Here is a 144,179-nt window from a genome sequence, read left to right as displayed (position 1 = left end):
TATAGATTCTGGATATTAGACCTTTGTTGGATGCATAGTTTGAAAATATTTTCTTCCATTCTGTAGGCTGTCTGATTACTCTGTTGATAGTTTCTTTTGCTGTGCAGAATCTCTTTAGTTTAAACAGGTCCCCACTTGTCAATTTTTGGTTTTGTTGCAATTGCTTATGGGGACTTAGCCATAAATTCTTTGCCAAGGTTAATGTCAAGAAGAGTATTTCCTAGGTTTTCTTCTAGTATTTTTATAGTTTGAGGTTTTTACATTATTCAGTTTTGAAATTTCTTTATATATTACAAATTAAAATTCCATACTGTTGCAAATATTTACAAGTATTTTTAGCCAGTCTGTGGTTTGTCTTTTCCTTCTCTTAACAATGTGTCTTTGAAAGACATGTATTTAACTTTGATAAAGTTCAAGTTCTTAATTTTTAGTGAATTGTGCTTTTTTAAAATTTTACCAAAGATATCTTTACCAAAGGCAAATCACAAAGATTTGTTTCACAAAGTTTGTTTCATAATTTTTTCTAGTTGTATTACATTTAGTGATATAATCCAGTTTGAGTTAATTTTTCATCAATATCAAAGTTTTTGTTTCTTTTTGTTTGTTTTTTGTTTTTTGTTTGCATATAGAGATCCGATTGTTCCAGCACCATTTGTTGAAAAGGTAATTCTTTCTCCATTGAATTGCCTTCCTATCTCTGTCAAAAATCAACTAATTTTATTTGTGTGAGGCTATTTCTGAATTCTATATTCTGTTTCATCGGTCTATCTGTCTGTAATTTCATCAAAACTGCATTGACAAATTATTGTAGTTTCATAGTAAGTCTTGAAATAAGTTAGTATGAGCTCTAAACTTTGGTTTTTTGGTTTTGTTTTGTTTTGTTTTGTTTTGCTATTCTAGCTTTTTCTGCCTTTCCAAATAAATTTTAGAATTAACTTGATAATGGCTAAAAATATTACTTGGATGTTTTTGGAAGTTCTTTGAATTTATAGATTATTTAGGAGAAAAGTGAAATCTAAACAATGTTGAATCTTCATATTCATAAACACATCTCTCTGCATTTACTCTCATCATCTTTGATTTTTTTCATCTGTATTTTGTAATTTTCAGCATAAAGGCCTTGAACATATTTTATTAGATTTATATAATTTTGGTGCAATTGTTAAGTAATACACATTTTTATTTCAATCTACAATTGTTTAATGCTGGGATATAGAAATCCAATTGATTTTTGTATATTGACCTAGCAACCTGAAACATTATTAAAGTTACTTATTAGTTTGGTAACTCTTCTGTAGATTCTTTGGAGTTTCCAATGTAGGCAATTATGTTGCCTGTGAATGGAGACAGTTTCATTTCTTCTTTCCAACTTGTATGCTTTCAATTTTTTTAACCATATTGAACTGCCTAAAGCCTCCCATAATATGTTGAATATGAGTTGTGAGAGCCGTATCTTTTTTTAGACCCAATCTTAGGTGGAAAAAATTTTCTTTTACTAGTAAGTACAATGCTAGCTGAAGGGTTTTATGTAGATGTCCTTTATCAACATGAGGTTGCTCCCTTCTGCTCCTAGTTTGCAATTTTTTTTTTTTTTTTTCTGAAACAGAGTCTTGCTCCATCACCCAGGCTGGAGTTGACTTCAAACTATACTACAAGGCTACAGTAACCAAAACAGCATGGTACCAGTACCAAAACAGAGATATAGATCAATGGAACAGAACAGAGCCCTCAGAAATAATGCTGCATATCTACAACTATCTGATCTTTGACAAACCTGAGAAAAACAAGCAATGGGGAAAGGATTCCCTATTTAATACATGGTGCTGGGAAAACTGGCTAGCCATATGTAGAAAGCTGAAGCTGGATCCCTTCCTTACACCTTATACAAAAATTAATTCAAGATGGATTAAAGATTTACATGTTAGACCTAAAACCATAAAAACCCTAGAAGAAAACCTAGTCAATACCATTCAGGACATAGGCATGGGCAAGGACTTCATGTCTAAAATGCCAAAAGCAATGGCAACAAAAGCCAAAATTGACAAATGGTATCTAATTAAACTAAAGAGCTTCTGCACAGCAAAAGAAACTACCATCAGAGTGAACAGGCAACCTACAAAATGGGAGAAAATTTTTGCAACCTACTCATCTGACAAAGGGCTAATATCCAGAATCTACAATGAACTCAAACAAATTTACAAGAAAAAAACAAACAACCCCATCAAAAAGTGGGCAAAGGACATGAACAGACACTTCTCAAAGGAAGACATTTATGCAGCCAAAAAACACATGAAAAAATGCTCACCATCACTGGCCATCACAGAAATGCAAATCAAAACCACAATGAGATACCATTTCACACCAGTTAGAATGGCAATCATTAAAAAGTCAGGAAACAACAGGTGCTGGAGAGGATGTGGAGAAATAGGAACACTTTTACACTGTTGGTGGGACTGTAAACTAGTTCAACCATTGTGGAAGTCAGTGTGGCGATTCCTCAGGGACCTAGAACTTGAAATACCATTTGACCCAGCCATCCCATTACTGGGTATACACCCAAAGGACTATAAATCATGCTGCTATAAAGATACATGCACACGTATGTTTATTGCGGCACTATTCACAATAGCAAAGACTTGGAACCAACCCAAATGTCCAACAATGATAGACTGGATTAAGAAAATGTGGCACATATACACCATGGAATACTATGCAGCCATACAAAATGATGAGTTCATGTCCTTTGTAGGGACATGGATGAAATTGGAAATCATCATTCTCAGTAAACTATCACAAGAACAAAAAACCAAACACCACATATTCTCACTCATAGGTGGGAATTGAACAATGAGAACACATGGACACAGAAAGGGGAACATCACACTCTGGGGACTGTTGTGAGGAGCGGGGAGGGGGGAGGGATAGCACTGGGAGATATACCTAATGCTAGATGACGAGTTAGTGGATGCAGTGCACCAGCATGGCACATGTATACATATGTAACTAACCTGCACATTGTGCACATGTACCCTAAAACTTAAAGTATAATAATAATAATAAAGAAACAGAGTCTTGCTCCGTCACCCAGGCTGGAGTGCAGTGGCATGATCTCAGCTCACTACAACCTCCACCTCCCTGGTTCAAGCAATTCCCCTGCCTCAGGCTCCCAAGTAGCTCTGATTACAGGAGCATGCCACCACACCTGGCTAATTTTTTTGTATTTTTAGTAGAGACAGGGTTTCACCATGTTGGCCAGACTGGTCTCAAACTCCTGATCTCAGGCCATCTGCCCACCTTAGCCTCACAAAGTGCTGGGATTACAGGTGTGAGCCACCACGCCCAGCCTGCAATGCATTTTTAGTCATGGATTGGTGTTGAATTTGGTCAAACATTTTTCCTGCATCTGTGAAGATTGGAGTATGCGGGTAAATGTTTAACAACTGACAGTTATTCTGGAAGACAGAAAGCTATAAACAGCGCTGCTATTAACATTCATATGTAAGTATTTTTTTTTAAGTATCTGTCTTCAATTCACTACAGTTTTCTTTGAATGAGTGTTAATATGGTGTGGTTTTTTAATGCTTTTGCATTCAACCTATTTACATTTTTATATGTTTGTAGGCATCACAAAGCTGTGTCTTGCTTTTTATTAATCTATCTGGAAAAAAATCAGAAAAGAAAATTCAATTGAGTTACTTAAACCATTTTCATTTAAGATTTTACTGGTATTTTTAGTTTGAATCTACCAAATAGCTATTTGTGTGCTGTGATTATCACGTTTTCCTTGTACTACTCCTCTCCTGCCTCCTTTTGGATTAATGTTATATGTTGTATGATTCCACTTTATGTTCTTTGTTGACATATTAGCTATACTATTTGTATGGGTTTCTTTAGAGTTGATAAAATACATCTTTAGCTATCACAATCTACCTTCAAGTAGTCATGTAGCACTTAACATAGAGCACAAAAACCTTAAAACAATATACTTCAACTACCATACCTCCCTCTTGGACTTGGTTTTATTGCCGTATATTTGTTTCCATCTATTTTATAAACTCCACAATATTTTTCATTATTCATTATTTTTCCTTTGAACTGTCAATTACCCTCTAAAGTAATTTTAAACAATAAATAATTATATTTACCCATGTAGTTATCATTCCTAATGACCTTCCCCTTTACGTAGATTTATATTTCCATCTGATATTATTTTTCTTCTGCATGAAGGACTTCTTTTAACATTTCTTCATTCAAAAATGAAGGCAAAATTGACTCTTCAAAATATACAACTCAAAACCTACTATCCAATAAACATATAAGGCAAGCCACATATGTAATTGTTAATCCATAATACCTACATTAAAATGGTAAAAACGGGTAAAATTAATTTTAGTAATGTAACTTGTTTAATGCAATATATTCAAAATATTATTATTTCAATAAATAATTATTAAAAATAACAACAGGCTGGGCTCAGTGCCCCCTCCCTCAATCCCTGCTTTGAAAGACCAAGGTGGGAGGAATGCTTGAGGCCAGGAGTTCAAGACTAGCCTGGGCAACATAGCAAGACGCCATCTTAAAATTAAAAGAAAAAAAATTGCTGGAAATGGTGGCATGTGCTTGTAGTCCCAGCTACTAAGAAGACTGAAGTGGTAGGATCACTTGAGCACAGGAGATTAAGGCTGCAGTGAGTTATGATCGCACCACCACACTCCAGCCTGGATGATAGAACAAGAACTTGTTTCTACAAATAAATAAATAATACATGAATAATATGAATAATAAATTGTACAATGTTTTTGTACTACTTCTTCAATATCTGATGAGATATTATACTTACAGCATATCTTAATCTGGACTGTTTACATTTTAAATGCTCAAAAGTCCCATACAGGTAATGGTAACTGTTTTTGGGCATCAAGGATATAAACTATTATAATCAGCTAAAACAACTATGGTCATTTTTGTTGGCTGAAAATAGAAACCATAGGCAAAGTAGAAAGTAACCAATAGATATTTGTAGGCAAGTAACAAAGTGTATTACACGAACCTCATATGTCCTCTTTTCATGAATTCTTAGTTCTCATAATTATAATAATTATCCCATCTTGAATTAAATTAAATTAACTAAATTTAATTTAATTGGATTTATGATGCCCAAAATATTGATTTTAGGACTATGAGAGATAGAATCAGCTGGCCAGGCTTGAAGCAATGGAGATTGCCACCTCTTTTCTTAGTTTATAATATGAAAAAAAACTGAACCAATTATCCAGGTACTATATGTAGCTGGTACTTGGGGCAAACCTCTCATGAAATGTTTGGGGGCAACTGAATCTGTGTGGCTTTAACACAGATCTTCTCCTCATGATCTGTCTCTTGACGACATCCAATACCCTATGAATCCTTTCTCCAAGGTCTTCCAAGCAACTACGTGCAGGTTGAGCACCCCAAACCTAAAATCTGAAAATCAAAATGCTCCAAAATCTGAAACTTTTTGAGCACCAACAAGGCACCACACATGGAAAATTCCACACATAAGTATATAACATAAACTTTGCTTAATGCACAACATTTAAAATATATTGGCCAAGTTGGGAGGATTGCTTAAGGCCAGGATTTCAAGACCAGCCTGGGCAACATAGCAAGACCCTACCTCTACAAAAAATAAAGTTAGCTGGGTGTGGTGCCACGTGCCTGTAGTCCTAGCTGCTCAGGAGGCTGAGGCAGAAGGATGGCTTAAACTCAGGAGTTCAAAGCTGCAGTGAGCTATGATTGTGCCACTACACTCCAGCCTGGATAGAAAGACACCCTGTCTGGAGAAAAAAAAAGAAAAAGAAAAAGAAAACAAAAATATATTGTATAAAATTACTTTCAGTCTGTATGTATAAGGTGTATATGAAACATGAATGAATTTTGTGTTTAGATATGTGTCTTATCCCCAAAATATTTTATTACATAGTTATAAATATTATAAAATCTGAAAAAAATTGAAGTCTGAAACAATTCTGGTCCCAAGCATTTCAGATAAGGGATACTAGACCTGTATAAATTATTTGGATTCCTCAAGTCCTTTGGTTAGCCCTTGTACTAACCATATACACTAATATTGGGAGAGTTTTAACATTAATTTTTTTTTTTTTTTTTTTTTTTTTTTTTTTTTTTTTGGAGACGGAGTCTCCCTCTGTCACCCAGGCTGGAGTGCAGTGGCACGATCTCGGCTCACTGCAAGCTCCACCTCCCAGGTTCAGCCATTCTCCTGCCTCAACCTCCGTAGTAGCTGGGACTACAGGCGCCCGCCACCATGCCCGGCTAATTTTTTGTATTTTTAGTAGAGACGGGGTTTCACCGTGTTAGCCAGGATGGTCTTGATCTCCTGACCTCGTGATCCACCTGCCTCGGCCTCCCAAAGTGCTGGGATTACAGGCGTGAGCCATTGCGCCTGGCCAACATTAAATTTTGACTGGAAGGTTTGGTCTTTTTTGCACCTTTTTCCAAAATGTGTTTGGCCTTTTTCATATTCTTGTTTCCTTTTTATATCCTATTCCAACTTTTATAAAAAATGGTCTCTATATATGACCACTGGTCTAGTGGTAGGGTGAAGAGAAAATATTTACCTGTCTTACAGACCTCCTGCCAACCTGAAACAATGTTTCCATTCTGGAACCCGCTGCCTTGGAAAGAATGAAAGTCTGAAAATTTAATATTCCCAGGAGTCTAGTAGATTTTCCAATAAAATATTTCCCCTCACAGCCAGAACTATCTAGGCTGTATATTTAAATACCTAAATAGTTAATCGACGTTGTTCAACAAGATAACCCATAGACATGAATCTCTTAACACTAAGCAGATATTTAGGTAAGAAAACTTGAGATCTGATATAGAAGCAGATGAAATGGCACATAGAAAGTTATTCTCTAACATTCTTCCTCTTCTAATTCTATTTTTAGAAAAAAAATAACTATTATATATCTTTTTCTAAAAGTACATGAAGAAATAATTCATAAATAAATTTCTGTGCTCAATTACTTTTTCTTATACTGCCATATTTGGAAGATTGTATGACTGATTTGGCCACTGAAAACGTACTGACTTGTATCTAAATCCTAATTCCAACATATACTAGTTCTGTGAATTGGGAATATGTCTTTATCTCTTTACACGTTTTTTCATATGTGTAACATATATAATGGATTATAAATAATGCGGATATAATACAGGAAAAATAGCATTAAATTATATCTCATTCATAAAGTAGGTAGCACAGTGCTTGATACAGAGAGACCAATAAATGTCATCTCTGGGTCTGTTCTGGTTTGGTTGCCTGTTTGATCTCTTGACAAGGGGTCATTTTTTTTCCAATTGCTTTTGTGTGTGTGTCTTATATTTTTATTTTAATGTTAGAAATTGTGTGTAGAAGAGCAGTAGAGAGTAAAGTAAATAGAACTTATGGCCAAAAAAAGACATGACTTTTCTTTGGTTAGGCTATCAGTGTCAGCGGTCTAGTCAATGTAGTCATCAGTTGAGCTAGGTTTGGGATTTGTTACTGGCATAATTTTTCTTGTTATTGGTAGAGTATAGCAGTGATTTCAACTTTTTCCAGCAGTGGGCTGCTGCTTTCTTGTACTTATTGGGTGGTCTGGGGTGCCAGGTGATCATTCTCAGCATTCTTGCTTCACCTTAAGCTTTCAGAAGACAAGTCATTCCTGTACTACAGAGGTGGTCTTTTCTTACATTCTTCCACATTTTTTTCCCTCAGTGTCACACTGCTGTTGCTTGATAATTGGGACAAGTATAATGGTGAAGCCAGGGATTTTCTTAGTTCTTCTGCTCATACCTCAGTTTTAGGCAAATCCTGTATGCTAAAACTCCTTTTGTTTCTACCTCTGCCTCAGGAAAAGTTGATGTTTTCCTGCATCCTGGGAGTCAGAGGGTCTCCTGACTCCTCTGCAGTGGCTTAGACTTAAGACATCTCCTTTAAATGACAAACGCTTCCAGGAAGTACTTGAAGTTGGTGCTTGAGCACCACCAAATAGTCCTTTCTCAAGTCTTTTGCTTTGCTCCCACTTTTTCATTGACACCCAATGGAATACTATGAAAAAGACCTGGAGAAATGTATGTGGACTACCCATATGCCTGAGGTGCCCAGGGATTCTACACTGTTATGTTAGCCTACACTCAGTTCTTAAGAATCTGTTAAAATTTTTGTTGTTTTCTTCTTACTCACTTCTATGGTGGCTTCTCCTTTCACCCATTCTCTGCCAAATATGAAACAGTTTGTGTGAACCTTCTCTGTTGGAAAGTCTTGTCACCCTTTGGAAATCAGCTCATTTGGTTGCTTTCTAATCTCAGCTGTTTAATGCCTTACTCAAATTATGATTTTTATATATTATGTTGATTTGGTTTTGTTTTGTTGTTATCTTGTGGCTTACTACATCTTAATGGAAACACCTAATATGAAGCATTTCTGATCTGTGATGGAAATGACTAAGTAGATTATTTGTAGATATATAACATGTTATATGATGCTTTATACATGCAAGATGCTCAATAAATATTTAAAATCAAACTCAATTGTATAGGGGACTTCAATTCAGAAGCTGAACTTTTGTAATTCCAATTAGACTTTCATTCTATAATTCAAAAAATTGAATTAAACTATTTATAGTAACCATACATGATCAATAAAAGCTTATTTTACATACCCACATATGCAAAGTATAATATTTAAATAAGTTTTTAGTGGAGAAAATACAAAGTAAGACTTTATTATCAGTATTTTGATTCAATTGCAGAACTTAAAAAAAAAAACTCTAAGTCTATATTTGAAAGAGTAAATACTTTGTGGAAAAGCATTTAAAAATTATAATAAATTAACAGTTAATTTTCCAATGTTTTATACTTTTTGAACAAATATTAAAAGTCAAAACCTAATCTGTTGGATAAAAATAATAACCTAAAGCATTTTAGAATCCTTTGTCAATATATGCATGCTCAGAGCCTTTCTGAAACTTAGATTAATGTTTACTCACAGTATTTATCACTAAGGTATGTTGGAATAACATTGGAGCTAAAAAAAGGGATACAGAATAGCATTTGCATAAGAAGTATTCTTATCAAAATCAAAAATAATATTAAAATTGATATTTATTACCCATCATAATTGAAGTAGAAATGACACAGGATTTTTCTTAGCCACTTTGCCAGCCAGAGACCTCCAGTCAGCAATGCTCCTGCCCAGGTCTCACTTGGCCCCGGGTTCATGACAGGAGGCATCCCACCAGCTTGGCTTGCCAGGCAAAGCTTGGCTTGTGCTCCAGTGCAGATCCCACAGATGCTGCAACTGCACACTCAGCCCCTGGCTGCAGGGGATGTGTGGGTGAGCTATTGTGAGGTCTGGCTGGTCACTGCAAGTGCTGGCACAGGAGCAGGCTCTGTGCAGGGCTTGTGGCTGGACCAGGCATGTCACAAGTGACTCCCATGGTAGACTCCAGTGTCCAGACAAGGGAAATATGGTGGCACCCAAACAAGGAAGCCCACAACCCTGAAGCCCCAGAGAGGGTGCTACAGCATGCTAATAGCTCTTTTAGTCCTGTCATCCACAGCCTCATGGACAGCAGTGTGTTAACAGCTCTGTCAGTCCCATCACTCCACTCTGGCCCATGGCTCCGAGAATAGATTGGCCCCACCACTGCTTCCCATCACATGGGGTGAGTGCCCTTCACCAGCAGAGGGCAAAGGGCCACAATGTTACAGTCTTCTTTGTAATTCCTGTGTTTGGTGGGTCCTGAGTTTTTGTCCCTCATCAAAGAAGAATGAGGTTACACTGATGAAGAGTGAGGAGGGAGGAGAAGAGTTTTACTGAGTGATGAAACAGCTTTCAGCAGAGAGGGGATGTGAGGGTAGTCCCCCACCTAAAGTTGTGTGGTCAGTCTCCCAGTGTGGCTGGGTCTGGGGCTTTTATGGGCCCAGAATGGGAGAGTGCATGCTGATTTGCTTGTGAGTAGGCAAAAAAGGCTAAAACAAAGGCACCACTCAAAGGTGGACATGACAGTGTGAAAACCAGTCAGGGAAGAGTAGGTATATGTAAAATAGGTGAAGGGTGGGGATCAGTCAGAGGAAAGTGCACCAAATGGGAAGCGAGGTTCTCAATCTGGCCTGTGGATTTACCCAGAACTTGTAGCTTGGCTTATAGGCTTTAAGCTGTCTTTGGTTTGAAGGTGGGATTTTACCGGGGACCCTCCCCCATCTGCCTAGGCATTTGACTGCCTCCTGCCACTGTCAGAATGTTCTTAACTAAATTTCTCTTGGATTGTATTATGATATAATGCCTAAAAGATACATTTTTTTAAAAACCTATGTCTCAGCAAAAGCTATACAAGTAGTGCTGAGCAGCATATCATGAAGTCACATCTTGGCTGCTGTCAAAGGCCTAGAGAAAAAAACTTGGTAATACCACTTCACAAATATTTGATCAAGGGTTTCTCAACCTTGTCACTATCATTGACATTTTAGATATGATAATTGTTTGGGAGATGTTCTGCTCATTGTAAGCTTTTTAGCAGCATTCCTGGCCTTTCCTCAGTAGATGCCAATAGCACCCATCGAATTGAAAAAATCAAGTATTGCCTAATGTCTTTTATGTAGGGGAGGAGGGACAAAATCACTCTTGGCCAAGAACTATTACCTAACTTTATCCACTGGTACTGGCACTAGTTTAACCTGAAGCATAAATCCAAAGGTATGGATTTTCAATTTTTTAGAGTCTCAAACTCTGAAAGCTAAAATTATCATAGTGCCTAATGAGCTTGATATGGTTTGGCTGTGTCCCCACCCAAATGTCATCTTGAATTGTAGGTCTCACAATCCCCATGTGTCTGGTGGGAGGTAATTGAACCATAAGGATTGTTACCTCCATGCTGTTCTCATGATAATGAGTTCTTATGAGATCTGATGGTTTCATATGGGGCTTCCCCCACCCTGCCCTTCACTCTGCACTTCTCTCTCCTGCCACCACATGAAGAAGGGCATGTTTGCTTCCTCTTCCACCATGGCTGTTAAGTTTCCTGAGGCCTCCCCAGCCATGCTGAACTGTGAATCAGTTATGCCTCTTTCCTTTATAAGTTACCCAGTTTTTGGTATGTCTTTACCAGCAGCTTGAGAATGGACTAATATGGTAAATTGGTACTGGTAGAGTGGGGCGCTGCTGTAAAGATACCCAAAAATGTGGAAGTGACTTTGGAACTGGGTAACAGACAGTAGTTGGAACAGTTTGGAGGGCTCAGAAGAAGAAAGGAAAATCTGGTAAAATTTGGAACTTCCTAGAGACTTGGGGTGCTCAGAAGACAGGAAGATGTGGGAAAGTTTGGAGCTTCCTAGAGACTTGTTGAATGGCTTTAACCAAATGCTGATAGTGATATGGACAATAAAGTCCAAGCTGAAGTGGTCTCAGACGGAGATGAGGAACTCATTGGGAACTCATTGGGAGGCAAAGGTGATTCTTGTTATGCTTTAATAGAGAGACTGGCGACTTTTTGCCCTTGCCCTACAGATATGTGGAACTTTGAAACTGAAAGAGATGATTTGGGGGATCTAGTGGAAGAAATTTCTAAATGGCAAAGTGTTCAAGAGGAAGCAGAGCATAAAACTTTGGAAAATTTAGGCCAGGTATGGTGGTTCATGCCTGTAATTCCAGCACTTTGGGAGGCTGAGATGGGTGGATCATGAGGTCAGGAGATCGAGACCATCCTGGCTAACATGGTGAAACCCCATCTCTACTAAAAATACAAAAAATTAGCCGGGCGTGGGGGTGGGCACCTGTAGTCACAGCTACTCGGGAGGCTGAGGCAGGAGAATGGTGTGAACCTAGGAGGCAGAGCTTGCAGTGAGCCGAGATCGCACCATTGCACTCCAGCCTGGGTGATAGGCAAGATACTGTCTCAAAAAAAAAAAAAATAGTTTGGAAAATTTGTAGCCTGACAATGTGATAGAAAAGAAAAACCCATTTTCTGGCGAGAAATTCAAGCTGGCTACAGAAATTCACATAAATAACAAGGAGCCCAGTGATAATCACCAAACAATGGGGAAAATGTCTCCAAGGCAAGTCAGAGACCTTCATGGCAGATCCTCCCATCACAGACCTAGAGGCCTAGGAAAGAAACATGGTTTCCTGGGCTGGATCCAGGGCCCCCTGCCACGTGTAGCCTAGGTACTAGATGTTCTGTGTCCCAGCTGCTCTAGCCGTGGCTAAAAGGAGCCAAGGTACAGCTCAGGCCATGGCTTCAGAGGGTATAAGCTCCAAGCCTTGGCAGCTTCCATGTGGTGTTGAGTCTGTGGGTGCACAGAAGTCAAGAATTGAGGTTTGGGAACCTCCGCCTAGATTTCAGAGGATATATGGAAATGCCTTGATGTCCCGCCAGAAGTTTGCTTCGTGGTCAGGGTCCTCATGGAGAACCTCTGCTAGAGCAGTGCAGAAGGGAAATGTGGGGTTGGGACCACCACACAGAGTCCCCACCGGGGTACTGCCTAGCAGATCTGTGAGAAGAGGGCCACTGTCCTCCAGACCCCAGAATGGTAGATCTGCCAACAGCTTGCACCATGTGCTTGGAAAAGCCACAGACACTCAATGCCAGCCCATGAAAGCAGCTGGGAGGCAGCTGTATCATGCAAAGCTATAGCAGTGGAGCTGCCCAAGGCTGTGTAAGTCCACCTCTTGCATTAGCATGACCTAGATCTGAGACATGGAGTCAAAGGAGATCATTTTGGAACTTTAAGGTTTAATGACTATCCTATTGGATTTCAGACTTGCACGGGTCCTGTAGCCCCTTCATTCTGGCCAATTTCTCCAGTTTTGAATGATTATATTTGCCAAATGCCTGTATCTCATTGCATCTAGGAAGTAACTAACTTGCGTTTGGTTTTGTAGGCTTATGAGCAGAAGGGACTTGCCTTGTCTCAGATGAGGCTTGGACTGTGGACTTTTGAATTAATGCTGAAATGAGTTAAAACTTTGGGGTACTGTCGGGAGGGCATGATTGGTTTTGAAATATGAGGACATGAGATTTGGGAGGTGCCAGGGGTGGAATGATATGGTTTGGCTGTGTCCTCACCCAAATTTCATCTTGAATGGGAGTTCCCATCATCTCCACGTGTCAAGGGAGGGACCGGTGGGAGGTAATTGAATCATGGGGATGGTTACCTCCATGCTGTTCTCATGATAGTGAGTTCTCATGAGATCTGATGGTATTATAAGGGTCTTCCCTCCCACGCCCCTTTGCTCTGCACTTCTCTCTCCTGCCACCATATGAAGAAGGATGCATTTGCTTCCCCTTCTGCTATCATTGTACATTTCCTGAGGCCTCCCCAGCCATGCTGAACTGTGAGTCAATGAAACTTCTTCCCTTTATAAACTATCCAGTCTTGGGTATGTCTTTATTAGCAGCATGAGAATGGACTACTACAGAGCTATATATTCAAATATGTCAAAATGTACATACTGATATTTTAGGAAAATCCATAGGATATTCACTGAGAGGAAATTAATATGATACAGCCTTCACTTAGATTTTTCTCAGGTTGCTTCTATAAATCTGAATGTAAGTAGCAACATAAAACTCGGGCATTTACATGGAGAGCATAGTACTAGAGAATCCAGGTCTCTTAAGGCATGCACATGTTGTACAATTACCTAGGTTGCATTAATTATGCCATTTCTTGAGTAACACATAATTTAGGATTATAAAGACCTATAGACATTTGGTTTCCATGTAATTTGACTTTACTGTTCAAAGTTCAGGGAACTTCTTTTGTTGTGCTATGAAAAACAAAATGAAAGTTGGGATTTATAAAATCAATACTGAAATTAGAGCAGCAAAACTATATACAAGATGGTAAGTGACAGATATTCAAACAACCAAAGAAAATCAAAACATCCTTCCCTTTCATGGCATCACAACATTTCTATCATCTCACACCAGTCTTAATTGTCTTCTCAGTTAACTTTCCTCCACCTTTCTCTACCTTCTATAGAGAAGTTTTCTCAGTCAAGCTAATTCCTAGACTTTTAAAAAGGTGAAATGGAGAGCCAGCAGAGAAGGAATGAACCACAGAGGCTTGATGTGGACAGGAGAAAAAGCCTATCTATAGGTGAAGCTGACATAATAAAATCACAAGAGACAAAGAACGGGAGGGAGGTCAGGAGGAAGATGAAAATGGTCTTCCAAAACTAGGATTAGAGATGATTTGGATGGGACTTGGAAAATAACAGGTTTTGAGTCAATGAGGAGTGTGAGAAACTTGGAAGGGGGGACAAGAGGTACACAAGAACAATTGCAAAGTGTTGGAATTAGGTCTATAAAGCTTTTGAAAGACATGAGCTAAAACACTGAATTTTATGTTTTATTACTTCTTCTCACTTTTACTTTGTTCCTTTAAATGTATTCCCTGTAGAATCATTAAATTTAACTTTTTAACAATGAAATCTAGGACTTATTAATAACTAATTTACATTGCTGGAATTTCTATCTTGTGGTAAATGAAACAATATCAGTTAAAATTTTTGAATATTAAGTCACTAAGAGATGCTGAGAGATGAAATCATTCCTTCAGTTAGAATTCCCTAAATGTGGATAGTAGGACAGTTTCCTTAGCCCTCTCCCACTTTCCCTAGTGGCATTGACTTAACTTTGGCACTCAGGAAAAACCACCATCTGGAAACACATGCAGGGTAGTCCTATTATAGAGCAGTGCTGAAGAAAATTAGAAGCCACGCCAGTGTTCCCAGGACAGCAACTCAGTCGATATCCTCTTGATTCCATATAACACTATTCAGTTATTTATGGCATTCCAATGGATCCCCTGCTGCTTGCTTGATAAACCTTTGTTAATCTAAATTAGTCAGTGTTGATGTAAGCCTAGTTCTTGACCTGTGGGTCAGAGAAGGATATTAATTATGCCTAAACTTTGATACCTGTCTGCCAAGTGCCCTCTGTTTTTATATGAGCCTCAATTCTGCTGAAACAATGGAATGTTTATATTTGTAATGCATCACAAGAACATTTCACTAAACTCTTTGATAGCAGCATAATTGTGTGTTACATTTTAAAATAAGGCTGAGTTTATACTTGTGCTTTATACTGGGATCTTAAAGGATGATGGTTACTATATTGAATGACAAATCATTATCACCCAGGACCGGAAATATAAATAAAGAAACAAGAAATAGTAATGAGGTAGAAATGACAATGTTGCAATGTCATCTGCATATATAATTTCTCCAATACAAGTAAGAGAGCCACTCACGAGGCTGTTCAGATGGTTAATTATCTGTTAGCTTCTTGAAGTAAAATCCTATGCCAACTGGTGTAATAGTCATAGCATGCAGATAGAGCAAGTCAAAAATTGTGCCTGATGACGTCCTATAAAAATGGCAAGCACATATTTTGCTAATTTAATTTGAGTTTATGGTTTATATGCTTTTGAAAAATAAAATCTTTATTTTTCACCTCAAAAAGTCACCCACTCTTCCTAAGCAGAAAATTATTAAAGAAATGCAAGCCATTTCACACTTCGGCACTAATATTTCACTTATGTAATATGTTTGCAAATTTGGGGCATTTCACCATTCAGGATATGGCTAGTAGGCTTTTTATTTCCTCTGTTTCTTTTAGAGATAGGGTGGTTATGTTTGTTTGTTTGTTTACTTTTAGTTTATTGGGGGGCTTTATTGTTTCCTCCAAATATGAGACTCTGTGAATGTAGAGACTAAAACCAGTAGAAAAAGATTGGTTAAAGAAATTCGCTCTTATTTGTTCAATATAATTTTCACAAAACATATACTATAAATATTTTAAAACTTTTTTTGAAAAGTGTTTTATCCATATGTTTTTATATATGTTTAAGATTAATTTGTAACAGATTGGCTTTGTTTATATATGTGGCATCTCCCGTGATTCTCAGGCTCCCTCAATTGTGTTTGCAAAATGTATTTCCATAATGCTCAGAATCTTGTACCCACAAAAGACAAAATTCAACCAAATGTTTATTTCACTTCACCCCACCCCCCACCTCCCCCACCACTGATTTCTGCCTTAGGACTCAATGAATTTAAAATTCCAGAGGTTCTCAATAGGAGCAGAATTTTCCTGTGGAGATATTTTAAATTTCATATATTTGTCTTCTGACCTAGCTCCAATCTGAGATTTCTAATAAAGGTAATATCTGTTATACATATATATATTTTTATATATACATATATATTTATATATATATACACACATACATATATATGTACCTATATACATACACATATATGTACCTATATACATACATATATATGTGTGTGTATATATATGCACATATAATTTTATTCAGAGAAGCTGTATCTAGACATGATTTGAATGTTACAAGCAACAGAAAGCACTTCTGACCTATTTAACCAGAGAAGACATTTACTGATATTACATTGACATGTTCACAGTCTGATAAGCATCTCAGAAATGGACAAACCAAAAACAGCTAGGCAAGAGCAAGAGCAGCAGCAAAGTCATACCCCAAAATCCAAACCTCAGAGAAGACTCCTGGCCCATGAGTACCAGATGCTACCCCTGCACTGCCGCTGTAGCTGGCTCTGGGCACTCTGCATGGCACTGACCCTGCCTTCTCTGATGCCCCTGAAATATGAATGATGTTGTTGCTAGGCCACCATCGATCCTGAAAATGGATTCTCACCCTTGCTCATTTGTTTTCTAGTTCCTAACTCAGAATATGGGGTGATGCCACCAATTGTCCTAGACAAGCCAGAAGGGATGCTGGGAGACTGAGTGTCTGGCAGTTTTATCTTTAGTGGGGGATTCCTAAAATACAGAAGTTTAGAAAATGGTCACAAGGGCCTGGGAAGAAAAGTATATGTATTTCACTCTTGAATCCTGCTAATATAAAACTATTTGAAATCCTTCTCTTTATTGGTAAAATATGTACTTTTAAACATACATAATTGCTAATTTAAGTTTACTAACAGTTTTTTAAAGAAATGAGTACTCTAAAGCACTGGTTCATAATACACAAACAGACATAAGCTGCACTAAAGCAAACAAAAAACACAGAAAACAAATCCAATAACACTGAGTGAGAAAAATATACATCACTCCAGAATAATGAATATTTTATTTTACATTTATTTTACCAATCCATAATACTATAAATCTTAATCTACCATGTATTTCTCATATTTTAAACATGGTTATAGAAAAATGAGAAGGCCTGGGTTTAGCCTTGGCTATGCTATTAATGCACTGTGCTCCCTAGGGGAGTCAGCTATTCTCTCTGTGTCTCATGTTCCTATTTCGTAAAATAGGTGCATCAGCACAGGGTCAAAATACCTCTCAGAGTGCTTAAAAGAAATTAATAATAATCTTCCCCCTGGCTAGCTCCTTCTCACTCTAGAGTCCCCTCATCACAGTGATCCTCCCAGACCACTTTCGATTAGCTCCTAATAGGAACTTACACTCTTACCAACCTGATTTTAGTTCTTCTGTCACTCTCTAAAAACATCTTGTTTATTTAGTTGTTCATTATTTGTCTTTCCACCATGAAAATATAAGCTTCCAACAGTCAGAGCAAGGTTTGACTTATTCACCAATGCGTCACCAGAATCTAGGACAGAGTCCAGCCACAGCAGCCATTTCACAAATATCTGTAAACAAATAAATGAATGGAGAAAAGGGCATGAAAGCACATCAGAAAGGTTAAAATATCGATAGAAACTAAAATCTCTATAGAAAATTTTGTCAAGCATTACCACAAAAGTAATCTAAAGCATGTATCTCTGTTGTCAACTCTGTTGTCAACAAAATTTTTACATTTTAGCAAATACTACAAATATGATTCATCTTCCAATTCTGGCAGAAATATATTTTTACATATACATAAAGAATTGCACAAGAAGATTTTATATGTCTCTTTCAAAATATTTTTCTTTTCCTGTAAGGAGAAACTTCGTATATTACATAGACAAGTTTGCCGTGATGAATAAGGTAAGATCAAAGGAGGACAGCAGGCACCTACTTCTCTTTCTTTGGTGCTATGGTTCACCTAATATGCTCTCATTCTTTTGTCTTTACAATGATATACCATTGCCACTGGCCTTCTAAATGCTTCTTTAATTTCTCCCCCCTGCTGCACTGCATGATTTTTATGAGGATGAACAAAGATTACTAGTCCATTTCGATCAGCAGTAAATCTCCCTTTTGCCCTTGTTGCTTCTTAACAGTACTTTTAGTCTTATTTTCTGAAAATGATTAATTCAAGTGGAAAGATACTATATTGTAGCATCCTTGGATAATACCTTTTCTTTCTGACTAACTGCTGTCGTGGATGCAACTCCTGTGCATTGCACTTGACCAAGGTTTTGACACTTTTCTTGTAAGAGCACACCAAACCAGGAGTAGACAGTCCATGAGATTGGCACCATCACAACACATGAAATATGCCCAGATTCTGACATTTTCTTTCCTTATTAATTTGCAGAAGTTATTTCTGTCTTTGAACGTAGGTTTGTTACTTGTAGTATAAAAGTCTATAGTTCCTTAGAAATTCATAGTCGAGAATTTGATGGGAGATGTGGCCTGGGAAATTCCATAAAGACTCAGGTTAAATACCTTAGAAATGGAGATAAAAAGAATTACTGTATTGCTTGTATACACAAAACAAAACTAAAAAATTATTTCCTCATTTTAATATATAAAACAATAGGTTTGTGTAAGACAGTCTAAGGGAGAATTTGGTCAACTGAGGTTGGAAAAGCAGAGTGATACACTGGAGGCTAGAGTGCCAATCCAAGAATCAGTATTTCAGGTTTTATTTTCAGCTTTGTGACATACTTATTTTATGACCTGAGAGTAATAACTTAAGATTTTGGATCTGAGCTTTTCTATCTATAATTTAAGGTACCATCTGAATTTAAAAACACTACAGTCACTAGTAGAGTTCCTGCATTATTCGGGATTATCCAGAAAAAACAGAACCAAGTGTGTGTGTGTCTGTGTGTGTATATATATACATACATATATACACAACAGTGTGTATATATAGAGAGAGGGGGGAGAAGACAGAGAGGAGATTTATTATGGGAATTGGCTCATGAGATTATGGAGACCAAGAACTCCCACAGTCTGCAATCTGGAGAACTAGGAAAGCTGGTGGTTGTAATTTAGTCCAAGTCCAAAATCCTGAGAACAAGGGAAGCTGATGGTGTAACTCCTGATCCAAAGACCTGAGACTAGGTATAGTGGAGGAGGGTCTACGGTTGGGTCCGGAGGCTGAAGAATCAGGAATGTCAATGTCTGAGGGCAAGAGAAGATGGATGTCCCAGTCTCAGCTGAAATAGAGACAGAAAAAAGTCGCCCTTCTTCTTCCGTTTTGTTCTATTTAGGCCCACAACAGATTGGATAATGTGCACTTACACCAGTGAATATGATCTTCTTTACTTAGTCTTCCTATTCAAATTATCATCTTTTCAGGAAATACCCTCACAGACACACCCGGAAAGAATATTTTACCAGCTATCTGGACATCCCATAGCCTACTCAAGTTGACACATAAAATTAACCATCACAGTTCTCAATCAGACATGCAACCTCAAGCTTTGGTTTGCAATTATTTGTCCCAAATTAATTTTGGAGTTCTTGGTCTCCATAATCTCATGAGACAATTCCCATAATAAATCTCCTCTCTCTCTTTCTCTCTCTCTATATATATACACACACACTCTTTTGTATATGTGTGCATGGGGCTTGTATATATATATATATATACATACTCTTGGTTCTATTTTTCTGGATAACCCCGAGAAATGCAGGGACTCTACAAGTAACTGTAGTGCTTCTAAATTCAGTAACTGATCTGTCTCATAGATGCCTGGCTCCAAAAAAGAAAGAACTGATTGTTTGTAAGGCATTCATAAAATACAAGTAATACCACATAGATGAGGAAATGCGAGTGTTTCCTTTGTTAAGGTACTCGTTTGAAACTCACCTTCCTTGAGACAGATTCAGAAAAATGCAGACTAGAAACTGCACTTTTTTATGAGGATGTTTATGTATGAGGAGAAGGGAAATTTTTGTTTGTTTCATGGTGAAGAAGTGAATAAAGTTAGTTATAGACCAACTTTTGAAGAACATACCATTTTTAGCTTTTTAGTTTTTTAATACGCCTTTTTTATTATATACTAAATTATCCGTTCTTAAGAACAATGGAATTGCTCTTATTTTCCCAAAACAATGACAACCCAGTCATCCCTTCTACAAGAAAACTGCCTCAGTATCATCAATGTCCTAGTTTACCATTTAAAATAATTATTTCAATAGGTTAAATAACTTATTAGGAAAAAAGCATTTTAGAGAGATGGATGCTTTTCAAAATATCCTACATGGGTAAACGATGCTGTAAAGGAAAGAAGGCAGACTAGGATGTATCTTTAAAAAAGTGATGGGAATAGGTTGTTTCCTGGCCTGGGACATTTCTGTTCTTGGAACACTTTTCCTAAAAAGGGAGCCAGACATTTTGAGTTCCTTTCTTGTGAGCTTTCCTAAGAAAGGATTTTAGCCTGGTTTTTATCATATTCTCATAAATACTCTGTGCTTTACTTTCACTGGCTAGTGATGATGCGCAACTTCTTACAGCTCTTAAGCCAAAGTTACCTGGAAAGTTCTTCATGACATTTGGTCTCACATTTGGGCCATTTTACAGCCTATTATAGAGACATCTCTATTTTTAAAATAGAAAACTTTCCTTTGTTGCTTCAAAGTTAGGGGCATAGCAAGGTTGATTCTAGAATAATAGAAATATTAGTAGAGTAATAGTATAGGCAAAGTAACAAACCTGAAAATAGACATAATAACAACAAAAGTAATAATAATAGAATAACTTAAGACAAACCTTGCATAATGAAAGATATAGAAGAATTTTATTTTGCAACTACAGCTTCTAGGATTCTTTCTATCTGCAGTCCCACGAATAGTGGGCCCAGAGTGAGCCCATTTTCCTAGGTTACACAGATACTCTGGGTGCTCAAGTTTACTGCTTTAGATCATGTCAAGAAGACTTGGAGAATAGTGCATGGGATACACATTGCCTGCCCCTCATAGGTTTAACAGTTGGGCAAATTCATTTATTTAGTGCTTCTTTCTTGTCATATCTCCAGTTGCCTAAAGCAAATTCAAATGATGATCTCTAATGCATTTTTAGTGCGGAGAAATTTAGACCATGGTTTACATAAAAAGAACAGCAGATGAATGCATATGTGGTGCTTAGATGTATTAAGGTTTCAAAATACAAAAAGAAGCCAAAGTCCTATAATGAATGGGCCATATAGTGAAAAAGGACAATAGCCTTAGTCCAATGTGCTATGAGAAAATCTCTGGGTAGCAGTTGTTAATTGGCAATTGGACTTCTGGAGAGTATGAGAAAGGACAATAGGTGAGAACATGTCAACTTAGGGAAAGAGAAAAAAATCCCACTGGCAGGGCTACAGAACCCAGAAATAGAGCACATTTTAGAGACGAGATAGATGAAGCATGTCTAAATCAGTGTTTATTGAGGCTTTCTTAAAAAAAAATCAGGATAGTTTTAGTATATAAAGAGTGAATACTCAGTATTTATTTTTCTTTCTGGATGATAAAGTATTAACCTGAAATTTTAACTCTTCATGAAGGTTCGTATTTTTTCCCATTGTGTGAGGCTAAAAAAAATTCTGACTAAAACTGAGGCAAAAAAGAAAAACTGCATTGAAAGAAAGTAAATTAAAACACTCTTTTGTTCATTAAAACTTGTCCTTAGTTGACAAAATCCCAACAGAAATAGCTGTATTCCATTTAGTGGGGTGCAGGGAGGGGCAGAGCCTTTCCAATTCTTATAAACGATCAGAAAAAATAACAAACAAAATATTAACTATCCTTTCAAATAGTTCAATTGGTAAATAATGATTAGTGTCAGACATAATATCATAAGGTCAATAACCTTTCATCCCACTGTGCAATATTTTACTGTGTTTGCCCCAGAAATCAGTTACGATAGACTCTACCATTTGTCATGTACATCATTTGGATTTTCTGAATGTACGAAGAGATGACCTTAACCATTCCACAACTAGTAGAAGTTGAAGGTCATGCCATATGTCATTGAAAAGAAATTTTCCTCTAAATTGGCAATAAACTCTTGACTTTGACCTGTGACTTTAATGCCATGAAGTAAAATGTTTTTCATCTTTGCAATTTACATAGAAAACACATGTACTTTATTCTACTGGACTGTTCTTTTACATCTTTAAGGATAAATCTTGTTCTTTTACATCATCAAGAGTTCATTTAAAAGGAAGTATTCAAGCAGCAAGATGTACTTGCTACTAAAATGAACTTCCTTATAGAGAATAGTTTTTGAACAATTTCTCTTATTTTCTCTACTGCATGTTTGATAGAAACAGAGGTAAATATCAATAACTTAAATAATCTGAGAAGCCTTAAACATTGTGCAGTTGAGAATTAAAAATAATTCTTTTCTAAACTCTGTAAATATTTAAGACCCATGTTTCAAAATATCTTTATCTATCAGTTGTTACCTTTTCTCTGCACGTGACTTGTTTCTGTGAAAAAGAGAAAGAACTTTGGTTAAATACTCTGTCGCAATTAATATATTTAACATCTTATATAACACCATTACAATTATGCAATTTACAAACTGGATTTTATCTGCCAAATGCTCTGTAAGAAAAATGCAATGTATTCATATACCCCTAAAATCTAAAGTTGTATTTTGTTTAGTTCAAAACGCATCTTTCAGACCTTTCATTTAATTTCATTTTCTATCATACATACCTTGTAGATGCAGTTTGTGTTTCTTAGTGGAAAAGAAAATAAAATGTTTCTAAAGACTTACTTAGAGCCACCAACGCCAGGGTAATTTTTATATTTTTTATAGAGATGGGGTTTTGTTATGTTGCCCAAGCTGGTCTCAAACTCCTGAGCTCAAAGCAATCTGGCTGCCTCAGCCTCCCAAAGTGCTGGGATTACAGACATGAGCCACCCTGCCCAGCCTGAATACTTTATTTCTATTTTACTCACTTATTTGTGTATCACAAGTGATTGTTGCAATACATTTAGCATTCCATCTTATAATATGTGCAAAATACTCATATATTTCATATTTTAATGACAACAACTTCATTCATTTATTCATTTTTTAATTTCTTCTCTCTTCTCCTATGTGATTATGATCTTTCTCTGGGCAATAAACACACTGGAGTCATCTTTTTGCATTAATATTTGGCACGTATGGAAAACTATAAATGTGTGTTGGATATCGGTAAGGAAAGGAAAATAAAATCCTATACATTTAGTATCTGTTAATTATGAAGTATTTCATTTAGGAACTTTTTCTAAAACTTCCTCTTTAGAGTTGCAAGTGCTTGAGGTATTTTAGTGTACTATGTTTGGGTTTGAAACTTGGCTCCTACACTTACTAATTATGAGAATTTGGACAGATACTTGGCCTTGTATTCCTTGGGTTTTCCACATGTAAAATGGATATGATAATTGTAACAACCATATAGAGTTACTAGTAGGATAATTTGGGCTATTATAGGTAAGATGTCTTGAGCAGTACCTGGTACATAGTAAATGCTATGATTATGGTTGTCTTTTATTAATGTTTATTTATTTAAATGTAGAAATAATACCTACTGCATAGGTTTGTTAGCACTAAATGAGACAGTCACTGTAAAGAAAGTAACACAGTGTTCAGGTAGATTGAACGTGGGGTATGAGAAACCAGATTCAAGAATGACTAGGGCTTTTCTCCTGAGCAACTAGAGGCAAAGAGCTGTCAGTAATCGAGATGAGGGAAACTGTGGGAGGAACATCTTTAGTAGGAGTAAATCAGGAGACAATATTGGAAATGTTAAGTTTGCAACTTTATTAAATAATTAAATATAGATTTTGAGCAAGCAACTGAGTATAGAATGAAAAAGAAAAAATACAAATCAATAATTCTAAAATGAAAGTACACACTTGTCCTTGAAGCCTAAATTGAATTATTTAAACCATTTTATATAACAATGGTTTCTAATTTATTAGATATTTGGGACCTTTTCAAAAGCAGATGACAGACACATGAACATATACATACAAAATATGCATACATTTAATGTTTATGCTTTGGTGATTTTATCTATATAAACCATAGAGACAATGCTGAATAAAAGTCTGATCCTCTTTTTCTAATTTTTTGTGCAAAATAACACTCACTTCCTGTAAACAACTTTAGTAAGTTGCACAAGCAAAACCAAATATAAACTTTATTTCTTCATAAAAGTTAATTTCAATAGACAGCTGCTGTTATTTGGCTTATATGGGAAGCTGAAAGTATATACAGTATATTCAATTTGTTTAATGAATTCAAAATGTTTTATTCTGATGATAGCAAAGTTTTAAAACCAAAATTCATAGAACTACCTTCTACCAAATGGTATCAGAGTTCTCATAGTTTACTTCAAAATTCTCATTGAGTTCTGTCAAAGAGCAACTGCATTTTCCAAGAATCTGAATTGAATTTCTACCAATTTCTTTGTCTGCAAACCCATGGAATCATCTGGTAAGATCTTATCAACCCTCATAAAAAACGTATTCCAGTATTGAAATATTTACATGGTTATCTATCTCAGATCTCCTCTTCCAAAATTGTGGTTTGGCAAAAACATTTCTAATTTTAGCAGCATTAGTCATGGTAACTATAAAAAGTTGAATGAGTCTACTTTTCTCTTTCCTAAAACCAAACCTGTTATACAAGTTACCTAAACAGTGATTAAAACTATTCCTATAAAACTGTTCTGAATCAGTTGTAGCAGTGAACAATAGAAAAGGAAATTAAAACCACAGTTCCACTTAAAATAGCATAAAGAGGATATTACTCTTACGAATAAATTTAACAAAAGAAATGCAAAACTTTTACTCTGAAAATTACAAAATATTGCTGAGAGAAATTAAAGAAGGCCCAAATAAATGGAAAGATACCTCATAGACCAAAAGATTTAATATTCTTAAGATGGGACTGTACCTCAAATTGATCTATATATCCAAAGCAATTCCTACCAAAACCCCAGCTGGCTTTTCTGTAGAAACTGACAAACTAATATTAAATTTCATGTGTAGATGCCAGGAACTCAGAATATCTGAAGAACATGATTTTTAAATTATTGCTTTATGAAGTCGTTCCTTAAGTTATACAGAAAAAAGAATAGAGTTATAAAGTATATCTACACTTTCTTTCATATTTATCTATCTAGCTACCTTTGCTGATGTTTTTTATTTCTTTGCATACATTCAAGTAAGTATCTAGTGTCCTTTCATTTGAACTCAAAGGACTCCTTGGTATTTTTGTAGAAAAGATCTTCTAATGACAAATATTCTTAGTTTTTGTTTATCTGGGAATGTTCTGATTTCTTCTTTACTTAATGAAGGATAGTTTTACTGGGTACAGAATTCCTGGTTCACAATCTTTTTTCTTTCACCATTTTAAATACATCATTACACTGCCTTCTGGCCATCATGGATTCTGCTGAGAAACCTAATGCTGATCTTATTATAATATCATCAAGTAACAAATCATCTTTCTCTTGTAGTATTCAAGAATTCTCTTTATCTTTAGTTTTGACAGTTTGATTATGGTATGTTTAGGTGTGAATCTCTTTGAGTTTATCCTATTTGGAGTTTTTTGAACTTTTTGGATGTATTTATTAAAACTTTTAATCAATTTGAGAATTTGTTGGGTTTTATCTATTTAAATATTATTTTTGTCCTTTTCCCACTTTCCTCTGCTTTTGAAACTTCTGTTATGTACATATTAGTATGATTGTGTCCTAATGTCTCTGAATTTCTGGTCACTTTACTCATTTTTTACTTTGTGTTTTATACCGAATTTTCTCAGTTGACCTATCTTCAAATTCACTAATTCTTTCTTTTGCCAAATCAAATCTGTTCTAGAGCATTTCTATTAAATTTTTAATTTTAGGTATTATACTTTCCCACTTCAGAATTTCCATTTGGTTCTCTTTTACTATTTCTATCTCCTTATTCATATTTTCTCTTTTGATACATCATTGTCATACTTTTCTTTAATTATTTATACATTATTTTCTTTAGTTCTTTATATATATACATATAATAGGTGATTTGACATCTTTCTAAAGTCCAATATTTGGGCTTCCTCAGGAACAGGTTCTATTGATTACTTTTTTTCCGGTGTATTGGTCATACCTGTCTGTTACTTTGCACATTTTGTAACTTTTCTTAAGAACTCGATATTTTAAACAAAATAATGTTTCAATTCTATAAATGTAATTGAATATTCCCACAACTAGTGCCCTCCCAGCAAGAAATCATTGCTGATGTTTGTTTGCTTAATCATTATTTTGGACTAAATCTGAAAATTATATATTCTGTTGTGTACGGCCACTGAAGTCTCTGGTTGTTTGGCTTAGTGGTCGGCTAATTATTGGACCAAGATTTTTCTAAATCTCTTGATCCAGTAAGTCTCCCAGCCTTGGCCAGGCATTCTTCATGTGTTCAATAACACATATTTAACTCCTGCCAGTAGGATTACAACTCTACTTTAGCCTTCAATTCTTGCTAGTACGGAGCCTCTAAATCGGGGAGAGGGGGAAGATTACCCCCTTCTCATATCATTCTTGGATATATGTACAACCCTCTACATCTTTGTGGCCTTATGGATTTCCAGAAATATGTAGGCACTTTACAAAGCCCTTTATGGTCATTTTATTCTTCCATTTTCTTCTTCTTCTTTTTTTTTTTTTTAGCAGCTGATTGCTAGCCCCAACTGTTATTGCTTCCTCAGGTAGCTGTGACGTGAAACAACTGCCACTAATTTTTCATACAAATGTGCTGGAGATACAGCTGTACACACAGAGAGAATTCTAAATAGTATCAAATAAAGACAAACCTCGCCTGTAATCCCAGCACTTTGGCAGGCCGAGGCAGATGGATCATGAGGTCAGCAGTTTGAGACCAGTCTGACCAACATGGTGAAACCCTTTCTCTACTAAAAATACAAAAACTAGCCAGGCGTGGTGGCACATGCCTGTAATCCCAGCTACTCAGGAGGCTGAGGCAGGAGAATCACTTGAACCTGAGAGGCAGAGAGGCAGAGGTTGCAGTGAGCCAAGTTTGCGCCACTACACTCCAGCCTGGGCAACAGAGCAAGACTCCTTTAAAAAAAAAAAAAAAAAAAAAAAAGACAAGCCCCAAGGAGGAAGCTTTTCAGACAGGGCAAATAGTAAACATTCTCTGAAGATAGAATTCTGGGGGAGTTTGAAACCTCTCATCCCCTTATGTAGCTGCTAGGCCACTGCCTTTCACAGATAAGGCCGTTGATTTTCAAGTTTAGTGTGGAGCTACTATGGTAAGGGGCACGGGGATGGGGAACGCTTGCAGCTCACTGTTCTTACTGCAATTCAGATAATGCGCCTTTTTTTATTAGCAGAAAGGAAATTTATCCTTCCTCAAAATGTAGTAACAAGTATTTACTTAATTTACAGAATTCTGAAAAAGGTAATTTTAACATTTTTCGTCACTTATTTTCTTGCTTTTACGGAGGAGCAGATTGTTGGGTGTTCTTACCTCCTCCATTTGAAAAGTGATTCTCATAATGTTTGAGAAGTCTAACAGCATGGCTATTCAAAGATCATAAGGATTCTAAAACATGCTCAGTTAAGTCATTGACTACTTGAAATCAAACCATTCCAGCATTACGTTATCTCAATATGAGCATATCAGTTCTTATTTATTTTACCTTTACTTTTGATTTACCCCCTTGTTATTATTTTGAATATGTTTTAGAAGCAGGCAAAAAGAAATATGTCTGGAGGAGAAGTAATGTTGGATGGGTACATATGATGTGCAGGGAAGTTTGGAAGCCTTCCCTTCACAACATCTCTCTCACACAAAACACTACGCATGCACACACACACACACTTATCAGACAATGTAGCTCTGTTTCCACCTTCCCTTAAGTGGTTTTTTATAATTTAAATCTCCAGCTACCTGGGAGAACCATAACATAGGCCTTCTCAAATTAGTATTCTTTACATGACAATGATAGCTCAAAATATAAAGAAATAATAAAACTGAAAATGTCAAAATAAAATATTTTTCAAATATTTAAAAGAAAAAAACTTATAAATCCTTTATCAGCTGAATAGTCTAATAAACATAACAATTAATTGTTTTGAAAAGTTAACCCTTTTCTCATTCACCCCCAGAATACTTGCTGGTGACGGTTGCGGTTGCAGCGCTTACCCTGAGATAACTTTGCCATACAGTATCTTGCTTTTACTATTATTCTCTCATTGCCCTAGTATACCTACCTTGGAAACAGAAGACATTTTCTATTTATAGCATTCTGATTTTAGTAATGGTATTTCCATTTAAAAACACAGTAATTCTCGATTGCTGAAAATGTCAAATTCTAAAAAACATAGCATTCTTTTTTTTATTGTACTTTAAGTTTTAGGGTACATGTGCACAACGTGCAGGTTTTTTACATATGTATACATGTGCCATGTTGGTGTGCTGCACCCATTAACTCGTCATTTAACATTAGGTATATCTCCTAATGCTATCCCTCCCCCCTTCCCCCACCCCACATCAGGCTCCAGTGTGTGATGTAAAAAACGTAGCATTCTTACATGTGATGTTAACATCGTTCCCAAACAGTTGTTGGCCAAAGATTCAATTGATGAATCTGATTTTTCTGAAATAGATTATTCTGATGTTAGTTGTGTTTAGAAATAACTCCAAGAACAGTTTTTATATTTTATTTTCACATTGAAAGTCAGTCAGATTTGCTTCAGCCTTAAAGAGGGTGTTTGTGTAAAATTAAATGACCAAAACAGCATGGTACTGGTACAAAAACAGACACATAGACCAGTGGAACAGAGTAGAGAGCAGAGAAATAATGCCACACACCTACAACCATATGATCTTTGACAAAACTGACAAAAAAAAGCGGTGGGGAAAAGAATCCCTATTCAATAAATGGTGCTGGGGTAACTGGCTACCTATATGCAGAAGATTGAAATTGGACCCTTTAATTTTACCATACACAAAAAACAACTCAAGATGGATTAAAAACTTACATGTAAAACTTAAAGTAGAAAAACTCTGGAAGATAACCTATGAAATAGCATTCTGGACATAGGACCTGGCAAATATTTAATAATGAAGACACAAAAGGCAATGGAAAGAAAACCAAAAATTGACAAATGGGATCTAATTCAACTAAAGTGCTTCTGGACAACAAAAGAAGCTATTAACAGAGTAAATAGACAACTACAGAATAGGAGAAAATATTTGTAAACAGGGCATCCAACAAGCTTTAATACCCAGAATCTAAGGAATTTAGACAAATAAACAAGTTAAAAACAGCCCCATTAAAAAGTGGACAAAGATCATGAACAGACACTTTTCAAAAGAAGACATACACATGGCCCACAAACATATAAAAAAATGCTCAGCATCACTAATCATTAGAGAAATGCAAATCAAAGGCACAGTGAGTTACCATCTCACACCAGTCAAAATAGCTATTATTAAAAAGTCAAAAATAACAGAGGTTGGCAAGATAGTGGAGAAAAGAGAACGCTTATACACTGCTGGTGGGAATGTAAATTAGTTCAGCCATTGGGGAAAGCGGTTTGGTGATTCTCAAAGAACTTGAAACAGAGCTACCATTGGAACCAGCAATCCGATTACTGGGTATATACCCAAAGGAATATAAATTATTCTACCATAAAGACACATGCACGTGTATGCTCATTGCAGCACTATTCACAATAGTAAAGGCATGGAATCAACTTAAATGCCAATCAATGGCAGACTACATCAATAAAATGTGGTACATATACACCATGGAATACTACACAACCATAAAAAAGAACAAGAACATGTCCTTTGCAGGAACATGGGTGGAGCTGGAGGTTACTATCCTAAGTGAACTAACACAGGAACAGAAAGTCAAATATCACATGTTCTCACTCATAAATGGGAGCTAAACATTGAGTACACACGGACACAAGGAAGGAAACAACAGACACTGGGTCTTACCTGAGAGTGGAGGGTGGGTGGAGGGTAAGGATAGAAAAACTACCTATCAGGTACCATGCTTATTATCTGTGTGATGAAATAATCTCTGCACCAAATGCTAGTGACACACAATTTACCTATATAGCAAACCTGCAAAGATATCCCTGAGCCTAAAATAAAAGTTTTAAAAAAAGAATTTCACTTTGCTGCTTCTTGTTAATTTCACATGATTCTGCAGGCAAATCATTGCACAATATCACACTAATTCCTCTACTCTATAAACTATATAATTATTGCTAAAATGGTAGTCTAAAGCATTGTATCAGAGTATCATAAGCCATATTAAAATCTTATGATAAAGTAAAACAGAAGACACAAACCAGTCTTGCATTTGAATGTGTATACAAAACTCCTAAATAAAATACCAACTCACTGAATTCAACAGTGTAATAATCTGTACAATTTAGAGATGAAAAGATAGTTTCAACATTGGAAAATCTAATGCAATTTATTATCAGAATACAAGATGAAAAGCATTATAATTTGATAATGAAAGAACATCAGTGATGAAATTCAAAACAAATTTCTAATTTGAAAAAATACCTAAAATATAGGAATAGAAGAACACTATAAAGATATCTACTAGACACAGAGAACAATTATTATGCTAATGGAAAAACATTAAACATTTCCACTAACGACAATGGTAACACAAGCTGCTTGCTGCCACTACTGCTATACAGCTTCATTTTGATTGTATTAACCAATTCAATAAAATAAGAAAAATAAGTAAGAAGTATCAATACACAAAAGGCATAAATTAAAGCCATTGTTGTTTAGAGACAAAATATGCTAACAGAGAAAAGTCAAAAGGTAAAATAAATACATATGCACATATACAGAGAGAGAGAGAAACTTTTTATAAAAGTGATATCAACTCCAATTACAAATTCATAAAATTCTATTCACAGTAACAAAATAATAAAACATATATAAGAAGAACTACTTAATTAAGGAAATCCTCCATATTCTTCTATGAGAAGAATCAATATTGTGAAGCTGCCAGTTTAGCAGTTATTCTGTACATTTGTGGTATAGGCAACCTCTAATATAGTCCCTGACAACAGCCACCTCCTGGTTTTTATGTCCTTGTGTAGTACCCCCCACCCCGCCCACTGCTTTTACTGTGAACTGGACCTAGTCACTCACTTCTAATGAATGAAATATGGCACAAGTGATGTGTTGTTTCTTCTGACTTTAGATTACAAAAAAAATTCTGGTTGTCTCACTCCCTCTTTTTCATTCTGTGGCTGGTTCTGAGGGAGGTCCAGTGACCATGTTATATTCTGGTTTATTAAAGAGCAAAGGCAGCAAGAAACTGAGAGCAGCCTTTGGTTAACATTCAGAGATAAAATAAGGCCCTTGGTCCCATAGTCCATGAGGACCTGTATCTTGACACCCACAAGAGTGAGCATGGAATCAAATCCTACCCCACTCAAACCTTGAGATGACTGCAGTCCCAGCTGACACCTTGATTGCAGCCTTATGAAAGACCTTGAGGCAGAGGCACCCAGGAAAACTATCTTGGGGCTGACTCCTGACTCACAGAAACTCTGAGATAACATTTTTTCTATTTGATGAAGTTAATAGTGTAGTTGTTTTAAGTTACTAAATTTTGGAGTAATTTGTTACGTAGCAGTAGGTAAGTAATATAGAATCAAATACAAGAAAACCTTCTATGGAATTTTAAAAGCTAATATTAAATTGCATCTAGAAAAACGTTAAAGAATTACCATGACAATTCTGAAAAAAAAGGGCCATAAAAAGAGGGTTTGTTTCCAATCATGTGTTGTAAAATTAAACCATTAAAACAAGATGTCTCTTGATTTGGTATAGACACATAGATCAATGAAAAAGAATAAAGAGCTCAGAAACAAAGTATGCGCATTTAGAAATAAAGGGAGCATTTGAAATCAGGGAAATGACAGATGATTCAAGCAATAACTTTGAGACAGTTGAGTTTCATCTTGGAAAAAAAGATGAATAAAAAAGGCAACATCATAATATAAACCAAAAATTAATTCAAGGTGGATTAAAGTGCTGAAAGTTGAAAAGAGAACTATGTTTTATCAGTTGGTGAAGAAGTCCTTTCTAAATAAAACACAAAACCAAAAGACATAGAAAAAATCGGCATATTTGACTACATAGAAATGTAATTCTCCTGAATGGTTAAATATACTATTAACAGACTTAAAACAGGAGGTCCAGACTGGGACAAAATGTTTGGAAAATATGGAATAAAGAAGGGGTAATGGACATAATCTAGAAATGGATTCTACAAAAGAAAATAAATACGTCCATAAGATATTTTAAGAGACAATTCAAATGGATATGTATGTACGTACATTATATGTATATTGTGTGTGTACAGTTGATCTTTATTATTTATGATTTCATATTTGAGAATTCACCTATTCCCTAAAATTTATTTGGAACCCTCAAATCAAAACTCTGGCACCTGGTAGTGGGGTACCCTCAGGCAAGCCATTTAACATTCCTGAACATTTTCTCTCTTGCAAAATAAAAAATAAACAAAAAGAAGAATCTACTAGGATGAGTTGTTTTTTAGGATTTAAAATTATAATATATGTAAGATTATGTATCTATAAATATAGATACATAAGTATGTATATACTTTCCCGAGGATCAATGATTCAGTATTTGCTAATTCAGAATTTGCAACAATTTTATAGAATATAGATAACAGAGAAAATAAGAATGGATTCTGTGTGTGTGTACATATGTATAATAAACATGTAAAATTGCTCAACCTCACCTGTAATAATGGAAATGCATGTAAATATCATGATATATTTTACTAGTAGATTAATAAAAATTAAAGATCGGTAATTTAAAATATAAAAATATGAAGAAAGTCTTATCAAGTCTTATCAACTGTTGAGAGAGGACACTAATACAAATTTGTCACAGATCATTTTACAATATTTATTAAAACCAATCAGTTACTTAGAAATTCATCTCGCAGATAGTATAAGGATTTCTTTAGATTTTTTTGTAAACAAAAAAAGTAAAAATAATCCAAATATCTATCAGTAGGGAATGGTTTAAATTATTTAGGCACATTCCTACTCAAAAATACCATAAAAAATAAGAAAACTAAAAGGTGTATACAGCAAAGTATTGATGTTCATTTTATTATCAAGTGAAAAATAAACTGGCTGTGGACTATTTATAATATATACATATGCAATGTGTACTTCTTTTATGTACACATGCATACACATGCATCCAAGATATAAATATATCATTGTGTAAATATATAGGAAAAGACCTTGAAGGATACTATCCAAATCGTTAATGGCAGTTACCTGCAGTAAGGCAGTGGAATTTTATTGCGGGCGATCCAGGTGACCCTGAGATTTTGTTTTTGCTTTTGTTGCTGTTTTTCATGTAATATTATTATTCTTGAATATTTTCACTTCCTTAAAGGGAGTATTCATCCTTGTATTACTTTCATAATTTAAGTTTTATTTGCCACTTAACACTCAAAAATTTCACCCACATAAACATGTCACAATTTTCAGTTTATCTTATACTTCTTAACCTAGAAAAATTTTTATTTTCCTATTGTTATCTCCATTGCCTATTTAGTATAAAAGTGACTGCTACATTTCAATAGCAGTGAATTGGTTTCCTTTCCTCTATAAAGTTAACACTATAAAGATGTATGAAACCCAGTGCCCACTAACCAATCCAAAACTTCCTAAATGGACATAGAATGTATTTCTCCCTTATAAAAACTTGGCGGAACTCCTCTAATTTGTTTATTGAGGAATATTTAGGCATCGGGCAACTCTGTTCAAATTTAGGCAAAACTTCCAAAACGGATTTGATTCATTCAGAGGCTATAAATTGTTCCAGTAGAAGTAGCACTAGCTTTATTTTTCCTAATGAAATATCATGTCATACATGGCAACAGAAAATATGCTATTTTGCAAGCCCCAAAGTAACTGTTACATGTGTCTAAAAGATCACTTAATTTATTTTTAATGATTCAAATCTTTTCTCAGGGTCAAAGGCGTCTTTTACATTAACTTGCTTTTACAAGTTAATGTTTTGAAGGAAACAGTAAAAGTCAAGTTGCTTGGGAGTACATTAAATTATATGCTAGTTAATAGTGTTAGAGACATGGCTTAAAAATAAATTGTCCATAATACCTTTTAATAAAGGTGCTAAATGTACTTTTTTATTCTGTGTTAAAAGCAGATGCCTATTTGGCACTGTTTGGAATCCCATTTGCCTTGTATATTTTGATTAATATTATGCTGGGTAATCAGTACTATGTGGTCTAGGTTCAGTAACCTCACTGTAAAATAATGAGCCTTCAAGAATAAAAAATATGCTCACTATAAAGTTGCATATTCTGAGAAGCAATGAACATATTCAAATGAAATGAAAAAAATGAGGTTTTCACCCAGTAAATTTGCTCGAAGTGAAACTTACATTTCTCAATTTGTATTTAGCTGTCAGTCTGTGCACTAAAAACTGGACAAGCTATCAACCTTTTGCATATGTTTTCTATAAATACCTTTTCTCCTCTGATTCAACTGCCATAGGACTCTGCAGAAGTAGTGGTCTTAAGGGAGCTTACAGCAACTGGGATGCAGCCAATGGCAGTGAGTTCACACAGTAAGTGGAATCTTCAGAAAAGGACCAATGCTCATATTTTATGAAATACGTAACATGCTTTACCCAGAGTTGTCAGAAGAGATGAATTTCAGCCAATGCAAGGTAATAAATAGTAATGTGCACTGCATATATTTGACTTATAACCCTTGGCATTTTGAAACAAAATTCTTTTGAAGAATTCATTTTATACATCATAAACTTTTCTATTGTTTTTCCTGTTTGGGCTGTCTTTGTTATCAAAATTCTTATGAAAGTATTATTCAAAATTGTAAATGAAGCAATATTTTTGAGAGTATACACCTAGGACTTTCTTTCGAGGCACTGCTTGAAATAGGAAAGTTAGTAGTGTAGCAAATGGTTGGTTTCATTAAATCAGAACCTAGAAAGAAAAAACTTAGTAAGTTGTGTGTCCATAATTACAGGAAATTCATTGTTAGAGTTTAATGCTCTTTGCTTTCATGAAGCACTTAATATCTTTGGGAAACAGAATAAATGGTTTTGCCATATTTATTTTTACATACTTGAAATAAAATGTAAAGTCTCAGCTACTGTACAGATGAGAATGTTTTCATTCAAGACAGAACATTTTCCTTTAAAACTAAATGTAGCTTATGTAGCTTACCTCCTCCATAATCTTCTTTTGAACTAAAAGGCATTACATTTTAATGATCATGGTCTAAGAGCTAATGAATGCCTTACTTTGCTTTTATCCAATGGGTGTTTGTTACAAGATCATTTGGATAGTCATTTGTAGCTTTACATTTCAGTTTACATTTTCTCTTTGTTTCCTCCCCACGCATAAACACACAGATATTTTTGGGGATTCTTACATGATATCGTAATTACAAGTATCAAATTAATGTGCAGTGTCACATTATAATCATACGTAAAGCACATAATTTTAAAATCTGCCATTCACATGCAAGAGTATGTATTTTCAAATAATATCCACAAAGAGATTTTACTACTTGTTTATGTTCATAAAACACAAAAAAGGTGAAGGAACACCCCCTCCCTTCCAAGCACACACTGTTTTGCTAAATACACATATACTTTCCACGTAATATGAACACTGCCCCCAAAACTGTGCCTGGTTTTTCACTAGCGATTCTATTCTGAAGTTTCTCCTGGCACATCCTTTTGAGTTCACAAAGGAAACTTGAAGCTGGCCCCTGTAACAAGGCCCCAGAGACTTTGCATTTGCAGTAGCTTCTTACATCTCAATAACAGAAAACAAGACTTGGGAATAGATATATCTTCTCAATCTCATGAGAAGTGTGAAGGCTACTACTTGAATTATTCATTGAACAGGGAATAGAAAGATTATGTGACCACAGCCCACCTTTGCAACTGAACATTTTAACATCATTATAAAAAACATGTATTATGCGTCTCTGATGGTACTGAGCCAGGCACTGTACAAACTGAATTTATGAGAATTGTCCTCTATAAATTCCAGATAAGACATAACTGAATAACTGCAAGATCAATAATGAACATCAGTTATGTAAATTTTATAAAATGTCTATAAATACGTTAGCCAGAGGTGAAAATGTACATACTGTGTTCAATTAAACAAGGTTTTGGTTTTCATTTGCTTTTTTATATCAGCTTTCCTAGACTAGGAAGCAATAGAATAAAGATTGTAATAATTAAGAGAAGAGTCAGAACAAAGAATAATCTGTACTCTCCCATCTTAATTTGTTACCAAGCACCAAAATTCCAGAATTTTACATATAAGTAAATTATTTCAAACTCCACCATGGTTACTATGAAAGGGTTTTGACATAGATCAGCTATTTAACTTTGTATAAGCTTCCCTAATTGAAGATAAATAGAAAAGGGAAGTTAAGAAGATTGCGCTTCTGTTGACACTCAGATTAGCTAATAATTTGTTACTCCTATTTAGCTAAGCCATGAAATACTGTTCTCAGAACAGTAGAAGTTCTGCAGTAGGTGCATTTAAAGGTTGTTTTCTCAATTTAATGAGCCATTTACTTAAAGCCTAATAACTAAGCCAGAATTTTTTTTAATTCACCTGCTTCATGTTGTCACTATGCTGGGCAGTATAGAAACAGATGAACAAAGTACTGCCTCTGCTTTCAATTAGCTCCTAATCTAATAATCAGAGAATAGTAAAGAGAATCAGTCAAATAATGAATGATTTTAATAAGGCACAATGAGTGCTGGCTATGCTGAGAGAATTCAGAGAACTACCCAGCCCAGACTGAAGATACACAGACTGTTTTTCACAGGACAGTCACAAAATATGGAGACACAGAGAGAAAAACAAAGGGGAAGGAGTGGAGCATGAGGGTAAGGCTAAGGGTAAGGGCAGCAGGGATCAGAGGAGCATTACACACACACATACACAAAAAATAGTTTGCAAAGTCTAAGAGGCACATAAGAAATTTCTAAGTACTGCATGTGGGGAAGGGGAAGGAAATGGCAAGATACGGTCAACAGGAAGCTTATCAGGAGGAGACTTGTGTTTAAGGCAAAGAGGCTTACATTTAATCATAATCAATAAAGGGAATCATTAAAGAATATTAAGCAAGGGGGAGAAGTGATCAGATGATCGTTTTAGAGAAATAACTCTGCTAGCAGAAAAGGGGACTAATTGGAACTGCCAAAAGATCATCTGGGAAACCTCAGGTGGCAAGATGTGGTTTGGGAGACGAAAAGTCTAAGGTTTTTGATATTGTTCTTGCTCTTGTTGTTAGGAGGTGTTTCTACAACGTGGCAGCCATTCTTGCCCATGCAGTAGTTTGCAAAGCATATTCATATCCAACATTTGGCATTTCGACTAAAAAGATTGGCATAGCCTTGGAAAAAGTGAACCTTTATAACCAAGAAGTCTGCTGTGGCTCTCATTCCAAATAAAAACATTAGGAATATGTTTAAACCAAAGTTTCTTTTAAAAAAAAATAGGGATATATTTTTGGCCGGGCACGGTGGCTCACGCCTGTAATCCCACCACTTTGGGAGGCCGAGGCGGGCGGATCATGGGGTCAGGAGATCGAGACCATCCTGGCTAACACGGTGAAAACCCGTCTCTACTAAAAATACAAAAAATTAGCGGGGCATGGTGGCAGGCGCCTGTAGTCCGAGCTACTCGGGAGGTTGAGGCAGGAGAATGGCATGAACCCGGGAGGTGGAGCTTGCAGTGAGCCGAGATAGCGCCACTGCACTCCAGCTTGGGCAACAGAGCTAGACTCCGTTTCAAAAAAAAAAAAAAAAAGGGATATATTTTTATCCTAAATCCTCCAGTTAATTAGATAAGTCTACAATCTCAACTCTTGAATTATCTTTCAATACCAAGTACAAAGAAGGACATTTTGGAATAAACAAAAATTGAGAGAGTAGTAAAGCATGGTACCAGACCCTCACTAAAGGAAATTTTAAGATGGACTTTAGGAAGAAAGAAAATCAACCTAGAAAAAATGGTGACTCTATAGATAAATATAAAATACTGTTGATGGCATTAAATAATAATAATGTCTAGTTTAGGAGGTTACAAATGGGGAAAAAATCAAGATAGTGCAAAAATCCTAAAGAACAATCCATAAGAGGAAGGATGATGGGACTTAAAGCATTCCACACTCTTATTTAAGAGTTAGACTGGATATAAACAAAATCCCACTATATATTGCTTCTAAGAAGTATTTGTAAACATGACACTGAAAGATAGAAAGTAAAATGATGAAGGAAGTATATCTGAAGAAAATAGTTGTTCACTGTGAAAACCTGGTATAACCATTTAATTTTAGACAACATAAACTTCGGGGCAAAAGAATTAGTAGAGATAAAGAAAAACTACATATGTGATATGCTTTAATTTACCAATAAGATATAATAACTCCAAATTGGTGTACATCTAAAAACATAGCTTCAAAATATGTAAAGCAAAAGAAAATTTGGCAACCACAAAAATAAATTGACAAGCCCGTGACCAGAATAGATTTTAACACAGCTCTTTGTATACGACTGAAGTTAATAAACTAAGCATCAAACATAAGGAATTCGTAGAAAAATGACATAATGAACCCAAGAAAAGCAGAGATAAGGAAATAATAAAGATAATATGACAAATTAATAAAATATAAAAGGAAAACACAATAGAGAAAATTAAAGAACAAAGTCAAAAGTCTGGCCTGTAAAAAGACTCTGTAGTAGAATTGAGAATTATTTGGCAAGACTAATTAAAGAGAATAAAACAAAATATAACAATCAAACAATATTAGGAATTAAAAAAATGATACGAACACAGGTGTAGTAGAGATTGTTAAATAATCTCTACTAAACATGACTAATATAACATGACTACAATAAACATGACTAAAAATTTATCCCAATATACTTAAAAAATACACAAAAACTCCACAGATTTCCAAACAAATTTTTATTACCTCATTCAATATGAACTAGAACTTAAAGAGTACTATAACCAAAAAGAAAAATAATAAGTAATTCAATAGTTTTCTGCAAAGAAAGCCACAAATAGTTTTGTAGGAAAGTTTACTAAACATGCAATGAACAAGTATTTCAATCTTCTACAAATTATTTTATAGAATAGGAAAAACAGAAAGAATCTCAATTAATTCTATGAGCAGGATCCACTTTGAACACAAAATTAGATCCTTGCTAAAAAATTAAAGACCTTTCTCATAAACGAAAATTGATTCCTGGCCGGACAAGGTGGCTTACGCCTGTAATCTCAGCACTTTGGGAGGCCGAGGTAGGAGGGTTGCTTGAGCCCAGTAATTCAAGACCAGCCTGGACAACATGATGAAACCCCATTTCTGCAAAAAATACAAAAATTAGCTGGATGTGGTGGCTCATACCTGTAATCCCAGCTGCTTGAGAGGCTGGGGTGGAAGGATCATCTGACTAATGGGAGGTCGAGGCTGTAGTGAGTCATGATCACACTTCTGCACTCCAGCCTGGGTGACAGAGTGAGACCCTGTCTCAAAAAAAAAAAAATTCTAAGATTTTGAAAATGTGAACTGAGTGTGCATCACAGCATTATTCAAAATAGTGAAAAACTATAAATCAAATATACATAGAAAAGAGAATAGATAATTCGTAGCATATTCATATAATGAAGTCTAGGGGTGTATATGATAAAGCTATAATAGAAAAGAGAGAAACTATTAATAGCGCAAACTTCAAAATAACAGTAATCTCAGTAAAAGAGGGGAATGTGATCAAGGAGAATACACTAAGCTTCAAAGGTATGGGTACTATTTTATTTTATTTTTAAGCTGATTCGTAGGTATATAGATATGCATTTTGTGTATGCTATTTAGAAAATATTAAATACCACATATGAAAATTTAAATTTAGTGGGTATCTCATTCTCTATCCATGCTATAAAACTAAACACATGATTATTTGTGATATTCTTATATACATCTATGTTAACACTTTGTTAATTTTATCATTCCTCTTGTTCTTAACTAGAGTATAAGCCTGCTTTACTCTATATTGTCTTGTTCAATTATTAAACTCTTGGGCATGGAGGTCCTCGATGAATAGGCATCAGCTGATTTACTAATCAGAGGTTGATATGTAATAATATTAAGGATACAGTTGTCTCAGCCAAATCTCTACAGCATTTAACCTAACCTTACATTCTTAAATTTTTTAATTGATAATTAACTATGCTCAGCATATGTTTTGCATATTATTCACCATTTTCTTGCCTGGAGTCTGATTTTAATATACCTTTAATAAACAACTCCCACCTTCAAAATGATTGTGTCCTGCATAAAAACCACATAGGCCCTAAGTAATTAATTTACTGTTGGGCTAAGTACAATATTGAGCTAGTATTTTCTCTCCAAAGAGTCCTGGACCCAAGAGCCCTTCAGTTTTACAATTTGTTGAGTTATAACAGCGATTTTACCTGAGCTGATTTTTCTAAAAAAAGAAAAAGAAAAAATAAAAGAAGCTTTGCTAAAATAAATGCATATTTAACCCCTACCATAGTGTCCACTTACAAAGGCATTTAAACCACTGTTTAATGAAACTCTTTTCCTTTCTTTATTTTTCTCTTGTATATGTTTAGAAATGCTTCCTACTATAATGTTTCAAATGCTTTCAATAACAATGATATCACTTTTATGTACTGTTAAGTCCAAATGGAAAAAGGCAATGTTTATAAAATATCTTCTTAAAGTTTTTCAAATAATAGACTATTATTGCTTCTGGTACACTTATGGAATTCAAAAATCTCTAAAATATAATAGATATCAACCAAGATTACCATTACACTGGCAAACTATCCATGTTAAAACATAACTTTTCCCAAAGAATTTGACAAATATTATATTTGGGTGCTTAATTTATTGTCCCGGGATAATGAAAGTATTTTATTTTCTCAAAAGTTAAAAATTCTATTTTTAAAAATAATGCCAATATGAGAACCTACATCCATTTATGATCCTTGCAATGGCTACAGTGCCCCTGTGGTATCTTCAACATATTGTTGGACACTTTCAGTTCTTCTTCTTTATGCACATGAAAAGAATTTTAAAATAAATGTGCCCTTTAATAAGCCATATTATAGAGTGTGAAGTAGAATTATTTCAACATAATCTTGACAAACATGTTTGCTAAATTTATTTTGTCTTGTAAACATTGAATACAGGAACTGCTGGCTTTTATTATCACTTACCTTTTATCAGTAATACTTTCATGTGTTTTGCCATGATAATAACCATTTGAAAATTGTATATAGCATAATTGTGCTTTCTAGTGTGCGGTGCACAGTAAGCACTAAAAAGCAGTAGGACTGTCTACCTTCTTATTTGATTTCATCATAACTACCATGGAGATTTTTTTAAAAAGTTGTACCTCTTCTCTCCACCAAGATCTCAGCGATTAGTGCAGCTTATACTTATGGTCTGTGCCTTAAACAGAATACATCTGATATAAAGGAGAATCAATGTCCTACTAAAATTCACAATATGAACTTTAACTCCAAAATTTGATTTAAGAAAAGCATTATGTCTGTGGCATTAAGCAGAAACATAGAACTAGAGGCTCATAATAGAGTTGTGTTAAACATAGTATCATTTTGGTTATCACCCAAATTCCACCGGCCAGTTTTCATTACCAAAATAACTATGCCAACTATGAAATACACACATGTACATATATAATAGAGAACTGCATTTACATATATGCACACAAACATGCACATGTAGGTTGAAGGGAGTGCTCAGTGGTACAGTTTCATGGATGTTTCCTATGGCAATCTCTAATGTGCCCAGATAGGTATTGTGCCTGAGTAACTCATTACTCGTTGTGGTGGATTCACTCCCATCTGTGACCAATGTTTACAGTTTGATGCATATAAGAAAAAGGATTCAGTCATGATATTAGCTGATGAATTTCATGATGGTCATCATCAAAGACCACAGGCATCCATTTCATGAATGCATGCTATGTTTTTTTAAAACAAAATACACAAAAGACATAGGGTCTTATACAAATGCATTTTTCTCAAGGAAGATGCCTCTGACTTTCTAATCTAGGTTATAAGATTCTTACATTGAGAGGACTCTCAAAAAAAACTTGCATGAGAGTGAGGGAAACAGGACAGCGAAAGAGAGGAAGTTCAGCAAAGAATGGTTGGCATAAAGTTGAGCTTCGACCTGATCCCACAGAGGAGCTCCAAAACATAAGTTATCCCACAGAGTATATCCTACCTTAAAGTAGTTATTGGACTTCTGTACACAGCATCGGTTATTGGATACAGGCTTCCTCAAGGCAGGGAGGTCGGGCTTAATTCCTAGGCTCTCCAAATAAGATGACTCCACTATCCTAAGAGCAACACTCCAGAAAAGGTTACAGATGTGTGTCATTGCAGCAAAATCCCATCATGATGCTGAGAGTAGACACACCAAACCAATAAGGGTTCCCAGGGAATCTAAGCATGGCACCAATGAGTCTGTGGCAACTGGTTTTCTCCTCTAGAAACTATAAGCTCAGTAATAACAACTGTAGTTTCAGTCTTGTTTAGGATCTGAATGATATCAGACACATACTAGAGATGCAAGATATGTTTATGATAAAATGAATAAATAAATGAATCAATGGCATTAGCAATCATGCTTTTACCTACTGTAAATTCACTGTCATTTTAATGAGAATTGGCCCTGTATGCAGGTTGAATTTACCAAAGTTCCATCGTAACATTTCAGTGTAAAGAAAAGCTCACCAAATTAGAATATACATCCAGAATTGTTACTACAATTTTCAAGTTAACCTTTATTTTTCAAAATCTGTTGACTCAGTATTTAGGTCAATACATTACTTTTGTAAGTAATCAGGACATAAATGATACCTGTTTATCAAGCAAATAGGTACACAAAAAGGCAAAGAGATCTACAAGTCAGAGAAATGTATTGTCTTGTAATGTTAACATTAGCAAGCCAATGAATTGGTTAATTTATGTGATTAACCTTTCACTATCCACTGTTAATGATTAGTGGCACATATACTTGTTTATTTGCAATATTAATGTAATGCATTATATACTGTTTTTCACCTAGAATTATGTCATAAACAATTTGGTTTTTCTACAGGTCCTTCATATTTATAGTAATGGATATACAACACATACATGTAAACAGAACATATACGTATGCATGTATATTCTAATAGATTGTACTATATGTTAGTAAAATATTTTCTTTTATTCATGTTTTACTATCATTACTAGAGCAACAGTGAGCATATTTAAGTGTATTTAAGCTTCTGTTAGATTGCTTATGTGGGATAAAATTAGGAATGAAAATATGATATTCAAGTCTCAAGCAATTTAATTTCTCTGCCATATTACTTTTCAGAAACTCTGTATGAAATTACAGAGTTGGCAGTAATAAAAAAATGGCAATTTCTTTGAAGTATTGCCAACATTGAATGTTTTGTTTTTTGTTTGTTTCTTTACTACCCTTACTGTGGAAAAAAAAAATCTTAAGATTGCCTTATTTTATATTTTTTTGATAACTACAGAAGCTAGATTTTTGTCCCATTTATTTATCCATTGTATTTCCTATGTATAAACTATGATATTGTTTGCCCATTAATTTACTTGGGATCTTGAATTTTTTCTACTAATTTGAATACATATTATCTTAATCATATTGAGGAAAATATCTATAACATGCAACAAACAATATTATTATTCAATATTATTATAAAATAATATTTAGGTTATATATTTCTTATTTCCCAGAAACTTAATGTGCATATATATTTCATCATAATTTCTCCTACTAATTCAAAACAAAAAAATTATTCTACCAAGTTATTTTTAATTTCTGAACCCCATTACTTGCTAATTTTTCTCTTGTTTAATGCTCATTTTTAACTATTGAACGCACCTATCATTATTTTATTTTATTTTGTTTATGTTTTCATAATACCATCTGTTAAAGAGACTATCTTCTCCCCATTGTGCATCTTGGCACCATTTTTGAAAATCAATTGACTGCATATTATATTGTGACGATTTTTCACTGGACTTGTACTAGGCAAAATTCTTATGCATTATGTTAGCCTTTTGGAACCGTTATCTTTTTTCCTTTGACAAGTTTCCTGTTTGCCTTTCTTTAAAACCATTACTTTTTTTTTTAATTATTATTATTATTATCATACTTTAAGTTTTAGGGTACATGTGCACAATGTGCAAGTTAGTTACATATGTATACATGTGCCATGCTGGTGCGCTGCACCCACTAACTCGTCATCTGGCATTAGGTATATCTCCCAGTACTATCCCTCCCCCCTCCCCCCACCCCACAACAGTCCCCAGAGTGTGATGTTCCCCTTCCTGTGTCCATGTGTTCTCATTGTTCAATTCCCACCTATGAGTGAGAATATGCGGTGTTTGGTTTTTTGTTCTTGCAATAGTTTACTGAGAATGATGATTTCCAATTTCATCCATGTCCCTACAAAGGACATGAACTCATCATTTTGTATGGCTGCATAGTATTCCATGGTGTATATGTGCCACATTTTCTTAATCCAGTCTATCATTGTTGGACATTTGGGTTGGTTCCAAGTCTTTGCTGTTGTGAATAATGCTGCAATAAACATATGTGTGCATGTGTCTTCATAGCAGCATGATTTATAGTCCTTTGGATATATACCCAGTAATGGGATGGCTGGGTCAAATGGTATTTCAAGTTCTAGGTCCCTGAGGAATCGCCACACTGACTTCCACAATGGTTGAACTAGTTTACAGTCCCACCAACAGTGTAGAAGTGTTCCTATTTCTCCACATCCTCTCCAGCACCTGTTGTTTCCTGACTTTTTAATGATTGCCATTCTAACTGGTGTGAAATGGTATCTCATTGTGGTTTTGATTTGCATTTCTGTGATGGCCAGTGACGGTGAGCATTTTTTCATGTGTCTTTTGGCTGCATAAATGTCTTCTTTTGAGAAATGTCTGTTCATGTCCTTTGCCCACTTTTTGATGGGGTTGTTTGTTTTTTTCTTGTAAATTTGTTTGAGTTCATTGTAGATTCTGGATATTAGCCCTTTGTCAGATGAGTAGGTTGCGAAAATTTTCTCCCATTTTGTAGGTTGCCTGTTCACTCTGATGGTGGTTTCTTTTGCTGTGCAGAAGCTCTTTAGTTTAATTAGAACCCATTTGTCAATTTTGGCTTTTGTTGCCATTGCTTTTGGTGTTTTAGACATGAAGTCCTTGCCCATGCCTATGTCCTGAATGGTAATGTCTAGGTTTTCTTCTAGGGTTTTTATGGTTTTAGGTCTAACATGTAAGTCTTTAATCCATCTTGAATTGATTTTTGTATAAGGTGTAAGGAAGGGATCCAGTTTCAGCTTTCTACATATGGCTAGCCAGTTTTCCCAGCACCATTTATTAAATAGGGAATCCTTTCCCCAATGCTTGTTTTTCTCAGGTTTGTCAAAGATCAGATAGTTGTAGATATGCGGCGTTATTTCTGAGGGCTCTGTTCTGTTCCATTGATCTATATCTCTGCTTTGGTACCAGTACCATGCTGTTTTGGTTACTGTAGCCTTGTAGTACAGTTTGAAGTCAGGTAGTGTGATGCCTCCAGCTTTGTTCTTTTGGCTTAGGATTGACTTGGCAATGTGGGCTCTTTTTTGGTTCCATATGAACTTTAAAGTAGTTTTTTTCAATTCTGTGAAGAAAGTCATTGGTAGCTTGATGGGGATGGCATTGAATCTATAAATTACCTTGGGCAGTATGGCCATTTTCACGATATTGATTCTTCCTACCCATGAGCATGGAATGTTCTTCCATTTGTTTGTATCCTCTTTTATTTCCTTGAGCAGCAGTTTGTAGTTCTCCTTGAAGAGGTCCTTCACGTCCCTTCTAAGTTGGATTCCTAGGTATTTTATTCTCTTTGAAGCAATTGTGAATGGGAGTTCACTCATGATTTGGCTCTCTGTTTGTCTCTTGTTGGTGTATATGAATGCCTGTGATTTTTGTACATTGATTTTGTATCCTGAGACTTTGCTGAAGTTGCTTATCAGCTTAAGGAGATTTTGGGCTGAGACAATGGGGTTTTCTATATATGCAATCATGTCATCTGCAAACAGGGACAATTTGACTTCCTCTTTTCCTAATTGAATACCCTTTATTTCCTTCTCCTGCCTCATTGCCCTGGCCAGAACTTCCAACACTATGTTGAATAGGAGTGGTGAGAGAGGGCATCCCTGTCTTGTGCCAGTTTTCAAAGGGAATGCTTCCAGTTTTTGCCCATTCAGTATGATATTGGCTGTGGGTTTGTCATAGATAGCTCTTATTATTTTGATATACATCCCATCAATACCTAATTTATTGAGAGTTTTTAGCATGAAGCGTTGTTGAATTTTGTCAAAGGCTTCTTCTGCATCTATTGAGATAATCATGTGGTTTTTGTCTTTGGTTCTGTTTATATGCTGGATTACATTTATTGATTTGCATATATTGAACCAGCCTTGCATCCCAGGGATGAAGCCCACTTGATCATAGTGGATAAGCTTTTTGATGTGCTGCTGGATTCAGTTTGCCAGTATTTTATTGAGGATTTTTGCATCAATGTTCATCAAGGATATTGGTCTAAAATTCTCTTTTTTGGTTGTGTCTCTGCCTGGCTTTGGTATCAGGATGATGCTGGCCTCATAAAATGAGTTAGGGAGGATTCCCTCTTTTTCTATTGATTGAAATAGTTTCAGAAGGAATGGTACCAGTTCCTCCTTGTACCTCTGGTAGAATTCGGCTGTGAATCCATATGGTCCTGGACTCTTTTTGGTTGGTAAGCTATTGATTATTGCCACAATTTCAGATCCTGTTATTGGTCTATTCAGAGATTCAACTTCTTCCTGGTTTAGCCTTGGAAGAGTGTATGTGTGGAGGAATTTATCCATTTCTTCTAGATTTTCTAGTTTATTTGCATAGAGGTGTTTGTAGTATTCTCTGATGGTAGTTTGTATTTCTGTGGGATCAGTGGTGATATCCCCTTTATCATTTTTTATTGCATCTATTTGATTCTTCTCTTTTTTTTTCTTTATTAGTCTCGCTAGCGGTTTATCGATTTTGTTGATGCTTTCAAAAAACCAGCTCCTGGATTCATTAAGTTTTTGAAGGGTTTTCTGTGTCTCTATTTCCTTCAGTTCTGCTCTGATTTTAGTTATTTCTTGCCTTCTGCTAGCTTTTGAATGTGTCTGCTCTTGCTTTTCTAGTTCTTTCATTGTGATGTTAGGGTGTCAATTTTAGATCTTTCCTGCTTTCTCTTGTGGGCATTTAGTGCTATAAATTTCCCTCTACACACTGCTTTGAATGCGTCCCAGAGATTCTGGTATGTTGTGTCTTTGTTCTCATTGATTTCAAAGAACATCTTTATTTCTGCCTTCATTTCGTTATTTACCCAGTAGTCATTCAGGAGCAGGTTGTTCAGTTTCCATGTAGTTGAGCGGTTTTGAGTGAGATTCTTAATCCTGAGTTCTAGTTTGATTGCACTGTGATCTGAGAGATAGTTTGTTATAATTTCTGTTCTTTTACATTTGCTGAGGAGAGCTTTACTTCCAAGTATGTGGTCAATTTTGGAATAGGTGTGGTGTGGTGCTGAAAAAAATGTATATTCTGTTGATTTGGGGTGGAGAGTTCTCTAGATGTCTATTAGGTCTGCTTGGTGCAGAGTTGAGTTCAATTCCTGGGTATTCTTGTTGACTTTTTGTCTCGTTGATCTGTCTAATGTTGACAGTGGGGTGTTAAAGTCTCCCATTATTAATGTGTGGAAGTCTAAGACTCTTTGTAGGTCACTCAGGACTTGCTTTATGAATCTGGGTGCTCCTGTATTGGGTGCATATATATTTAGGATAGTTAGCTCTTCTTGTTGAATTGATCCCTTTACCATTATGTAATGGGCTTCTTTGTCTCTTTTGATCTTTGTTGGTTTAAAGTCTGTTTTATCAGAGACTAGGATTGCAACCCCTGCCTTTTTTTGTTTTCCATTAGCTTGGTAGATCTTCCTCCATCCTTTTATTTTGAGCCTATGTGTGTCTCTGCACGTGAGATGGGTTTCCTGAATACAGCACACTGATGGGTCTTGACTCTTTATCCAATTTGCCAGTCTGTGTCTTTTAATTGGAGCATTTAGTCCATTTACATTCAAAGTTAATATTGTTATGTGTGAATTTGATCCTGTCATTATGATGTTAGCTGGTGATTTTGCTCGTTAGTTGATGCAGTTTCTTCCTAGTCTCAATGGTCTTTACATTTTGGCATGATTTTACAGCAGCTGGTACCAGTTGTTCTTTTCCATGTTTAGTGCTTCCTTCAGGAGCTCTTTTAGGGCAGGCCTGGTGGTGACAAAATCTCTCAGCATTTGCTTGTCTGTAAAGGATTTTATTTCCCCTTCACTTGTGAGGCTTAGTTTGGCTGGATATGAAATTCTGGATTGAAAATTCTTTACTTTAAGAATGTTGAATATTGGCCCCCACTCTTTTCTGGCTTGTAGAGTTTCTGCCAAGAGATCTGCTGTTAGTCTGATGGGCTTCCCTTTGAGGGTAACCCGACCTTTCTCTCTGGCTGCCCTTAACATTTTTTCCTTCATTTCAACTTTGGTGAATCTGACAATTATGTGTCTTGGAGTTGCTCTTCTCGAGGAGTATCTTTGTGGCGTTCTCTGTATTTTCTGAATCTGAATGTTGGCCTGCCTTGCTAGGTTGGGGAAGTTCTCCTGGATAATATCCTGCAGAGTGTTTTCCAACTTGGTTCCATTTTCCCCGTCACTTTCAGGCACATCAATCAGACGTAGATTTGATCTTTTCACATAGTCCCATATTTCTTGGAAGCTTTGCTCGTTTCTTTTTATTCTTTTTTCTCTAAACTTCCCTTCTCGCTTCATTTCATTCATTTCATCTTCTATCGCTGATACCCTTTCTTCCAGTTGATCGCATCGGCTCCTGAGGCTTCTGCATTCTTCACGTAGTTCTCGAGCCTTGGTTTTCAGCTCCATGAGCTCCTTTAAGCACTTCTCTGTATTGGTTATTCTAGTTATACATTCTTCTAAATTTTTTTCAAAGTTTTCAACTTCTTTGCCTTTGGTTTGAATGTCCTCCCATAGCTCGGAGTAATTTGATCGTCTGAAGCCTTCTTCTCTCAGCTCGTCAAAGTCATTCTCCATCCAGCTTTGTTCCGTTGCTGGTGAGGAACTGCCTTCCTTTGGAGGAGGAGAGGTGCTCTGCTTTTTAGAGTTTCCAGTTTTTCTGCTCTGTTTTTTCCCCATCTTTGTGGTTTTATCTACTTTTGGTCTTTGATGATGGTGATGTACAGATGGGTTTTTGGTGTGGATGTCCTTTTTGTTTGTTAGTTTTCCTTCTAACAGACAGGACCCTCAGCTGCAGGTCTGTTGGAGTACCCGGCCATGTGAGGTGTCAGTGTGCCCCTGCTGGGGGGTGCCTCCCAGTTAGGCTGCTCGGGGGTCAGGGGTCAGGGACCCACTTGAGGAGGCAGTCTGCCCGTTCTCAGATCTCCATCTGCGTGCTGGGAGAACCACTGCTCTCTTCAAAGCTGTCAGACAGGGACATTTAAGTCTGCAGAAGTTACTGCTGTCTTTTTGTTTGTCTGTGCCCTGCCCCCCAGAGGTGGAGCCTACAGAGGCAGGCAGGCCTCCTTGAGCTGTGGTGGGCTCCACCCAGTTCGAGCTTTCCGGCTGCTTTGTTTACCTAAGCAAGCCTGGGCAATGGCGGGCGCCCCTCCCCCAGCCTCGCTGCCGCCTTGCAGTTTGATCTCAGGCTGCTGTGCTAGCAATCAGCGAGACTCCATGGGCGTAAGTCCCTCCAAGCCAGGTGGGAGATATAATCTCCTGGTGCGCCGTTTTTTAAGCCCATCGGAAAAGCGCAGTGTTCAGGTGGGAGTGACCCAATTTTCCAGGTGCCATCTGTCACCCCTTTCTTTGACTAGAAAAGGGAACTCCCTGACCCCTTGTGCTTCCCGAGTGAGGCAATGCCTCGCCCTGCTTCGGCTTGTGCACGGTGCATGCACCCACTGACCTGCGCCCACTGTCTGGCACTCCCTAGTGAGATGAACCCGGTACCTCAGATGGAAATGCAGAAATCACCCATCTTCTGTGTCGCTCATGCTGGGAGCTGTAGACCGGAGCTGTTCCTATTCGGCCATCTTGGCTCCTCTCCCCTAAAATCATTACTTGTTGAGTCTAGTTTCTCACCTTACATCAACACATTCTTGTCCATTATTTTGACAAAACAAACTTCTTACTCATCTCACTGAGAAAGATAACTGGCAATTATATAAAGTACTAGGAATTTGAATTCAGTACTCTATTAAAAGAATATTACATTATGAACGAGTACTAATTTTTTCTCCCCTTTAGAAATCCAAAGATCAATATTAATATCAGAGACTCTTTTAACATAATATTAAGGTAACAGGTTAAATAAGAAAATAATGGATAATAATTTACTACATGTCTAAAAGTCATTGCTAAAACTTAGAACCGAATTCTAGTAAATGCATTTTATTAGATGAAATAAAATAGTTTTTCCTTGCTAAACAGAAAGCCAGTATTACATTCAATAGCAACGTCTATGCATGAATCACGGTGTATATGTCCAGTTCTAAGAAGCTTATATAAACCATTCTAATCTAAGTCTTTAAATCCAAACTTGAACTTAATAATACTTGATTTAAAATAAACTTGAAAAATGTTTATTTAGAAGAACATATGCACTATTACTGAATAAAAAGAGACCTGCTCCTCTCAGACTGCAGAACATATTATTTAGAATAAAAACATAAAACACTACACAATTTGTGCAACGTTTTAAACAGTGAGTGGAACAGAAGGGAAAGAACTAAAATAATAATTACATACCAACTCTTATTATATGATAATGTAAACTTTCTGAGGAAAAACATTAAGACACAATTATTACATAAGTATATTTGGAACAATTATGGAAAATGTTATTTCCATCTCTTACCTCTTAATTTGAAATATATGCAAAACCAGCATTAACATGGAAATTTATAGTGAGAAACATCTACATTCAGAAAGAAGAAATATCTCAAATGAACAACCTAAGTATACCTCAAGGAACTAAAAAAAAATGAACAAAGTTCATTTTGAGAACTAAGCTCAAAGTTAGCAGAAGAAAGGAAATAATAAAGATTAAAACAAAATTAAACAAAGCAAAAACAATTTAAGAATCAGTGAAACTAACAGTTGGAATTTTTAAAAAATCAACAAAATTGATAATAAAATCAGAAATTAAAGAGGAGACATTATAACTGATGCAACAGAAATAAAACACATCATAAGGGACTATTATAAAATATCATATACCAACAAATGGGTTAACCTAGAAGAAATGGATAAATTCCTGGAAACATACAACCTACCAAAACTACATCATGAAGAAATGGAAAACTTGAACAGGCCAATAATGAGTAAGACTGAAAAAGTAAATATAAACCTCCTAACAAAGAAAATCCCAGAACCAGATGCCTTCATTGGTAAATTCTATGAAACATTTAAAGAAAAACAAACACCAATCCTTAAGCCCTTTCAAAAAATCGGAGAGAAACTTTCAAAGTTGTTTTATGAAGCCAGCATTGTCCTGATACCAAAGTCAAAGACACTGTAAGAAAAGAAAACTATGGGCCAATATCCCAGATGAATAGAGATGCACAGATCCTCAACAAAATACTATAAAACTAAATCCAATAGCACATTAAAAAAATCATACAGCCTGATCAAGTGGGACTTACATCTGGGATGCAAAGATGGTTAAACATATGCTAATCAATTAATGTGACTGAAAGATGAAAATAACGTGATCATTTTGATGAATGCAGAAAGGACATTTGACAAAATTTAACACAATTTCATAATGAAAATTCTCAACAAACTATATATAGCAGGAATTTACCTCAACACAATAAAGGTCATATGAGAAGCCCATAGCTAATATCATTCTCAATAGTGAAAAATTGAAAGATATTCCTCTAGCTCAAAAATAAGGCAAGTATGCCCACTCTCACCACTTCTATTCACATTGTACTGGAAGTTTTAGCAAGAGCAGTTAGGCAATTAAAGTCATTTCAAATCAGAAAGGAAGAAGTAAAATTACCTTGTTTGCATACAGCATGATCTTAAATATTGGAAATCCCAAAGACACCACACATACAAAAAAAGTTAGCACTAATAAACCAATACAGGAAAGTTGCAAAACAAAAAATCAACACACAAACATCAGTAGCATTTATATGTACTAACAATGAACTATCCAAAAAGTAATTAAGAAAAATAACATATTTATAATAGCATTAAAAAAATAAAATTCTTAGGAGTACACTCAACCAAGAAGGTGAAAGACTTGTATATTAAAAACTACAAATCAATGATGCAAGAAATTTAAATTGATGCAAATACATGGAAAGATATCTTGTTCATCAGTTGGAAGACGTAATAATGTTTCAATGTCCATACTACCCAAAGCAATCAACTGATTCAATGCAATCCCTATCAAATTCCCAATGACATTTTTTGCAGAAATAGAAAAAAATCTTAACATTTTTATAGAACCAGAGAGGCTAAATAACCAAATCAATCTTGAGAAAAAAACACATAACAGGAGATATAACAGTTAATGATTTAATAATATATTGCAAAGCTATGCTAATTAAAACAGTGTGGTTCTGATATAAAAAGACAAAACAGACATATAAGACAGAATTGACAGCCCTGAAATAAATCTATATGTATACAGTCAACTGATCTTTGACAAGAATGCCAAGAATACACAATGGGGAAGAAAACACACAATGGGGAAATTTCACATATATTGTTGTGGAAACTGGATATCCATATGCAAAAGAAAGAAATATGGCCCTTATACTATACAAAAAGGAAAAAGGTCTCAAAACAGCTTAACAACAATGTAAAAAGTGAAACTATAAAACTCCCAGAAGAAAACATACGAGAAAACCTTCACGACATCATGCCTGGCAGTGATTTCTTGGGTATGACACCAAAAGCACAGGCAACAGAAAAGCTAAATGATAAGAACACATGGACACATAGAGGAGAACAACACACAGTGGGGCTTATTGGAGGGTAGAGGGTGGTGATGAAATAATCTGTGCAACAAACAACCATGACACAAGTTTACCTATGTAACAAACCTGCACATGTACCCCTACACTTGAAATAAAAGTTAAAAGAAAAGGAAAAAAAAAAAGGAGACTATATCAAACTAAAAGCTGCTGCACAGCAAATAAAACAATCAACAGAGTAAAAAGGCAGCATACAGAATGAGAGAAAATATTTGAAAGTCATATATCTGATGAGGGGTTAATATTCAAAATATGCAAGGTACAACTCAACAGCCAAAAAACAAATAATCTAATTACAAACTGGGCGAAGGACTTGAATAGATATTTCTCTAAAGAAGACATAAAAATGGCAACAAGTATGTGAAAAAATGCTCAACATCACTAGTCGTCAGGGAAATGCAAATTGAAACTACCATATAATAGCACCTAATACCTGTAAGAATGGAGATTATCAAAAAACAACAACAAAAAAGATAACGAGTTTTGGCAAGAATGCGGAGAAATTGGAAGCTTCATGCACTCTTGTAGGAAAGGCAACTGGTGCAGCTACTATAGAAAACAGTATGATTGCTCCTCAAAAAATAAAAATGGAATTGCCATGTGATCCAGCAATCTTACCTCTGGGTATACATCCAAAAGTATTAAAATCAGGATCTTGAAGATCTTGTGTTCACTGCACCATTATTCAAAATAGCCAAGATTAGAAACAACCTAAATGTCCATCCACAGATGAATGGATAAACAAAATGTGGTATATATGTACAAGAAAGTATAATTTAGCCTTTAAAAAGAAGGAAATTCTGTCATCTGTGACAATATAAATGAGCCTGAAGGACATTATTCTAAGTTAAATAATCCCTGTTATAGAAAGATTAATACTGCTAGATTCCACTCATTTGAGGTATTTACAATAGTCAAATCCATAGAAACAAAGAGCACAATGGTAGTTGCCAAGAGCTGGGGGAAAGGAAAAATGGAAAGTTGTTGGTTAATGAGTATAAAGTTTTTGTTATGCAAGATGAATATGTTCTGGAGATCTGCTGTACAACCCTGTGCCTCTAGTTAACAATATTGTACTGTGCACTTTAAAATTTGGTACTAAGGTAATCTCATGTTAAGTGTCTTTAACAGTAAAAAAGAAAAAAAAAAGAAAAATAGTTGCATCATATTTTGTGTAAAATTATGAGAGGATAAATATAACCACCAGGAATATTTTCAATTGACTCTGCAATTGCCAGTAATAAACACACACAGTGAACTCTTTGGAGGCAGAATACTATTTTCTTCACTCTTATTGACAATAAACAAAAGAATGCTCGTGGAATAAGGCATTTCATTTATGATTTTATTTTATTGTAATTCATTTCCTGCTTATGAAATTATTTGAAGTAGCTCATTCTTTATATGGTAAATTATTTGTTTCTTATTTGTACAGATATTTAATTATTGATTCATTCTCTAAATGTTTCATAATATAGAAAGAAAAATATTTTGGATCACTGTAAAATATGTGAGCATGCCCTCTGAGCCCTGCAACTAAAGTGCTCCTCATCTTGTCATTGTCTTAAATTTATTCAAACTTTGAAACATTTTTATTTTATTTTATTTTATTTTATTTTATTTTATTTTATTTTATTTTATTTTTATTTTTATTTTATTTTAGAGACGGAGTCTTGCTCTGTCACCCAGGCTGGAGTGCAGTAGCGCAATCTCGGCTCACTGCAACTTCTGCCTCCTGGGTTCAAGGGATTCTCCTGTCTTAGCCTTCAGGGTATCTGGGACTACAGGAACATGCCACCACGGCTGGCTAATTTTTGAATTTTTAGTAGAGACAGGGTTTCGCCATATTGGCCAGGCTGGTCTCGAATTCCTGACCTCAAGTGATCCACCCGCCTTGGGCTTCCAAAGTGCTGGGATTACAGGTGTGAGCCACCACCCCTGGTCCTGAAGCATTTTAAAATGCAAAACCTTTCTTGATTCTACCTGCAACCATGTAGGAAGTGTCTGTTCCCTTTTCCACTTTCAAATATGTATATATTTATTTCTAGTAGGTTTAATGGAAATACATAGGTTTAAGAGCTGAGGGGACAAAAAAACATATTGAAATCCTAAGTCTGCTACGTATTTGCAGTGTGAGTCTGAACTGAGGATTTTTGCACCTCCGTTCTCTCATTTGCTAAATGGAATACTGCCATTTCCCTCACAAGGTTGGTATGTGTCTTTTATGAAAGAATATGTGCTAAATCTCAACAAAGTTCATTTTTACTCTTATGTAACATTTTTAGTGTTTGCATTTATAGTTATCATTAAATTTTAGTCCTGCTATAATATTTTGTCAGTTTACTTGAGGTCAGACAGCGTATTTTATTCATTCTAGTATCTCATTTGACTCAGTGAGTTTGGGAAATCAGTTGATGTGCTCCAATCTCTGGAAATCAAAAAGACCAGAAACTGCTTGCCCAATTAATTCCTGAAAGTCAGTGTTTGTATAGTGGCTGGAGTGTCTGCTAGAGTATTTGTACCCACTGTGCATTATCCCTGATTCGTAGGCATTAATTCTTCAAGAGGTGCTTGTTGATGATGTTTGAAAAAAAAAAAAGGATTTTGTTGCCGCTCTCCAATTTGAAAAATACATAATGGCTTTTTTCTTTTTTACAGTCTTACTATATAAAGTTTTTATTCCTTTATATCTGACATCTCGTTAGTGTTGGTGTCAGTCTGGATGGTGTCTCTTAACTCTTTGTGCCTTTGAAAAATCACCAGGAACTGCCCTTATGGGCAAGTCCATGTAGACCCACAACACACAGGTGAAAAGTAAATTGAATAATGGTCTCTAAAGAAAATGGGCCACTTCGAGAGCGACTCCTGGGGCATCCAGGTTGGACAGTTCACCCTTGCACAGTCCAGACTGCAGCTGCTCTGGAAGGTCTTCACTATGGGATAGTCCTGAGATTCTTAGGAAACAACATTTATATGTTGGTCTCTCATCTATTTCTAGTCTTCTTTCATTTATCACAGCCTCTAACAAAATTACTCCAAGAGGATTTTGAAATCTCTGGTAAGAGCTATGCCACGTTCATAGTATTTTCCTAAGACAGTAACAGACAAAATTTCTTGGGCATTATTTTAGAGTTGGGAAGATTGGGTTGAAGAGAGACCAAAAATTTGGTATTGTAGATTTTTATTCATGCCAGATCATTGGGGAAATAAAGTTTTACACTGCAATTAACAATCTCTCTTTGAATCAAGATGGTAATGCTAGAGAGGAGAGGAAGGGTAAGAAGTGACTCAGTTAATATTTGTTACAGTTGTTATTACTACTGCTCTTACGTTACGGCTGTTACTCCCATTGTTTCTAAAAAATAATCAAAGCATGAAGATCTTAAAACATGTTCATAATTGTATGGAAAAATTGAATCTCTGCCCCTATATTTTTCTGTGGTCTTAGAGTCAATCTGTTATCATTGTTAACATCAATTAAACTATTTATGTTTGTTTTGCCCATAGTCTGTAGCAATCCTACCATGTTCTCTCACAAATAACAATGTTTCTAAATGTCCAAAAGATATAGCAGCTAAGCCATACAAGTTCATCACAGAAGGGACCTGCATGTTCTCAAAACACACACACACACACAAACACACACTTTCTCTCACACATACCCGTGAATGTTTTTCTTTTTTTTTCTACAAAACCAATAGGTATTAAACACTAATTAACTTATATTCTTAAAGAAAGGCAATGAAAATCTATTTGCAAGTCTGAAATATATTTTGATCATACCTAGAATTGTTGACATTATTTTCAAGAGGATAATATCCCAGGAGCACACAGAGGTTTTATTATTCTTCTATAAATATTATCTCAAATAACATTTTGTCAAATATGTTCTGTTTTACTTATAAATATTACTTTGTACCATAATCGTTTAGTAGGTACATCATTTAGTATTCTGCTTACTAAGTAAAAGAAATAGTGATTTCATTACCCAAATTAATGCTGACCACATAAATTGTGTAGTCCTTAGTTATGCTTTAAAACATTGTATGAATTCCTAGCAGAAAGACATTTTCTGCTTTTTAAGTTAATCAAATAATGTTAAGTAGTTGTCTGTAATATATTTCTTTGGGTCTCAAACAAGTATCTAACTATCTAGAGTAGTAAGTAGGGAAAAATCACTTAAAGGGCAATCCTGTAAGGCTAAAGTAGAAAACTGTACAAATCAACATATATATTAGCTTGAAATGGAAAATATAAATTAATTGTTACAAAGCAGAAGCTCACAAATTGGCAAGAAAGAATGTCATAGAAAGTAACCTATTACAAGCTAATCGGAAACCAACCAGATGCCATCTCCAGTAGGACTGAATGATTAAAATAATTTAATTATTTTCCAATGAATAATTATATAGTTTATTCTCCTTTCTTGACCTTTCAGTTAAAGTTAAAATCTTATTGATGACATTTTTATAGAACACCACCAATAAAAACCATATTTACACAGAAGCCAATCTAAAAGAGATCCCAATAGTTAAAGCTAAAACAATTTGAGCAAAAAAATAATAATAGTATTGAGTTTTAGCAAATAATTAGATATTCAAGTCCATACTGATTTTATTTTTTATTTTTCAAATTATTACATAATAATATTGACTTTTTAAATTGATGTACAATTCAATACATTTTAGCATATTTATGGATTTGTATAACCATCACCACAACCATGATACAGAGCAGATCCCTCACAATAAAGAACTTCTTTTTACTATCCTTTTATAGTCACTTCCTCCCTTGACCCTTATCTCTGGTAACCATTGATCTATTCTCTAAAAGTAAAATTTTTTAAATTTTTTTCTAGAATACCCTACAAATAGAACCATACAGTATGTAACCTTCTCAAACAGGTTTCTTTCCCTCAGCCCAATACATTTGATATTCATCCAAGTTGTTCCAAATATCATCCGTTTGTTCTATTTTGTTGGCATTAATCCTATTGTCTGGATATAAACAGTTTGTTTATTTACCCACTGAAGGACATTTGGATTCTTTTCAGTTGTCTTATTGTTTTGTTTTTGCAAGTATTAACACAGTTGCTATAAACATTTTTTTTACAGATACTTGTGTAAATATAGGTTTGCAGTTCTTTCGGCTACATACCCAGGAGTTGAATGGCTGTGTCGGTGGAAAAATATGTTTAACTTTGTAAAAAAATTACTAAAACATTTTCCGACTGGCAATACCATTTTATATTCCCTCTAGCAATGAATGATCTTCACATTGCATTCTTGCTGGTCCTGAATATAGTCAGTATTTTTTCTTTAGCAATCTTATAGATGTGTAGTGATATCTTATCATTACATTAGTTTGCATTTCTCTGACAGCTGATGAGGTCGAATTTATTTCCATGTGCTTTTTTGCCGTAACTGTATCTCTTTTTGCAAGTGTTAGTTCAACCATCTGACCAATTATTATATGCATTGTTTGTTTTCTGATTGTTGAGTTTTGAGAGTTCTTTATATAGTCTTGATAAATATCATTTGTTGGATATATAATTTACAAGTAATTTTACTCAATACATAGCTTGTCTTTATCCACTTAACAGTGTATTTCACAGAGCAAAAGTTGTCTTTAAATTTTGGTAAAGTCCAGTTTACCCTTTTTTTTCTTTTATGGATCATACTTTCGATGTTGTGTTTAAGAATTCTTCATCTATTAGACACCTATCTCTTGCCATATGTGCAAATCAAATTAAAATGGATTAAAAAATTTAAATCAAATACCTCAAACCATGAAACTACTACAAGAAAACATTGGGGAAAATCTCCAGGACATTGATCTAAGCAAAAAAATTATTGGGCAATACCCCACAAGCACAGCCAACCAAAGCAAAAATGGACAAATGGGACCACATCAAGTCAAAGAGCTTCTGCACAGCAAATAATACAATCAACAAAGTGAGGAGACATCCCAAAGAATGGGAGAAAATATTTGAAAGCTAGCCCTCTGACAAGCTATTAATACCCAGTATACATAGGGAGCTAAAACAACTCTATGGGAAAAAAATCTAATAATTCCATCAAAACATGGGCAAAAGGCTTGAATAGACATTTCTCAGAAGACATACAAATGGCAACCCAGAATATGAAAAAGGTACTCAACATCATTGATCGTCAGAGAAATGCAAAGCAACACTACAATGAGATATCACCTCAATTCAGTTAAAATGCCTTGTATTCAAAAGACAGGCAATAGCAAATACTGGTAAGAATGTGGAGAGAAGGGAACCCTTGTATACTATTGGTGGGAATGTAAATTATTACAAGCACTGTGGAGAACAGTTTGGAGGTTGCTGAAAAAACTAAAACTAGAGCTACCATATGATCCAGGGATCCCACTGCTGGGTATATACCAAAAGAAAAAAAATCAGTATATCAAAGAGATATCTGCGCTTCTATGTTTGCTGCAACACTGTTCACAATAGGCAAAATTTGGAAGCAACCTAAGTGTACATCACCAGATGAATGGAAAAAGAAAAGTTGGTAGATATATGCAATGGAACATTATTCAGCCCTAAAAAAGAATGAGATCCAGTCATTTGCAACAACATGGATGGAACTAAAGATCATTATGTTAAGTGAAATAAGCCAGGCATGGAGAGAAAAACATCACATGTTCTCACTTATTTGTGGGATCTAAAAATCAAAACAATTGAACTCATGGACATAGAGTATAGAAGGATGGTTATGGGAGGCTTGGAAACATAGTGGGGCACTGGGAGAGGGGTGGAGGTGGGGATGGTTAATGGGTATAAAAGAAACAGTTAGAAAGAATGAGTAAAACCCACTATTTGATAGCACAATAGGGTGACTATAGTCAATAATAACTGTACACTTTTAAATAACTTAAAATGTGTAGTTGGATTGTTTGCAACTCAGTGGATAAGTGCTTAAGGGAATGTACACCCCACACTTCATGATGTGCTTATCTCACATTTTATGCCTGTATCAAAACTTCACATATACTCCATAAATATATGCACCTACTGTGTACCCACAAAAATTAAAAATTAAAATAATTTTAAAAAGGAATTCTTTATCTAACACCAGGCCACAAAGATTTTCTCTAACATCTTCTTTCAAAAGTTTTATAGCTATATATTTTACATTTAGATACTTGATCCACTCTGAGTGAATTTTATATATGGTGTAACTCTTAGGCTGAGACTGATTTGAGTGGCATATAAATCATAAATTGTTCTAAAAATTTTGTTGAAAAGATATTTTTTCATTAATTCCTCTCTCATATTTTTCAAAAATCAAATGGCCATGCTTATACAGATATATTACAATGCTATCTTTTCTGTTACATTGGTCAATGTGTGTATCTCTGATGATGTCACAGTGTCGTGATTACTATAGCATTATAGTAAATCTTAAGTAATGTTATCCCTCCAAATGGATTTTCCTTATCCATTTGGAAAATCCATTTGGAGGAATAACATTACTTAATTTTAAGATTTACTATGATTCCCAGGCAACATAGCTGAATAGGAACAGCTCCAGTCTGCAGCTCCAAGTGAGACCAATGCAGAAGACGGGTGATTTCTGCATTTCCAACTGAGGTACCCAGTTCATCTTGTTGGGACTGGTTAGACAGTGGGTGCAGCCCACAGAGGATGAGCCGAAGCAGGGTGGGGCATCACCTCACCCAGGAAGTGCAAGGGGTCGGGAAACTCCCTCCCCTAGCCAAGGGAAGCTGTGAGGGACTGTGCCACAAGGGATGGTGGATTGTAGCCCAGATACTATGCTTTTCCCATGGTCTTTGCAACCCGCAGACCAGGAGATTCCCTCCAGTGCCTATACCACCAGGGCCCTGGGTTTTAAACACAAAACTGAGAGGCCGTTTGGAGCTAGCAGCAAGTGGTTTTTTTGTACCCCAGTGGCGCCTGGAATGCCAGTGAGACAGAACCATCAACTCCCCTGGAAAGGGGGCTGAAGCCAGGGAGCCACGTGGTCTTGCTCAGTGGATCGCACCCCCATAGAGCCCAGCAAGCTAAGATCCACTGGCTTGAAATTCTTGCTGCCAGCAGAGCAGTCTGAAGTCAACCTGGGACACTCAAGCTTGGTGGGGGGAGGGGCTTCTGCCATTACTGAGGCTTGAGTAGGCAGTGTTCCCCTCACGATGTAAACAAAGCCTCTGGGAAGTTCAAACTGGGTGGAGCCCACCACAGCACTGCAAAGCTGCTGTAGCCAAACTCTTCTTTAGATTCCCACTCTCCAGCTAGGACATCTCTGAAAGAAAGGCAGCAGGCCCAGTCAGGGTCTTATAGATAAAACTCCCATCTCCCCGGGACAGAGCACTTGGAGGAAGGGGCAGCTGTGGGTGCAGCTTCAGCAGACTTAAACATTCCTGCCTGCTGGCCCTGAAGAGAGCAGCCATTCTCCCAGCACAGTGCTCAAGCTCTGCTAAGGGACAGACTGCCTCCTCAAGTGTTTCCCTGACCCCCGTGCTTCCTGACTGGGAGACTCCATCCAGCAGAAGTCGACAAACACCTCATACAGGAGAGCTCTGGCTGGCATCTGGTGCAAGCCTCTCTGGAGCAAAGCTTCCAGAGGAAGGAACAGGCAGCAATCTTTGCTGTTCTGCAGCCTCCGTTGGTGATACCCAGACAAATAGGGTCTGGAGTGGACCTCCAGCAAACTCCAACAGACTTGCAGATGAGGGGCCTGTTAGAAGGAAAACTAACAAACAGAAGGCAATACCATCAACATCAAGATAAAGGACGACCATGCAAAGACTCCATCTGAAGGTCACCAACAACAAAGACCAAAGGTAGATAAATCCACAAAGATGAGGAAAAACCAGCCCAAAAAGGCTGAAAATTCCAAAAACCAGAACGCCTCTTCTCCTCTAAAGGATCACAACTCCTCACCAGCAAGAGAACAAAACTGGACGGAGAATGAGTTTGAAGAATTGACAGAAGTAGGCTTCAGAAGATGGGTAATAACAAACTCCTCTGAGGTAAAGGAGCATGTTATAACCCAATGCAAGGAAGCTAAGAATCTTAATAAAATTTAGAGGAATTTGTAACTAACATAACCAGTTTGGAGAAGAACATAAATGACTTGATGGAGCTGAAAAACACAGCACGAGAATTTCGTGAAGCATACACAAATATCAATAGCTGAATCGATCAAGTGGAAGAAAGGGTATCAGAGATTAAAGATCAACTTAACAAAATAAAATGAGAAGACAAGATTAGAGAAAGAAGAAGGAAAAGGAAGAAACAAAGCCTCTAAGAAATATGGAACAATGTGAGAAGAACAAACCTACATTTGATTGGTGTACCTGAAAGTGACGGAGAGAATGGAACCAAGTTGAAAAACACTCTTCAGGATATTATCCAGGAGAACTTCCCCAACCTAGCAAGACAGGCTAACATTCAAATTCAGAAAATACAAAGAACACCACAAAGATACTCGTTGAGAAGAGCAATCCCAAGACACATAATCGTCAGATTCACCAAGGTAGAAATGAAGGAAAAAAATGTTAAGGGCAGCCAGAGAGAAAGGTCAGGTTACCCACAAAGGGAAGCCCATTAGACTAACAGTGAATCTGTCTGCAGAAACCCTACACACCAGAAGAGAGTGGGGGCCGATATTCAACATTCTTAAAAAAAAGAATTTTCAACCCAGAATTTCATATCCAGGCAAACTAAGCTTCATAAGTGAAGGAGAAATAAAATCCTTTACAGAGAAGCAAATGCTGAGAGATTCTGTCACTACCAGGTCTGCCTTACAAGAGCTCCTGAAGGAAGCACTAAATATGGAAAGGAAAAACTGGTACCAGCCACTGCAAAAACAAACCAAAATGTAAAGACCGTCAACACTATGAAGAAACTGCATCAACTATTGGGCAAAATAACCAGCTAGTGTCATAATGACAGGATCAAATTCACACATAACAATATTAACTTTAAATGTAAAGGGGCTAAATGTCCCAATTAAAAGGCACTGACTGGCTGACTGGCAAATTGGATAAAGAGTCAAGACCCATCAGTGTGCTGTTATTAGGAGACCCATCTCACGTGCAAAGACACACATAGGCTTAAAATAAAGGGATGGAGGAAGATTTACCAAGCAAATGAAAAGCAAATAAAGCAGGGGTTGCAATCCTGGTCTCTTATAAAACAGACTTTAAACCAACATGGATCAAAAAAGACAAAGGGCACTAAATAATGATAAAAGGATCAATGTAACAAGAACAACTAACTCTCCTAAACATCTATCCATCCAGTACAGGAGCACCCAGATTCATAAAGCAAGTTCTTAGAGACTTACAAAGAGACTTAGACTCCCACACAATAACAGTGGGAGACTTTAACACCTCACTGTCAATGTTGGATGTATCAACAAGACAGAAAGTTAACAAAGATATTCAAGACTTGAACTCAGCTCTGGATCAAGCACACCTAATAGACATCTACAGAACTCTTCACCCCAAATCAGTAGAATACATATTCTTCTCAGCACCACATAGCACTTATAATAAAACCGACCACATAATTGGAAGTAAAACTCTTCTCAGCAAATGCAGAAGAATGGAAATCATAACAAACAGTCTCTCAGACCACAGAGCAATCAAATTAGAACTCAGGATTAAGAAACTCACTCAAAACCACACAACGCATGAAAACTGAACAACCTGCTCCTGAATGACTACTGGGTAAATAACAAAATTAAGGCAGAAATAAATATATTCTTTGAAACCAATGACAACAAAGACATAACGTACCAGACTCTCTGGGACACAGCTAAAGCAGTGTTTAGAGAGAAATTTATAGCACTAAATGCCAACAGGAGAAAGCAGGAAAGATCTAAAATTGACACCCTAACATCATAATTAAAAGAACTAGAGAAGCAACAGCAAACAAATTCAAAAGCTAGCAGAAGATAAGAAATAACTAAGATCAGAGCAGAACCGAAGGAGATAGAGACATGAAAAACCCTTCAAAAAATCAATGAATCCAGGAACTGTTTTTTTGAAATGATTAACAAAATAGATAGACTGCTAGCCAGACTAATAAAGAAGAAAAGAGAGAAGAATCAAATAGACACAATAAAAAAAGATAAAGAGGAGATCACCACTGATTCCGGAGAAATACAAACTACTATCACAGAATACTATAAACACCTCTACACAAATAAATTAGAAAATCTAGAAGAAATGGATAAATTCCTGGACACATAACACTCTCCCAAGACTAAACCAGGAAGACATTGAATCTCTGAATAGACCAACAACAATTTCTGAAATTGAGGCAGTAATTAATAGCCTACCAACGAAAAAAAGCCCAGGACCAGTCAGATTCACAGAGAAATTCTACCAGAAGTATAAAGAGGAGCTGGTACCATTCCTTCTGAAACTATTCTAAAACAATAGACTCCTCACTAATTCATTTTATGAGGTCAGCATCATCCTGATACCAAAACCTGGCAGAGACACAACAAAAAAAGAAAATTTCAGGCCAATATCCCTGATGAACATCAACGCGAAAATCCTTAATAAAATACTGGCAAACTGAACCCAGCAGCACATTAAAGAGCTTATCCACCAAGACCAATTCAGCTTTATCCCTGGGATCCAAGGCTGTTTCAAAATATACAAATCAATAAACATAATCCATCACATAAACAGAACCAATGACAAAAACCACATGATTATCTCAGTAGATGCAGAAAAGGCCTACAGTAAAATTCAACACCACTTTATGCTAAAAACACTAAATAAACTAGGTATTGATGGAAGATATTTCAAAATAATAAAAGCTGTTTATGACAAACCTACAGCCAATATCATACTGAAGGGGCAAAAGCTGGAAGCATTCCCTTTGAAAACTGGCACAATACAAGCATGCCCACTCTCACCACTCCTATTCAAAACAGTATTGGAAGTTCTGGCCAAGGCAATCAGGCTAGAGAAAGAAATAAAGGTATTCAAATAGGAAGACAGGAAGTCAAATTATCTCTGTTTGAAGATGACATGACTGTATATTTAGAAAACCCCATTGTCTCAGGCCAAAAACTCCTTAAGCTGATAAGCAACTTCAGCAAAGTCTCAGGATACAAAATCAATGTGCAAAAATTACAAGCATTCATATACATCAATAATAGACAAACAGCAAGCCAAAACATGAGCAAACACCCATTCACAATTGCTACAGAGAGAATAAAATACCTAGGAATACAACTTACAAGGGATGTGAACCTCTTCAAGGAGAACTACAAACCACTGCTCAACAAAATAAGAGAGGACACAAACAAATGGAAAAACATTCCATGCTCATGGATAGGAAGGATCAATATCGTGAAAATGGCCATACTGCCCAAAGTAATTTATAGATTCAATACTATTCCCATCAAGCTACCAAAGACTTCCTTCAGAGAATTAGAAGAAAAACTACTTTAAATTTCATATGGAACCAAAAAAGAGCTGGTATAGCCAAGACGATCTTAAGCAAAAAGAACAAAGTTGGAGGCATCACAACTTTGGTATAAATAAATGTTTAAATAAATAAATAAATAAACCATTTTTCAGAATTAATAGAGGTTCAGAAGAATTAATAAAGGAAAATTTAAGATCACCATTAGAACACCACAGTAATAACTGCTTTAGGCAATGTCCACTAATGAATGCTCTAATTTGTATTGGATGAAACTTTAAGGAGAAACAGGATTGTTTCACAACTTCTAGATTCTTTTCAGAATATTTATAAGTTACTATAGTGGTCTTAATATATATTTTCAAAAATATTTATACTCCTCTCTGAAGGAGGTGAAATTCAGTTCTCTCAAGTGTGGGCTGGATTTCATGACTCACTTTTAAATAGAATATGAAAAGGTTAAAAAATAATAACAATTTTACAGTAGAGAAACCTGGCCAGCAGCACTTTCACCAAGTGCTTATGGTTAACATCACCAGTAATAAGGCATATGATATTAGGTACCCCATACGGTGCAGTGAAAAGGGCCTACCACCTCTGTGGGATTCTTTCCAGTAATGCATAACCTCAAACTAGTCATGAGGAAATCATCACACAAACCCAAATGGCTACAAAATACTGATCATTACTCATAAAATGTCAAGATCATTGAAGACAAGGAAAGATTGAGGAAGTGTCATAGATTCGGGGGGGACTACAGAGATAGGAAGACTACATGTGATGTGGCATCTTGCATTAAATCAGGGAATAAAAAATCAGTAGAAAAACTGGCAGAAACCAAATAAAATCTCTAGCTTAATTAATATTATTGTACTAATGTTAATTTCTTAGTTTTAAGAAATACACCATGGTTATGTATGTTGTTAACAATTGGGGAAGATTTATGAAGAGTATACATCAATTCTTTATACCATGTTTGTAAATGTGTAAATCTAAAATTATTTCAAAATAAAAGACTAAGAAACCACATTTCCTTTTCTAAGTTATAAATAATAAAACATTAACAAGCAAAAAAATAACATTATCTTTGCTTATATTCTCCATCAAAGGAATTAATTATAAGTAAAACACAATCCTTAGATGAAAAAAAAATTTTTCCATTTTAATTAAGTTAGTAGCATCCCACAGTGACTAAGAATTTCGTATTGTATATACAGTAGTCCCCTCTTATCCACATGAAATGCATTCCAAAACTCACAGTGGAATGAAACCACAGATAGTCCTGAAACCTATATATACTGTTTCTTTCTATACATACATACCTATGATTAAGTTTAGCTTGTAAATTAGGCATAGTACGACATTAACAGCAATAACTAATAATGAAATAGAACCATTATAACAATATACTGTAATAAAAGTTATGTGAATATGGTCTTTTTCTTTCTCTTTCAAAATACCTTACAGAACAGTAGTATAGTACCTCAGGTAACGGAAACTGCAGAAAGCGAAAGTATGGGGAAGGGGCGACTGCTGTGTGTTCTTGCATTAGAGATTGTAGGGTATACTCTTGGAGTATATATTTATTGTTTTTGCCAATGTTTTCCCAGTTTTCCTTTACTTCGATAAAAACACAGTGAATTTCCTTAGAGAATTCCTCTCATGCTCAGTTCATTTGATTTTGCATGGGGCAGGATCAATCAGGGCTAGACAGGATTCTAGGATGAGTATATCACTTTTGGTGGTTCAACCAAGGCCAATCCTAGGACATTTTTTAAGGGCCTGAAAAACAACTTTCACTCACATCCATGTGAAGAGACCACCAAACAGGCTTTGTGTGAGCAACAAGGCTGTTTATTTCACCTGGGGGCAGGCGGGCTGAGTCTGAAAAGAGAGTCAGCGAAGGGAGATAAGGGTAGGGCCGTTTTATAGGATTTGGGTAGGTAAAGGAAAATTACAGTCAAAGGGGGGTTGTTCTCTGGCGGGCAGGAGTGGGGGTCACAAGGTGCTCAGTAGGGGAGCTTTTGAGCCAGGATGAGCCACAAGAAGGAATTTCACAAGACAATGTCATCAGTTAAGGCAAGGACCAGCCATTTTCACTTCTTTTGTGGTGGAATGTCATCAGTTAAGGCAAGGAACAGGCCATTTTCACTTCTTTTGTGATTTTTCAGTTACTTCAGGCCATCTGGGCGTATACGTGCAGGTCACAGGGGATGAGATGGCTTAGCTTGGGCTCAGAGGCCTGACAACAACTACATCTCATTCCACTGAACTATTATTATAGGATTGATAAAATCTTAATCATGGAGTTATTTGGGTCCACAGGATGGAGTCTAGAAATGAAATCAACACAGTGGAAAGCAGAGCCAAGGGATGAAATGAATGAGAAAGAAAGAAATACCTGGTCTTGATGAGATTTTTTTTTTCCTTTTATTTTTTTTTTTGAGACGGAGTCTCGCTCTGTCGCCCAGGCTGGAGTGCAGTGGCGCGATCTCGGCTCACTGCAAGCTCCGCCTCCTGGGTTCATGCCATTTTTCTGCCTCAGCCTCCCGAGTAGCTGGGACTACAGGCACCCAGCTAATTTTTTGTATTTTTTAGTAGAGACGGAGTTTCACCGTGTTAGCCAGGATGGTCTCGATCTCCTGACCTCGTGGTCTGCCCGCCTCGGCCTCCCAAAGCACTGGGATAACAGGCGTGAGCCACCTCGCCCAGCCTTGATGAGATTTTTAAAGCCAGTTTATTTGGCTATGTCTTAAGATCATCATCCTTCTGGAAAACTGACCCCAGACTTTTCAGTTTTATCAGATGACAAATTTGTTTATTCTCATTTTATAATTTTTGGGGGTACTGAAGTTAGGTTATATACAATCTACATCAGGGAATGTTCTTTCAATTATCGATGTTAACATATTGTGTAAAATAAACCTGAGGTAGTTGTGTCCATATTTAGACAAAAGATGAAGTAATAATTTATTTTGAATAGTTGATTTATTCCATATCCATTCCATTTAAAGGTGGAGTATAACAACCTCAAACAACCTCATCTTTATTTTGAGTTGCACACAACACATGAGATATTACAAGACAACCCATAACAAGGGTACCAATAAAGAACAATGCAATCAACCAATGCTGTAGAAGTGATAGGTAACTATATGTGCATTATTCAGTAACTAGAGAGAATATGCTGGACAGCATCTACAAATGAGCCCCAAATGACTTAGCTCAAAGTCAGGAGTCTTCACAGTCTCACATAGGTTATAAGTAAATAAATAAACTTCTATTTCTGAACTAAATTAAAAAGAAGCCATACAAATCGAGGATTTGTAGAAGCAAGACTTTAGGCAAACAAAACCATGCCCTTGCTCTTATACCTCCATCCATCTATTCCACAGAAACCACATGAATTAAGAAGCATGTGTATATCTCCCACTTGCTTTCTCATGATTCTATGCTTTCAGTTCCATCCAATTCCCTGGTTAATCTGAAATGCCACATTAAGTATATAACTCATAAGGTATAAAAAACTGACTTTTCCATTCTTATGTGTTATTTCATGACACACTCAAAAGAAAACAAGTGCTTTTGAGAAAAGATCTCTAAACTGAGGATATATATTACTGGACTCCTTACTTAGAAAACCATAGCAAGTAGGATAAGATTACATCCATAGCATGCAGGTGACATGATTGTAAAATCAGGGCCTATTGGATTCTTTTCCAAATGAATCAATTTATCATTCTTTAAATTTCTTACTCTCAACAAACTCCTTACCCTCCTCTCACCCTTATTTACCCAAATGGTTCATCAATTAAGTTGCATAGAACTCTACATGGAAGATTTACAAAGGCGTGATAAGAGGACTGGCAGTGCTCTTCAATTCACTCTTTGAGAAGGAAGGGCATGTGGAAATGGCACTGATTTGAATGACATTTGGAGTAATGGCCTGCCATTCTGCTGGCACTTTTAGTGTTAAGCAAGTGATCTGCAAAGTAAAGTGGATTCACAGTTAGAGTCAGCACCAGTGCACAGGTCGCCCGTAAAAATAGAAGATTCCATTATTCTTCAGGCTCCCTAGAGGGAGCAAGGTCTCTAGCATCATTACCAGGACTAAATCTGACTTTTCTACCTCCCCTAATTTCCTCCTAGTAATTATAGGTCAAGCACTCTTTTGTAAATCATAAAACCTTTGTTCTTATAAAAAATGAATAGCTGAGGAAAAAATTATAAAAAGAGTCTAAGGAAAAAAAATTTCAATTAGAAAACCAAGCTAATTTGGTATGACCAAAGACTGTCAGGCATACTGACAGTGCTCTATTATGCAGTCATTTGGGCTCTTTCAAATTAGTTATGTTAATGTCCTGTGAGTGAATGTAACACTTGGATGGGACAAGATTTCTGCAATTAATTTCTGCAGTCAGTGGAGAGACAAGCAAATTTATTTTCCCCCTCTCTGGGAATTGGTAGTGGAGGGTGTGAGGTAGCGAAAGTGCATTTAGGAACAGAGTACAAGCTAAACACAAGCCCTAAATAAAGCAGAAACAATGGGAGCCAATGCCTCCTCATTCATTCAATTGACAATGTTTTGCAGCTTAAACCTGTTTTATTAATTATGTTTGACATTTCCTTAATTAGTTTCATTTACACCAAATCAATCCCTACTGCTGTATGGCATCATTTATCATTTTGAAAAATTTGCATACTGAGTGCTGACTTTTCCTACTTAATTATACATTAAAAGTGTCAAGCGCGCTTGCTGCCTGGCATTATCTGCGGCAGAAAGGTTTGTGGCTGGACGGTGATGGTATTAATCATTAAGAGCCCCCAAGTGCTGCTGGGTAATATCTGGGGAGTAGAGTGGCTCTCATTTTAACGCTAGAGAGCAGAAGTGCTTTTGTAAAATGACCCAGAGCAAAAACAAAATAAATGACCTAAAACATCCGGTATACTATAATGCTTTGCTCTTTCAATAAAAATATGCTTTGGTGGGAAGACTTACTATTAACTATTCATTTTCTGTAAATTTAAACACTATGAGTCCACTAATAGTACATTTGTGGTCTCTGCTTGGACCTGAGAACAAGATATTTGGGTTGAATGTATAATGGTGGCTTGGTAGTATACTTCCAATATATGCCAACTCAAATGTGTTACTTTACAAATGAAAGCTGCAAAATATAGTATACCATTAATACAGTGATTGATGTTGCTCATTTCTTTTCTACTTATAAACTTTCAATGAATAAGCAACTACTTTCCATAGAACACAACTGAACAGAGAATATGGTTTACAATCTAATATTATAACAGAACTTCACTTGCATACCATAATCGTTTTCATTGTTATAAATTTTCAGTGAAAAATATGACTCTTCAATTTTGAAGCACAAAGCATGATTGTGAGCAACAGTAATGAAAGAGTTAACAAGAACCTGTTTGTAAATTGTATACCAGCTATGCCTTCCTTCGTGTCAGAACCCAAACTTAGTGCATTTAATATTCAAATTCATTTTCAAATGCTTGCCCATTAACATAATATATGCCACTTTGCAAGCCTGGTCAGAGAAATCTGTAACTAAATAATTTTCAAGTTTCCTTCATATCAGATGCATTATATGCAGTGTGAAATTATTTCCCCACTCTATCCCTTTGCTTAACAGCAGAAAAGCAACACACAATATAGTGGATATTACTGCAAGTACATTACATTCTTTAGAAGCTACTATATATGCAGGAAAGTTTATAATTCCTAATTTCAAGTAAGCAATTAATTGCATAGTTTGTGTATAACTGTAAAGTTAATATGCAATTGCAATGCAGCACTATTTAGAACTTAGATAAAAGGAATGTATATGGCGCAAATATATTTATGCAAATATAATAAATAACTCATTTGTGTTTTCAGTTAAATGTCCTGTGTTTCTAATAATTCCATCATTAAGTGTACTTTTTTCATATAAAAATTCAGTAGTGAAAATATACATCTAATTTAAATGTGTAATGTTGGGAAACACCAAAATGATCCATGTATCTGGAGACAATTCAGTTCAATTTTAAAATAAGATTGAAACCAATAGTATAGTTTTTATATACCTGTGTCTCCTAAATTTTATATCTTTAAATCCATATATATATTTTCTTACCATTTTAAGCCATAATCCTTCATTCTAGGTACAGATTTTAAAAGGGCAAATAGCTTTCCTTATCAGGAAAGAATAATAAAATATCATAAATAATAATGATGATGATAATAAGAGATAATGTTTTAACACTTATTATGTTCCAGTCACTATGCTAAATGTTTTCTATTTATTATCCTAATCCTCACAATAATCTGATGAGACAGATATATAATTACCCAATAATCTGATGAGACATATATAATTACCCCACTAAGGCTTCCGGCTTTAAGTAACCAGTCTAAGGTCACAGGTCTATTAAATGGCAAAATTCAGGGTCACAAGATTGCCTCTCTAAAGTCCATGTTTCCAGATTTTGCTAAACTACATCTGTTCACAATCTTCCATGAACCTCTCAATGCATGTGTGCTATGGTAAAAAGGATACCAGCTTTTTTGAAACTGACTGATGTGTTAAATCTATCACTTACAATTACATGATTTTGGCAATTTACTTAAATTTCCTGGGTTCTTTTTCATTTATAAATTGGACACAGAGTACCAACTTCACATCAGTATTAGTCACATCATAGTCGGTAAGTGACAAAGGTGATTTGTCCTTTCTCTATCAGATGTAAAACACCTGTTTAAATTTGACCCTTCAATAAAACTTAAGCTCTACTTTGTTGGTTTTGCTCACTGTGGTCTCCCAAGGGCTTAGAACAAGGTGGCCACATCCTAGAAATTCACAATTGTCCATGATTGAGTCTATGCACAGTAAATGTTTTATTCTCTGCAAGTGAACCCGTCTGTCATTATCAAATAATCTTCCTCACCCTGGTTCTCACAATACACCCAGAATCTAGTTGGCTTGAGAAAAAAATTACCTTCCTCTTGTCCATTTCTCCTCCACTGCATTCTTACTCTATGTCTAGGGCCAGGGTACTTCTAATGCTCCCTCACCTGTGAACCTGCTTAGTGGAAACTGGGTTAAGGGCAGAAGTTAATTTATGTTCCTAATCTAATCAGAGCTAACTCAGAGTTAAACCCAAACAGAAAATAAAGACTGCAATTCTTTACAAACAGCACATTCTGTATTATGTAGCGGTGCAATAGTTTTAATATGAGTTGATAACCTGATCCAAAGACAAAAAAAAATTTACCCAGGGTAATTAATATCTGATTACAATATTTTGGAAGGTATTTGAAATTGCAAATGTTAAGATTGTAGAAGTAGATTCTTCCTGGCACTGGATTTTATTTCATGTATTTAAAAGAGAAAGTCTTCAATGTGTGAATTGAAATTCAAATAATCACACATTGAAATAAAAGTATGCATGCATGAGTCACATAAATATAAAGTGAGTTTATATACACATCCCACAAAGCTTTACTTGCTTCCCTATATGGAATAGCTCCAGATACATGTGGCCTTTCAAGAACACATGCGTGCACACACACACACACACACAAAACACACACGCAACACAAACACAGTGGGTGTGCACATATATATGCATATTATATATACACACATACGTTTTATATATATATATATACATATATTCTACAGTTCAGAGACTCTCTCGTTAAAAAATTAGCAAAACTCATTTACTTGGCTCTTACAGGATTCATTAACCTTTGTCTTCTTTCAAGAAACCAGGAACTATTCTAAAACTGACATTGTCATTAAAAACCAATAGGAAATCACCATTTTTAAATTAAAGTCATTAGCTAAGTTTTTCAAGAGTTAAAAAAAGATTGGAAAAAAATTCAAATGAGAAAAATAATTTTGCTTTGGGTGTAAAAAGACCCCAAGAGGAATTTCTCAAGTTTTGTTAGAAAGTACTCTTTTGCGATCAGAATATCACTATGAAAATTCAACCTAGAGTGTTTTTAAGGGTTTAACTCTTTCATGCTTTAAAATGAAACAACTCTTTAATAATAAGTATATGATTACCATGTTATACAATAAAAGAAAAATAAATATTGCAAAATAGGGCTAAAAATATTTTACAGAGACAGACTTCTAAGAACCACATAAATATTTCATAATTTGTTAATAGTTCATTAACTTTTAATTATAGATTGGTATAATAATTACACTCCCACTATCAAAGAAACACTAATATCCTTCTTACTTATTTTTTGATAATATAATTCCTTAAATTGTGATGTAAACAAACTATATAATTCTTCATATGTGAACTATCTTTTTCTATTGTCCAAATGATGTCACATTTATTCTAGCACTTTTGCCTAGACCTATCTATGCTATGGGTTCCTACTCAGAGAAATGGCTTCTGTTTAGATGATGACCACCTAAACCTAGAAGTATAAGTGGTAATTGTGGAAATTTTAAAGAGTGTGAAGTTAACCCCAGCCATAGCTTTATAACTGCCATTCTATAACACACTAAACTTGGTAATATTGAACATGACTTTGGAATATAATTTCTACTATTTCTCTTTCATATTGAGTTAGCCAGAGAATCACATAAACTGTAGCATAATAATAATTCCACTGTCAATTTTCTGTATTTGTCTCACTTACTCCTGTCCTATTTCATATTGTTATCCCTTAATGTCACTAAAATAGCCTTCAAAGAAAACATCCTGCCTCTAGGCAGTTTCTCTATATTTCTATGTATATATACACACTACTGGATTTCTTTTTTTAATACCATGATCATCCTGCAACTTCCCATCTCAGAAACACTCCCAACTTTCTTTTTTTCTTTTTTTCTTTTTCTTTTTTTTTTTAGATGGACTCTTACTCTGTCACGCAGGCTAGAGTGCCGTGGCGCGATCTCAGCTCACTGCAAGCTCCGCCTCCCGGGTTCATGCCATTCTCCTGCCTCAGCCTCCCAAATAGCTGGGACTACAGGGGCCCACCACCACACCCGGCTAATTTTTTGTATTTTTAGTAGAGACGGGGTTTCACCATGTTAGCCAGGATAGTCTAGATCTCCTGACCTCGTGCTCCGCCCACCTCGGCCTCCCAAAGTGCTGAGATTACAGGCATGAGCCACTGCACCCGGCCAACACCCCCAACTTTCCATGTGAATTACCAATTGTTTCATTCTCCAGTCAGCTAAAAACACTGTCTCTTAAATATTTTTTCTAGGTTTCCCACATCACTGAGGCTTTTAATATACATTTGCTCTAGTTCTGAATACTCTGCCATTTGCTACCTGCATATCCAGTTTTACTAATTGTGAAATCCTCAATTGAAAATGATATCTTCTTTCTCTGGTTTCCTATAGTATTGCAAGCACCATATATTAGTGTTTATAATTTACCCTATAGCATTGTTTGTTACAGTTTACTGTTTGCATATGCTCTTCCCCATACTACATCACGAGTTTCTTGGGAGATGATACTAAGATTTCTTTTTCTTCATATATCAGAAATACCATGGACATTGCAACTGATATGTATTTATCTGTATCCTCATCTACTCTATGAGTTCCTTAAGGAATAATACAATGCTTAAAATAATTTCTGGCTCACAGTCAACATACATGAGATTCTGTTTGAAAATTAAATAAAACAAAATTTCCCTTTTGAGCTGCTATTTTTTGCAAGACCAGATAAAACTATTATAGAGAGAAAAATAAAGCAAAGTATTATTATAAAATGTTTTGTCCTTCAAAAAACTTGCCATTTCAATAAATCTTTAAGAAATTTTATTTGGAAGTCAAACAGCTACATTACAAGTTACTTTTATTATGTAATTACTGTTATGTAATTTTAACATTTTAAAAGTGGAGTACACTTGTATTCAACTCTTTCAATTAATATTTTACAAGAAAAACATAAAATGACTTTTTTCAGCAGGTGACTTGGAATGTTTATGAATGTTTACTGTCTTAAGAAAAGGAGACAAAATCAGACATTTCTGAATACAACATTTTCAAAAGACACAATAGAAATCAAGAATACAATAACACAATCAGGAAGCTTTTGAAACAATTGTGTGTCAAATTGTGTACTCAAACATTACGTGTTATAATTGTAGGTTATTTAATATGGCTCAGTCTATTTCTAAATTCCCGAGTCTTCAAAAGCCAGGTGTAAGTAGTAAGCAATGAAGTATGTCTCAAGAGGTAAGACTAACCTGAGACTGGCTGCTTTAATGTCAAGAGTTTTGGCAAATAATGCTTTATTAGAAAAGTAAGTAGCAGTCCAACATGAACAACAACAAAAGTAATGAGAAAATAACGAAAAAAAATTTTGGTAGAGTGCCTTTATTTTCCCTGAATAGCTTGCTAAAAATCTAATATTTTTTTTAAAAAATGAAAGGATAAAATAGCCCTTGTTATTCATGAAGGTTATCCTAATTTTCCTGTATGAAAAAAGAGAAGAAGATTTGGCAGATTAAAAAAGAAAAGAAAGGCAAAATAATTACACAATTAAAAAGTTATCAAATTTTTTGCTTTTGTTTCCTTTTAAATTAAGTGTAATTAAAAAGTTTTATTAAATGTAATTAAAAAGTTATCAGCATGATTAACATTAAGTCAAAAGCTACAGATTAAAAATATTTTAAGATAAAACATCAAGTCTAACTTTTAAATTGAGAATGCCAGCTTTTTCTTTAAGTGTGCATGACTTAAATTTATTTTAATTTTCCAAACTATTCCATCCTCTTAGGACTTTTCTGACTAAGACGAGATTTAAAAATTATTCAATTCAATTGAGAGAGAAGGAAGGAAGAAACCAGCCAGGCAGGCAGTTAGGGGAGTCCTTAGCAAAACTCCTTCAAACCAAAAACAGCCTGAAAATCAAACTGCAGGCCCCAGATAAGGAAAAGCCCTTGTCCTTGAATGGAAACACCTACTCTGTGAACCCAGATGAACAAATTCCACTCCTTTTTGGACACAGTTCTATCTCCTTGGTGTGCCTTAGTATTTTACTTTTCACGTATTTTACGTATGTCTACCTTTTTGTGATTGGCCACAGTCCGAGTTTTCATTTACACAGGGTCAATCATCGCTTCAGCCCCTGATTGGTCCTGGGCCAAGGTCCCAGGTTAAGCCTTCACCTCTGCCTCCAATTGGTTCTTTGCACTATCATACCTCTTTCTGAGTAGTGCTTTCTCCATGACAGCCTGAAGACCAATCAGCACACTCCTCCCTCTTCCCAGTCCATGAAAACCTTGGACTCAGCCTCATAGCTAGCAAACCTCTTTAGGGTCCCCTGTCTTTGCTGAGAGCTTTTCTGTCACTTAATAAATCTGACTCTGCCTTACTCTCTGGTGTCCATGCACATTTTTCTTCTTGGTTGTGGGACAAGAACCTGGAGCTTACCACTGGTGGGAGTGAAAGAGCTGTAACACTCCCTCCCAGTCACCAAACAACACGATTGAGAAAGCTGCAACACAATTGGACTAGGCAAAAAGACAAGGTGTTGATTTACTATTAAAAGTTCCCTGGTAGATAAGAACTCTGGAACTCAGTGTCTTCAAGATATTCATCACTTATTATGTGGTGGCAAATATGGGCAACAGTGGCTTTATTGAACTTACTAGTACTCTAAGTAGCTTAGGCAAAAGTTCTAGAGTTCTGACTGTTATAGTTTGTGTCACATACCCATGTTATAGTTTGTGTCACATACCCAGTCCTGACTTAATCAAAGTGGTGCCCAGGGTAACATAATGTATCCACTAGACAGGTCTGAGAATTTCACCAGTCTGCGGGCAGGGGCTGGGGTCAGCCCCACCTCAACCATATGAAATCAATTTGATCCACCAAAAGAAACATTGACACCAACAAGATGAACATAAGAGAGAAATAATTTTTAAAAACACATGGAAATTGATATATATGTATATACATATATACAAATTGGGAAGCTTGAATTCCCAATGTAAAAGTTAGCCTTGATGTTTTATATCCTATTTGTTTTATCTGCACCTTTTATCTGAATATGACTCATGCTTTTATATATATATATACATATATATACAGACACACACACACACGGTATATATACACACATTATACCAAACTGTATATATTTATCAAATATATATATTACAGATAGATAGATTTTTATATATTTCATTTGTTTGGTGATTATGCACATACATAATTGTTTAATAAAAATAAACATTACATTTCATAAAATACCTGACTGTACCCACTTTCCTAAATATATTAAACATGTTAATAGTATTTTTGTTTCCATATTACATTTGGCTATGTATTAATATCATAAGCTTACTAAGTTCTGAATATAATTTGGGCGTATTGACCAAAAAAAGTATAGTCTGTTATTTGACATGGTTAAGAAATGAGGATCTTGCCGGTCACAGTGGCTCACGCCTACAATCCCAGCACTTTGGGTGGCCGAAGCGGGTGGATCACCTGAGGTCAGGAGTTCGAGACCAGCCTGACCAACATGGAGAAACCCCATCTCTACCAAAAATATAAAATTATCCGGGCGTGGTGATGCATGCCTGTAATCCCAGCTACTTCAGGAGGCTGAGGCAGGAGAATCGCTTGAACCTGGGAGGCGGAGGTTGCAATGAGACGAGATCACACCATTGCACTCCAGCCTGGGCAACAAGAGCGAAACTCCATCTCAAAAAAAAAAAAAAAAAGAAAAGAAAAGAAAAGAAATGAGGATCTCTAAAATAACATTATCATTAATTTCTTTATGTTTGGGCGGTGAAGTCCTCACCTTGAATCATTGCCCTCTGTTGGCCACTTCCAAGATCCAAGCATGCATAGATATATATTTAGAGACTGGGAAAGTTATATTTGCAAGTATGCACAGGAGAATCCTGGGACATAATTTAAAGTGTGCCCATTCTGGGGTTCTGCTATATGTCTGGCATGTTCTGCTATATGTCTGCTACATGTCTGGCAAACTGGGGATGGGTGGAGAAAAGTTTTAGTGAACCAGACATGATAAATTTAAGTCAACATCATATCACCAGTCATGCCAGATAAGAAGGCATTCAGTACAAGATGGTCACTCATAATTGATCCATTGCCAGTAGAGTTCCTGGATGCATGACCAACAAAAGAAGACTAAAATAAAAATTGGAAACCTGTAACACTTTGGGAACACCGGATCACTCCCTCAGGCTCCTTAACAGTGCCATCAGAAAAATACAAAGAAGGCCCTCCCAATTCCACCATAGGCCACTTCTGAGTTTGGGTCCAAGGCAGTCAACAGTGGAAAGGACTGCTGTGAGTGCCTCAGTAAAGCAGAGGAAGCATAGACTTGTGCTGTGCAGTGTAATGTGGGGTAGCAGCAGGGTTTGTAAGGGATGCAAAGAACAGGAAGGCGCTGCTGTTGCCTCATGGAGCTGTGGTTCAGCAATACAGCACATCAGAGCTGGGTAAGTATGTGGAGACCTGAGAAATTCATCCATTTCTGAGTAAATATGAGCTTCACTTGGGGACATACAGAGATATTTAAGGAGCATTTGCACTTCTGCCACTTACTAGCAGTATGACTTTGAGCAAGTTAGGAATCTCCTCTATGTCTCAGTTTCCTCATCTATAAAATAGAGATAATATCAGCCAGGCGCAGTGGCTCACGCTGTAATCCCAGCACTTTGGGAGGCTGAGGCAGGCCAGTCACTTGGGGTCAGGAGTTCAAGACCAGCCTGACCAACATGGTGAAATCCCATCTCTACTAAAAATACAAAAATTAGCTGGGTGTGGTGGCATGCACCTGTAGTCCCAGCTACTCAGGAGGCTGAGGCATGAGAATCACTTGAACCTGGGAGGTGGAGGCTGCAGTGAGCCAGCCAGTGCACTGATTGTGCCAGTGCACTCTATCCTGGGTGACAGAGCAAGACTCCATCTCAAAAAAAAAAAAAAAAAAAAAAGAAAACCAATGATAATATTATTGTTGTTGTTGATTTGAGGATTGTTTTAATATACTTGCCAAAAACTCACAACTATTATCTATTTTTATTGCTACAGCTATTGTTTACATTATTTCTCCAGTAATTTGAGAAATAATTTTGGGTCTTCAGTACCTTTGAAGACAAAGCAATAGAGTGGAAGGAGCATGAACTTGGGAGTTTACAACTCTATTACTGTCTATGTGAATTGGGAAAACTTGCATATAACACTTTAAGCTCAGTTTTCTTATCTATAAAATAATCATAATACACCTTTTCCCCCAGAATTATTAAGGAAAGCCATGATAAAATAACAAAACTATTAAGTAATACTAATCAAAATTTTGTAAGTACTTATTGTGTACCAAATATTGGTCCAAGGGGTTTAATTCATGAATTCACATAATCTTTCCTCATAGGAACATTATGAAGTAGGTACTGTTATTGTCTCTGTTTTATAGAAAAGGTAACTGAGGTGCAAATCACCTTCCCAAGGCCTCACAACTAGTAAGGGACTAAAGCAGGATTTGAATAGAGCTTCTGGTTAAAAAGTAAACAGCCTTAAATGCCATACAATACTACCTCTCAATGGTTGGAAAACTGTAGGTGTTCAGTAAACAGCAGCTGTCATTATTATTTGGGTCTTAGCATATCCTGATTATTCTACAGATGTTCAGAAATACTTGTCAATAAATAAAAGGTATTGAATTAGAATAAAGTATTGTGCTTTATAAGCCAATGTATTTCATATGTACTCGAAATATTCCATTCATGGTTGACATTTTAAAAATATTTGATAATGCATCAAAACAGAATTTCAACAGTACTACTCAGGATCAGATTTGTTTTCATGTGTAGTCAGTCTTTGTCCATTCAGGCTACTATAACAAAATACCATATACTGAGTAACTTATACACAACAGAAATTTATTTCTTATAGTTTTAGAGGCTGGGAAGCGTAAGATCAACGCGCCAGCAGATACAGTGTCTAGTGAGGGCCCATTTCCTCGTCCATAGGTGGTGCCTTCTCCTTGCGACCTCTCATGGTGAAGGGGCAAATGAGTTCCTTTGGTCCTGTTATAAAAGAGCACTAAAGCTATTCATCAGGTCAGAGCCTGTCAAAAAGCCTGGCCTCTTAATACTATCACCTTGGGGGTTAGGGTTTCAACATATGAATTTTGGGAGAACATCAGGAGAGATCAGATAAACATAATAAAAATAGTTTTTTCTAGGTATCTGTATACACTCTGTTGACTCAATCATGTTTTAATAATGAAAAAGTAACATCTCTATTGTATATTTATTTCTTTCTAAAATCATCTTGAATTTATGTAATCTCATAGAAATTGTGGCTATTTCAAAATAATCAGTAGATAAAATTTATTTTGGATGTTTCACCAACAGATATTCTGATTATTAATTTATGACCATATATTGAGTTATTTTTCTTTTAGAAGTTATAAAGAAATATTAATTGTGCCTAAGTCATCTAAAGATGCTCTAGCTATCAAAATAGAGCATTACATAGACACACATTTTCATGCTAAATTAAGATTAATTGTAATAATGACCTAACTCTTGACCTTTATTTTAAGAATTATAAATTGCATGGGGCATATTTTAGTTGTTCAGTTAACTCTTTAGAAAATAATGCATGAACCAACTAATGAGTATTATTAGACAATTATTTTTTCACAAATAAGTTGTATACTAAAATATTAAATTTAGAGTTTTTGATGTGAAAGTATGTTTAAATATAGGTATTAGGTAAAAAGTTAGTTGAAAAAAATTAGCCCCAAAATGAAAAATATTGATGGAAACATAATTCAGTATATTTAATTTTATATTATTCATATCCTTAGAGGTTAGAATCTACATAGGTAAAGTTAATCATATGCTGGTCTAAAATAGTCCCTAAAATAATTTTAATTATCTTTAACTTTTTCCCTGCTAATATTTACTCTAATTCAATTTGAATTCTCCTCTCTCTCTTCCTCTCTTACTCAGGAACACATAGAAATTCTTTATAATTTTTGTCCTAAAGAGAATTACTTCTTATTAACTCTTTAAGCATAAAAAAATTAAATTTTGTACTTATAATATAGCTTTTTTTTTTTTTTTTTGGCTAACTGCTTTGTTGGCACTAAAGTTAAATAGCCTAATGCCAAATTCTCCATTTTAAAGCAGCTTGTGCAGATTGCCATTTTTCCTACTTGAATTTAGTTTTTATACTAAAAGGAAAGGGCTATTAAAAATCAAAATTGATTACTATTAGATGCTCCGAATACAATTTTGAACTTGAGAGCACCCCTCTCTCCTATCAGCACCACCCTGAGGTGATCCACACACTGACCGTGGAATACATTTACCAGGCCCCCATACACAGGCTTGGCATTCTGTCCTAATCATTCTTTTCATAGCACAATTTGTGGGTCTCTGTGAAATGCAGCTATTGGTAGTTCTGCCTGAACTCAAATGAAGTGATATTGAATTTCTATTATGCATGTGCCTTGGAAACCTCACAGCTCTCCATAAAGATTTTATTCACACAGCAGATTTGTTGTGACTTAGATAGTTTCAGACAATTTTAGATTTGAATGGACATGGCAGAATCTGACAGTATAAAAAAAAAATTAGGAGAAAGAAACATGTAGAACCAAATGATATATTAAGCAACCTCCAGAACAAAGCAAAGAGAATACTTGTGATTGTAGTAAACAAAACCAGAAAGTATGTCTTTGAAGGGCTTCTCATGGGGGCTAATCTTTGTATATTGCATATATGAGCTGGTGATGGAACTTGCCAACTCCTTTCATCCTACAAATTAAGTTTTGATAAAGCCCTCTTCCTTATATAACCTTCATGTGTTTGAAATAAATTGTTCATAATAAGACACATTCTAGTTTTCATATATTTTCCCAATAATCTAGGACACAAATACAAAACAGAATATAAATGCAATTGCGAACAAACATTCATTCCTCAACTAGAATTTAAAGGATTTAATTGGAAAAGGACGAAGAGTAATTTTTGTTGTAAATATAATATATGGAAAGTAAATAACAGTAAAATTAATTCATGGCAAAAGGAGGAAGAGAGGAGTTAATATATTTAGGTAAAAAAATGAATGTAATATGAAGTTTTCTTCATTAGAGAGTGCACCATGCATCAGTCATAATTTAGGCTCTGCAGAAATAACACTGAACAATGTAGACAATATTCATTATTGCATGGAGCTTATTTCCTAATGGGAGAAAACAGTTAATAAATAAGTAAATAAATTAAAGAAATAATAATTCTAGGTAGTAATAAACACTATGACAAATATAAAATAGAGTCATGGGACAGAATCTATCTGTGATAGTGGCAGGGTGTGAGGGGGGCCTACTTTATTTTTGGTGGTCAGAGAGGGTTTCAAAAAGAGATGATGTGTATTAAGCCATGAACAAGAAGGCAGTCATAAGTAGGTCTATGAGCAGAGCAAGCCAGATCCACATACTAACTCGTGCAAAGTCCCTTTTTAGGCTGATTTTTCCATCAGATGGAATTTTTTCAGACCACACAGTTACATTACTTTAAAAATATTTCACCTTTGGAAAAGAAGTTGGGCAGAGGGTGAGAACGAGGAGAGAAATACAAAGGAAAATACCTAGTAGCTATTTTAGGTGTGTCAAAACATGTTTCCCTTGATAGATATTAAGAACTATATATACCTAAGGAAAAAATCAAGATAAATAGTACATTTAGTTATTCACTTTTGGAAGCTTTAGTTCTGACCCCAAATCACTCAGCCATTTTTTTAACCATGATCATTCTCTATTTTCCCAAGTAATGTTTATGTGTTTGATTTCTATGAGTATTCATTTTATGTGAATTATTTAATATAACCCACCCTGGCAACACTTACTAACTCTGCAAAAATTATCCAAGAACTGTACTCTCAACATTCTCCTTCATTCCCTCTGCTTCTCTCTAGATTAGCTTCCCAAAGTTATGATACTCTGCCTCCTTCATGTCACAGAGGAGGACTATATGATGTATTACTTCATACTGAGATGTTAGCAGTTTATTTATCATATTTGAAAAGAAAGTGAGAGAAAAGGTAATTGTCAATACAAAGTAACGTATGTCTACATAAGGTATTTCAAACATCTAGCAACCCTGACAGAAAAGATATTTCTAAGTAAAATTATCATGCTGCTGCCCTTCAAATCACACCATTATTCAGCCTGCATGTAAGCATGACTTTGGGTAGAGATCGAGATGAGCTCTGATCCAGAAGCTTTCAGATAAGCATCATCAGTCTAGAGGACCTCTCAATTGGCCAAGTTTTTAGATATGAATTTTAATTACCAATATTGGAGGTGGAACCTGGTAGGAGGTGATTGGAAGATGGGGGTGGATTACTCATGAATGGCTTAGTACCATCCTCATGGTACTTTCCTTGTGATAGTAAGCTCTGGTAAGATCTGGTGGTTTAAAAGTGTGTGGCACCTCCCCCTCTTCCCACTTCTGCCATGTGATGTGCTTTTGCCTTCCGCCATGATTGGAAGCTTCCTGTGGCCTCCTCAGAAGCAGATGTCCTGTACAGCCTGCAGAGCTATAAGCAAATTAAACCTCTTTTCTTATAAATTACCCAGTCTCAAGTATTTTTTATAGCAATGTGAGAATGGCCTAATACATGAATTACATGGATCTATGATGTAGATTTGAAGTTGCCTTTACAATCAAGAAATGTTTATAACCTCAACATTTTAACCTCTTTGAGGGCAAGGACAATACCCATCCCAATCATGTCATATATTCCCCAATAAAACAGCATTTGGAATTGTTAAAGAAAGAGTCCACTGGACAAGTTAAATAGGTAAAGAAAAATTTAATCAAGACTATCACAATAGGGAAGAGAGACTGAACTCACCTCTGCTGAGACCCTGAAACCAAAGATGGGAGAGACTTTAAGCAGCAAAGTGAGCTAATGGAAAAATATTGGCAGATGTTAGGGAGGAGACTGACCAGTGTGATTAAGCCATCCGTATTTGCTAATTGGCATTTATTTAAGTAAGGCTCCTCCAGTCCCACAGAGACTGAGAGACAGAGTGCTCTTTCCTGATAATTACATTTCAAAGGGATGGCTTCCAGGTCCTTGAGAAAGACATTCCTCAGTTGTAAAACTGGCAAGAAGTTAGGAGAAGATTTATATATCAAAGAGAAAAAATTTACAATTGCAAATTCCCTAAAGTACATGCTCCAGGAAAAAGATGTTTAGGAATCTATAGTCAGGAGGAAACCTGTCTAAAGTTGAGTGAAACGGAGAGGAACCTTAAGGCCATCTCGGTCAAAATGTAGTACTTTCTCAATAAATATTTGCTGAATAAATGAATGAATATACCTTCCAAATATTTTAGGACTCTAGCCAGACTTTGAAAACTTCTAATCACAACATATCTAAGTCATTATTTTAACATGCCCTTAGCTTATGAATTCTGTAAAATCTAAATCTTTCACACCATTTTGTTCTGTTTATTATAATGCTCAGCATATAATATATATAGATGGTAATGAATAGCTTAAATACATATGTGTTGTCTTTTGGGCTTGAATTTTTGTATTTAGGCCTCATTTTTTCCCTTATCTTACTGTGTTAATTTTCTTTTCTTTTTTTTTTTTGGCATGGCAGCCAATTATGAGATGTTTTAGGACTAAGATAATTTCAATTCTCATTTGAAATGGATTATTTTCAACAAAAGTTAATGGAGAGGAAGAAACTTACTTTGTTAAAGTGACCACTCAATCTAAGTATTTTATTTGCCCTTCTCCACTGAGGACTATGCCCGGTTACTTAATGAAATCTCAAATTACCAAATAGAGTACACTCTCCAGGGTCCAGAAAGTCAATAAAATGTAATAATTTGCATTTCCTCTTCAAAAATTCAAAGAATAAATGTTTATTTTGGCATGTTAAAATGCTCTCACAATCTCAATTTATTGTTCTTTAGAATAAAACAATGACCTGATGGCAAGACAGAGTAAATGCTTCAACAAAACCCAAAGAGTAATGTAGAGTCACTTTCCTGCCTGATTTACATGGAATAGAACATTGCGTGCCAGGACCATTGAGCTTTACCCTCCCAGTAGTGCATCTGAGAACAAATTATGATAATCTCAAAATCCTACTGATGCTCAAAGACATTTCATCAACTGAAAAACAAAATTAAGAGTAAAACGCAGAAGATTTTTTTTTTTCACTATTTAGAGGAACTCAAGTTTATATGAATAGGCCTCATGTGGGGAGTCTTTTGAAGCTAGGGACTTCAAAGCAGATCACAGACTTCCAGTGGGTTAATCACTTAATGCAAGAGTGGGTAGATGGAATTACCACCATTCAGTCAAGCTAAACTTATCCTTTTCTTGGGAGATAGCAAGAAAATGCCCATCTTTTAGTTCCCAACAGTACCCTAGTTGAACATGTCTGTGAAGTTGCTCTGCTTACAAGTTATTTTATATAAGTCAAAATGGAAAGAAGTTCCAAATGGCTACTAGTGCCATTTGATGCACCATTTCACTTAGGGGGCATTATCTTTCTATTTGCTGCAAATATTAGGTTTTGAGCATTAAAACACACCCATTCAACACATAACAGATTACCAAAAAAAGAGCAGCAAGATTATATAAAGTTAGATTAGAAAGAAAGCTGGACTTTCTGACTACAAAAACAATTTTAGAAAGAACGTTGTACACTGATGCTCTAAAATGTAGAAATCATCTGAAATGCCTAGAAACGAGTAGGAGATGGAAGGGTGGGTATGATGTCCACCAAACTCACATCCAATGATCATCAGTGAATGTAAAAAATCACTTCATGTGATCATAAATAAACAGGTAGAAAATAAATAAGCCTGTGAAAAATAATTCCATATGTTCCAGCCTCATAGTTTAGTAAAATGTTAACAAGTAACAATAATAACAAAACGTAATCACAAAGCCCTTAGACAAGGTCTTGAATGGCGACCAGGTGTATGGGGCCAGACTGTGGGTTGATGCCATCTTTTTTATTTACAAGGATGATTAGGTGATACCTTTGGTCAGATGATCTTCAGGAAGGATGAAATTGAGTTTATTTATAGATCATAAAGACCTGTTGATAATGACTAATAAAAGGAAAGACAGAAGCATACTTTAAACATATTACTGCTACATCCGTAAAGGAAATGGAATTGTAATAAAAATGGCAGTTGTGTCACAATGTAATATGCAATCAAAAACTATATAGATATTATCACTTTTACATATTTAAATTATAAATGTTTATAGTTTATGATGTATAACTGTATTATATTAGGTGTAGAATATAAATGAAAAATTAAAGTGCAAATAGAGTAGGAGTCCTTTGTCTGATACTCTATAAAATGTTTTTTTGTTGTTGTTAGGGGAAAGGTTAAGCTATAGTAACAAAGACCCTCCTTCACCCCCACAAAAAAATTCAGTACCTTAAGTAAGATAAAAGTTTGTGTATCTCCTACATAATAATCCAGATATAAGTAGTCCTGCTAGCTGAATGGCTCTTCTCCATGAAGTCATTCAGGGACCCAGATTTCTTCCATCCTGTTGCCCCACGTGTTGTCCTTATTTGAAAACTCAAAGCTGAGCCCCCACAACATCTGTGTTCCAGCCTGTAAGAAAGTAAAGAGACAACCTAGCATATTCTGACTTAGCTTTTAAGAAAATGACCTAGAATCTATACACATCACTTCTGCTTATACCTCGTCAATGCAAACTCAATGTCATGGCCACACCTAGTATACCAGTTTGTAGAGTTCCACAGCAAAGTACCACAGACTGGGTGACTTCAATAATAGAAATTTATTTTCTCACAAATCTAGAGGCTAGACGTTTGATATAAAAGTATTTGCAGGGTTTATTTTTTCTGAAGCCTCTCTCCTTGGCCTATAGATGTCTGTCTTCTTCCTTCATCTTCACATGGTCTTTCCTCTGTGTGTGTCTGTGTCCTAGTATCCTTATAAGAACACCAGTTATATTGGATTAGGACCCATGCTAATGACCGCATTTAATCTTAATTACCTCTTTAAAGACCCTATCTCCAAATACAGTCACATTCTAAGGGAATGGGGATCAGGACTTCAACATGTGAATTTTGTGGGGACACAATTCAGTCCATAAAACCTAACATCAAAGGAGGCTGAGAAATTAGTTAGTAGTTGAATGGTCACTTAGCTAGATAAAACTTCCATTCCATTGCTAAAAGGAGGAAGAGAAAAGTAAATATTGGGGAATATTTAGCAGCATCAGTCACATTACTATAGAATTAATAAGCCCAAGACCAAGTTTATATCAGGTAAAAACTCATCAACCAAAAAAAAAAAAATGGGAAGCATATGTAATTGATAACAAAACTCAAAAGCAATGAAAGGGGATTGAACAAAAGAGAATGGCAGAGAAAATCCCCAGGTCAGGGCTTTGGAGGAAGAAATTTCTTTCTGGGCCCCAGGAAAGAAATCCAGCTTCAATACAAAGCCCTGCTTAAAAGAAACTCAATTCCAGCAATAGTGAGACCATTTCAAGTATGAAGAGTGGGACTTAAAACAAATGTAACACCTGGATACATTTCTTAAGCATCAGGAGGCACAGGTCTCAGGATGTTAAGCCAGTCTCCTCTGATCACCACAAAAAGTGAATGTTATTTGAGTCATCCATAAAATGAATTTGACCAATTCTATTACATTACTCCCTTTCTAAATTAATGTTTGATCTTGCATACATGAGATGTTCCCAATCTAGAAATTTTTTAAAAGAGTTTTACTAAATGAAATTAAATCTCCGTGCTTTGTGTAAATTTGCCATATGAGCAAACTATAGTGATATGTTGTTTACAAAAATTATTGGGTGAACATAAGAGAATGAAAGATGGTAAATAAAACTCCTTTCCTTTGTTAATCAGAATATTTTCTAGCTAAATTTTAGTGTTTTCTTTTTGTTTCTTAATACATGCCCAAATGTGTTCAATAGATTTTTTAAAATTCCTCCACAAGGATAAATCTGAAGTATAATTCAGAAACCTGCGCATAACCTTCAATTTCTTTTCCCAAGTCCCATGGCAATTCTATACCGTGAAACCATAAACATGTGAGCCCAGTTACAAATTGTTAATTTGTGAAATTTATTTGGATGGATATTTGACAGTTTCTTCCTGCTGTGACTCATGTTTGAGTACATGCCAGGAGCACCCTTTGCCTTTTACTTTACACATACAGAAAGAAAATGGGAGCATAAGGCACTTTTCCTAAGAAATATTGTGATTAAAAAATAGTTATACAGCAAAAAAACAGTCGCAAACACATAGTATCATTCATTGCTAATGAGTTAAAAGGATACCACGGTGCACATATAAATCACTATACAGTATCTTGCAGTTTATTTAAATTTATTGTGCCTCATTATAACTGAGCTATGCACCTTTAGGTCTGAGTTGATTAGGAATGCGATAGCTCAGAATAGCTTTTAATTCAGAGAAACATGGCCTGACCTTTACCATAATCCTGTGTGAAACACACTATAGTTTAGACATTAATAATGATGCAACCTTTTTTTCATACCGGTGAGATGCTACTTAAAATTTGGTATTATTAGTTAACAGGCCCAGGCCAATACATCAAAACCAAATTACCCTTCTGTGTATAACTACAGTACTTAATTCTGAGTTCTTCATCTCTCATAACTATTACTTCCTCTTTAAAAATGCTAAAAACCAAAATGTAATAGTGTCATGTCATAGCAATAAGTCACAGATACAAACCAAAGGCACTGCTCCTCACTCCCCATGGACTGCCACTGTATGCCGTTAAGGATTTGTGCTTCATGATATACGTTTTAACAGCGAAGGCACTGCTTGTCTTTGACCTTTGTCTCTCAATTTAAGAATGCCATTTCTTTAAACCACCTTCCAGTAAGTCAACTAGCACAAATAATAGAATTTCCTTACCATTCTGGTTCACATGCAGTTGAAAATGCAAATCGTGGTTACAAATATTCAGTTTTTTTTAAAAAGTTATTTATATCATTTATCACTATAAATACAGCAAATACAGCAAATAATAAAGACATTTACAGAGTTTAATGGATCTAATAATTCACCAAGGCTCATAATAGAAAACAGCATTATCCTATGCCACCCATTCTCACCCCTTTTCACTCTTGCTTGTCATTCCCCAGAGGAAACTCATTTTGGTTCTCTTCAATGTTTCCCCTGATATTTACCTTATATTCCCAAATAACAAGTTTATATTATTAAATCTCAATTTTTAAATTTTGGATATTATATATTGACTTTCTATAATAAGAAAAATAAGATATAGCCCTTTTGGAACACTGTTGCTTCAAAACTTAAGATTTCCCTTTGTTATCATTCCTGGGGATTTCCTCTGCCATTCTCCCGTGTTTGATCACCTTTCACAGAATCCCTTTCTTTGAGTTAGAATTTCCCTCATCTCTGAAAAACAGAAAAACAACACAAAGGATTAAATGAAATACGAGTCTACTTATCATGGACAAAAGAATGGTCCTGAAGTGGAATGGAAACTATGTTGTTAGGAAATAAGGACCCTCAGATTGCATTGCTTTGCCATGCTTGCTTTTTATTTTCTGGGACACTAGGTTGTGATACACGATGGCTGATGGAGCTTCAGCCATTATGTGTACACTACAGAAAAGAAAGAAGAAAAGCAAATCAAACTCACTACCTCCACTCAAATTCCATAAGTGGAACTTATTCAAATGGCCATGCCTACCTTCAAGGAGCGTGATAGGAAATTTGTCTTTATTTCAGTTATTCTGTTGCTAAGAAAGGAGAGTGGGCAATATTGTGAGATAGTGCACCATACTATATCATCTTTCTAGATTATTTTAGTGCAGCATATATTGAAAGAGCTTTGGGAGAAAAGGTAAGCTAGAGATATATTTCTTGAAGCATTGCCTCTCTTAAAATGTCTTTATTTTCACACTCACATCTGATTGAAAGATTGGCTGGGATTTAAAACCAGATTGTACATGTTTTGTAGAATTTTAAAAGGTATTTCATTGTCTTCTAGCTTCCAAAGTTTATTGCGGGAAGTCCAAGTCTGTTCTGATTCTTAATTCTTTCTTTGTGATCCGTTTGTACCCCTGTCTATGGGCTTTTAGTATAATCTCTTAACTTCAGTATTCTACAGTGCCACAATAACATGTGTTATGTGGGTTTTGTTCCATTCATTCCTTATACTCAGCACTGGGAGGGTCTTTCAATCTCGAAATTAAAGTCCTCCCCCTCCCCCACTCCTTTCTGGGAAATGTTTTTACCTTATTTCTTTGACATTTTTCTCACTCCTTTTTGTCTTCTTTCTCTCCTTTTGGAAGCTGGACTCTAGAATTGATCAAAATGAATTGTATTGTGTTGCAGTAGAAAACCATCCCAAATATCAGTAGTTTAATACAGCAGATGTTTATTTCTCACTGATACTATGAGTCTAAGAGACTAGCTAAGTACTCAGCTCCACATCATTCTTACTCAGAGGCTAGGGGAACTGAGTCTCCACCCTCCGAAGGATCTCAGGACTGAAGTAGGGGAAAGGCAACATGGCAAGCCACACTCTGGCTATTCAAAACTTCCACCCAGAAAGAACTCATATCACTTTTACTCACATTTTATCAGTCACAGAAGGTCACAGGCCCATGCTGATCTGCAAAAAAGGGAGGAGGTGCAGTCACACTAGGTCCCTGAAAGAGGGACAGTCAGAATCTTGGTTAACAGCCTCGAGAACTGTAACAATTTCCTGGAAGGATACTCTAATTTACTTTTTATTTTCTCTCTTTTTCTTATTATGGCGAATCAGTTTATAAGCAGTGAACTGCATACAACTTAACTATATATCTTGATAAATGTTTGCATATGTAAACACTGTGTACCATAATACAAATCAAAATAAAAAATATTTCCAACACCTCAAAGACTTCCTGCTGCCTTCTCTCAGTCAACATCTTCATAGGTAACCAATAATTTGACCTCTATAATCAAAGATTAATTATGCCTGTTTTTGAACAACATACAAATAGAATCATGTGTTATGTACTTTTCTGTGCCTGACTTTTTTCATTCAGCCATATATCTGTGAGATTCATCATTAATATTGCAAATAACAGAATGGTTTTCTTTATAATAGTGTAGCAATTTGATTATATGAATACAGCCCTCTTCATCCATTGAACTGTTGTTGGGCATTTAGGTTATTTCTTGGGCTATTATGAATCAAACTGCTATAAACTTTACCGTATATGTCTTTTGGTGAATATATGCCCTCATTTTCACTGCCTTTTCATCCAGGGTGGATCATAGGGCATTTAGGTATAGGAGTACTATCAGTTTTCCAAAGCAATTGTACCAATTTGTACACCTACCAGCAATATGTGAGAATTCTGTGCCTCCCTTTCTCCTCCTTGATGCTTTCATTTTCATATTCTGGCAAGCGTGTAGTGATATACCACTGTGGCTTTAAATTTCATTTCCTTCAGGACTAATGAAGTTGAGCAATTTTTCATAGGCCTACTAGCTAGTAGTTATCAAGGAAATGACTCTAAGTGGGAAGGGGCTTATCAGCTGAAGAGCCTCAGTGTGTAGGATTACTGAAGAGAGAACAATATTTAAATAGCTCTCCTCTTGGTTCTTCCAGTTTCCCCTGAGGAACCTTCCAGTCTATACTCTAGGAGATATAAACCTAGGAGTTGAGTACAGATCCACCATGTTCAAACGTGCCCATTGTTCCTGAACCCAGAGTCCTTCGAGTTTGTCCTCCCAGAAAAATAAACATCCAGACATCTGCTGGAGTTGAGGAGGGAGTCTTCTGCTGGTGGTTTGGAGTGCAGGTAGAGTAAGTGGCTTAATTGCTTTGTGTTACCAACTTTCAACATTCTTCCTGCTTTTGCCCATCACCATCATATCCCAAATGCAGCTGCTGCCAATCCCCAAATCCTTGGAATAAATCAAATTATTTGTTGATTGATCCTCAGCATGAAATCAGAACTAAAATTCAGATTTTTCTAGTCTTAGTGAGTTGCCACTTGTCCATTTTACATATACTTTAAAATATTATGTTGATCTTTATTACACGCTATTTTCTGTCCTCTCACTCTTGACTATTTTCTTTTGCCTTACATGTTTTTTAATATTTTTTTATTCATGCCATCATTTTAGTGGTATTTGAGTAAAAAAACATGTTTTCTACATTCATTGTCTAATTTGGATTCATTCTTGCCTCTCTTTGGCACAAGATAAATTACATTCTAGAAGCAAAACAAAGCAACAAATGAGCTGTTTCTCTTAAATTGAAAGTGAAAAATAATTAATCTTCTTCCCTAAAGTTCAACAAGTCTTAGTTTATCTATTTTTTCTTTCACATTCATAAAGCAATTTATATAGGTTTTGAGAAAACCAACTCTCAAATTCACTAAATTAAAAATATGACTTTTCAAATGAAAAGTTGGCAAGATATTAAATAGATTATATTGAAAAAAATCATCATTTTTCTAAACTGCTAAAAATATCATTTTCCTAAGTCTCTTCAAATTTGGAGAGTGGTCCTTAAAATTTCTTTTTTAAAAATAGATTGTGTTATTTATTGCCATTAGATTAAATAAGCCCGTCTAGCTGGTCAGGCGATTTTCTCCTTTCACCACTACTCCATGTTTTATCCCTTCTGAGAATGTGCCCTTAAATGGAAATTTCCCTCTACAAATCGACAAGAAAATGTCTTAAGACTAATATCAAATAATAGCTGAATTCTCCAACTAGCACCACCAAACAACCATTTGAGATCCATTTTTTATTAAGATACAAATATAAAACAGAAAAAAATAATATAAAGCCAGTGGAAATACCATGTATTATTTAAGCCATGGTTTTCAAATAGAGTAAGAGGGTAAGAGGAAGGCTGATAGAGAAATTCATTGGCTACTTATAAAAAAAATTCTGTCATTTCAGAAATGTATGCCACTACTTCCTCTTTCAGCCACCTCATTATATGAAAAAAAATTAGTTGCAAATAAGTAACTTCTTCAGATTACACAACCATTTGAACCAGAGTAAAAATAATCTTTTCTAGAAATCCCAGCCAAGTGTATTAGTTTTGTTTTTTCCATTTATGAACTATGAACATTTAACATCAATTTTTTCCTCTTTTTCAATTGCTTTGACTAGTCCTCCCAGAAAAATGTTAAATAGCAGTAATTTGGATAGCTATGTCTTGTACTTGACTTAATAGAAATGTTTCTTGTATTACCGTATCAGTCATAATTCTGAGTTTTGGGTTGAGATGTACATGTTTTACATGCTATCAACTTACTATTACTTTTTTAAGAACAGATACACTAAAAAGCCCAGACTTCACCACTACACAATATAGCCATTTAACAAAACTGTACTTATATCCCTTAAGTTTATATAAATAAAAAGTAAAGAACAAATAAAGAATAATTTTAATTAATAATTGATGCTGAATTTTTAGCATCTATGAAAAATGATAACATGATTCATCTTCATATGTTAAATTATATTAATGGAATTTCTACTCTTAAACCATCTTTGTATTTCTGCTGTGGATCCCAGATGGCTGTGTTTTAGTATATTTTTAACATGCTTCTGTATTCTATTTGCTAATACTTTATTAAGGCTATTTTAATTGACATTTATTATTCCATTATATTATTTTCTGTGCTATTTTTTGGGTTTTCTTATCAAGGCTTTGCAGACTTTGTCAAAGAAATTTGAAGTACTATTTACTTTAAGTCTATTTGGAAGATTTTGTTTATTTTTTTGAGATAAAAATTCTATATATTTTTTATTTTTTTAAATTTCCATAGGTTATTGGGAAAAAGGTGGTGTTTGGCTACATGAGTAAGTTCTTTAGTGGTGATTTGTGAGGTTTTGGTGCACCCATCACCTGAGCAGTATACACTACACTCAATTTGTAGTCTTTTATACCTCACTCCCTTCCCACCTTTCCCCCGAGTTCCCAAAGTCCATTGTGTTATTCTTATGCCTTCACATCCTCATAGCTCAGCTCCCACATATGAGCGAGGACATAAGATGTTTGGTTTTCCATTCCTGAGTTACTTCACCTAGAATAATAGTCTCCAATCTCATCCAGGTTGCTGCAAATGCCATTAATTCATTCCTTTTTATGGCCAAGTAGTGGTCCATCATATATGAATAGCAGCTTCTTTATCCACTCACTGATGATGGGCATTTGGGTTGGTTCCACATTTTTGTAATTGCGAATTGTGCTGCTATAAACATGTGTGTGCAAGTATCTTTTTTGTATAACAACTTCATTTCTTCTGGGTAAATATCCAGTGGTGGGATTACTGGATCAAATGGTAGTTCTACTTTTAGTTCTTTAAGGAATCTCCACATGGTTTTCTATGGTGGTTATACCATTGCCACCAGCAGTGTAAAGTGTTCCCTGTTCACTGCATCCACACCAACATCTACTATTTTTTTTATTATGGCCATTCTTGTGGGAGTAGAATGATATCATACTGTGGTTTTGATTTGCATTTCCCTGATCATTAGTGATATTGAGCATTTTTTCATAAGTTTGTTGGCCATTTGTATATCTTCTTTTGAGAATTGTCTATTCATGTCCTTAGCCCACTTTTTAATAGGATTGTTTGTTTTTTCTTGCTAATTTGTTTGAGTTCATTGTAGATTCTGGATATTAGTCTTTGGTGAGATGTATAGGTTTTGAAGATTTTCTCCCACTCTGTGGGCTGTATGTTTACTTGACTGTTTCTTTTGCTGTGCAAAAGCGCTTTAGTTTAATTAAGTCCCCTTATCTTTGTTTTCATTGCATTTGCTTTTGGATTCTTGATCATCAAATCCTTGCCTAAGCCAATGTCTACAAAGGTTTTTTGGCTGGGCGCAGTGGCTCACGCCTATAATCACAGCACTTAGGGAGGCCGAGATGGGTGGATCACGAGGTCAGGAGATCGAGTTCATGCTGGCTAACACAGTGAAACCCCATCTCTACTAAAAATACAAAAAATTAGCCAGGTATGGTGGCGTGTGCCTGTAGTCCCAGCTACTTGGGAGGCTGAGGCAGGAGAACCGGGGAAGCAGAGCTTGCAGTGAGCAGAGATAGCACCACTGAGCTCCAGTCTGGGCGACAGAGTGAGACTCTGTCTCAAAAAATAAAATAAAATAAAAAATAAAATAAAATAAAATAGAAAAGAAAAGAAAGAAAGGTTTTTCTGATGTTATCTTATAGAATCCACCATGATCAAGGGGGTTTCATACCAGGGATGCAGGGATGGTTTAACATATGCAAGTCAATAAATGTGATACACCACATAAACAGAATTAAAAACAAAAATCACTTTATCATGTCAATAGATACAGTAAAAGCATTCAACAAAATCCAGTATTCTTTTGTGGTTAAAACTCTCAGCAAAATTGGCATACAAGGGACATACCTCAATATAATAAAAGCCATCTATGACAACCCCACAGCCAACATAATACTGAGTGGGGAAAAGTTGAAAGCATTCTCTCTGATAACTGGAACAAGAGAAGGATGTCCACTTTCACCACTTCTCTTCAACATACTGGAAGTCCTAGCCAGAGCAATCAGACAAGAGAAAGAAATAAAGGGCATCCAAATCGGTAAAGAGGAAGTCAAACTGTCACTGTTTGCTGATGATATGATATCTACAAAACCCTAAAAAATCCTCCAAAAGCTCCTAGAACTATAAAATAATTCAGCAAAGTTTCCGGATACAAAACTAATGTACACGAATCAGTAGTTCTGCTATACAACAACAGTGACCAAGCTGAGAATCACATCAAGAACTCAACACCTTTACAATAGCTGCAAAAAAATAAAATAAAATACTTAGGAATATACCTAGCCAAGGAGGTAGAAAACCTCTACAAGGAAAACTACAAAACACTGCTGAAAGAAACCACAGATGACACAAACAAATGGAAACACACCCCATGCTCATGGGTGGGTAGAATCAATATTGTGAAAATGACCATACTGCCAAAATAAATCTACAAATTCAATGCAATTCCCATCAAAATACCATGATCATTCTTCATAGAACTAGAAAAAACTGTTCCGAAATTCATGTGGACCCCAAAAAGAGCCCTAATGCCAATGCAAGACTAAGCAAAAAGAACAAATCTGGTGGCATAACATTCCCTGATTTCAAACTATACTATAAGGCCGTAATCACCAAAACAGCATGCTACTGGTATAAAAATAGGCACATAGACCAATGGAACAGAATAGAGAACCCAGAAATAAACCCAAATACTTAACAGCCAACTGATCTTTGGCAAAGCAAACAAAAACATAAAGTGGAGATGGACACCCTATTCAACAAATGGTGCTGGGATAACTGGCAAGCTACATATAGAAGAATGAAACTGGATCCTCATCTCTCACCTTATACAAAAATCAACTCAAGATGGATCAAGGACTTAAATCTAAAACCTGGAACTATAAAAATTCTGGAAGATTTTAAATAGTGAAGAAAATATATGTTACTTTAAGTTTTGGTAGAATAAATCTGTAGGAATATCTTGGTGTGATGCTTTTGGGGTGGGAGTAGCTCTTTGAAAGTGTTGTCTCCAATCTTATATAATTTCCCTTTTTGAGTTTTAAGTCTTTTTTGCTATAAATTTTGAAAACTTTTATTTTCCCAGAAAATTTTATTTTCCCAGAAAATCATCCAGATACAGAAATATATCAGTATAGAATTAAGCGAAATCCCTTATTATTTTGTCATCATCACTCCTTATTTTGTTTTGAGATTTTCTTTTATTATATATTAAGTTCATGTGTATATTCATTTAATTAACAAATATATATCTGCATGAACCAGAAACTGTTTAAGTAGCTAGAATACAATGATGAATAAAAGAACGTGGGGAAAAAGGGAGAGAAATACCATATTTTTCTGTGTGTGTGTGTATCTGTGTGTGTGTAACTTGTGTGGGATAAATAATTAACATATATTTGCAATGTTTTACATATAGTTTCTAAATTTTCTCAAATGAATTTGAATGTCATCAAAATCTATTGTACTGTTTGGGGAAGGGAGTATAGACAGGAGAAGTATGAAGCTGAGACAATTTCTTCTAATTAAGAAACCAAGTCTCTCAGTGTCAAATAGTGTAAATGTTTAATACTAATACAGTTTGAATAGATGCTCCCCACCAAATCTCATGTTGAATTCTAATCCCTAATGTTGGAGGCAGGCCTAGTGGGAGGTATTTTGGTCATGGGTACTGATCCCTCACAGCCTCGTGCTGTCCTCATGATAGTGAGGGAGTTATTGTGAAATCTGGTTGTTTAAAAGTGTGTGGCACTTCCCTCCACCTTTCTCTTGCTTCTACTTTCACCGTGTGAATGGCTTCATCCTGCTTTACCTTCCAACATGAGTATAATCTCCCTGAGGCTTTCCCCAGAAGCCAAGCAAATGCCAGCACTATGCTTGTACAGCCTGCAGAACTATGAGTCAATTAAAACTCTTTTCTTTATGAATTACCCAGTATCAGGTATTTCTTTATAGCAATGCAAGAATGGCCTAATACACCTATCTTTGATATTTTTCTCTGGAAGATACCTATCAGGTGCATCCTCCCTCATAGAAAATATTAAAGATATTTTCTGATATGACTTCTGGTCCTTCTGTGGTTTCTAGAGTTTTGGTATTTGATTCAGTCCCTGAGTACAGATGCTGGCACCTGCTAAAATACCACTGATCCTGCTTATTGTTGAGAATTTGTGCTGTTATCCTCTGCTGAAATCTGCTGATTAGAGTTGATGAGTTCTGCATAATAAGGGTGTGTGCTTTGGAGATGGAGTTGGGGATTGTAATCTCAATTAGTCTACCTCTTTGCTAATCTGACTCTATTTCATTTCCCTCTGGTGCTCTCAGGTCCCCTGAGTCCTACCTATGTCACCCACCAAACCTTCATCCTCATCCCTCTACTTATAGCTTTTACAACATAGTCTACCTTTTTCTTTCAAAAAACGTATAGATCTCTGAAGCATCTGTAATAAGCCTATGTCACTCAAAATGCCATTACTTCCATCTAACTCCCCCAATTTATTGAAGATGTCTTTATTTGGTAAACTATCTAAATCTTTCGTTCTAGTTCCATCATTAGTTATGGCAAATTCAGGATCCACAGGCATAACCCATCTCTTATTTGTCTACTATGTCAGAAATTTTGATCTGTGAAATGTCACTCTCCTCATTGCAATAAATGTTTTATACCATTGCACTATTTCTAGGTCTTGTTGATTCTGCCTTGTGTATTTTGTCTACTCAAAGACTTATTTCTGAAAATATCGATCATCCATATTTATATGTCTACATATGCTTCATTCATTTTCACTATTTTATGGAATTTTATCATACAAATATATGTACAATGTTGTATGTGTCCCTTGTCCCTTATCCTGATAGTGTACCTATGTATTGTGAAAAAGAAATCACTTCCAAATTCTTTAGTTGGGACTATTAATCAGATGTTTCCCCTAATTATATACACAAGTTAAGTGTCATATTTTTCCTCCTTTGTTTCCTATTTCCCTTTCTTTGCATAATATAATGTTGAAATTGTCCAAAGTCTTTAGTTTTTGTACATTTAAAACATAGAGATTTCCCTTTGATCTGCATTCACAGTCACCAAGCAACAATGTTATTATTTTGACTCACACATATTGGCCTTCAAACAGAGAACTAACTTTGGGGCTCATGAAACTATCCAAAACATTTTTCTCATTAAAAATTAAGAGACATTCTAGAGAGGCTTGTTTCTGATAAAGATGATGTAACAGGGACTGGATTTACTCCATATGAAATGACAAAATTATAGACAAAATGTATGAAGTAATGGCACTTAAGACATCAGAATTCAGGTCAAAAAGAACAGTGAATTGTAAAAGATTATGAAAAGTGGAGATAAGCTCTATATTCCCCTCACTTATTGCCTGAAAAAAGTTTCCAGGCTGCAACTTCAAGGAGATAAATATGCATGTAACTGGAATCTCTCAAACAATGCATAGAAAGTTAAAGGGTGGAAAAAATAAGTAAAGTAATAATGGCTGAAATTTTTCTAAACGTGATGAAACTTATAAAGCACTAGGCTAAAATGCTTAGCTAATCCCAAGTACATTAAAAACGAAAAGAAAACTACACTGAAACTCATCATCTTCAAATTGCTTAAAACCAGTGATAAAGAGAAAAATCTTAAAAATAGCGATAGCAAAAGACACACTACATATAGAAAAACAAAGATAAGGATTGTAACATATTTCTGGTCAGAAACAAAAGACACTGGAACATCTTTAAGTACAGGGCAGGGAAAGGAGGTGAAATTTGGCCTGTAATTTTTTTAACCAGTCAAAATATCTTTCAAAGATGAAGGTGAAAGAATGACTTTTTCAGATATATAATATTTGTAAAAAGCTCTTCATTACAGATCTGCACTGTAAGAAATATTTTAAAAAGTCCTTTAAACAGAAGAAAATGTGAAATTGAAATCTAAATCAACATAAAAAAATGACATCAACAGAAATGGTAACTGGATATATATAAAGACTTTTTCAAGTATTTAAATTTCCCTTCGATAAGAATTGACTCTTTAAATAAAAAATCGGAACAATGCATTTGGGTTTTAATAACATATGTAGATATAAAATGAATAACAACAATAGCACAAAGTCCAGGAGAGGAAAAATGAATGTATATTCTTTTAAGGTTTTATTTTCTATACATAAAATACTGCAATATTACTTGGAGGTAGAATATGATAAGCTAAAGATGAACACAATAAATATTAAAGCAATCACTAAAATATACAATCAATAGTGCTAAAACTGTTTGTTGTGTTGAGTGATTATTTTAGTATAGTCAGTAAATAAAATATTGGTTTACTGAAATAAGCCAAAAAGAGGATAAAATAAATCAGAGAAGATACTTAATGCAAAATAAGACAGAAAACAAGGAAAGAAAAAACAAAGAACATATGGGACAAATAGAAAATAAATAAAAATATAATAAATTAAAACTCAATCATATCACTAGTCATGTTAAATATAAATACTATTAAAAGCCCATTCAAAAGGCGGAAATTATAAGATTGGATAAAAAGACATGACCCAGCTATATGATACCTGCAAAAACTGTACTTCTGGGAGTTCCACTCCTGGGATGGGAGCATGAGGAGTGCTGTAGACTGCTCCCCAGCTAAACAAGTGAAGTTGGCAAAAACTATTTTTAAAAAGTATTTAAATTATCAGGAAATTGTCCTACGAGCTTATGGCAAATCAAGAAACATTTATCCAATAAAATCTATAAAACTGTAATTTTATAGATTTTAAATATGTTCCCATTTTTTAGCCACAATGCACTTTCTCCATATCCCCCTATCTGACTTGCCCCATATCAGTTTCTATGAAACCCCACTCTGGGCAGGTATGGCTAAGAAGAAAGAGCTCCATCTCCTCTCAGTTCTTAATCAAAGATTATCCTATCGCACTGGGAGGGCCAGGCAGACAGTATTTCTCACCTCAGTCAGCTGCACGTTGAGTTGCTCAGGGCAGATAAGAGGATGAAGACTCCCTTCCTCCTCCCAGGCCCCCAACCCATAAGACAGAAGCTCTACCCTAAGAATTGCATACCAAGAAATCCTGGGGACCTGATCACCCTCACCCACCTCCTTTGTAGAGCAGAAGCTGCATGCAAGGAATACAAGTCAAGAAGACCAGAGGCTTCCACCAGTGCCCAGAGTAGTGGCTTAGATAATTTTATCAGGGGAAAAAGCAGTCCATAAAAAAATAGAGTGCCCCAAAGGAACTGATTTTATTTGAAATGGCATGAGGAAAGTTAGGCTAAAGGGTACTGTTGATAACAACAGATTCTCTTAACTAAGAGCAATAAGCTTAATCGTAGACCAGCCAGTTCACCAGGAGAAACAAGGAAAACTAAGAAAAGCAAAGCTCAAAGACTGGCCTCAAAAACTACCTCTGCCAGAATTTAATTGGATCAAACTACCAAGCAATTTATATTCCAGGACATTATCAAAAACAATGAAATAATCAGCCTGTAATTAGTGGAGAATGAGTACTGGGCATAATACCACATGAGTCAGACACCTTAAAAAAAGACATAGAGCAAGCAATAAAACAGTAGAAGAAAGACCCATGAAAACCACTGTCTTAGCTTGTGCAAAACCCCAAGACTGCACCTTCTGAGTAGCAACACCAAAGGCTTCACATTGTGGGGGATCTAGACTTTACTACATTAGTCTAATGAATTAATAAAACAAATAAACAAGAAAACAAGAATTGAAACCAGCCCCAAAGAGAAGGAAGCAAATCAGTGTCTACAGTTGCTACATTACCTAAGATGTCCAAGTTTTAACAAAAATGTATGAGATATGAAAAGAAACAAAATTGTACGTACATATTAGTATTGACAGCTATGCAGTCTAAAGAATAGAGAAAAATAGAATAAAGACAAATGAATAGAATCTCAGAGAAATGGAGGACTCATTAAAGGAGCACTAGCACACACATAGTGGGAAGAGCAGAAGGAGAAGAGAGAAAGAAAAGGGAGCAGAAAAATATTTGAAGAAATAATGGCTGAATATTTCTCAAATTGCCTGAAAAACATTAATCTACACATAAAAGAAACTCAACAAAATCCAAATAGAAAATTTGAAAGCAGCAAGCAAAACAATGATTCATCATATATAAGGGAACCCCAATAAAATTAACAGCTGACTTCTAATCAAAAAACATGAAGGCCAAAAGGCAATAGGATGATATATTCAAGTGCTGAAAGAAAAATAAAATTTCCACTAAGAATCTTAGATCCTGGCTTGGTGCGGTGACTCACGCCTGTAATCCCAGCACTTTGGGAGGCCGAGGTGGGCGGATCACCTGAGGTCAGCAGTTTAAAACCAGCCTGCTCAACATGGTGAAACCCTGTCTCTACTAAAAATACAAAAATTAGCTGGGTGTGGTGGTACACACCTGTAGTCCCAGCTACTTGGGAGCCTGAAGCAGGAGAATCGCTTGAACCCAAGAGGCAGAGGTTTGCAATGTGGCAAAATCGTGCCATTGCACTCCAGCCTGGGTGACAGAGCGAGACTCTATCTCAAAAAAAACAAAAAAATCTTAAATCCAGCAATACTGTCATTCAAAGCTTAAGACTGAAGATGAAATAAAGACATTCAGGTAAACAAAATCGGAGAGAATTCATTGTTAGTAGAACCACTTTATAAGAAATACTAATGAAAGTTCTTCAGACTGAGAACAAGTAACCCTGGGTAGAGGTTCAAATCCATGCAAAAAACAAAGTGCACCAGTAAAGGTAATTATATAATTATAAAAGACAGTATAAATCCATATTTATTCTTCTTATTCTCTTAATTGATTTTAAGCTATTGTATATGTGTATATAATTATATATATAATTGTGTATACACAAATAAAATTGCATGTACATAGCATATGTTTATAAACTGTATAGTGTAAAACTACGTTTTAAATTTATAAAAATTGATAAAAAATTTTTAAATGTAAATTTTAAGAAAAGTAAGCTAAGCTTGTTTACTTTGTTTTTAAAGAAGGGTTGACTAAAAAAGTAGGAAAAATTATTTAAAAAGCAGGAGGAAAAATTATTCTTGTACATGCATGGGTTAGTCAGTTTGAGCTACTATAACAAAGTATTATGCATGGGGTGGTGTAAAAATAAGAGAAATTTATTTAACACAGTTCTGAAGACTAGGAAATTCAAGATTAAGGCACCAGCAGATTTGGTGTCTGGTAAGAGTCCATTTTCTGGTTCATGGAAGGCATCGTCTCACTGAGTCATTATATAGTACAAGGAGCAAACGAGATCCCCTGGGCCTCTTTTATGAGGGCAGTATGAGGGATTCACCTCCCAAGGTCTCACCTCAATACCATACCTTAGGCATTAGGATCTCAGTATATGAATTTTGGGATGACACAAAGACTCAGACCATAGTAATACTGTATGACACATACTACATCTTGTTAGATGTTATAGACTTTGTATTTAACTGCTAAACATAAGGCAAAAACAAATTATGATTTAAAAAATAATAATAATAAAGATTTTTCTACCCGCACTATTGGCTTGCATTAGATTGATATATTTTGTGAGAAAGGGAAATAACACACAAACAATCAACTAATAAAATGGCCCAAAAGAAATCCAAAAGAAAATATTCTCTTCTAAAAAAAGTGTTTACAATTATTACTGGATTGACATCTTTACAATTTGCTGATTATACTAATGTATCATGAACTATATATACAATAATTACGATGCAGAAGTTCCCTAAAACCTGAAAAATATTAGTTTTTTATCCTAAGGTTTATGGATTTTCTGTAACCTGAGGAATGCAACTGAGTATTTTTAATATGTATGATTTAATTGGTGTTAAATAATTCTCTCTTTTTTGTCAGGAAATATTTCATTGCATCTTCATCTTTGAAGGATAGTTGCACTCATTTATAAAATTTCAAGTAGTTAGTTGTCTTCTTTCAACACTTAAAAGATGTATTTCCATTGTTTTCTGGTTTTCTTCACTTCTGCTGAAAAGGAAGTCCTGGCCGGGGATGGTGGCTCATGCCTGTAATACTTGACTTTGGGAAGCCAAGGCAGGATGATCACTTGAGGCCAGGAGTTCAAGACCAGCCTGGACAACATAGCAAGACCCCTGTGTACAAAAAAAATTATTTTAAATTAGCCAAGCATGGTGGCATGCACCTGTATTCCTAGCTAGTTGGGAGGCCAAGGAGAGAGGATCCCTTGAGCCCAGAAATTTGATGCTGCAGTCAGCTATATCATGCCACTGGGCCACAGAGAAAGACCCTATCTCTAAAAATAAAAAAGCAATTCTTAGTTTTGCTCCTGTGAAGTTTATGTGTTTTTTCTTTCGGTCTGCTATCAAGAGTGTTCTTCCTTGTCTTTGCCTTTCAATGTGTTTTAGTGTGATGGGCTTAGCATCTGTTTTTATATCTTTAAATATTTCATCTGCCACATCCTGTTCTCTTCTTACAGGACTCCAGTTAAATATATGTTAGATATTCCAACCATGTCCTGTTGTTTCTTCCTGTTTCCTGGTTTTTCAGTAATTTTCCCCTCTGTTCTTCATCCTGGATAACAACAACTGACATTTCAGCTGACACTAGCCATCTTTTGTGACATGTTCATTTTATGTTAAACACAAAAATTGAGTTATTAAATTCAGTTGTTTTATATTTCAGGTCTATAACTTTTTATTCCTTTTATATGGGTATCTGTTTTCTTTTTAGATCAGTCAGGAGCTATGCTGACCCAAGGTTAGGTTGCAGTTTTTTTAAGGTTGATTCTCTACTTTTGATTCATTCAAATTCCTTTCACCAGTCCCACTGCCAACTTTTTTTTATAAGCTCTAATCACATCATGCCAGAATTATTGCAATACTTTCAAGACTCAAGACTTGCTTCTTCCAATTTGCCTCACTGTGCAGAATACTCTTTAGACAAGGCAAATCTAATCATGTCATCCCCTAATTAAAATGCCATAAGGGCTCCACGTTGCTTATAATATTGCAACTAGGACATAACCCTTCAGGTCCAAAAGCATGGGTCATTTAGTAAGGCCCTTCTTCCTTGGCAATTCCTAATCTATATAATTTTTTGTCTTCTCAGCATTTTGAAGTTTCCAAAAACTTCCCTCTGCTTTTTAGAATCTTTATGCTTACCTCTTAGCTTGAGGAATTTAAGAATTCATCAATTACCTCAAGAGAGAAGATTAATGAGCACTGGACATTTTTTTGTACTTGCCATTTATCCAGGATCATGCTCTCTCAAGTCCTGATTGCTTTGGCAGCCCTGAGCTCTATTGTGTTGTGTTTCCAGATATGGGATTATCAAAAACTCAAATTTTCTGCTTGTCACGGTATTCTCAGTCTTTTGCTTGACTCCAATCCCTCATCAGATTCTTGAAAGCTTCTTCACAAGAAAAATAGAACATCATCAATAATCAATTCACTCTGCCTTTCTTCTCCTCTAGTTTAACTTAACCATGCAGCAATTTATTTTTCATTACCCCTTGTCTTATCACATGCAGATAATATTTATTTATTATTTGTATATATGACTAAACACCTTTTGAAAATTGATAGACCTTGCCACAATAGTATCTCTAGAGACTACAGTTATCTCAATTCTTCATAAACACTTACAAATATATAAATACACATATACATATATACATACATACATATGGATGTTCTCTCACACACATACACTGTGATCTGAATCATAGTGTTAGTTCCAGCTTTTATCCATCAACTTTACCCATTTATATAAAATCCAATTGAATGTAGACTATGGTTGTTCTCTCCATACTCTTATGATTGACTTAGGTCCTCACTGTTCACCTGAAATTGCCCTCAGAAAAGTAATGAATAACCTTTTCATCACTAGATAAATGAGAATCTATATTTTTTTCACATTTTTAGTATCTTCTCAATGTCCACATGGTTAATCTTTATTCCTTTATGTATTCCCTAACATTTCCAAATTTCTGAGGATGTACTGAATCTCGGTTCTTTTCAAAGCAGTCAAAACCTCGTCACTCTTTCTTTCGATTATTCCTACTTCCCCTCTTTTGTTACAGAGCTACATAAAGTTCAAGTGAATGTTTTACAGATTCAAAACCTATTGAAGATCATTGCCATGTCTGAGTTGCTTTTGTATCTCAACAGTGTGTCGCAAATTGCAGATATTTATTAAATGAATTTAATTACATAACAAATATGACCTGCTAAAAAAAAAACCTGAGTGTCCTCTATGTACAACAAAATAGTAGTAGAATAAATAATTTCCACTTGGCAACAATCCGTATTAAATATTTAAAATCTCGAACTTGTGATAGTATAATCAGAAATAGGTTTTAGAAAAAATCAATTGAAGAATGGTATGTGGTTTAACTAAAATTAGAATGTTAAAAGGTATTTAATGTTTCTTTATCAACACTGAACTATTTCTTCAAAATGAGAAATTGCTACTAAATGTTGGTAACAATGACTTGCCAAGAAATAAGGAGACACCTATCTGGATGCTTTTCTGGTTATTTAAACATTATCTATTCAGTACTGAAATTATTGTCTTCCTCTTCCCACCCACAAGCCTGCTTTTCTTCTTTCTGTGTCTGCATCGGTGAATAATACCACAGTCCAGACAGTAGTCTGAGATGGAAACCTGAGAGTCATACTTGACTATGTTACATGCTTTACTACCTATAAACAGCAATCTCTATAAATTCTACTTCCAAAATACTCTTGACTCCATCTTCCTTTCCCTATTCTCACTTTTTTTATAAACTCCAATCATATCACACCAGAATTACTGCAATACTCTCAAGACTCAAGACTCACTTCTTCAGACCAGCCTGGGCAACATGGCAAAACCCGTCTCTACAAAAAATACAAAAATTAGTGTGGCATGGTGGCACAAACCTGTAATCCCCCCTACCTGGTAGGCTGAGGCAGGAGAATTGTTTGAACCTGGGCGGCAGGGGCTACAATGAGCTGAAATCACCCCACTGCACTCCAGCCTGGGCGACAAAGCGACTGTACCAAGTGCTCTTCAGAAAAGGCAATCTAACCATGTCATCCCCTAATTAAAATGCAATAAGAATCCACATAGTTTTCAATATTAACTTTAATATGTCTTACAAGGCTCTGCCTGATCCGCTTCTCTTTCCCTTTTCTGTATATTACTTGTTACTTCTCCACACTCAGTGTTTCAGATTTAGTGAACTTCAAGTTTTCTAAGCCAGTCATGGGCCCTCTAATCTCTGGGATTTTTACACATGCAGTTCCTTTGCCTGGAAGTCCTTTCCCTGCCTCTTCTCTGATTAATTTCTACACATTCTTCAAGTCTCAACTTACATGGAACACTCTTCAGAAAGCTTTCCCAGACTCTAATGTTGGAGATAGCTGCTTCACAAATTGTCTCATAAACAACCTGCCCTTACACATAACTTGGTATAATGCACTGTAATTTTCTGATCACTTATCTTTTCCTCACAATGGTCTTTAAATTTCCCAAAGAAATCATTTATTATAGTTACATACATGTGCTAGGTAATGTACATATTTTTATTCATAATCAAATTCATCAAATCACTTTAGACTCTCCAATATTATCTTAAGAATAATAATATAAAAGAAATATATTTCGTGTTACTTTTGTTTTCCTCAAATTACATATTTTTGTTTAATGTCTCAATCAAACTTTAAATTTATTGGTGAATTTATCAATTTTTATGCTCATTATTTCTTTTCGAATCTCATTCGTTAATTCTAGTTTGAGTTTTGTCTTCCTAAATAGCATCCTTTGCCATTCATAATATCTATTATGGTGCTTGATACATAATAAATGTAACAGGCATGTTTGGGCCATTCTCTTATTTGATGGCCTATCCTCCTGTGGCAATGATTCTAGCAAGAAGAGGCAGCTTCACTTGCCAGGTTTGTACAACCATGATCCTTCACTTCCCTTGTTTGGACCTGAACCATGGGCTGAGCAGATTAGATTCTTTCTTTGTGGAATTTGAATTGTGAGATACAAAGCCTAGGAGTCATTTATTTGGTGGTGGTCCTGAATCAGGAAAGTCATGTTTCTCAGAGAATGGGGTAGCTGTCCTGTTTGAGTCATGTATGCTGAAAAGCTAGTTAAGACAGGTTTACAGGGAAAATGAAAACAACAGAGGAAACACAAAGAGAACACCAGATGTAAGAGAATTATGTTCCCTCAAGAGAAAAAAAGAGATCAAATAGCTATTTTAGTAATGATGTCTTTGGCTTCGTGTCCCTACCTAAATCTCACTTGAATTGTACTCCCATAATTCCCAAGTGTTGTCGGAGGGACCTGGTGGGAGGAAGCTGAATCATGGGGACAGTTTCTCCCATACTGTACTCATGGTAGTAAATAAGTCTCACAAGATCTGATGGTTTCATAGGGGAAATCTGTTTCGCTTGGCTGTCATTCTCTCTCTTTCCGCTGCCATGTAAGAAGTGCCTTTCACGTTCCACCATGATTGTGAGGGCTCCCTAGCCATGTGGAATTGTGAGTCCATTAAACCTCTTTCTTTAGTAAATTGCCCAGTTTCAGGTATGTCTTTATCAGCAGCATGAAAATGGACTAATACTAGTAACTATTTTCCAGTTTCTAATTCTAGCACCTCTTGAAATCTAGATGTATTTCCTCCCCTTGGGTTCCGTGACATGCCCTCGTAGTTCTTTTCCTTAGACTCCTTAATTTAAACCAGCCTCTTTCTGGCATCCAAATGCTCCCTAAATGAATCTGTAGTTTAAACATATTTACTGAATAAACATGGGAAGGGAGGAAGGAAGGAAGGAAGGAAGGAAGGGAGGAAGGAAGGAAGGAAGGAAGGAAGGAAGGAAGGAAGGAAGGAAGGAAAAGGAAAGAAGGAAGGAAAAGGGAAAAAGCTAAGGAAAAAGAGGAGGAAGAAAGAGAAGTAAGAAGAAAGGTCCTTATTTCACAGGGCTTATTAAAATTTAATTGGGGAGCCAAAAATAAATGTACAGAAAAATATAGTTTCATAAAGCATAACTTTTATCTTTTTTGAAACAGAACTGTTATAAAACTTCCATACTATTAAATAGGTACATTATATTCTTCAAAATGAGTTAGTTAATTTTTGAGACAGAGCAGAGTTAAAGTATATGTTTGAATTTTGTACCATCAACACTAATGAGCTCAAAATGTAATTGTGGCACATGAAATAACTTTTTCACTTATTTTTCAAGCAGTCTTATTTTCTTTAAATAATTTTATACATTAAATATATTCTGTCAGTGAAACCTTCTCAGGAAATATATTCAAGGTAAGGGCCAAATTAACATTATAAACAAACAAACAAAAAACCTCTTAGTTCTTGAAAGTAAGTGCTTTTCCCAAGGAGTGGAATCAGACAACTTATTGAAGAAAATGGGATTTTAGTTATGTCTTAAATTATTTTTATTGGCAAAGATAGGTGAAGACCAAAACTCATATACACAAAAGCTAAAAAACTACAATGTCTAGGTGTGCTTTCCTTTTATTGAATTTTAAGATTTATGAGTTGGTATGAGATTGTGGAGAACCTTGGAAGCTAAATTCAGGAGTTTATTAGGCAATGAGGCAACTTTGAAATTTAAGAGGCAAGGAAGGATGAATGACACATGATAAAATATAGATTAGATGGAGAAGTCAGCAAATGATATAAGTAGAATAAATGAAAATTCTGAAATAATCCTATTAGGAATTTTTTGGACACATATTACCTCTTTGGGGATTATGACCCTTTCCTAGCACTAACTTAAACCCAGTAGCCAAGAGCTAGGCATAAAGCATTTCCCTGGAAAGGTATTTCTGACTGATATAGTTTGGCTGTGTCCCCACCTAAATCTCATCTTGAATTCCCACATGTTGTGGGAGGAACCTGGTGGGAGGAAATTGAATCATGGGGGCAGGTCTTTCCCATGCTGTTATCATGATAGTGAGTAAGACTCATGAGATCTGATGGTTATTATAATTGGGAGTTTTCCTGCACAAGCAGTTTTGGCTTGCTGTCATCTATGTAAGATGTAACTTGCTCCTCTTTGCCTCCCACCATGATTGTGAGACTTCCCCAGCCACGTGGAACTGTAAGTCCAATTAAACCTCTTTCTTATGTAAATTGCCAGTCTTGGGTATGTCTTCATCAGCAGCATGAAAATGAATTAATACAGCAAGTTGGTACCAGTAGAGTGGAGGCTGCTGAAAAGATACCCAAAAATGTGGAAGTGACTTTAGAACTGGATAACAGCAGAGGTTGAGACAGTTTGGAGGGCTCATAAGAGGACAGGAAAATGTGAGGAAGCTTGGAACTTCCTAGAGACTTGTTGAATGGCTTTGACCAAAAGCGTGATAGTGATATGGACAATAACAGTCCAGGCTGAGGTAGTCTCAGATGCAGATAAGGAACTTGTTGGGAACGGGAACAAAGGTGACTCTTGTTATGGTTTAGCAAACAGACTGGTGGCATTTTGCCCCTATCCTAGAGATTTGTGGAACTTTGAACTTGAGAGAGATGATTTAGGGTATCTGGTGGAAGAAATTTCTTAGCAGCAAAGCATTCAATATGTGACTTGGGTGCTGTTAAAGGCATTCGGTTTTATAAGGGAATCAGAGCATGAAAGTTCAGAAAATTTGCAGCCTAACAATGTGATAGAAAAGAAAAACCTATTTTCTCAGAAGAAATTCAAGCTGGCTGCAGAAGTTTGCATAAGTAACAAGGAGCCAAATGTTATTCCCCAAGACAATGGGGAGAATGTCTCCAGGGCATGTCAGAGGTCTTCATGGCAGCCCCTCCCATCACAGGCCCAGAGGTCTAGGAGAAAATGGTTTCCTGGGCTGGGCCCAGAGTTCCCTTGCTGTATGCAGTCCAGGGACTTGGTGCCTGTGCCCAAGCCACTCCAGCCGTGACTAAAAGGGGTCAAGGTACAACTTGGGCTGTTGCTTCAGAGGATGGGAGCCCCAAGCCTTGGCAGCTTCCACATGGTGCTGAGCCTGTGGGTGCACATAAGTCAAGAACTGAGGTTTGGGAACCTCCACCTAGATTTCAGAAGATGTATAGAAACATCTGGATGCCCAGGCAAAAGTTTCCTGCAGGACCAGGGCCGTCATGGAGAACTTCTGCTAGGGAAGTGCAGAAGGGAAATGTGGGGTTGGAGCCCACAGACAGAGTCCCTACTGGGGCAGCACCTAGTGGAGCTGTGAGGAGAGGGCCACCATCCTCCAGACCTCCGACAGGTCAATGGTAGATCCACTGTGAGCTTGTAACATGTGCCTGGAAAAGCCACAGACAATGTGAGCCTGTTAAAGCATCCAAGAGGGAGGCTATACCCTGCAAAGCCACAGGGGTGGAGCTGCCCAAGACCATGGGAATCCACCTCTTGCATCAGTGTGAGACATGGAGTCAAAGGAGATCATTTTGGAGCTTTAAGATTTGACTGCCTCACTGGATTTTGGACTTGCATGGGGCCTGTTGCCCCTTTATTTTGGCCAGTTTCTCCCATTTGGAACAGCTGTGTTTACTCAATACCTATACCCTCTTTGTATCTAGGAAGTAATTAGCTCTTTTTTTTTTTTAATTTACAGGCTCATAGGCAGAAAAGACTTGCCTTGTCTCAATGAGACTTTGGACTGTGGACTTTTGAGTTAATACTGAAATGAGTTAAGACTTTGGGGGACTCTTGGGAAGGCATGATTTGTTTTGAAATGTGAGAACATGAGATTTGGAAGAGGCCATGTGCAGAATTATATGGTTTGGCTATGTCCCTACCCAAATCTCATCTTGAATTCCCACATGTTGTGGGAGGGACCATGTGGGAGGTAATTGAATCATAGGGGCAGGTCTTTCCCTTGCTATTCTCATGATAGTAAGTTTCACAAGATCTGATGTTTATTGTAAGGGGCAGTTTTCCTCCACGATCTCTTTTTGCTTGCTGCCATTCTTGTAAGATGTGACTTGCTCCTCCTTGCCTTCTGCCATGATTGTGAATCTTCCCCAGCCACATGGAACTGTAAGTCCCATTAAACCTCTTTCTTTTGTAAGTTGTCCAGTCTTGGGTATGTCTTTATCAGCAGTGTGAAAATAGACTAATACCGTGATAAACCCCACCTCCAACCAGGATGAGCTAAAATGGCTTTCCTGACCATCTGTCCATTCTTTGCAAGGTATCATTAAGACGTATTTAACTGCCTGCCCTCCCTACTAACCTGAAAGCTTTGTGAAAACTACCACCCTAGTTCCAGCAAAGCTTACACTGATTAGATGTGTAATACTTCTTTTCAGTCAGAGATCTTGTCGTTGGGCAAGGTCTGAGACCTCTAAAGAGTAATCTGGAGTCTGCTTCATGTCCGATGGATGAAGCCCATCATACCTCGTAGAAGATATAATAAAGAAAGTACCATGCCTTGCTGCTGCTGAAACACCTGCCAAGAACTCTGATGTGGTGGCATTTTGCCTGGTTTCTTTCCTGGAATTCTTCCTCCCCTAGCATACTTGATTTATATTTTAAAATGAGCCATTCTCTTAATTATTGAGCATTTGTAGAACATCATGTGCTTACAGAGCACTCTAAAATATCCTATAAATTATTTTCATCTATGCATAGAAAGATGATATTTGTGATATATCCATTCTTTAGATGGAAAAACTAGTGAAAAGATTACCATGCTATCATACAACTAGCCAGAAAGGGGGTCATTTATTTGTTTCTTCTCTTAAGACACAACAATTCTCTAGAAATTATAGCTATGAGTTTTGTTTTGTTGCTTCTGTACAGCCTCGGACAGCCTTTCTTTGTCTATCAAAATAAGCAATAGGGAAATATGTGTTTTTTCTGAAACATGTGCTAAATAGAAAGTTCAGAATTTCTCCATTCAGTGGCAAGCTGAGCCTTCAACTACTCATAAATATTGAAGCAATGATTATGTAATACATTAGTTTCAGTAAATACTAGTGAGAAATATATACTATAATACTATAGGCTTTCACTTGACTTTTTTCAAAAGTGTTTTCGTCCCATTTTATGTTTAATATGATACTTTTTGGCAGGTATTTTATTTATTATATAAAATATACCCACCACAAATCTTTAAACTGCCTTGAACCCTGAGTTTCACTCATTCGATCAAAAAAATTATTTCTAAGTTTTTGTAATATGTTCCAGGAAAATAAGTCTATAGCTTTTCTACCCTGCCAAAAAAATATTACATCAGCATTCCCACAATAAATAAAAATAAAATAAAAGTTTTTATTACTTCATAAAATTAACTCTCTCAGCATGTTTTACACACAAATTATTGCTATTCAATAATTACATTTTTTAGATTGTTCAAAAATTTAAAAATGTATATATCTGTCAGTGTAAGTATTGTTTATCTTAAGTTTCACATTACTGTTTAATTTGCATTGTACAGATTTGTCCTCAATGAATGATTTGAATAATGAGATTAACTCTAAACAAAATCAGTTTGGTTTGCTATATATTTAAAGAAATGAACCAATCATCAAAGAAAAAAAACAGGCCAAAAAATGTGTCCTTTTGGTGACTACCCAGGGAACACATTTGGAATTGACTATCCCTTCAATTTCTAAGGCATGTTGCTATTTGCTGAATTTAGTTTTGTGAAAGATGGAATTAGGCTCCACTAAGATTATTCCATACACAAATTCCAGATATATTCAAGACTTCAATGGGTTTTACCCACAAACAAGAAAAATGTGAAAATGAAGTTCAACAACTATTGGTATGTCATCAAAACATTTTTTCTCCCAGAAAGCAGAGTCTACTATGCATGTTATCCATCATTACTGTTACTCTCTGATCCAAATCTGAAGCTTGCATCTTCGTATGGATCTTTTTTCCTTTTGCTTACTTGACATTAAAAAAAAAATCATACCTACATAATAAATAATATGATATTTTTTAATCCAGAGATTTTTTAGAATTACCTATGCTCACTAATTTCTAATTCTAGTCAACTCTTCCCTATTCCTGAAGTAGCATATACTGTATTTCAGCTCAAGAACAGAATCCATTGTTTAGGTTTTCACTTCAAGTCATGGAAATTATTTTAAGAATATTGGTAATCATCCAATTTTTCACAGAATAATATCAGATGTCTATGGCATATATTTTACCTGTAAAGTATTCTGCTATTAGCTAAACAGCTTTTGATAATTAAATTGAAATACATAACTTTATACAAGACTCTTCTTTTTTAAAAAAATATTTATTTTTATTTTTATTTCCATAGGTTATAGGGGAACAGGTGGTGGTTGGTTACATAAGTAAATTCTTTAGTGGTGATTTGTGAAATTTTGGTGCACCCACCACCCAAGCAGTATACATTGCATCCAATTTGTAGCCTTTTGTCCCTCACATCCTTCCCGCCTTTTCCCCCGATCCTCAAAGTCCATTGTGTCATTCTCATGCTTTTGCATCCTTATAGCTTAGCTCCCACTTATGAGTGAGAAAATACAATGTTTGCTTTTCCATTCCTGAGTTACTTCACTTAGAATAATACTCTCCAGTCTCATCCAGGTCACTGTGAATGCCATTAATGCATTCTTTTTATGGCTGAGTAGTATTCCATTACATATGTATACCACAGTTTCTTTATCCATTCGTTGATTGATGGGCATTTGGGTTGGTTCCACGTTTTTGCAACTGTGAATCGTGCTACTATAAACAGGAATGTGCAAGTACCTTTTTCGTATAATGACTTTTCCTCTGCGTAGATAGCCAGTAGTGGGATTGCAGGATCAAATGGTAGTTCTAATTTTAGCTCTTTAAGGGCTTTCCACACTGTTTTCCATAGTGGTTGTACTAGTTTACATTCCCACCAGCAGTGTAGAAGTGTTCCCTGTTCACCGCATCCATGCCAACATCTGCTATTTTTGTATTTTTTGATGATGGCTATTCTTGCAGCTGTAAGGTTGGATTACATTGTGGTTTTCATTTGCATTTCCCTGATCACTCGTGATGATGCATTTCTTTATATGTTTGTTGGCCATTTGTATATCTTCTTTTGAGAATTGTGTATTCATGTCCTTAGCACACTTTTTGATGGGGTTGTTTGTTTTTTCTTGCTAATTTGTTTGAGTTTGTGTAGATTCTGGATATTAGTCCTTTGTCAGATATATAGATTATGAAGATTTTCTCCCACTCTGTGGGCTGTCTGTTCACTCTGCTGACTGTAGAATACAACAAAGTTTCTGGATACAAAATTAATGTATGCAAATTAGTAGCTCTTCTATACACCACCAGTGACCAAGCTGAGAATCAAGTCAACAACCCAACCCATTTTACAATAGCTGAAAAAACACAACTTAGGAATATACCTAACCAAAGAGGTGAAACACCTCTACAAGGAAAACTACAAAACACTGCTACAAGAAATCACAGACAACACAAACAAATGGAAACACATCTCATGCTCATGGATGGGTAAAATCAATATTGTGAAAATGAGCATATTGCCAAAAGCAATCTACAAATTCAATGCAATTCCCATCAAAATACCACCATCATTCTTCACAGAACTAGAAAAAACAATCCTAAAATTCATATGCACCCAAAAAAGAGCCCTCATAGCCAATGGAAGACTAAGCAAAAAGAACAAATCTGGTGGCATCACATCACCTTATTTCAAACTATATTATAAGGCCATAGTCACCAAAACAGCATGCTACTGGTATAAAACAGGCACATAGACCAATGGAACAGAATAGAGAACCCAGAAATAAACCCAAATAATTACAGCCAACTTATCCTCAACAAAGCAAAAAAAAAACATAAAGTGGGGAAAGGACACCCTGTTCAACAAATGGTGCTGGGATAACTGGCAAGCCACATGTAGGAGAGTGAAACTCGATCCTCGTCTCTCACCTAATACAAAAATCAACTCAAGATGGAAGAAGGACTTAAATTTAAAACCTGAAACTATAAAAATTCTAGAAGATAACATTGGATAAGCCCTCCTAGGTAGTGGCTTAGGCAAGGAATTCATGACCAAGAACCCAAAAGCAAATGCAATAAAAACAAAGATAAATAGCTGGGACTAAATTAGAGCTTTTGCATGGCAAAAGATGCTTCTTGCAGTAGAATAATCCCAAATACTCAAGAAGCCTCAAAAAACCACTTACCATGGGACATTTTTTCCTCATATTAATATAGCTAAATTTGTCTCAATGTAACATCCAGTTCTGATTTCTACTATTGCCTTTTGAAATAAATCAAATGTCTTTCTTCAAATAAATACTGACAGACATATGTCTAAACATTCATTCATTCATAAATTAATTCATTAAGCAAATAACTATTCAACTTCTACCCTGTAGCAAGAACCATTTTTGAATAAAACAAAAATGGCCTCTATGCCATCAGAGCTTGCTCTTTAATAAAGCATTTATCTATTTATTATAGGTAATTTTTCTTTGAACATGGTTTTTAGAATGTTAGCATACTTTCTATACTTAGTTTTGATTAATTTTAGCTTTTCAATATTCCTCTCAGAATAAATAAAATTAAGTCTAACCAAATCTCTAACTTTATTACATTATGCTGTATTATTTATATAAATTATTTATATAAATATGACATACTCTAACATATTATTTTACATTGTATAGTATACTTCCCCACTAAAACATACATACATTCAACACAGAATATCAAATCAGTCCACTTCTTATCTGGATGCTGCTTTGATTCATCCAGAACAATGCTCCTAGAAAAACACATTTGGGTCCTTGATGACCACTAGACATGAAGTCAAAATAAATCATTTTGTCTCTCTGAGTTTACATTTACACTTACAGAATGAAATAATTCCTATATTACTTATGGGGTTATGAGGACCTGATTAAAATTAAGTATGCAAATCAATAGATAGATAGTGATATGGTATGGTTCTATGTCACCACCCAAATCTCATGTTGAATTGTAATTCCCAATGTCGAGGGAAGGATCTGGTGGGTGTTGATCGGATCATGGGGGTGAATATCCCCCTTGCTGTTCTCATAATAGTGAGTGAGTACTCATGAGATCTGGTTGTTTGAAAGTGTGTAGCACTTCCGCCTTCACTCTCTCTCTCCCACTCTGCCATGTGAAGATGTCTTTGCTTCCCCTTCGTCCTTCTGCCATGATTGTTAAGTTTCCTGAGTTTTCTGAGGCTTCCCAGCCATGCCTCCTGTAGAGCCTGTGGAACTGTGAGTAAATTTAACCTCTTTTCTTTATAAATTACTGTCTCAGGTAGTTCTTTATAGCAATGTGAAAACAGACTAATATAGATGGATAGATAGATAGATAGATAGATAGATAGATAGATAGATAGATAGATACATAGATAGATACATAGATAGATACATAGATAGATAGATAGATAATACATATAGTGTAAGCTGTAATTTGCTACACAAGTATACCAGTAATATTGTTATTGTTACTATTATTATTCTTACTTTTTTAGGAGTTCCATATATCTCTGACATTAATTTATTTTATATATTGCAATTGTTATTTCCAATTTTTAAAACAAGGGTTTAATTAAAAAATATTTATTAAGTGCCATATACTAACAAATTTAATTATTATATGTGTGGCCTCCTATGCTTCACTTAACACTCATATCAACTCAGTTAAATAATGACTATTATTTATATGACTACACCTATATTTATATATAATGCTTTATTCTCTTAATAAGATTATACAGGATAAGAGCGCATTAGCTATGTTAGAAACCACATCACATTGTTGGCCAAAATGTAACACTATAGCTTTTACTGCTTCTTGTTTTGCTTTATTGATTAATATTAAACACTCACTATAATGTCAGATGTTGCCCTAACCTGTATTTCCACAGCTGACTTTTTGAACTCAAGTTCAGTATTTACTTATATTTTCATTATACTTACATTTGATTATTTCTAGCCATCATTCATCTTGAAATCTTAATTTTGTCCTCAAATATTTCCATTATCTCTCCAAGCTTTGATTATGAATATTTTAATAATCTTTCACTCCACATCTTCAACCAACTTGATGGAACTATAAAAAAGAACATCAGCTTTAAGAAACCCTGACACAGTTCAAAATCCCAGATTAATATTGTCTCACCAATAATGTGGTAAATCCTTTTACCCCTTCAAAAATATTTCTAATAAAATAAAAAATATGACTGGAGTCTGAATAATGAAACAGTAGTAGTTACAGGTGTGTTTGTACCTGTATTCGTCTGTTCTCATGCTGCTAATAAAGACATACCTAAGACTGGGTACTTTATAAAGGAAAGATGTTTAATTGACTCGCAGTTCCACATGGCTGGGGAGGTCTCACAATCATGGCTGAAGGCAAATGAGGAGCAAAGTCATGCCTTACATGGTGGCAGGCAAGTGAGCTTGTGTAGGTGAACTGCCCTATATAAAACTATCAGATCTCATGAGATTTATTCACCATCTCAAAAACAACATGGAAAGACCCACCCCATGATTCAATTACCTCCCACTGGGTCCATCCTGTGACACATGAGAATTATGGGAGCTACAATTCAAGGTAAGATTTGGGTGGGGACACAGTCAGAACACATCAGTACCCTATTTGGTGTTCCTCTGTAAAGAGGGGATGTCTTAGAAATATATGCCTAAATAGTGATTTCCTGAAAGTCTGTGATCTAATAGTCAGTATTTTTACACGGTGAAGCAAATGGTTAGGGACAGAGAGTAGAGGGATAGTTGAGGCATGGTGATGTAGTTTGGCTCTGTGTCCCCACCCAAATCTCATATCAAATTGTAGTCCCCACTGTTAGAGGAGGAACCTTGTGGGAGGTGATTAGATCATGGAGGCAGATTTCCCCTTTGCTGTTCTCATGATATCTGGTTGTTTGAAAGTGTGTAGCACTTCCCCCTTCACTCTCTCTGTCTCTCCCACTCTGCCATGTGAAGACGTGCTTGCTTTCTCTTTGCCCTTCCACCATAATTGTAAGTTTCCTGAGGCCTCCCAGCAATGCTTCATGTAAAGCCTGCAGAACTGTGAGTCAATTAAACCGCTTTTCTTCATAATTCACCCAGTCTCAGGTAGTCCTTTATAACAGTGTGAAAATGAACTAATACAGAAAATTGTACCAAATAAGTGGGGCATCGCTATAAAGATACCTGAAAATGTGGAAGCAGCTTTGGAACGGGGTAACTCAGAGGTTTGAACAGTTTGGAGGGCTCAGAAGACAGGTAGATGAGGGAAAGTTTGAAACTTCCTGAGGACTTGTTAAATTGCTGCAACCAAAATGCTGATAGTGATATGGACAATGAAGTTCAGGCTGAGGTGGTCTCAGATGGAGCTGAGGAACTTATTAAGAACTGAAGTAGGATTACTCCTGCTCTGCTTTAGCAAAGAGACTGGTGACACTGTGTCCCTGCTCTAGAGATGTGTGGAAATTTGAACTTGAGAGAGACGATTTAGGGTGTCAATTGGAAGAAATTTCTAAGGAGCAAAGCATTCAAGATATGGCCTTGCTACTTCTAAAAGCCTATGTTCATTTGCATAAACAAAGAAATGACCTGAAACTAAAACTTATATTTAAAAGGGAAGTAAGGCATACAAGTTTGGAAAATGTGCAGCCTGATCATTCAGTAGAAAAGAAAAAACCCATTTTCTGGAGAGGAATTCAAGGCTGCAGAAACTTGCATAAGTAGAGCCAAATGTTAATAGCCAAGATAATGAGGAAAGTGCCTTCAGGGCCCTAGTGGCAGCCCCTTCCATCACAGGCCTGGAGACCTAGGAGGGAAAAATGGTTTCACATGCCAGGGCCAGGGCCCTGCTGCTGTGTGCAACCTTGGGACATGGCATCCTGCATCCCAGCCATTCCAGTTCCAGCCATGGCTAAATGGGGCCAAGGTACAGCTCAGGACATTGCTTCAGAGGGAGCAAGCCCCAAGCTTTGGTGGCTTTCATGTGGTGTTGGGCCTACAGGTATGCAGAAAGCAAGAGTTGAGGTTTGGGAGTTTCCATCTAGATTTCAAAGGATGTATAGAAATGCCTGGATGTCCAGGAAGAAGTACGCTGCAGGGGTAGAGGCATCATGAAGAACCTCTACTAGTGCAGTGCAGAGAGGAAATGTTGGTGTTGGGGCCCCACACAGAGTCCCCACTGGGACACTGCCTAGTGGAGCTGTAAGAAGAGGGCCAATTTATCCAGACCCCAGAGATGGTAGATTCACTGCTAGCTTGCATCATGTACCTGGAAAAGCCGCAGGCACTCAATGCCAGCCCGTGAAAGCAGCCATGGGGGCTGTACACTGCAGAGCCACAAGGGCAGAGCTGCCCAAGGCCCTGTGAGGCCTGGATGTAATACCTGAAGTCAAAAGAGATTTAAGACTTAAGGACTGACCTGCTGGGTTTTGGATTTCCACAGGGTCCAAGCCCCTTTGTTTTGGCCAACTTCTCCCATTTGGAACAGGAGTATTTACCCAATGCCTGTACCCCCACTGTATCTTGGAAGTAACTAACTTTTTATTTTACAGGCTCATAGGCAGAAGGGACTAGCTTTGTCTCAGATGAGACTTTGGATTTGGACTTTTGAGTTAATGCTGGAATCAGGTAAGATTTGGGGGAACTGTTGAGAAGGCATGACTGTCTTTTGAAATGTGAGAAAGATATGAGATTTGGGAGGAGCCAGTGATATGGTTTGGCTCTGTGTCCCCACCCAAATCTCATGTCAGATTGTAATTCTCAGTGTTTGGAGATGGGGGGCAACTGGTGGGAGGTGATTGAATCATGGGGGTGGATTTCCTCCTTGCTGTTCTCATAACAGTGAGTTCTCACAAGGTCTGGTTGTTTGAAAGTGTGTAGCACTTCTTCCTTCTCTCACTCACTCCTGCCACTATATGAATATCTGCTTGCTTCCCCTTCACCCTTCTGCCGTGATTTTAAGTTTCTTGAGATCTCTGAGTCATGCTTCCTGTACAGCCTGTAGAACTGTGAGTCGATTAAACTTCTTTTCTTCATAAATTACCCAGTCTCAGTTCTTTATAGCAGTGTGAGAATGGACTAATACACACGTGGAACTGACTTTTTTTTATAAGAAGTCACTCATTAAGATTTTAGAGGAAGGGTTGATACAGAAAACCAGTTTAGACAAGGGATGAAGAAATTTTTAAGAGCACAGACAAAGAAGTTATGATGAACTTTCTATGGTCAGAGGCCTAGGATAGGCTTTTACCTTCAAGTTCAGTGAACTACTTCATCTTCAGTCTCCTATAGAACTCAGTACCCTTGTTATTATGGATCTTGCTGTATTGAACCATTTGTATCGGCATGTCTGTACAGAATACATACACACATTAGCATTCAGATACTTAAAGGAGAATACTTTTTGATGTAAAAACAATAGCTATCCAAGAGAAAGAACTCTGTACCTTCAAGACAAAGTAATGTGGTAGAAATACTTTTGCCTTTTGGTTGGGTAGAATGGGATAATCAATAAAATTTAGAATGACCCAAAGTTCACGGCTGATCCACTTCGAGTTATAGCAGGAAGGGCAATGAAGAGAATCAAAAGCTTTAAAATGAGTAAAGCTGATGAATATGAAAATGTGTACCTCTATAATATGTGTATATTTTGCACCCTAACCTGCCATAATTCCAGTAAAATTACCTGTGAACACTAGTTTTCTATAAGGATGAAAAATACTGAACTAAATATTATTCATGAAGGAACATTGCAGAAGAAGAGAAGGAAGAAAATCCCTCACTTTTGGGTCATGGGATTGGTGCAAAGCGTTTCTGTTTGCCTTGTTTCACAACTTCTTTACTCCAGATTCCATTTTTGATTGAGTGGTTATTCACTTAGGCAGCTGTGAGGATAGGGTGGGAATTTTTCTCCTCCCTCCTATGAGAAAATGAGAAGGTAACTTCAGTTTTAATAGTCCCAAAGAAGTCTAGTGTCACTTTCCCCTATATGGTGCTGGTGGGTAGTCTACCACAAATGGACCAGATATTGAACTCAGAGGATAGGCCTTGAAATTTTAGGATGATTTGAGTGTGGGACATTGCTATGGTTTGAATACATTCCCTCTAAATTTTATATGCTGCCAATGTAAATATTAAGAAGTGTGGTCTTCAAGAAGTGATTACTTACATCATGAGGGCTCCTCTCTCATGAATGGAATTAAAAAGCTTTTAAAAAAGTTCCATGCAGTGTTAGGCCTTTTTGCCCTTTGACCTTCTGCCATGTAAGAACACAGCCTTCCTTCCCTCCAAAGGACTCACTGTTCAAGACATCATCTTGGAACACAGAGCAGCCTTCCCCAGATAACAAAACTGTTGGCACCCTTGTCTTGGGCTCCTAACCTCCAGAACTATGAGAAATAAATTTATGTTTTTAATTGTATGTTCTCACTCATATGTGGAAGGTAAGCTATGAGGACATAAAGAGATAAGAATGATATATTGGACTCTGGGGACTCTGGGGAAAGGGTGGGGGGTGACAAGGGATAAAAGACTACAACTGTGTACAGTGTACACTGCTCGGGTGATGGGTGCACCAAAACCTCAGAAATCACCACTAAAGAACTTATCCATGTAACCAAATAACACCTATTACCCAAAAACCTATTGAAATAAAAATAAATTTCTGTTTTTGAACTACCCAATCTCAGATATTCTATTATAGCAACACAAATGAACTGAGATGGGTAAACAGATAAGTATCAGTGTAAAGAGGACGATTACTGAACTCTTATGACCTTGTTAAATATGATAAAATATCCACTATTTATCAGAATTTATTAGAAAATGCTGCAGTATACTTCAATATCTATAGATATACGTATACCTAAATTTTCTGTAGTTTAATAATAAGAATGTTTGAAATCCCATGTGTTGACTTACACATTTTTGAGGCTTTTAGAATACTAATTAAAAGAAAGGTATACCTTTACATCTGTTTAAACTCTTAATGTTTGAAAGAATTAAAAACATAGTCCATTATTAAAAGTTCTAAAATTTTAAGATCAAATACACAAATAGAGTCCAGAGAATAATGCCAAACTGTTCTTCAGCTTTCCTCTTCAGTAAATGGTACAAAATCTGTCACTAAGGAAGGACATTGGGAGATTTCTTCTTTCTTGCTCCCTCTTTGTTTCTTTCCCTTCTTCTTACTACCCTGCCCTCCTCATTTGAGTCCTTCTCTCTCTTCTCAGCCCCTAATGCAGATTTTCTGTGATTCTGTTCCCTTCTGTTTTCCACTCCTTACAGATAAAATGAGGCACTAGTCTTCACGTCCAGCCTGCTGAAGCGAGGGATAAAGCGAACCACTTTTCAAACACATCCTCCTGATGACACGTTTTTGAGACAAATAAACCTTTCTACTGTTACATTGAACCACTTCCTATACCCTTGTTCCATAGGCTGTTTTACTGATAAAGAACAACTTTCTTTTCCACTAATTCCTAAGGTTGCCAAGTTGGTTTTTGGCATAACTCTGGAGCTTTATTCTGATTACAGTGTTTCTGTTCATTTCCTCATTCTTTTCAAAAATCAATTTTTATTATTTCAGGAATCAAGAAAGAAAGTTGAGAGAAAGCAAGTGGAACTCATTCCTCCACAAATACTACACTTGCCCCAAACTAATGACTATGATTTCTTTGTCTATATGATACATGAATGCTTGATTCCATTCTTCATCACATTCTTCAGTGCAATGCCAAGAAAATACTTTAGAGACAGAAACAAAAGGACAGCATAAGTTATAGAGTTATACCTCAAAAAGGACAGTTAAATGATACATTTTGTGATCAAATCCAAGTCCAAGTCTGCCCAAAATAGCTCATTTCCTCTCCTCAGGAAATCAATGATAATTTTAAAATGATAATTAAGTGAGATAAAAAGAGGCATTTTTTTTCTCTGTCACAGTAGCCCATGGCCATTTGATGGCCTGCTCAATCTTAAACCACACCTAACTCTTAAGAATAAGAGTCAGTTGTAGGGAAATAACATCTACCAGCCTAAACACTTTTAGGTTGACTAATCAATGAATTTTCATTCATTTTTTAATAAAAGCATTTTCATATATATTTTTATCTTCCTGCCCTCAGAATATTTATTCAAGAAAGAGTGCATACGTTTTTTATTGCAGTATAACAATTTACCACAAACTTAGCAACTTAAAACAGTCGTTTATTTTCCCACAGTTTCTGTAGGTCAGAAGTCTGAACTCTGCTTATCAGGGTGCATTGCTCAGGATCTGACAAGGCAGCGCTCAAAGTGTGAGCCAGAGCTGTGTCCCATCTGAGGCCCCAGATTCTCCTGCAGGCTAATGTGGTTACTGGAATATTCTTTCTTTGCAGCTGTATAACTCAGTGTGGCTTGCTTCCTCAAAGCCAATAGCAAAGAGTATTTCTTATTCCTGGACCCTTTTTCAAAGGTTCACCTGATTAGGTCAGGCTCACCCAGGATAATCTCCCTTCTGATTGGCTCAAAGTCAGCTGACTAGAGGAATCAAAATTATATCTGAAAAAAGTCCATTTTACGACATAATGTAATTTACTCACAAGACAGACATCCTCATATTGACAGGTTTGATCCACCCTGAAGGAGAAGAGATTAAACAAAGCTTGTTTATCAGGGGCAAGAATCTTATGGGACATCCTAGAATTCTGCCTACCATATGGAGAAAAGTTAAATCATTTTAATAGTTCAGCAGCAGAATTTTAGAGCAATCATTTGGCATTCAAGTGTGTCATATTTCCTAACTGTGAAACTGTTAAGAATGAATTTTAATTTTACATAGATTTATTTCATTCTTCAATTTTAGCATAAGCTCTCTCTTTTCCCCCCTCCTCCATCACTCTCACCCCTCTTACCCAAATCCTTGGTATCACTTATTTTCTCTTGCTGTGATCTCGAGCTGCTGAGACAATCTCCTGAGAGGGCAGGAACACTGGTGTTTTCAGGATCTGGCGCCATGCCTCTGCCCTCATTAGTGCATGCAGTTGTGCATATTAAAGAAATAAATCTTTCTAGTGACTACTCTGTGTCAGAATTACCTTCACTTAAATGAAATTATAACATTAACTTGAGATTCCTGAATTAAAAAAAAAAGCCTCACTCCACTTAGATTTGTTCTCCCCACCAGCCTGTAAACATGATTTGGTATGTTTCCTTTTCTTCTTTTAAAAGATGTCCTTTTCATAACTGAATAAAATAAAATTGTGAATGCTGACATTTGAGGGTATATTGCCCAAGTCTTTTCCATTCCAGTTTATTTTACACATCACCTTTAAATTATTGCTTCCAAATTACAACCCAGATTTCCTCTGACCAAAAGCACCCAATAATTCACCTAGCTTATTCAACTCCTGACTTCTGTGACATCTACATCGACAAAGTGAATTCCTGAGGATTGAAAAATTGTTGCCTTGATTGTTTTTATATTCACAGATCTTAGCACAACACATGCAGTAAATTGCTTCATACATATTTGCTGAATAGAATTAAATGAGACTGCCCTTTAACCTAGCATTCAATGCTTTCCCATACACAAGCATCCCCATGTTTTCCAAAACTTTTCAATTCCTGTTTTTCTTCACTTCCTCAGTGCCTCTGTCAAGCAGGGCTTTTGCTGTGCTCTTCATTCCTCAACATTTGACTTATTTCATCCTGAAAAAACACCATCCCAGTATAATGCCACTTGATCTGTGGACTCTTTGCTGAATCAACTCACTCCCCACCTCACCAGTCGTGAATAATATTCCCCACCTTTCAACATTCATATGATTTTTTCTGTAACTCAGTTATGAACCTTTTATGTTCTACCAAACATTGCAATTATTTATGTTGAAATTTGAGTCCTGCTACTGGATTTTATACTTCTTGGAGGTGATATTTTATCTCTCACAGTGTTTGACACACAGAGTAGACACTAAATAAATAAATACTTTAAAGAATCAAAAAGTCTTTGTAAGCTATAGACTATTATTTCTCTCTTTTTATTACCAAAATCCTTTGCAAACGATTAATATTTGGTGACCAGTGATATTTTGAGTTTCTTCACTGTAATTTTGATTTTCATTTATGCTTCACTAATTTCTATTTCATCTTTCCATCCTCATCACCATATATGTTACAACTGAATTAATGAAACCTTGTAAACTCTTTTTTCAGTAAATGTTTTAATTCTAAACAGAAATTGTAATGTATAACACTTAGGTCATTAGAAATTCCCTTGGCATATAGTATTATAATAACAAAGGCATTGAAATAGGGTTATTCTCTTTTTAAACTTTATTTGAATGATATTTCACGAGAATAAATCTAGAATATGTGACATATACCACCCAAATGGAAAGTAACATCATAACATTTTATTTTAAAATACTTCATTCTTAAAATGTTTTTCTCTAATAATATGTAATTTAATTTATAGATCATTTATAGAAAAATTTATAGAATATTAGTGTCTAATAATAATAGAAGCTCTTGTTTAGACCACTAATGATTACTTTCTGTAGTTCGACCTTCCTATGCTAGATATTTAAATTTTGTTTGCTTTCTTTAGAGGAAACACTTAAACACTTAGCTTATCTAAGGTGCAATGACCTGAATAATAGAAGCAGAGAAAACTGCTAATTTATAAATTTTAAATGGACAAACCTTGTAAATGGATTATGGAAGTTTAAACATAACAAATCAGCTGTAATCATGTAGTTAATGAACTTCCACAATTTAACTGTGAACTTTTCAAATGTTGGGTTATATTTATATTCAATGTCAAGTACATACAAGCCCAGGGTACAAAAGAAACCATTTAAAGACCTTCATAATTTTTGGAGGCTCCTAAGATTTCCGCTGAATTTATAAAATTTTCTGTGAACGAGTCTAGTAATCAAACTTGTCTTAATCTATTTCATTTAAATTTTTATTAAGAACCTGACTTCCTACTACAGAATAAGCTTTTTAAAGGCAGAGATTTGTGCTTTGATATTCATTTCTCTTTCTACTGTTAGGAGTTACACATAGGGTAGTCAATAAATGTCCAGTAAATCAAACTATGTAGTGCCTCGAACCAAACTACTATTTTTCAATATGATTACTACAGAGAACATATGGAGCATGAACTCTGCCCTAAAAATTCTCATCAGCTCTCTCATCATTACCTGTTAAAGCATTTTATCATAGTCTGAATCCTTTATGTTAGAGGTTGGCTGAGGCCTGGAATAAAGAATGAAAATGTGACAAATGGCCACTTATTGGTCATTAACTATCATGATTAGAGCAGCCTGCTTCTCAGAGTGAGGGTCAGCATTAAGAAATGAAACCATCCTTTAGAATATCCTCTTGATAGGAATGAAGCTGTTCATTATCTGATCATTAGGGTCCATGCCAAATAAAACACATTCCTCACACAACCCAAGTCCTAATTGTTCATTTAGTCATTGGCTTAAATGGGAAGCAATGAAAAAAGCCAGTAACTAAGCAACTGTACAATCTTAAGATCTCCATCTAAAAGCCTGGTGATATTTAAAACTAACGATATAGCTCAGGATAAATAACTATTGAGTCTAATTTTGAGAGATTATAAATGACACCCAGTGACATATGGAAACTATAAGTTACTGGTTAAGCTAAAAATTGTAGTAATTTTTAGCGTGCTATCTTACCTCATTACTGAAATAATACATATCAAAGAACTAGCTTCAAATACTTGAAAAAACAGTCTATCAACAAAATTACACTGGCATAAACTAAAGAATTGTCATACATAAGAATGATGAATACGGAAAGAAGAAAAACAGTAAAGGAAGTTGAAGACCTAAGTGATGGTTAATCTAGAAATAACATGGAAATTGGCAAAAACAGTGACAACAGTGACAAATATCTTGATACTAGCAAGAAGATATGACAAGACTCCTTATTAGGCATTTGAGAATTCTGAGTTCTCATTAAATTTTTATGTTACTTTGTGACCTTGGAAATATCAGCTAAGCCACATGAGCCTCAGTTTCCTCAATGATAAGAAGTGACTATTGCTTCCCCTGTTACCTTATTAGGTGATTAAGAGAAATTAAGAAGCTGCTTTAGAACTGTAGAACTATTATTAGAAACAGATAGTCCAGGAGGAGATATGATAACTTCATTCCTACCCTTGGCTCAGTTTCTTGCACTAATGTCAGGAGGATAAGACATATCTGTTAGAAGGATTTGTATTTAAAAAAAAATCTTCATATGTTCTTTGGTTCCCTGGCTTTGCTTGTTTAGGTTGTGTGCCCTAGAGCCTGAACCATTTGTTCTCAAAAGTACCCTAGTTTCAAAGTTACCCTTTTAAAATTTCCTTTTCCTCTTCTTTCTGTTAAGCTGTCCTCCTCCTTCTTGAAGGTTATCTGTTGATCTTCAGAGTTAGAAGGATCCAGATGGGACCCAGGAGTTTAAAAAAAAAAAAAAAAGGAAGTAAAAGGCTTAAGGTTTTATTAAGAGTTTCCAGTAATGATGAAAGAGGGCCTTAGTCTCTTTTAAGTTATTGTCTAGTCCTGTTCACAAAGGTAGAAATGAGGTCATAAATCTAAAAACAAACCACATCCAAAAATAACAAATGCATACTTTGTTTTTAGATCTTTCCAAAATCTGACGGCAGAGGAAGAAGAACACAAAGGTAATGGAATCCTAGTGGTCAAGACACCGCTATCTAGTCTCAAGATATGTGAGTTACTGACTCATTCCAGGGGCCCACAGAGCATTTAACAAACCTGGGTCAATGAGGAGTGTTGGATAAGGGCATAAATCAGGGTATTGGAACCAGATCATGCAGGCTAGAATTGGAGGGAAGAGAAGGAGAAGGAAAATCAAGGAGGTGGTTAAATTGAAAGATGTTTTGGAGCTAGTTGTCAAGAAGGATATCACTGAGCATTTTAAAGCATGGGCATGAATCAAAAATTGACAGAAAGGCAAAAATAAGGATCCAAAATATTAAAGAGAGAGGAAAAGAGCTGCTCAAAGTCTATGACAAATAAAAGAACAGATGATCCTCATTTAAATAATTTTAAAAACAGGGAAGAGAATAGTTAAGAGGCTCCCAGAAGCAGCCAGGGCCAACCTCATAGGCCTTGACCTGTGCAACCACAAATGACCCCTCGCTTAGAAAGGCTCCATGCTTGATTTCATCCTCTCCTGTTACCACCTTGAAATTCTTCATTTTTTAATGGACTCCATTTTTGTTTTTCAGTGGGCCTACAAATTATGCAGCCGGCCCTTCAAGGAGTCTTTGTTTTGGGGTATTCTTCCGTCACACATGTAAAACCCCTAAAAAGCTTAGAGCTTCTTTCTGGGTGTTACAATATCAATTTACCACATGCTTATGGAAGTGAGTAAATTCTCTTAATAGGGAGCAGATATAGAATTTGGCAACAAAAATGGGCAACAGAAAATGGAGAAATAATATCAAGAAGAAAACCGTTTTAAAAAGTATCTTGATATTTTTCAAAGCAATTTCCTCCCTCTATAAACTGTCAGTGCACTACTTTTTTTAATTTTTAATTTTTGTGGGTACATAGTAGGTGTATATTTTTACAGGGTATGTGAGATATTTTGATGCAGGCATGAAATGTGTAGTGATTACATCAAGGAAAATGGAGCATCTATCCCTCAAGCATTTATCCCTTGTGTTACAAGCAATCGAGTTACAATCTTTAGTTATTTTAAAATGTACAGTTAAATTACTTTGACTATAGTCCCTCTGTTGTGCTATCAAATACTAGGTATTATTCATTCTTTCAACTATTTTTTTAATCCTTCCACACCACTCCCTGTCCCCCACCCCCTTCTCAGCCTCTGGTAACCATCCTTCTACTTTCTAGATCACTGCACTTCTTTTCACAAATATCCCAAGATACAATGAATAGGTTAAGTGCATTTTTAAAATATTCTTTTTTTCTAATTAAAACAAAAAACTTCCCAGACACAATAATTATGCCATATTTGCATTGATTAAGCATTTTTAAACAGTTCTTATTTTATCAATAAAACAATTAATTTGAAGGATATGAAGAGGTGCAGTTTTTCTTATGACTTATAAACCATTTGTCAGGGAAGGGAATTTTATGGATTTATTTTTACTCTTCTTTTTACCATTTATGGCAACTGTAAAAAACTAATCGATTGTGAAAATAATTACATCTCCATTTTAAGATGCCAGACTAAAGCAGATGATTTAAAGAAAAGTTTGTTGTATTGTTCAGAGATACAGCATAAAATACTGTTTTTTATAGTGTCAGTAAAGATTTTTTTTCTAGCTAACTGCATTTCTCCATTAATCAGCAATTTTGCCTCTGGTGGCATGAAAAGAGTTATTTTCTACCACAGTAAGACTTCAGAGAGTCAAAACGCTCATCTCTTTTAAAGTGAATATTCCCCAGTATTTATTTCCATCCAGACTAGTTTATTTCAGGAACCCATCTAATGGCATGGTTTAAATAACCTACCAAAATTACAGCTAAGACATAAAAACACCAATCCTATCGGCCAGCCAAAATTCCAGTGTGGTTCCTCAGAAGTTGAATGACTTTTTTTGGGCTATTCTGCAAACCTCAAGAAGCAGATCTGATGTGAACTTGACTGGTGGTGTTGCCATGCATCTAGCAGAGCATGACCTTCAATCAAGGATGCAGCAAAAGCTGCGATAATGAAGCATGTATCGAAACAGTCCTATTGACTTGCAGTAGATTTTTTGGACATTATCTAAGCTTTAGGGGAGTAAGGGATCAAACACTGAATGAAATTTTAATAAGTGCTGCTTTTACAAGAAGAATAGAAAACAAGGTTATTTCCTGATTTGTTTAAATTTTTTAAATCTAGGGTAAAGAAAAATAGACTAGGCAAATTTACCCAGATCATAGGAATAAAGGAATGGTTACAAAAGGAAATGTTAACTTGAATCTTTCCTGAATATTCTTAAAAATAAAAATATGTTACCTTTAAGACAATATAGTGTCTATCTCTCTCTCTCTATATATATATATATTTATATATTAAATATTTATATACATAATATATATTAAATATTTATACACATAATATATATTTATATATTAAATATTTATATACATATATATTTATATACAAATAACTTTATATAATATATAATTTTATATAACTATAAATATATATATAATTTATATATATAATTTTTTGCTAATAGGAGCCAGTGGGATCCAAAGAAAGAAATAGACAGTGCACCCAATGTGTTGAAGTTTCCTAAATAACATTTTGTTAATTTGGGATTTATGCCATAATCCTCAAGTTTTACCCTTAAAACAGAGATTTTATTAAAGTCTTACAGCAAAATTATAATTCTCAGAAAATCTTACACGCCATCTCTGTCCATTTCATGACAACATGACAACATATAAATACATGCTTGCCTATGAAATACAGAAGTGTTCACTATATGTTCTGAATGGGGCAGAAAGACAGGAGAGTTCTTACATCTGCGGAAGAAACTCAGGGAAAGATCCAGACAGGCCATGGCTGGTACTATCTGCTCACTGAGAAACAAAAACATAGAAAAAGAGGCACAGCTTGAAGGTGACTTTTAGTGTTTCACCATTGTAATGTTTCTTTTCATAATGTGTTAATAACTATAAGTTGAACATCTCCACTTGGAAAAAAAATGGTTGAAAAAATGCTACTTTTAGAGAGTATGCCTCAGGAAATAAATTGCTCTTCCAGTTTCTCTAATGTCTCTATTTCTGCCTCAGTCTTTGAAGGTCCATAGTGTAGTTGGAACAACAAACATACATCACAATAACATTCCCAAACAACATTAATCCAAGGCTTGATAATATAGCAGAAACTCATTCCAAAGGATGAGCTAATTCAGAAAGTATTTAATCAAGGAGGTCAGTCTTGATTGAGGCTTTGAAGCAAACAAGGTTTACTGCATCAACAAGAATGTTGACAAAGAAAAAGTAAAGAGTTTATTAATGATGGCAAGTTGACTTGAAATGGTGTGAAAGTTAGATTTAAAGGTACAAGATTTTCTTGACACCTTTGTTAATTATGTTAATTTTCTACAATGTAAGTGTGATATTCATTCATAACCAATATTTATTGATTCTCTACATTCTAGTCAAAGGATGATCACAATAAAAAATATATATTCTCCACTCTCAAGGATTTGTAATTTAGATATTAGGGCAATTTTGTATGTAACACTGGTGGATTTTTTTGTGAACATAATATATGTATTGAAATAAAGCCAATATTATTTACTCCATAATCTGTCTTGGAAATAAAATAAATACTTGCTCTTTTGAAATATTTTGAAATAATTTTAACTGAAGTAAGTAAACAACCATCTATGTTATTAGATATAAACATCCAGAAGGAAGAAATTGAGAAGTCACAAAGACAATTTCACTGGGAAGAGTTAGGCTGGAACTGAAGAGACATTTCAAACAATTCCAGCATGACCAGGTCACATGTGTCAAGGAGATTCAGCTCAGTGCTCTTGCCATCATAACAGATTTTTGACTTATTCAGATGTCTATGTAAATCAATGCTAACCAAGTGTTGTATCTAATATGCCTCCTATGTTTATATATGCATTAATTAAATTCTGAGGGTTATTATCAATAAATTGGCCAGCAAAGAATAAAAATGTCCACCACAAAAATTATTAAAGAATTGTATGCACATAAACTAAAAAAAATAGAAGAAACAGATAAATTCTGGGATGCATACACCCTCCCAAGATTGAACCAGGAAGAAATTGAATCCCTGAATAGACCAATAACAAGTTCTGAAATTGAGCCAGTAATAAGTAGCCTACCAACCAAAAAAAGCCCAGGACCAGACAGATTCACAGCTGAATTCTACCAGAGGAATGAAGAAGAGCTGGTCCCATTTCTACTGAAACTATTTCAAAACACTGAAAAGGAGGGACTCCTCCCTAACTTATTCTAGGAGGCCAACATCATCCCAATACCAAAACCTAGCAGAGACACAACAAAAAAAGAAAACTTCAGGCCAATATATTTGATGAACATCAATGCAAAAATCCTCAATAAAATATTGGCAAATTGAATCCAGCAGCACATCAAAAAGCTTTTCCACCAGAATCAAGTTGGCTTCATCTCCTGGATGCAAGGTTGGTTCAACATATGCAAATCAATAAACATAATTCATCACATGAACAGAACTAGAGACAAAAACCACATGATTATCTCAAAAGCTGTAGAAGAGGCCTCTGATAAAATTTGACATCCCTTCATGTTAAAAACTCTCAATAAACTAGGTACTGAAGGAACATTCCTCAAAATAATAAAAGTCATGTATTAAAAACCCACAGCCAATATCATACTGAATGGGCAAAAGCTGGAAGCATTTCCCTTGAAAAGCAGCACAAGACAAGGATGCCCTCTCTCACCAATCCTATTCAACATAGTATTGAAAGTTCTGGTCAAGGTAATCAGTCAAGAGAAAAAATAAAAGATATTCAAATAGGAAGAGATGAAGTCAAATTATCTTTGTTTGCAGATGACATGTTCCTATATCTAGAAAACCCCATCATCTCAGCCCAAAAGCATCTTAAGCTGATAAGCAACTTCAGCAAAGTCTCAAAATACAAAATCAATGTGCAAAAATTGCTAGCATTCCTATATACAAACAACAGGCAAGTAAAGAGCCAAATCATGAATGAACTCCATTCACAAATGCTACAAAAAGAATAAAATACCTAGGAATATAGCTAACAAAGGAAGCAAAGGACCTTTCCAAGGAGAACTACAAACCACTGCTCAAGGATATCAGAGATGACATAAGCAAATAAAAAAACCATTCCATGCTCATTGATAAGAAGAATCAATATTGTGAAAATGGCCATAGTACCCAAAGTAATTTATAGATTCAATGCTATTTCCATTAAACTACCATTGACATTATTCCCAGAATTAGGAAAAAACTATTTTAAAATTTGTATGGAAACAAACAAGAGCCCAAACAGCCCAGACAATCCTAAGCAAAAAGAACAAAGCTGGAGGCATCACACTACCCAACTTCAGACTTTTTTATAAGGCTACAGTAACCAAAATGGCATGATACTGGTACAAGAACAGACACATAGACCAATGGAACAGAATAGAGAACTCAGAGGTAGTAAGATTGACACCTACAATCATCTGATCTTCAACAAATCTGACAAAAACAAGCAATGGGGAAAAGATTCTCTATTTAATAAAAGGTGCTGAAAGAACTGGCTAGCCATACACAGAAAATGAAACTGGACCCCTTCCTTACATCATATACAAAAATTAAGTTGGATTGAAAACTTATTGACATGCCGGGCACAGTGGCTCACGCCTGTAATCCCAGCACTTCGGGAGGCCGAGGTGGGCAGATCACGAGGTCAGGAGATTAAGACCATCCTGGCTAACATGGTGAAACCCCGTCTCCACTAAAAAAGTAGAAAAAAAATTAGCCAGGCGTGGTGGCAGGCACCCGTAGTCCCAGCTACTCGGGAGGTTGAGGCAGGAGAATGGTGTGAACCCGAGAGGTGGAGCTTGCAGTGAGCAGAGATCACGCCACTGCACTCCAGCCTGGGCGACAAAGTGAGAGTCTGTCTCAAAAAAAAAAAAAAAAAAAAAAAAAAAAATTATTAACAAATATAAAACCCCAAACTAGAAAAATCCTAGAAGAAAATCCAGGCAATAGCATTTAGGACATAGGCACAGGCAAAGATTTAATGACAAAAACACCAAAAGCAATTGCAACAAAAGCAAAGATTGACAAATGGGCTCTGATTAAACTAAAGAGCTTCTGCTCAACAAAAGAAACTATCTTCAGAGTGAACAGATAACCTACAGAATGGGAGAAAATTTTTGCAATCCATCCATCTGACAAAGATCTAATAATCAGAATCTCAAGGAACTTAACAAATGTACAAGAAAAAGCACACAGCCCCATTAAAAAGTGGGCAAAGGACATGAATGGACACTTCTCAAAAGAAGACATACTTGAGGCCAACAAACATGAAAAAAAGCTCAACACCACTGATCATTAGAGAAATGCAAATCAAAACCACAATTAGATACCATCTCACTTCAATCAGAATGGCAGTTATTAAGAAAAAAAAAAGAAAGAAAAGAAAAGAGATGCTGACGAAGTTGTGGAGAAAAAGGAACTCTTTTACTCTGTTGGTTGGAGTATAAATTAATTCAACCATGTGGAAGACAGTGTAGCGATTCCTCAAAGATCTAGAGGCAGAAATACCATTTGACCCAGCAATGTCATTACTGGGTATATACCCAAAAGAATATAAATTATTGTATTATAAAGATACATGCATGCATATGTTCATTGTGGCACTATTCACAATAGCAAAGACATGGAACCAACCTAAATGCCTATCAATGGTAAACTAGATAAAGAAAATACGGTACTTATACACTATGGAATACTACACGGCCATAAAAAAGGAACAAGATCATGTCCTTTGCAGGGACATAGATGGAGTTGGAAGCCATTATGCTCAGCAAACTAATGCAGGAAGAGAAAACCAAACACTGCATGTTCTCACTTATAAGTGGGAGCTGAATGATGAGAACACATAGACACATAGTAGGGTACAACACATACTGGGGCCTGTAAGTCAGGGTTTGGAGAAAAAGAGAGAGCATCAGGAAGAATAGCTAACGGAAGCTAGGCTTAATACATAGGTGATGGGATGGTCTTTGCAGCAAACCACCATGGCACACGTTTACCTATGTAACAAACCTGCGCATCCTGCACATGTACCTATGAACTTAAAATTAAACTTGAAGAAAAAAAAATTAAGCTGGCCAAAAAGAAAAAAAGAAAAAAAAAGAAAAGAAATTGTAATTAGCTTGGTCTTCTTTCCCAAGATGCTTTCTCTAAAAATGGTTCCTATTATAAATGAATGGTATTGTAAGACCTTTAATTTTCCCTTCTGTCTTGTTTGTTATAAAACTATCTAAAAATTTGGCATAAATTTTGTAATAATCTTGTATTTAAAAATTACTTTTGGCATCAAGATTTTGCATTGAGGTCTCAGAATATTCTATTTATTATATCCCATCCACAGATTTGACTGCATTTTTAAAATTTAATTATAAAAGAAACAATGTTGATTATAGAAACTTTATAAAATACAATGTGGCAGAGACAGAACTTTCTGGAATTTGCCCAGTATGTACAAAGATATTTGTCATAGTATTTTATGGTACTCAAAATTATTATAAAATGAATATTCAACAGTATAAAAAGTGCATATCTTTATACACTATTGCCAATGCATATCTCCAACACTTTCTTTGAAACTAGAATAATTTAATAAATTGGCTATTTTAAAAGTGGAGATCTATTACTCTCCATGTGAATTTTATAAATATATATTTCCACAAGCAATTATAGCATTGTCAACCTCACTACTTTCAGAATAAATGTAATAATTTCAACATTTATCCACAAGGCAGACAAAAGCGGTATTTACTGCTGTTTAATTTGTATTTATTTCATGAATATGAAGAATAAGACTTTTATGCAGTTAGTAATTCAGCAGTTAACTCTACTGGCCTCAAAGAATGGGCTGATTAGAAAACATGATTACTAATGCAAAAAATGTTTTCAGCAAGCAAACTTCTGTGGATATAAGGAGGCATGTGGGAACTTTGGAGTGGTGCATAATATTCTGTATCTTGATTGTGAGTGGTAATTATACAGAATCTGTTGGAATCTGTTGAACAATGTTGTTAAAATGGGTGAATTATAAATCAATAAACTTGGCCTTTTAAAAAAAGATCAAGGCTATGCATATATATATAATATTGTCATTCTATGCATATTGGTAACCCCCAAAATGAGAAATTAAAATCATGAGACAAAATTAAAATATATAAATCAGGAAATCATTTCAAAAATGAAAGATGACTTGAATATACAGATTGAAAGTGTACATTGTACCCCAGTAAAAAACTGACACAGAATAATCAGTAAAAATACCTATTAGAAAAATAAGTTCTTTGCTCATAATGAGGCCAGGCAGAAGAAAAATGCTATAGAAATCATAGATAAACATTTGCAAAGCTGCTACTGCTATTGTACCAGTATTAAAATGTGTTCTACCTTGCATCTTTCACTGTATTTATGACAGATTTTATATTGTCACCATTTGAGAGAGAACTCTGTAAGTTGAGAGAACTCTGTAAGTGCTATGGCTTCATTAAACTATTGCTTGTCATATGTTTCCAATGTTTACTTTGAGACTAAATGGCAACCAGAGAATGTGAACAACCAAGGTGTATCTGGTTCTGTTTTAAAATAAAGATTAATAAAATCTGTCAGGAAAAAGAAGAAATAAAATACCCATTTTACTATAGTTACTGAGCTTTAAGATAAACAAAACATATCAGGTAAAAATTAAGTCATCTTTATGGCAGGAAAATTAAGCTATTAAAGTTTTAAAACTATTGAATTTAAAGGAGCTAATTCATAGTACCTAATGTGTAGTAGTTAATTCATTCAATAAATGTTTGTTCCAGAAGTCATTTTTTTCACAGAATTGATGTATATCTAATATCTTCTAAGTACATTATTATTTGTAATACCTAAAGAAAATGAAAATTCATTTCACAAATTTTGATGAACAGAACTTAAAATATACAATGAAATATGAATGTTATAGATGCAATCAAAATTTTGCATGCAGTAAGTGTAAATCTTGCATTGTTTTCAGGACATGCAAACTTGTTAGGAGGACAGCTGACAGGAAGAATGATAGATTTGGCAGGAGAACATTTTTAAGGTAGTTAAGGCAAGAGTCCAGAAATTAAACCTGAAATATACCAGCAAAATCAAATAAACCTAAGACATACTTTATTTGGAAGCTTAAGTAGAATTCAGCTACGTAAGGTTGTAATAAACTAGAAAATCAAAACAAGTTGGGAAGCATAGGGTGCTAATGCCGATCAGGTTGGTCAGTCTTGGAGAGCCTAGATGACCAGGCAAGTATCACCTCAACACTTGTGCTTCTCATGGAGGATCCCACCTGCCAGAGATGGGGAGCTTCCCCTTGAAGGCACATATCTTCATCTTGTGAAAGACCAGCCACTCTGCTTTCTTAATGAGAAGTCATCTTTTAATCTTCTTGAGCCTATAAGAAAGCTTCCTTGAGAAAAAATGGAAGTTTCTATTCTTAGAAGATTTCAAACTTCAATAATTTTCGCCAAAAGGCTCATCTGATTAACTGGTCATAATTAATAAAGCTGATCCTAACTGTTCAGTTGCTTAATTCCACTCCAAAGTCATACATCCCATTTTTGTAGTATAAAACTGTCATTGCATTCCAGCTTGCTCTTTCATTTCTTCAGGCAGCTAGAATTATCTCTTTCTGTACTTAAAAAAAGTATAGGCATATTGTGAAACATTATTGTCTTGATATAAAATTTGACAACCCCACATTTTCTCCATTTCTTTCTTTGATGGGTTGGGTTGGCACATTATTGTTCTGCTTGCCTTTATTCGGGGCATTTTCAATTTCTCTTCTGCATAGGTAAGTGATATGATGATGTTCCAGGTGACTGGATAGTTTGCCATCCTTAAACACATAATTTCCTACTTGGCTTCCCTGTGCCAAGTAGACTTGAACATATTCAATACATCGAAGTACAGAGAAGAGGATTTCCTCCATTTGCATTTTAAATATTTCATTATCACATGTACCTTACATAAATCTTCATCATTCCCTCTGTCCATCTAAAATAAGGTTACACTCTCTGTAAGTCCAGAGAGTAAAACTACAGCTCACCAAAGAGGTCAAATGTGAAGCATTCTAGCTGAACTAGATGTTGCCCTTAAGTAAAACCAGCCTTTGAATTTTACCCCATATTGTTTATAAAATTTCCCTTTCCTGCCTCAGAAATTATAGAACAAATGTAATATTACTTTGATTAACATTGCAATGTGTTCTTGTCATCATTATGAATATCAACTATTTTTAATATGTAGATGTAGCCAATAGTAAAGATGTAAGTACATCTGTAAAAACTTTAAAACATTTGAAACAGAAATTAAATCTGGAATACCTTGTATTAGGATATGCCAGATATTGACGAGGGAAGGAATTCAGGAGAGACTTGTACAGCTCAGTCTTTCACTTGACAAAATCTTTCCTAGGCCACCACTTCTGTATGTTGGGTCTTAAGAAGGAAGAGACAGTTGTCCAGGCTGGACTGCCACTGAGCCACTCAGATCTCTGACATTCTTGGGACTCTTGCCTGCTTCATGAACAAAGGATTTTGATGATATTTCTGTTATTGGATACTCTTGCATCCAAACATTGATTGCAAATATGCTGAGGTTTTTAGCATACAACTTCAACAAATTATACATTTCATTTTTAAAAACACTTTGGCAAAACATGTTCTTAATGTAAATGAATTTTTGTTGCTAAGCTTACATGAATATACAACCACTTCAAGAGATCTATATATTTCACTTCTCAGTTGCTGAAATGCGCAAGATGTTCAAAGAGGCAATTTCTCCTCTGGTCAATGCATCTAAATTTAATTACTTCCCAAAGGTTTCACTTCCAAATACCATCATATGGGGGTTAGGACTTCAACACATGAATTTGGGAGGATGCAAGGACACAAACGTCCAGTCCACAGCACCATCACATAATCAAATTCTTTAGAAGAACAATAAACATCACAGGTCTAGGCTTGCTTTTTTTTTTTTTTTTTGAGACAGGGTCTTAGTCTGTCACCCACGCTGGAGAATGCAATGAAGTGATCAGGACTCATGGCAGCACTGACTTCCTAGACTCAAGTGATCCTCCCACCTCAGCCTCCCAAGTTGGCACTACACACATGCCCACCACCATATTCAGTTAATTTTTAAATAATTTTTTGTAGAGATGGGGTTTCACCATGTTGCCCAGGCTGGTCGCAAACTCCTGGGCTCAAGCAAACCACCCACCTCCCAAACTTCTGGGATTATAGGTGTGAGCCACCGTGCCTGCCCCTAGCTTCACTTATTCTTCACATGACACCCTTCTGATGGACTTCTCTTCCATGGTATTTCTCTCTGTTTATCTACCTCCAGCTAATTCAATGTATATGTTCATATTAGACCTATTCCATTTGCAGAGGAGTTTTTCCTTCCATCAACAAAGTAGAGAACATAAACTACTCGTCCCACTTCCTCTAACTGGAATTGGCTTCTTATCTTTGTTTTGGATCCCTTACCTCAATTTCCCTCTTGTAATCTATGCATTGATCAGAGGAGAAATTGTCTTTGAACATCATGTGTGTTTCAGCAACTGAGAAGTGAAATATAGATCCCTTGAGGTGGTGGTTGTATATTCATGCAAGCTTAGCAATAAAAAATCATTTTCATTGTGAACATGTTTTGCTAAAGTATTTTTTTAAAGGAAATGTATAATCTCTTGAAGTCGCATGCTAAAAGCTTCAGCATATATGCAACCAGTGTTTGAATGAAAGAGTATCCAATAACAGAAATATCACCAAAATCCTCTGTTAACTAAACAGGCAGGGGTCCTGAGAGTGTCAGAAGTCTGGGCGGTTCTGTGGCAGTTCAAGCTGGTCAACTGTCTCTCCTTTTCCTTCCAACATAGACAAGTCGGGTTTAAGAGACACTGTGGCCAGTGAAAGACTGAACTGTACAGGCTCTCCTGAATTCCTGGTTTTCCAGAGGGAGGTCCACTGTTATTATAATCCTATTCAGCAGAGATCTAAAATGGGATATTAATTTACAGCGTTCAGAAAATGTCCAAAATCATCCAGAGTAATCTGATCCTTCTTAGATAATCTGTATACATGGTCTTTTGTGTTTCCAGACTGGAAAATTAAAATCAAACACAATGGTGCTGGAGGCATTTAATTCTCAGATCTTCTACTACACTGTGAGAAGCATAAGATTTAGTGTGGCCCTCTTCCTTCATTATGGGAGTAATGTGACCTAAAAAAAAATTGTTTCTAGCTAACACACTTTTTGCTTCCCTAAATATACCATTTGTTCAACAAGCACTCAACTCTCACTAGCTTTCCACCCTGCCATATCACGTATCTTTTATTGCCCTCTGTGGCAGGTGTGATAGCAGCTTTTTATTCTTCCTTTTCTTTCTGTCATATTCCTGGAAATGCCAACCCCCTTGCCTCTCCCTCACTGATAAGTAGTTCTATAGACCTGTCACATCTCATGCAAGTCTTTGCTTTGTTGAAAGAACTTGGGACTCCATCCATGGTACTCCTGCAATAGCAATGTCAGCTGCAAAAAGAAGCAAGAAAAGTGTCTGCCCTCTGGGAGCCTTTCCACAGAGAACAGGCAGCAGCAGGGGTCGGCAGACAGGGACTAGGCCAGCCAAGGGAAGCCTGGGCCAGCCACGCTCAACCTGAGCTGAAATTTCATGTGACTCGGCCCCGTAGAAGCATTTGTGGATTAGAGAGGCCAGCTGGAAACAAATAATCACTCTGGTATATAAGCTTCTGTGAACTTCTAGGCTAATTTACCAAATAAAAATAATGTGGTTAAAATCTTTATGCTACTTGGTAATGCTTGATTTGGAAAGCACAGAGGCATAAAGATTTTTTTTTTCAAATTATCTTCGCTTTATCATTTCTTAGATTATTTGTACCAGCAATTCTAGACACATAAACTGCTGTCAGAGTACTCTTTCTAAGACACAAATGAGATGATGTAATTCTACTGTGTAAATACTGAAGTGGCTCACATATCCCTTTAAGACAAAGCAATTTTCCCTGCTTACCCATAGTACACAAGGCCCTGTAATGTCTCCCTTTCCAGCCTCATCTCCTGCTGCTCCTTCATATGACCCTTTAATCTAGAATGAAGATCAACCCAAATCTCTAATTCCCCTGTCTCACTGTGCTCCTCGCACCCCTGTCCCTCAATTTTCCTCTTGTAATCTATGCATTGATCAGAGGAGAAATTGTCTTTGAACATCATGTGTGTTTCAGCAACTGAGAAGTGAAATATAGATCCCTTGAGGTGGTGGTTGTATATTCATGCAAGCTTAGCAATAAAAAATCATTTTCATTGTGAACATGTTTTGCTAAAGTATTTTTTTTAAAGGAAATGTATAATTTGTTGAAGTCGCATGCTAAAAACGTCAGCATATATGCAACCAGTGTTTGAATGAAAGAGTATCCAATAACAGATAACAGATAGGTTATCTTAGCAGGTAAAGCACCTAGAGTGTGCTACTATTTTGACATTTATTCTGTACTTAATGATCTGCCGATTGGTTGGCATGTGCCACAAGAGTATAAATTATTTGAGAGCAGAAAAAGCCTCCTATGGCTCAGTAACCACAGTACAGTACTTGATAGCATCTCATTAAATGTTGGTTGAATTAATGAATGAATGATGATGAGAAATTACTCACCAAAGTTAACTTGTCTTTTGAATACCCTGCTAATTAAGTTAGCTCTGTGGTCAAGAGCAGAATATAGCATAGTTACACACACATCTGGAGAAAAAATTTTTGAGTTATTTTTTTCAAAATAGTTAAAAGAAAATGTAACTTTTGCTCAAACAAAGCAATTCTCAGTTTAAATAATTATTCACCTCAGGGGTTCCTCAAACAGCAAGTACTTCTAGTGTGTTTAAGGTTTTAAAATGATTAACTACAGGAGTACTAGCAGTAAGAGAGAGGATTTTAACAGGAAAATCCAACACCTATTGAAAATAAACCAAATGAAAAGAACATGCAAATGACAATTAAATATGCCTCTGAAGCATTAATCAAGGAAAATATAATTCAGTTTCCATGTTTGATTTGCACACATTTCAGAAAAATGCCCATTGTGTAAAACAAAGACGAATCAGAATTCCCAATTTCCCAGAAGAATTTCTACATGTAAACTCCTAGAAGTAAGATTTATGGTGTGTTACTTTTCTGCTTGTGCATATCAATGATATTGAAATAACCTATGTTTGTGTCTGTTTTCCAAAGGCTATGACATTTTTAAGATGCTGGACTATGTGTTATTTATGTTTGTATAACCAGGACTTAACACAGTGCCTGGCACTTAGCAGATATTTTAGGTTTATTGAACTGAACTCTATATTAGAATCTTAGTTTTCTATTTAACATGTCACATTCAGCAGACAATATATTTCTCCCTTCAAAAGTCATGTTTTTATACATAATGTGTACTTTCTATCTCCAAAAATCATGGAGTATGCCTGAAAATGCCCTAAAAGTGGGAGTATATATATTTGTTTTCTACCTCTTCAAGCTCCTAGAGAAGAGTCCTGAAAATTTCCTTACACAAAATCATGCCCTCACGTTCTCATGACTATAAAGATTGGACTAATCCCCTTTTAAAAGTCAAATTCAGAGTCTTCATTTGTAATACGTAATGCAAATCTTTAAAAATTAATATAATAAAATACAATATTAAATTTACAGACAATGGTTTTTTTAAGAACAAACTTTTCACTTTGAAAACTGAATATGAAATATTACCTCTTGAATGCATTAGCAAAGCACGGAGAACAAGCATTCCATGGTGGCTGCCT

General features: G+C 35.7%; 1 long non-coding RNA gene across 2 annotated transcripts, besides 6 other annotated features; it reads right to left on the bottom strand.

Moving 5' to 3' along the window:
- Positions 9,387-9,888: an enhancer, noted in NCBI's record as "H3K4me1 hESC enhancer chr5:91098601-91099102 (GRCh37/hg19 assembly coordinates)". NCBI's record gives its function as "activates a minimal SCP1, AML or CMV promoter by ChIP-STARR-seq in naive H9 embryonic stem cells {active_cell/tissue: H9 hESC(naive)}" and the evidence as "EXISTENCE:reporter gene assay evidence [ECO:0000049][PMID:30033119]".
- Positions 49,592-50,100: an enhancer, noted in NCBI's record as "H3K4me1 hESC enhancer chr5:91058389-91058897 (GRCh37/hg19 assembly coordinates)". NCBI's record gives its function as "activates a minimal SCP1, AML or CMV promoter by ChIP-STARR-seq in primed H9 embryonic stem cells {active_cell/tissue: H9 hESC(primed)}" and the evidence as "EXISTENCE:reporter gene assay evidence [ECO:0000049][PMID:30033119]".
- Positions 50,101-50,610: an enhancer, noted in NCBI's record as "H3K4me1 hESC enhancer chr5:91057879-91058388 (GRCh37/hg19 assembly coordinates)". NCBI's record gives its function as "activates a minimal SCP1, AML or CMV promoter by ChIP-STARR-seq in primed H9 embryonic stem cells {active_cell/tissue: H9 hESC(primed)}" and the evidence as "EXISTENCE:reporter gene assay evidence [ECO:0000049][PMID:30033119]".
- Positions 67,270-68,177: an enhancer, noted in NCBI's record as "OCT4-NANOG-H3K27ac hESC enhancer chr5:91040312-91041219 (GRCh37/hg19 assembly coordinates)". NCBI's record gives its function as "activates a minimal SCP1, AML or CMV promoter by ChIP-STARR-seq in naive and primed H9 embryonic stem cells {active_cell/tissue: H9 hESC(naive and primed)}" and the evidence as "EXISTENCE:reporter gene assay evidence [ECO:0000049][PMID:30033119]".
- Positions 69,590-71,601: an enhancer, noted in NCBI's record as "VISTA enhancer hs191". NCBI's record gives its function as "enhancer in: hindbrain (rhombencephalon)[6/9]" and the evidence as "EXISTENCE:transgenic organism evidence [ECO:0001131][PMID:17130149]".
- Positions 84,727-85,298: an enhancer, noted in NCBI's record as "OCT4-NANOG hESC enhancer chr5:91023191-91023762 (GRCh37/hg19 assembly coordinates)". NCBI's record gives its function as "activates a minimal SCP1, AML or CMV promoter by ChIP-STARR-seq in primed H9 embryonic stem cells {active_cell/tissue: H9 hESC(primed)}" and the evidence as "EXISTENCE:reporter gene assay evidence [ECO:0000049][PMID:30033119]".
- On the bottom strand, positions 91,283-125,196 carry LOC105379078 (uncharacterized). Of its 2 annotated transcripts, XR_948561.2 has the most exons (6): positions 125,159-125,196; positions 122,360-122,496; positions 121,828-121,926; positions 118,530-118,662; positions 91,596-91,633; positions 91,283-91,317 (listed from the first exon to the last, which is right to left on the bottom strand). It is a non-coding gene; the product is annotated as an uncharacterized LOC105379078 (long non-coding RNA). The 2 variants fall into 2 exon arrangements; XR_001742803.1 differs by lacking the exon at positions 125,159-125,196 and having other exon boundaries at positions 122,360-123,109.
- Between the last annotated feature and the right edge of the window lie 18,983 nt (positions 125,197-144,179).

The sequence above is a fragment of the Homo sapiens genome, chromosome 5, assembly GCF_000001405.40.
Source record: "Homo sapiens chromosome 5, GRCh38.p14 Primary Assembly".
Lineage (NCBI taxonomy): Eukaryota > Metazoa > Chordata > Mammalia > Primates > Hominidae > Homo > Homo sapiens.
This window is presented reverse-complemented; position numbering and strand designations above follow the sequence as displayed.